This window comes from Rosa chinensis, chromosome 5 (assembly GCF_002994745.2).
Source record: "Rosa chinensis cultivar Old Blush chromosome 5, RchiOBHm-V2, whole genome shotgun sequence".
Taxonomy (NCBI): Eukaryota; Viridiplantae; Streptophyta; class Magnoliopsida; order Rosales; family Rosaceae; genus Rosa; species Rosa chinensis.
Window position 1 is genome coordinate 89,805,988 of NC_037092.1, and position 142,410 is coordinate 89,948,397.

Here is a 142,410-nt window from a genome sequence, read left to right on the forward strand (position 1 = left end):
ATGACAATTCCGCAAGTCGACTACCATATGAAGGATGGCACCATCAATGACTCCAATCTCACCCAGGGTGCGTGCGAGACCCCCTGCAACTTCATCGCACGAACCCAGCGAGCCCCCACTTGTCGATCTCGAGTGCGATACATTCTTAGTTTGAGACCTATTGCCCCCACGAGTATCGACACTAACTCCTACACCAACTGGGGGACTCCCAAGCTGAAGCTGCGATGTAGTCCTTTTCTTCGACCCGACCCCGTCAGTGTGGACGCACATATCCAAAACTTGGGTCCCATCTCCCTTGCCAACCTGACCACATATCCCCGCCTCGGTAACTTGGTCACCCCCAATCACGCCTTCTCCATATTCAGGTAGCCCATCAGGAACCTCAATCGTTGGACATGTCTCGCCAACAGCTTGGCTAGTCACCACTGCCTCCCCATTGTCAACAGTAATGACCTCCCGCGAGACTGGACCACCAATGTCATCGCCAAAGACAACATCCAGCTGGTACAACACGACATCTTGCACCAGGCGAGCACGCGCGCTGGTATCGCTTTGGCGCCGCTCCGCTTCCTCAAACCACTCCTCGACGGAGATTTCCACTTCAGCCATCAGCTCCGATGGCCGATCCACGACGCCACGCTCCACCCCTCCCGTAGAAACCTGAGGGGACTGCCTTGCACCTTCCTGAACCCCGAGGAGCTGGCGTTCCTCAACAAGTACTTGGGAACATTGACCAGCCTCACCCGCCCACTCCTAAGATCGAGTAGCTTCCCCAGCAATTGGCTCTGGGTGATCGTGGTCCACGTGCCCCTCAACACCCGCTTGCTCCTCGGCTTGTTGGTTGAGATATTCCAACACAGTATCGGGAAACCTCAGGTACATCTCGTCGGGCAACAACATGTTCACCCGATAATCGGTCACACATACCTTATCAGGAAGTTCGACGTCAACTTGCCTTGCGGTCTCCGATTCTATCAAGAATCCCTGGATTATGGTATAGGGATCGACTTCGGCGTATGGACCATCACTCTTGCTAGGGACCTCGTTCGGCATATCTGCTGCAAAATACATGTACAATGTTAGCGAGGCCATAACACAACGTACGATCGAACACCATGAACAAAAAAAAAAAAGAGCAACCCCTCACCCAGACTCCTCCCCAACTCAAACCTCTCGTATATAGGGAGCCTACACAGGCGATAAAACCCCCTCACTCCCCTGGGAAACGCACCCATCACCCTGGCCACGCGCTTCTGCTCCAGCGTGGTCAGGTCAACCTCCTGCCTCACTATGATGCAAAGACATGCTATTAATACACACCAAAGGTAAAATCCACCAAAAATACAATCATGATACTCACAGATGGGTAGGAAATGGGTCGGAACCCGATGCACCATGTCCGGGTTCTGACAGCGGCCTCCTACCAGGTAAGGCCTCCCCCGCCATGAGAGCATAAATGTTTAACGGCAGGTCCTCAATAATTGCGCGGCCACGTGCCCTAAAATTTACACATCCGCTATTGCCAGCTTTCGTCGAGTATTGCATCTTGAACATAGAATTAAACTCGCCAATGCTGGGACATAGCAGTCTGCTAAGCTTCCATAGCAGCAACATTCCCATCACTTGCCTCAACGCGTTTGGCGATAGCTGCCCTAAGGATACATTCAGGCACGACAGCGGATACTGCAGCTCCTCTGGTATCGGGAACGTCAACCCACACTTGAGCTGATATTCGTAAAAGCATGCCCACCCCACCTCGGGGTGGCTAAAAATATTCACCATCCCTCAAAGGGCACAACAAGACATTACCCGGAATCCCTCAGGTTGTCCTCATTTCTGCGATCTTCTCCTCCATCATACTCAGACCTAGTTGATCAATGGGCATATCGCCAAGGAGCAACCACCCCCGCGGTGAGTGCGGAATCTCTAACACTTCAACATTCTCCACCTCAGGCATATCGGGACCCACAGTTTTCCCAACCCTACTCGGAACTCCACGAGACGAACCCTCACCACCTCCTCGGGAAGCACCCTCGATGCTTCCTCAGGAACAGCCCACGACGCCCCTGCGGGAACACCTTCTCCACGACCTCTAGAAATACCCTCGCCACCTCCACGAGAAGCGCCGACACCACCACAAGAAGCTCCTTCACCTCCACGAGAGGAACTCTCTCACCTACAGTGACTGCGATTCTCCCGCTCCATACTGCTAGCGATACAAACAATTGGTCAATCGCTTCCTATCTATCGCCTTCCTCGACCCTCCCCCACAAAATTTCAAATCTTAATAACCTAACCCAGAGCCGCAACAACAAGCCCAACTCAACCCGAAATTCACCCTCTCCAAAACCTCACCGGACCTAACGCGACCCAGAACCTGCCGGTAAATCTCACTTCCGAAATATGACACGCTAAAAGTAAGCGCCCAATTTAACCCTGCAAAATGTAGTTGTCAATATAGAATAAGTAGGGATCGTTTTAGCCGGGGATTGATAATACACTTGTAATTGCATAAACAAATAAAGAATTAATACAAGTATAAAGTATTATTTACAAAATTAAAACAAAGAAAAGAAATATATACAAGTAAACATAAATAAATAAAGTAAAGAAAATGTAACAACACGTGTCAAGGGTGGAATACAATGAACAAAGATCAAAACCACATTCATATGCTAGAAATCCGATTACAATTCCTATAGTTGATTTTCTATGTCATGAGAAAGAAGTTGACCAATGGAAACGTTAGAAAGCAAACGATTTTCCATATTTTACTTTCCTTGAATGTTTAATCTAAGTGAAAGCACCTAAATTAAACCTATTGAATATGCAATCATAGTCTAGAAAGCTAGCTAATCAAGAACACATTTAATTCATGAAGAACAAAGAAAGGATGTCAACCAAAGTGCATAACCTAGTATGAGAAAGCTTATCTATTTGCAATCCTCCTTAATTGATTTAGACTTTTGTCCAAAGCCTTTTCTACTTATGAAATAGGTTCACAAAGCTATTAGGTGAATTGTTTACCTAAATCTAGCACCAATTACATGCATATATCCTAAGTTGGCCACCAAAGAACACAAACATGCAAAAGTTTTCTGTAATCCAAAATCAATCAAGCAATCTCACATAAGCAACATAGAAATCAACATATAAAAATCACAACTTTATTTCAAAACATATAAACGGGCTTTAAACTTTTCCCTTAACGTCATATTAACTAGAATTCATAACTCTACAAATCAAACAAAGGAAAATAAAAGAATGTATGAAATACAACATGAAAGATGAATGACAAAGCCTTGAGACGAAGAACTTGAAGATCCTTGAAAGCATGAAATCTTCTAGGGATGACACAAGGGTAGATGGCGGCTAGGATCTTGATGTGTTGCATGACTTCTTCTCCTTCTTGGTTGAGACGCAGAGCTTCTGAAAACTAGAGAATGGAGAGAATTTTTGGTGTGTAGAAAAAATGAAAGAATTGGTGTCTGAAGTGGTGTCAATGATGCTCCTATTTATAGGAGGATGACAACTTAGTCTCCAAGTCTTCAAGATTGATCCACATAGCATTAGCCAATCAAATAATTCCAACTCATCCTTCCCATGTCATCCAACCAATAAGAAGCCTTCAAATTAGCACCTTGATTCTAGGGAGATTATTTTTGCATTAATTACATGATTATTTTCTGATTTATCTCCTCAATTTCCACCAAGGATGGAGTGTGGAGCTCAAGGAATGTATCTGGACCTGTTTTCAACATTTTTGCTTGTTGTAATCCCTTGAATTTCTCCAAGATAAGTTCAAAACATCACCTTCTTGAATCTTCTTTTATTTTCACTGAAAATCATGTATTTATCCCCAATAATTACTCCTTTTACTCCAAGACCCCTATAATATCTAGGGTTCTTCATTTTGCCGAAAATTCCCAAGTATTCTAGACGAATCTTGAGTTTTGAGTCATCCGAAAGCCACATGGTCTCCTAGTGCCCTCAGGTTTCCTAGTTCAAGTGGGACTCCTGCATCATTTCTCATCATTCTCCGAACATGTTTCCTAGTTGAGCCAGGATTCCTACTTTGATTAGGATTCCTAGTCGGACCAGGAATACTCTATTTCTTCATTTCAGCTCATTTCTGCATCCCTTGTGCCTTGCCTTTGTCACTTCTAACGTCTCACATCCTTCTCATGTGTCTTTAAGCTCATTTCCTTGTCATTTTCTCCAATGTATCTAGAAAATATAAACTAAATTAAAAATGATTAAGTGAAGGAAATAAGTAAGCAAAATATGGGGAGTTAAATATTAAAACATCGCATTAAAATGCTCCTATTAGAATATGACCCCCTTAGCAAAACCCACGCACACAAACGCCCCCAGAAAGGCGTACCTGTTCACTCCTTCAATCAGAAAACAGAGACAACGACGCCTACAACACGAAATTCCGACCACCTCCTGAAAGTTCCAAGCTTTCTACACGCCGAAGGCTCCAACTTTACTCAGTTTTTATCCCAATCTCCAACAAGAAAACAAGAACAGTAACCACATCTATATCCCTCCACTGTCGTTATATAGGGACCTGGAGAATACAGGGACCATTGGACGTGCAAGAACGACGACACCAGATCTCAACAAGTCGTCTGACATCCCTAGGCTCCTCACCACTACGCCATTATTACATGTTACGGACTCCAGTACACCAGACTTCCCGCACACGAAAAAGAAATGACATCACTACACGTGTCACAAGGCATAGTGTATGTGCCAAAAGACGCATGGAACCTCAGCACCAATTAGCGAGGGCGACACAACGCCAGTCGCGAGTACAAACTCCTCACCCTAGCCAAGACTCCTCTTAGGTGGGGACTTGGGGGACTGGGGGTAATGGTTGTACGGAAGCCACGTGGCGTGAACTCACCTTGAACTTCCGATACTTTTACCAAAGACAAATTCCCCACCGAAGAGAACTCTTGACCGGGGATACACACCTCCTAGGCACAAGTATCGGAAGCACAAGACTCGTATCGCCAATACACAAGCAAGGAAAGCTCCCAGCCAAGGGTCCCGATACCCCTCGGGGTGATATCGGGAACCCCGAGAGTCCCACACCAAAAGAAACAGAACCAAGCTCCCACAAATCTGCCACATTAAGGTCATCTCCAACAACCCAAAGAGGAACTGTTTACTATCGCTTTCCATTATCATTATCTTATAACAATACTGACTTAGGCATCGGAGCGTTGAAGGCCGACACGCCCGGTCTTCCCTCTGGCCTTCGTCTGTTTTGCAGATAAGCGAGACCGATAGCGATAGTGGCAGACCGAGACACCCCGTGTTTGGCTGGATCAGACCCCTCTCGATACAACTGAAACAACACCAACCTAAACAAGGCCTACCCAAAGGACAGTTTTCCCCTGCCAAGAATTGACCAACTTGTCGATTCCACCACAGGTCACAAACTCCTAAGCTTCATGGACGCATTCTTGGGTACAACCAGATCGCCATAGAACCTTCCGATCAAGAACACACATCCTTCACCATGGATAAGGGTATATATTGCTATAAGGTAATGTTATTTAGACTAAAAAACGAGGGGGCAACATACCAGAGGTTAGGTAATACCATGTTTGCAGATCACATCGGGAAGATAATGGAAGTATATGTTGACGATATGCTCTTCAAGAGTGTCACCATCGAAGATCACATCAAAAACCTAGGCATCGTCTTCGACATCCTACTCCAATATGGCATGAGACTCAACCCGGACAAGTGCATGTTCGGAGTCCTCGGAGGGAAGTTCCTGGGCTTTGTAGTTAGCAAGAGAGGCATTGAGGCAAATCCAGAAAAGGTCCAAGCCATCCTTGACATGGCACCACCAAAAATGAGAAACGAAGTACAATCCCTCACGGGTAAGGTTGTAACACTCGCCCGGTTCATATCTCGCTTAACTAACAAATGCGCTCCCTTTTTCAAGCTCCTCAAAACTCATCACAAAGAAAAGATCGATTGGGGACCCGAGCAGGAAGAGGCCTTCCAAGGAATCCAAGATTACCTGGCATAGATACCTATCCTTTCCAAACCCATCCTTGGGAAGACCCTGTACATCTATCTCGCAATATCAACCACAGTAGTCAGGGCCACCCTTGTTAGGCACGAGAGCACCGACGAGTTACCAGTATATTGTACCTATAAAGGATTCAACGATGCAGAGTCTAGGTACTCCGTTATCAAAAATTTTTCCCTTGCACTCCTCACCGCCGCCCGACGGCTAAGGCAATACTTCCAGGCACACACCATTCATGTCTTGACCAACCAACCTGTTAATGTTTAAAGTTCAGCGGTAGCTAAACCTTTATTAACGCTGTTCTGATGGGCGGACCGCTAACAATGATATTCTTTAGAGCTCTCGTTACGTGTCAAGTAAAATACAGAGGGCGTCAGAGGGAGACCGCGCAGGGCGGTCTTCTCTTCTCTAATGCCTAAGTTAGTCAATGTATTTGTGTTGACAAAGTAACAGTAGGTAAGTATTAAATGCGTAATTAATGAGGAGAGAGGAGAGGACCTTTTATAGGTGAGGAGGGAACTGATATTCTCCATGTTTTCGATGTGGGACTGACGTGCTTCAGTTCCTAGCTTCTGAAGCTACTGATGCTAACTTGTCGCGGCGCGTGGCGGAGCGTCAGCCGTGATCTGGGAAAGAGCCGGGGCTCAAGCGGTAGCCTGTTTGGCTGTGCTTCCGTAGGTCACACAGTTGGCGGTAGTTGGTACCGCTGGCGGTATCATGAGCGTGGCTCATCATAGCTAATTATGCTTGCAAAATGCCTATGTAAGTACAAGTTCCTCAAGTCCCTTGTCAGGGAGGGCAATCTTGGTTGGGGAGTTACCTAGCGGTTCGAAGCGTTGCTTCCGCTAGTCTTGCAAAAAGCATAATTAGCGTCAGTGCGTTGTCAACCATGGACTTACTGAGCAAACGCTTTATACCCTTCTAGGTGGGCCCCTACTAGGCCCTCTAGGGAGTCCCCCACTCCCCGGCTAAGATAGACCTCCGTTTGGCCTGTGCATTTTTTGTTGAGGGGAGCTGCAATGAGCAGAGGGTGTTGGGTAGCGAACCCAATCTTTGATACCCAGGTGGAGGGGGTCAACATGCCTGATCAGGGCCGTTGAAGATTGTTGGCACATCCCCCTACCTGTCCCTGAGGACCATGTTTTGACTGCAACGCCGCGTTGCGGTATTTGTCTAAGTGAGGCGTTGCCTAGGGAATCGCCTCTGGCTGAAGTCCCTTTGCTGATGATAAGTGGCCGGCAATCTCTCGAGGACCTGCCTGGCGGTAGCCTAGTGCATGGCGTTGTGGTCAGCGGTGATTGTCTTCCCAGGTGTTGAGGGAGAAGTCGCGCTAAAGGAGTTTGTCTTTAGCGGAGACTATCTCGCTTGCACGATGGAAGGGGAGAAGTTCCGCTAGCGGAGTTGAGCTTAGCGAAAACTATCTCGCTTGCAAGATGGAAAGGGAGAAGTTCCGCGAGCGGAGTTGCGCTTAACGGAGACTATCTCGCTTGCAAGATGGAAAAGGTGAAGTTCCGCTAGCGGAGTTGCGCTTATCGAAGACTATCTCGCTTGCAAGATGGAAAAGGAGAAGTGCCGCTAGCGGAGTTGATCTTAGCGGAGACTATCTCGCTTGCAAGATGGAAAAGGGAAAAGTCCCGCTAGTGGAGTTGCGCTTAGCGGAGACTATCTCGCTTGCAAGATGGAAAGGGAGAAGTCCCGCTAGCGGAGTTGCTCTTAGCGGAGACTATCTCGCTTGCAAGATGGAAAGGGAGAAGTTCCGCTAGCGGAGTTGCGCTTAGCGGAGACTATCTCACTTGTAAGATGGAAAGGGAGAAGTTCCGCTAGAGGAGTTGCGCTTAGCGGAGACTATCTCGCTGAGTGCTTCAATGATTGACTATTTTTCTTTTCGATGGTTACCTTGGACAGACACTTCGTGTGATGGTGCCAGACATATGGCCTACATGTATTGGATTAGCGTGTGCGATAACATCTCTTCAGCACGCCCGTCTTCTCGCTATTAATGCGAGTAATTATTGATTTTGTAACCGAGGCGTTGCCTCCGTTAATCCAGAGAGTAAGTGCGTTTGTAAGGACGTGTACGGTTGTAGTGCGATGTCGTTTTTCAGCGGACGGCCTAGATTAGTTTGACGTTGACATTAAAGAAGTGGGCTACCGCCTGAGCCCCGGCTCATCCCCAGATCACAACTGACGCCATGCCACGCGCCGTGCCAAGATAGCATCAGAAGCTCCAGAAGCTGGGAACTGAGGCATATCAGTCCCACATCGAAAACAAGGAAGAGGTCAGCCTCTTCCTCACCTATAAAAGGTTCTCTCCTCTCTCTTCATTAATTACGTATTTACTACTTACCTACTGTTATTCTATCAACATAAATACATTGACTAACTTAGGCATCGGAGAAGAGAAGACCGCCCAACGCGGTCTCCCTTTGACGCCCTCTGTGTTTTACTTGACAGGTAGCGGCAGCATCAATCATATCCAAGTAGCGGTTCGCCCAGTGGACTAGCGTTAACCAAGGCCATCCCACCACAACATCCACTATGACTAACGGTAGCGGGACAAACGCTGAAGAGCAGGCCGATCAATCCGCCAACCCCCATCCCACCAACCTAACGACTAACGTTAACCCCGCGGCTAGCATTAACCCAGCGGTTAATGTTAACCGTGCACTATTCAACACTCCGGTCAGCCCCAGCGTATATCACCAGGGCTCATCCCAGGTCCCGCTGACTCAAACGGCATCGGAGACCTGACCAGGCAGCAGTCGCCCACCAGTCCAGGATCTCACCGCTATGTTTGAGCTGGCATTGGCGGACCTCCACAAGGCGAACAGGGAGCGCGAACAAGAGCGCAGAGAGAAGGCCGAGGCCCAAAAGCAGGTGGCCACGCTGATGTCAAAATTCGACGAACTAAAAAAGGTGCTGGAAGCAAATGCTAACCCAGCACAGAGCGAGCAATCGCTAAGCACCAGACCTAGTCGACCCGGTACAGGCAGATTGGTACCCGTACCAATTATACAAATGCAGGTACCGCTGAACCCACCGGAACTATTGGGGATGGGCCCACCTCCCCCGCCCAGCCTAATGTTGGAGCAAGAAGCAGAGTCACAGCCACACATCAACCACTCGGCAACTAGGGCTAGAACTTAGGGTAATCCACCTATCCTAAGGTGGGAACAGGCGCAGCGGAACCTCCAGGCAGGACCTGCTGGCGAGGCAACCGCCCTAATCCTGGAGAGGATGCAATAATTAGAACAAAGGCTAATCCGAGCGGAGGCAGGCGCCCTAGCACCAACACCAAATCCACTCTTCGCATCCAGGCCATGACCATTTACCGCCAGGATCCTTCAGGTCGTCAGACCAACACATGCAAAGACACCAAAGTTGTCACACTACAGCGGCACGACTGACCTTTTTGTCCACATGGACACCTTCAAAAAAGTGACTAACCACAAGGGATTTGATGACGCTACCCTCTGCCACTTGTTCAACGAAACGCTAGACAGTGACGCAATGAGCTGGTTCTTTGAATGCCCACCTGGGTCCATTGACTCATTCCGTGCACTATCAAATGCTTTCCTCTCCCGGTTCATCCTGCTAGCTGCCGGATACCACAATACAATTCAGTTGTTCAAAGTCAAACAGGGCCCCGAGGAAACATTGAAGGCATTTGTCACTAGGTGGCGGGCGGCAGTATCTCAGTGCCTCAATCTTAACAAAACAATGGCATTAGCAGCCTTTAAGCAGGGACTCCTCAAAGGGCCATTTCTCTACTGTCTCAATTACAATCATCCAAATGCTGCATATGACCATGTCATAAGCTAAGCCGTCATCCATGCACAGGCAGAGTTCATCACATATGGAGAAACCCCACCATCACTGCCAACCCTGGCAAAGGCCAAGCCCTCCTCCCTGCCATCACGGCCTCGTATGAGGGGATATACAACTAGTGCAAAGACCAGATCCCGCCATCACCGCCAAGAAAGTACCCAAGGATGGGAAAACCAAGAGAGACTAGCAAGTGGTATAAATACCACGAGGACAGCGGTCACAATACCAACAACTGCAATGCTCTCAAAACGGCTATCGAGACGTTGTATCGCGATGGCAAATTGGATCAATTCAAGGTGCGCCAACAGCCACCTGTGGTCGCCAACATCAAGCCCATGCGTTGCATCAATACCATTGACGGCGGCGCTCCAATCACTAACATGTCTCACAGGGTAAGAAAGTGCTATACACGCGCCAACCACCCCAAGGAAATTTGCAACATCCTCTATGAAAGATCCACCAAACTCCCAAAATCTGGTTGGGAACCCATTACCTTCTAGGAGGAAGAAGAGCGTGGAGTGCATCTGACCCACGATGATCCATTCTTGATCGACGCCATGCTAGATAAATGGTCAGTGGGAAGGCTCCTTGCTGACAGCGGATCCGCTGTCAATGTCAAATTTAATGGTTGCAATAACTAACTTCAGCAGAATCAGAAACTACTCCAGGATCATGAGCCCTTGCTCAGTTTCTCTGGTGACGTCACGCAACCGCTAGGTTCTGACTACATGCGGCTACTTATCAGCACTTGTCCACGTACAACAGAGATACATACGGAGTTCATTGTCGTCGACTGCTTCAGTTCATACAACGCCATCATTGGGAGACCCGCGCTCAACAAGTTAAAATGCATCATAGCAGGTTATATGCTTCTCATGAAGTTCCCCATGCCTAATGGGACGGGCTGTGTGAAAGGAAGCCAACAATTGGCACGAGAATGTTATTCAACGACTGTGGCACGGTCAGCGCGCCGCCATGAGATCCTAACGGTAGGAAACCATGCACCGGCACCAAATATCTTTGAGGACCTCAAGAATGACGAGAGAAACATCATTGAAGGTTATAAGCATCTCCGACGACCATCCTGAGCATACAGTCCGCATAGGCACTCAACTAGCCCTAGAGATAGCGGCTGAACTCACTCAGTTTCTACATAACAACGCCGTCGTCTTTGCATGGTCCTACCGTTATATGCCGAGCATCTCCCCTAAGATCATCACACACAAGTTAAGCATCAAACCATCCTTCTATCCTGTCAAGCAGAGGAGAAAGGCCTTCGATGAGGAGAAGTATCGCGCAATTGGGGAAGAGGTTGCCAAGCTCCATGGCATTGGGTTCATCCGCCAGGTCATTTATCCCCAGTGGATTTCCAACCTAGTCATGGTCAAGAAGCCCAATGGAAAGTGGCGGATGTGTGTCGACTTCAAAAATCTTAACAAGGCATGCCCAAAGGATAGCTTCCCGCTACTCCGCATTGATCAACTGGTCGATGCAACCACTGGGCACGAGCTGCTCAGCATGGTGGACGCCTTTTCCTGCTATAACCAGATCAAGATGCACCCCGGCGACCAGGAATGCACCACTTTCACAACCGACAAGAGCATGTACTGTTACAATGTCATGCCCTTCGGTTTGAAGAACGCTGGGGCAACATATCAGCGGTTGATGAACGCCATGTTCACCGAGCATCTTGGAAAAATCATAGAGGTATACGTGGACGACAAGTTGGTCAAAAGCATCAAAGCCAGCGGACACGCGGCCAACCTCCACATCATATTCGCCATTCTATTGGCCTATGGCATGCGCCTCAACCCAGAAAAATGTTTCTTTGGTGTCATCGCTAGCAAATTCCTGGGTTACATTGTCAGTGAGCGGGGCATAGAGGCCAATCCTGACAAGGTACAAGCCATCCTCAACATGAAGGCTCCGGAATGGAGAGTGCACGTACAGAGCCTCCAAGGCAAACTAACCGCCCTCTCTCGGTTCATCTCTAAACTCACTAATAGGTGCCTTCCATTTTTCAAAGTCCTGAAGACGACCCACAAGAAGGTAATCGACTGGAACCCAGATTGTGAGGCGGCGTTCCAGAGTTTGAAAGAATACTTGGTGGCAGTCCCACTTCTCTCCATTCCTGTACAAGGCGAGACACTATACATATACCTAGCGATATCACTGTGAGCTGCAAGCTGCGCCATTGTCCGGCGAGAGGGCCAGGAGGAGCTCCCGATGTTCTACGCTGGCAGAGGCATGAACGGGGCAGAGACAAGATATACACCCCTGGAGCAGCTAGCCCTCACACTCATTGTCGCCGCTAGGCGCCTCAGCCAATACTTCAAGCCCACACAATTCATGTCTTAACAAATCAACCGCTCAGGCAAGTAATGTAGAACCTCGAGCATTTCGGGCGCCTCAGCAAGTGGGCCATCTAGCTCAGCGAGTTCGACATTGACTACAAGCTAAGGACCGCCATGAAAGGCCAGGCAGTGGCAGATTTCATCGCTGAGCTTACCAAATGTCAGGATGAACCCAACCTAGGGACACAAGCGGCCAACACAGAAATGATAACCGCTGAGGAACCAGCCCCCCACCAGCAGTCAGACTGGAACCTCCACATTGACGGCTCTGCTTGCGCCAAGGTTAGCGACACTGGAGTCATCTTAAGGGGACCAGGGGGCCTGAATGTGGAATACGAGTTAAAGTTCAATTTCAAAGCCTCGAACAACATGGCGGAGTATAAAGCACTCATTGTCGGCTTACTCCTCGCCATCGACTTAGGGATGATAGCGTCAACATATTCAGCGACTCACAGCTAGTCGTTAACCAGGTCAACGACAGCTTCCAAGCCAAGGACCAGCAATTAGCGGCATACTTGGGGTACGTCAAGACACTCCTCAAAAAATTTAAATTTCACACCATCACGAAGATCCCCAAGCAAAAGAACGTCAAGGCTGATTCACTGGCACGACTAGCAACTGCTCAACCACACCAAAGTCCAGCGGACACAAGGGTGGAATGCCTTGACAAGCCAAGCATCACAAAAACCCTAGCGGAAATTTTCAACATTGAGGTCAATCCCAGCTGGATGGATGAAATCATTGAATACAAGTGCAATGGAACACTGCCCACCGACAGGGTCGAGGCAAGGCAGCTTAAGCGGAGAGCAACCCGCTACAACATCCAAAATGGCAAGATGTACCGCCAGGGACTCTCCCATCCTAACCTCCGGTGTCTCACCCTAGTGGAAGGAAGGGCTGTTCTGAAAATGATACACGCAGGAGAATGCGGAAACCACTCCTGTGTTAGATCTCTAGCCAACCGCTCAATGCGACAGGGCTACTTCTGGCCCACGCTCAGCGTCGACGCTAGGAAGGTTTCTAGGTCTTGCCACAAATGCCAACAGTACGCTGACCTCCCCCATGCACCGGTGGAACCCTTGTCAATCATCATTGGTCCATGGGTCCACTCCATGTGGGGCCTAGACTTGCTCGGAAAATTTCCAACTGCCAAGGGTCAGTTCAAGTACATCATTATTGCCATAGATTACAACAACAAATGGATCGAAGCAGAACCTCTGACGGTAATAACTACTGCCAAGGTAATTCACTTCCTCTGGAAGAAAATATACTACCGCTTCGGCGTCCCCCACACCATCATCACAGACAACGGCACACAGTTCAACAACAAAGAACTCATATCTTTCACCACTAACCTGGGCACCAAGATGAGCTTTATATCTGTCGCCCAACCCCAAACCAACGGCCAGGTCGAAGCAGCAAACAAGATAATCAAGAAGCTGCTGAAAAAGAAACTCGACGACGCCAAGGGTTTATGGGCGGAGAAACTCCTGGAAGTTCTATGGGCATTCAGGACTACCTCAACTTCCGCCATTGGTGAGACACCATTCTGTATGATGTACGACACTAAGGCAGTCCTACCCATCGAGGTCACCCAACCCACCGCTAGGGTCGAGGGCTACTGCTCCGAGACCAACGGCGAGGGCATCAGCCTCAACAAGGACCTCCTCGAGGAGAAACGACACAAGGCCCATTTGCACAACTTGCAAAACAAGCAGTGGGTATCACTTTTCTACAATGCCAGAGTCAAAGCCTGAAACCTCCAACTGGGAGATTGGGTAATGAAGGAAGTTATTCCACTACCAACGACACTCCGCCCAACTTGGGAAGGACCATACAAAATTGTGGAAGTTGTTAGTCCCGGCACCTTCTACTTAATGGACAAGGATGACGTCACAACGACCCACCCTTGGAATACCGAACACCTTCAGTATTATTACAAATAGTCATGCCGCTACCCAAGAGCATCTTGACTTAGCTAAATTTTTGTTCTATGTTTAGCTAAGGGAAGCTACCCAACGAGTACAACCCCTCTTTTGTAAGCGCTGATCTGTCAGCTATCAATGAAAAGAGGAATTATTCAAACCATTGTCACCAAGTCCAAGCATAAGAATTAACTGGCAACACCAACAATGTTCGGCGGACCACGTCCGCTACATCGTGCACTTGGAACAATTTTAATTCCTTTAATGTTTCGATTGATTGACAAAAGCCTAAGTCAAAACTCTAGCGGTATGTCAACATGCAAGCAATGCAATCATTACAAACAATCTCACACTAAGAAAATGTCAGAGAAACAACGTTTCATATATCTAGGGTCAAGACTCCTCGCCCAAAAAATATTGTCAAAGAACAGGGAAGCCTTAGCGGCATTACAAAAAAATAATAAATAAAGGGAAGTCAACAAGTGCAAGGCCACTAGGGCTCGAATGATCTTCAGGGATTGTTGAGCGCGGCGGCAGCTTCGTCACCATCCACCGGCGGCTGTCGATCTGCCAGGCGGCTTGTCTGATCAGACCAGTGAGTGGTAGGGCTTGGCGCCACTATGGTGCCATCCGCACGGGTATGAGCAGCCATAAATTTTGCACGGGAAACTTCTGATTGAGTTAGAGGTGGAGTCCGCAGACAGTCATCGGTCGGACGGTCATTGCTCTCGCCACTGCCTGAGCGGACACCCTCAGCTTGGGTGAGAGCCACACCTCTCGTAGAAGGTTCTCTCTACCCTAACGGCCCAACAGACTGAGACGCCTTGACCCAGTCAATGGCGCCTTTTGGTTCAGCAGTTCCAGGTTAGTTGTGGCGCCAGCCTTCGCCGCCTCCGTCATCGCCTGCTTGTATTCCGCAGACTGCTTGAACGCCTCCACGGCAGCTGCCTCGGTGCGGCTCCTCTCCTCTTCCCGCTGGGCAACCTCACCCTCCAACCGCTTCACCTCAGAGGATTTGGCTGCAGAATCCCGCTGAAGGATCTCAATTTTCTTGACCTTTGCCGCCAGTTGATCCTTCAACAAAGCTATGTCTTGCTCCAACTGAGACACATAGTCATTCCGCTCGAGGTCCCATGCGATGGCGACATTCAGCTTCCCGCGGGCATCCGCAGTGTCGCACTCTGCCTTGGTCAGGCACCGCTCAACGTCCGCCAGCTTGTCTTTGGCCTCCCCCAGCTCTCTCTAGAGACCTCTAATCTCCTCCCTCAGCTGCCCCTCAGCCCGGGGCTGGCTCGACGCTGCTAGGAACATCTCATGCAGCCCAATAGATAGATGCCCGAAGGCCGAGCTGAATGGTGACTGATCAATGGCAGTCGAGCGCACAATTCCCTCAAGTCTGCCGAACCCCAGCCCCTGACAAACGTGAAACAGAAACTCCCACTTGGGATAGGTCAAGAATTAGGAGTACGCGACAAACGAGTCTAGCACCCTCGTCTGCACCTCCCCGCCAGCAGCCATAGTCACCTTCGGCGGGGCCTGCTTCGCTTTCTTCTGTTGGCGGGCCCCGACGGTCTCCGCGTCAACGACCTCGTCCTCCTAGTAGGTGTCGTTCTGCCGCTGCTTCCTCTGCAATACCACCTGTGAAGTACCAACGGCGACATGCCTCGTTGTCATTTGAGGCTCCAGCCCCGCAATAGTAACTGGTGCCTTTGTGGGCACCGCCCTCTCCTTTTGGGGCCCGTACCGATTAGAGGGCACCCTTTCTTTCGGCTGCACAAGGGCAGTAGGAACCTTGCTCCAGCCGGCAGCACGATGATCGCCACCAGCTCCCGCCTGAATGACTGGCGAACTGTCGGCGCCAAGATGAGAGTGGTATGGCATCGGCAGCACCACTGGGGTTTCAGACTAGCTTACCGCTAACATCTGTGGATTCACCGTCGTCTGCTGAGCCGCCAACGGCCTGCGTATATGCTCTCCAAAAAATTGTTTATCTCAGCACGGTCCATGGCTTTGGCAAAAGCGTCGCGGCTCGCTTTGTTAGCTGGCGGAGAATCTATACAAAATCAACGGGTTAGCTTGATACAAACCAAAGCTAGGGCAGGGATCAGGGGAAGTCACTTACTAAAGGCGTGTGTCAACTGTTGATCAACCAACAGTTCCCAACCGGTGAGAAGCTGAAGGTCAAGCAGGTTGCGGTTATGCCAACAGCCTCTAATCCTCGCCCCGCGGCACTCTTCCTAGCGCGTCAGGTTGTAACGCAGGCCCGCTACAAAAAAAATGGGGTATGATCAGAACAAAGTAGAGGAATTGTCATACAAGCAAGACTAGCAACTCATATTAGCAGAGGCTGGCGACAACCTCGGACAGGTTGAAACTCCGACTTAATCCTGAATGTCGGCTCCCCCGCATTCGGCCCCGCTTGATATTCCCATCCAGCGGTGGCAACGCAGAAGGTCCCCTGCCAGGGAGACATGGAATCCTTTAGATTCTCGATTAACTTGGGAGACATGGCTCAAGTTCACTTACTCGCTGCAACCTTGGCGCTTCACGTACACTAACTCGTATAAATGTAGCACCTCCGCCACGGTTGGACCCTCGCAACAGGACAAGCGCCATAGCGAGTTAAGCGCCATCAGCGACCGCCACATGTTGGGGCAAATCTGCCCAAAAGCGAGCCCAAACTCGCACACCATGATTTGGAGATTGGGGAGTAGCGGGAAAGTGACACCTTGGGGGAAGATGGCCTGGTGAACCGCAGCGTGCCCCGCCGGTAGAATGGAGGCCCTCTCGTCAGCGGTTGGCGGGCGCAACTTCACCACTCCGGGCAAGCGGAACACCCGCTTCAGACTATTGACGGCGGCCACGGTTATCGGCCCTCTCGCCTCATCAACTGCGGTTCTGTCACACAGAAACCAGGCAGACTCGATTTCCACTCCGCCAACGTCTCCCTCATCGGCGTAACCACTAGCGGCGCTATTGATCGCTAGCCTCTCCTTGCGCCGATCGAGGGCGGCAACATCATCCCTTGTCCTAAAACTCTCTGGTTGCCCACCTCGAGCCATGGCTAGTCCCAGGGTATGGTTTGTAACGGTTCGATGTCTAGCGGTACCGACAGTGAGGTTCCTACAGGAGTAGACGGACGCAACGAATCAATAAATATCCTATCTACTACACTGAGCGACATGTTAGAACCGGAATCCTCACTGCTTAAGATCTCTACGACGCTAGCCATCACAAACCCTAAAACCCAAACCAGTCAGTTCACACAAGATATAAGCTATCCCTATGTCAGTTTTCATCCAAGAACATCAAGAACAATTACCTAGAAATAACCAAAACACGAACACCAACCCAGATTAGGCCAGCACCTAACCCAGATTCGACCATCTAGCAAAACCCTAAACCTCATCTCTCTGTCAAACACCAAAGGCCACCCCCAAAATTCATTTTGCACCCTTAGAACACACCAGGGAGGGACCGAAACCACCCCAAATCAAAAATCTAGAAAATAACAGAAAGCAATGAAACATGGAAACTCAAATCACTAACCTGTCGATGTGGAAAACCAGGAGCGTTCGGAATGTATGTCTTCACTTCCAAGGATCTTTCTTTCACCAAACGACGCTGCCTCGCTCGATTTGTAGAGGGCACTTCTCGAATATCAGAGAGCAAGGCTTCAGGACGACGAGGAGTTGAGTTTGAAGTGAAGATAATGTCAAAAACCACTGTGGTTTCCCTCTCTTTTATGTCAACATCAAACAAATCTAGGCCGTTCGCTGAAAAACGACATCGCACCACAGCCGTACACGTGCCGCACGAACGCACTTACTCTCCGGATTAACCGAGGCGACGCCTTGGTTACAAAATCAATAATTACTAACATTAATGGCGAAGACACGGGCGTGCTGAAGAGAAGTTATCATGCACGCTAACCCAGTCCTTGACGGCCACGTGTCGGGCATCGTCAAACGAAGCGTCTACTCGAAATAACCATCGAAGAGGCAGATTACCAATCGTCGAAGTCTCCGCTAAGCGCAACTCCGCTAGCAGAATTTCTCCCTCTTATTCTTGCAAGCGAGACAATCTCCGCTAAGCACAACTCCTCTAGCGGAACTTCTCCCTTTTTCTTCTTGCAAGAGAGAAGTCTCCGCTACGCGGAACTCTGTTAGCGAAACTTCTCCCTTTTCTTCTTGCAAGTGAGAAGTCTCCGCTAAGCTCAACTCTGCTAGCGGAACTTCTCCCTTTTCTTCTTGCAAGCGACAGTCTCCTCTAAGCGCAACTCTGCTAGCGAAACTTCTCCCTTTTCTTCTTGCAAGCGACATAATCTCCTCTGAGTGCAACATCGCTCACTGGACTACCACCAAGCAGGTCCCCGCAATACTGCTAGCCGCTTACTATCAGCAGAGGGATTTCCGCCAACGGTGAGTCCCGAGGCAATGCCTCACTTTGACAACTACCGCCACGCGTCATTGCAGTCAAACCATGGGACAAGTCAACAGTCTTCTACGGCCCTGATCAGGCACGTTGACCCCTACCACTTGGGTATCAAAGATTGGGCTTGCTACCCAACACCCTCTGCTCAACGCAGTTTTCCTCAACAAACAACGCACCGACCAAACGGAGGTCTATCTTAGACGGGGAGTGGGGGACTCCCTGGGGGGCCTAGCAGGGGCCCACCCAAAAGGGTATAAAGCGTTTGTTTAGTAAGTCCATGGTGGACAACGAAGTGACGCTAATTATGCTTTTGCAAGTCTAGCGGAAGTAACGCTTCGAACCGCTAGGCAACTCCCCAACCAAGATTGCTCTCCTTGACTGGGGACTTGGGGGACTTGTACTTACATAAGCATTTGCAAGCATAATTAGCTATAATGAGCCACGCTCATGCTACCGCCAGCTGTACCAACTACCACCAACGGTGTGACCTACGGAAACACTGCCAAGTGGGCTACCTCCTGAGCCCCGGCTCATCCCCAGATCACCGCTGACGCGCTGCTACGCTCCGTGCCAGGATAGCATCAGAAGCTCCAGAAGCTGGGAACTGAGGCATATCAGTCCCACATCGAAAACAAGGAATAGGTCAGCCTCTTCCTCACCTATAAAAGGTTCTCTCATCTCTCCTCATTAATTACGCATTTACTACTTACCTACTGTTATTTTGTCAACATAAATACATTGACTAACTTAGGCATCGGAGAAGAGAAGACCGCCCAACGCGGTCTCCCTTTGACGCCCTCTGTATTTTACTTGACAGGTAGCAGCAGCATCAATCATATCCAAGTAGCGGTCCGCCCAGAGGACCAGCGTTAATCATTGAGGCCGTCATACCCACTTCCTTCTACGTGAGGGAAACTGATGATATCATCCTACCACATCCATGGAACTCCCAACACCTCCACTACTACGCCAAGTAAAGAGAAAGGCACCCAAGCCCCAAGAACGTCACCTCGCTATCGTCGAACTCCATGGCAACGCCAACCACATCACCACCAAGGTTCCATTTTGTTATTTTATCCAATGTATCTCGTATCTACCCTAGCGCGGCAATCAATGGAATATCTTTATTATCATCACATTTACTTTCACTCTTTCCACATCTAACGAAGGCCAAATGGCTATCGCCATAACTTTCTCTAACAACCCTAGCATTGCTTATCGCGATCAAGCCACAATGTGGCCAATATAATGTTTCAATATGCAAAAAGGCACGGGCACGCTGTATAGCAATCCCAATTCACTGCCCTCGCATCCACACTAATGTAAATGTAATATCGCTTGCGGCCGGTTCTGCTGATATAGCCAAACACTATCCCTCGCAAACCCTTGCGTTGCCTATCGCAATCCACTGACGAACCTTAATGATATACCACAAAGATCAATGATTAAAGGCAAACTGCTATATCAACGACAAGTAACAATAAAAAGCAATGGTAGCCATCAAACGAAAAACAAACAACAGCAAAGTCAACTTGGGACTACAAAAAAACATGTCAACGATACAACCAAGGAAAGCGACACTAGTCGTAGTTGGTACACTCGCCAGACTCTCCCAATAATGGGCAATGCGCTTGCCAATAATACTAAAGGCATATCGAGCGACACGAAATCAATAGCACACATCGCAAACCCATAATCGCAATCGCCAACTCAAATGATAAAGAATGCATGTATAATACACTATAAAAGAATGATAAAATCAAAAGATTTCATTTACAAAGGGCTTTGCGGCCAATAGCAATACATCACAGTCTACTTGATTACAGAAAATGATATCCAAGCCTATTCTAGATAAATCACTCCTCCGGTAACCTTGATTCTTTGGAATTTGAAGAGCCCCGAAAGAAGATCACTGCCACTAGCGCTGACGGGCTGGTCAAATTTTGGTGGGAAAGACTCACTCTCTACCCCATCGCCGCCCAATCTCCATCATTGTCGCCACGTCGCACCACCAGCAATCGGTGCCCTTGGGTTTCTCACTTGAACGGAGAATATGTTCCCCAAGAGCACCAATCGCTCAACCCCTCAAGTGATGGAGGGGTTGAGCCCGCCTGAGATTAGGCTATAAAGCCTATAACCCAGGCATGAGATTATGCTATAAAGCCCAGAAATCTGGAAAGGAAAACCGACAAAGGGAAGGAAGGATTTCATAAGCAGAAGCAAAATGAAAAACAAGGAAAATGACATGTTGTGAGTTTGCTCCACTCCACACTCACCCAACCTATTTATAGGGAAAGGCCACTGCTAAAACAGCCTCCGGACGCCCAAAAGTCGCACCGCTTTAATAACCTGCAATAGTGATGACATCGAAAAAGAAAAAGCAGTTAATGCATTCAACGCATGGAGGACTATCGCCCATCGAAATAACTATTCCCAATAAACGACTTCTTATATTCCCAAAAGAAAAGTAAATTCTTGAAGCAAGCCAACCGACCAATGTTCTCACAAAATTCAAGACATTTACACGTCAGCAAGCCTATCGCCAAAAATACACAACTGCATAAGGTAAACTACGTCTCGCCCTCGGCACTGCACTCCCGCTCCATAACCTTGTCTCGCCTCCCAACGTTATCACCTTCCAATATAGCCTCGGTACCCACCATATTCACTTCGCCACGCTCGCCGACATGACCATCCCCCTCCTCACGATCCTCAACCTGGCTCGCGCTACTCTCCGAGGCAGCAGACAGTTCCAGGATTATAATAACCCCCCCCCCCGGACCAACACTTGAGGCCCTGGCCTGAGACCTGGCCGCCTTCTTCTCCTGCATATCTCTAACCATCTTATCCTGATCAATCCACCCCCCCCCCCCCCCGGGCGATACCATCACGGATTGAATGCAAGGCCCCATCAGAGAATGCTTTGTTCATCTTTTCCTTGAAATTAGACGACAGAAGATAATGATCGACAACACGTGCCGCACCATCTCGCTTAGCCTTCTGGAGCTTGTTAAAGTGGGTCTCGGCCGCGACCCGCAAATGAATGCAATCGTCAGCAAAGGTACTCGCCCGAGAACGTTTTTCGTCCGCTTCCTTAACCGCTCCAGCTCCACATCCTTCTCAACAACCCTTAAGCCATCAACTTCCCTTTGCAAAACACCGAGCTGCCCCTCCAACTCAACCACGCGATCAGGGTATAAGGCTAAACGTTGCAATGTTGCCTCACGGAGTTCCAACTCGGCATCCCAATCCCGGACCTGCCTCTCCAACTCTTGTAGACGCTGTTCGACAGTACGAAATTGCACATTAACATCCTCCAAGGTCTTCAACCCCACCTCGGCCTGTTGAGGCCTCCTAGTAAGATCTAAGTTCGATTCTTTCAAGGGAGCAACAACCACTTCGGCCTCCCGCCGTTGAGTTTCTTCTATCGCTAATGACCTCTCTAGCTCCATCCTGCTGGTAGTGCCATCATCAATCGCCGGCCTCATTTCTTCATGATCCGCCTGGCCGCGATCCAACAAATCCTGAAGCTGGTGAGCTCGCTCCCTCTCGGCGTCCAACTCACCATGAAGCCGGGCAACCTCCCTATCAAAATGAGCAAGCAACTCAGTAGAAGTTGAATAGTTCATATTAACGCCCTGCGCACAATACCGCACAAACGTTACAAAAAGAAGGAACAAAACGGGAGAAAACAAACAGTAACAACAATGCACTCACCCTTATGAGTCTCTCATGGGCGTCCCTATATCCTTGATAAGGATCGTCCACATTTACACGACCCTGGTCGTGATGACAGTTGCACAAATCTGCCACCATATGCACAATTGCACCATCAGTAATACCAACCTCACCCAGAGTACGTGCGAAACCCCCAGCAACTTCATCCCGAGAGTGTCGGGAACCCTCACTAACAGAATGAGAGCGCGCCACCTCATCAACTTGAGGCCTCTTCCCCCCACGATATTCACCGCCACGGGGGGACTCCCGAGAAGGAGTTGTGAGCCCGTCCTCTTCCTCTACCCAGAACCAACGGTGCGCATGCAAGTACCAATACCTCGGGCCTCACCTCCCTTGCTTGGCTGAATAGAAGCTGCCACTTCAGCCACCTAGATGCCATCACCGCCTCCACTTTCCCCTGCCCCTCGTTGAGCGTCATCGGCCTCAGCCACTGCAACCACAACGTCTGCAACTTGTCTAGTTACTTCAGCCTCCCTCTATCCACAGTGATAACATCTCGAGACCCCGGAACCTCGGTATCGGTTCCAAACACCCCCTCCAGTTGCTCTAGGACTATGTCCTCCACCAGGCGAACCCTAGTATTGGTATCGCTCTGACGACGCTCCACTTCCTCAAACAACTCCTCCACGGATATCTCCACCTCCAGAGACAAAGCTCGCTGCCCTACAACACACCGAGCAAATTTGCTTGTTTGCTCGGTACCAGAGGCACCTCCCTCCACACGAATATCGGGGGATTGTCTCCCAACTCAGTCTTGAGCAAGCACCCTTCCCTCTATAGGAACCTCGGAGGATTGTACCATCTTCTTTCGAACTCGGGGGGACTGTCCCTCTCACCCCCATGAGCCCGAGAACGTTGCCTTGTCTCAACAGCTGCATCTCGAGCACGTGACCTAGCCTCGCCCGACTGGTTCTGCTGCCTTTGTACAGCACCCTCACTAACACCCACTAGCGCCTCAACATTTATGGCCCTGCTATTTAGGTACTCTAAAACCCTATTGGGAAACCTCTCGTACACATCATCAGGCAGCCGCATGTTCACCCGATGCTCTGTCTCATACACTTCTTTGTTCGACAAATCCACATTGCAACGTCTTACCACCTCCGAGTCTTTAAGAAACTCCTTAATAATGGCATCAGTGTTCACCTTAGCATAGGGGGCGTCGCTCTTATTCGCAACCTCGCTGGGCATATTGACTAAAAAAAAAAGGAAAACGAAACCTATCAGCACAGTAAACGAGGACAAAACCAAAAAAAAAAAACACAAAGCAACCCCTCGGCAGGATGCCTCCCCAACTCCAATCTCTCATATATCGCTGGCCTACAGAGGCGATAAAAACCCCTCCTCCCCTTGGGAAACTTGCCCAACACCCTCAGGATGCGCTTTTGCTCTAACGGGGTTATGTTAGTATCCTGCCTCACTACGATACAAAGAAACTTTGTTCGCACACTAGTAATGCACATATACTAAAGACGTGATCACGATACTCACAAATGGGTTGAAACCGAGTAGGAGCCCGATGCACCATATCAGGGTTCTACCAGAGACAACCGACGAGACAAGGTTTCCCTCTCCATCGAGTGTAAATGTTGGAAGGCAGATCCTCAATGAATACACGCGCACGCGACCTAAAGTTCACGCACCCTCTATCTCCAGTCTTCGTGGAATACTGCATCTTGAACATGGAACTAAACTCGTTGATACTAGGGCACTGCTGTCTACTAAGCTTCCACAGCACCGAAACCCCCATCATCTACCTCAGTGCATTGGGGGACAACTGTCCCAAAGAGATATTAATCCATGACAGCAAGTACTGCATTTCCTCCGATATCGGAAACGACATCCCGCACTTCAACTGGTACTCGTAGAAGCACGCCCACCCCATCTCGGGATGACTGAGGAACTCGAAACCCCTCAAGGGACGCAACAACAAGTTATTCGGAATACCCCAGGCTACCCTCATCTCGGCAATCTGTTCCTCCGTCATGCTCGGCCCCGATTGGTCGATAGGCATGTCATCGGAAGCAACAAGAAATCGCCCGCCTGGCTATTGGGGAACCTCCAACAACTCGAAGTCCTCCACTTCAGGAACCTCTTGACCCATAACCCCTTTTGGAGGCCCAGCACCACTCGGACCGCCGCGAGAAGGACCCTCACCGCCCCCTCCACGAGAAGAACCCCCACCGACCCGCCTGCCATGGCTACGTTGCTTGCGAGCCAGGCTATAAACAACAAACCCAAAGTAAGTCAACCGACTCCTCCCTATCTCCTTCCCCGACCCACCCCACGACAAAATTTTCAAAATCCAGACTCCAGTTTGGAGCCACAACACAGGCGCCGACCAAACCCAAAATTCACACTACCAAAACGTAACCCAGAAACACAAAGACCCAAAATTTCCCGGCCACTCTCAACCCCAACCAATGAGTCCCAAACAAACCTACATTATAACAACAACAAATTACCAAAACGAAACCCATAAAACAAAAGCCGACAAACCTGTTCACTTCTTCAGACGAAAACCGCAAATCGAACTCCGGAAACCTTTCCTGAAACTGAAAATTCAATCAACAGACAAGAGATTCCAACCCCCTGGGCACCAAAGTCTCCAACTTTACCGATTTTCTCCTTCAAAATTTAGTCAAGAGCATGGGAAACAGTTGCCATCTCTATCGCCCTCCTCTGCCTATATATAGGGTCCACGAGAGTACAGGGACCGTTGGACGTGCAAGGACAACAACACCGGATCTCGCCACTTGTCCGACAAGTCTGAACGATGCAGTAGTCATGTGACGTTGCCTCGATTCCTTACTACTACGCCATTATTACCTGTCACGAAATCCAGTACACCGGACTTCCTGCACACGAAATGCGAATGACAACAGCACACGTGTCGCCAGGGCATAGCAAATATGCCAAAGGATGCATGAAACCCTACCTCGGGAGCGTGATAGCGATACATTGTGAAAAAAAAAATGAAAAATGGTCCCTTCACCCCAGCCAATACTCCTCTTAGATGGGGACTTGGGGACTAGGGGGTAATGGTTGTACGAAAACCATGTGGTCAGGAACTCACCTCGAATTTCCGATACTTCCACCAAGAACAAACTCCCCACCCAAGAGAACTCTTGACCAGGGACTTGGGGGACTTGTTGGTATACACATACCTCTTAGGCACAAGTACCGGAAGCACAAGGCTCGTCCACCCATCAAAAGGTGACGAAGGAAATCCCAGTCAGGGTTCCTGATACCCCTTTGGGGGTGTTATAGGAAGCTCAATCGTCCCACACCGAATGAAATGAAACCAAGCTCTTCCAAATCCATTACATAAGGATCATCTCCAACACCCGAAAGAGGTAACTGTTTACTATCGCTTTCCATTATCATTATCTTATAATGATACTGACTTAGGCATCGGAGTGTTGAAGGCCGGCACACCTGGTCTTCCTTCTAACCTTCATTTATTTTACAGATAATTGAGACTGATAGCGATAGTGGCAGATCGAGACATCCCGTGATTTGGCTGGATTGAACATCCCTTGATACAGCTTAAACAGGTAGCGTTCGCTGCCTCGTCTTGCTCAGTCATGGTACAAAATAAGTGGTGTTACTTGAATTCCCACAAATGGAGCCAATGTTTCTGTTAGCTGCTCCAGTATAGTCAGGCAGAATGTGATACCTACTAGTAGGTATGAAGATAACTCTGGACAATAATATCAACTAAGAGAGAGAGGTACATTTGAACAAAAGCAATCACAGTTTGCTTACCCCTTGAAGATTTCTATGGTGTTTGCATCCAATTTAGGCAAAGGCCTCATATCTGCAACAAAATCCAATTTTAATAATCAGCATATAAAAGAATAAGACATAAATTAATGAAAAGATTAGTACTCCATTCAAGTAACGAGCAGTAGTATCCTATCTTCACCTGAATTGGCATTTGAAGGAGTGATATCAGAATCATTCTCCCTAATCCTCACAAAAATCAGGTCTACAAAAGTATTTTACATACTAACTTCCAATGTAAAGAAAAAGGCTCTACAATGAAGAATACAAATATATAAGGGCAGCATCATGCTGCTGTTAAGAAATGCTGTTAAGAAATTCCATTTGCAAATTTATAGTCCACAATAACGAAAACAAATGGTCTAGACTTGGTTAATAACAATTTGCACACTCACACTCACACGTGCATAGAGAGAGAGAGAGAGAGAGAGAGAGAGAGGGACAATCTTACATGCATAGAAGATGATATGGCTTCCCGTCAATTCTGCAGCACCAATAAAAATGTTCATTAAGTCGGCAATTCTTTTGAATGATTACTTCGCTTGAACTCAAAGAACCATTAACCAACTAACAAGAATGGTAGAGCAATATTTTTGGCCTCTAATTCTAAAACCTTGATCCAACTAACCAAAACAAACATAACCTAATCTAAATCGCATACAACAATGCCAATGAGAAAAGGAGTAGCAAGAAGGAAAAAGGTTGAGCTAAAAACCGTTGACTGTAAGTGACCCAAGGATCATTTGACTATAGTAGTTTGTAGAGTCAGAAGCTAATACAAAGAACTTTGACAAAAACTTAACATCAAATATGAGAAGAGAATAAGATTCAAAGTCTCCGAGACAAATCATACAAATCACAAGTCCACAAATTTAATGAATCTGAGACACCATATGAAGATTGAACAATAAAAGATGAAATTTTATCAAGATAGCCATAACTCACCAATAGCCTATCATATTGTTGGATTTTGGCTCAAGATAGAGGAGATTGAACTCACTTTCATTGTGGAAACACAACCCACTGTGAGGAGAATCTGAATTTGAAAGGAATTAGACATGAAAACTCTAATTAAATTAGTTTCACAACTATACCTCAAAACAGGAATTGTTTATAAGCAGTTGGTAGTGTTACCTTTTTTTGTAAATGATCCAACGTAGGATTTTCATGATTTTCGAGTACAAAAAAGATGACAATATTTCAAACAAGTTTCGTGAAGAAGTCAAGATGAAATGAATATGAGAAGTTGCATATTTTAGGCCATGAAGTTGACTGAAGGGAATTGTAGCAAGCTAACCACTTCATCACCATGGTCAAAAAATTCCCAATTCAAACTGTAAAATGAAAAACCCAATAAAGAAGCTAACCAATTGCGACCAATGACCTCCTTGGTTCAGTAACCCATGGTGTTGACAAACCCATCAGCTGCTCGTCCAAGTTGATAGCAACGGTGACGACGAAATCCACATGGCACAACTTGGAGAAAATTCTGAAACGGAAAAGGCATCGTCTTCCTTTTTAGGGTTTTTTGATGAAGAGAGAGGCAGACAAGTGCAGGGGAGGAGGAAGAAGCAGCGAAGTTCTTAGGGTAGAAAGCGTTTTGGGTGTTTGGGTGGTTTGAGATTTCAATGTGATTAATGATATTTCTGGAGAATTTTGGGGTTTCATAACTATGAGAGAGACACGATAAGAGAAAGAGAGATGAAAGAATGAGGACCAAATCGAATCTCTCTCAATGAATATGAGAGATTCACAAGAGAGATCGAGGTGCCTCTCTCGAGGCGTTTCAGGGAGGCTATTCGAGAGAGAGGGTCGAGGGTCGACTGGTCGAGATAGGGTCGAGAGGCTTTGTATGTCGTGCTACATTTTGTTTTCCTTCTTTTTTTTTTCTTTGGGACACAATGTGGCATGGCAACTTAAACCTAGCAGAAAATTTTCAAAGTTACTCACACAACAGAAAACTCATCAACTGTTGTGTGAGTGCACTAAATAAAATCAAAATGTGGAAACATGGAGGGAAACATGCCGCCTACAACATTTTGGCTCAAAAAGTTACCGCATATGTTCCTACCTCACACAACAGAAACGTATAACTTCTGTTGTCTAATTTCTACAGCTTGCACTAGGTGGAAGACATTTAAGCAAGCTTCCTCAAAATTTGGTATCCAATTTTCAATCACACAACGGAAATCTCAAGCACCGTTGTACCTAGTAGCCCAAATTTCAGATGTCAAGAGGCAACCAGGACTCAAGAGTGGTGGGAAATCTGCCGCTTTATTTTTAAAGATTAAGACAACGGACAATACGTAATTGTGTTGTGCAATGTAGTTTTGAGAAAAAAGTTATCACTTTGTTGACATTCACACAACAGAACATCACTAATACCGTTGTACAATAGAGTTCACTTAAACACACAACAGACAATTTCTGTTCTGTTGTGTGATTAGTGTTGTGTGATTAACTTTTTGTAGTAGTGATACCTGCAAGATTTGACTTGATTAAAGTAAGTCTACCTGCTCTTTAGAGGGTTCCTTTCTTCCATCTTGCTAGCTTTTGAGAGATTCTTAGCAGGAGCTCATTAGCATTAGTGGGATCTTTCCAGAAGATAACATTGTGGATGGCAAGGTATTTACCAATTGTAGCTTTTTGCTTAATGTTCATGATGTTAACTATTTCATTTCTAAGATAATTCTGAACATTTTTAGAAAATTAAAGAGAGGATTTATGAAAGTTAATTTATAAATCAAACAATCATCAGCAAACATTAGATTTGAGATTCTAGTACCATAGGGAGAGGAAAGTAATCCCACCTGTGATTTATGGTTTAAAGATAAAGTATTCATATGTCTAACGAAAGGTTCCAATGCTAAAATGAAGATATATGGGGAGAGGGGGTCACCCTGTCTTATACTTCTTGAAGGTTTAAACCAACCTGTTGGTTTCCCATTGACTAGAATTAAGAAGGAGACATAAGAAATGAATTTCATAATCATACAGGTCTAGGCATCATGGAAACTAAATCTTTTAAGGCAGCCTGCAATATAAGACCAGTTAACTATTCATAAGCTTTTTCCAGGTCCAGTTTTGCAGCCATGGCTCCAATTTTGCCATTTTTCCTTTGGAAGTCCGTGAAGAATTCATGAGCAATAAGGATATTGTCCTGAATTGCTCTTCCAGGGACAAAGGCTCCCTGGTTTTTTGATATGCATTTCTCCTGTAGAGGCCTTAACATTTGTATTAGAATTTTAGTTATAATTTTGTAAGAGACATTGCAAGGCTTATGGGTCTAAAATCAATAACCTTTTTAGGATTATCAACTTTAGGTATTAAGGCAATATTTGTATGGTTTAAAAAATTTAAGGGGGTGTTACTATTAAAGTAATTTTTTATCATGGGGATCAAAGTATCTTTTACCTCATTCCAACAGTTTTGGAAGAATGCAGCATGTAGTCGATCTAGTCTTGATGCCTCGTAAGAGCCTATGGCCTTGATTGCCTCAAAAATTTCTTCATTAGTTCCCTGTTTCAAGAGCATATTATTGTCCTCATTAGTAATGCAAGGCTGAATAATATAGACAAAATTATTAATGGAGTTTTGACTTGGAGTTATTTCTGCAGTAAAATGCTTTTTAAAATCCTGAATTAGTGTGTCTGCTATTTCTTGGTTTGTTGACACCCAGGTTCCATCATTTCTTTTCAATTTAGAAATGAAGTTAATTCTCTTTCTAATGTTGGCCTGAGCCTGGAAGAATTTTGTGTTCCTATCTCCCAGATTCAACCAATTGACCCTGGCTCTCTGTAGCCAAAAGATTTCGTCATCCTTGTATCATTGTGTAAGGCTGTTCCTTAATTGGACATCTTGTTCCTGCAAAACAATAGAGTCAGGTGAGAGCATTAATTGTTATTGTATGATATTGTTTCTCTCATTTAAGTCTTCAATTTTCTTGAAGATATTGTCATAAACATTCTTAAGACGCGATCACGATACTCACAAATAGGCTGAAACCGAGTCAGAGCCCGATGCACCATATCAGGGTTCTACCAAAGACCGCCAACTAGAAAAGGTTTTCCCCTCCATCGAGTGTAAATGTTGGAAGGCAGATCCTCAATGATTAAGCACATGTGCTCCCTAAAATTCACACACCCGCTATCTCCAGTCTTCGTGGAGTACTGCATCTTAAACATGGAACTAATCTCATTGATACTGGGGCATGGCATTGCTGCCTGCTAAGCTTCCAAAACAGCAAAACCCCCATCACCTGCCTCAGTGCATTAGGCGACAGTTGCCCCAAAGAATGTTATGGCATGACAGCAAATATTGCATCTCCTCTGGTATCGAAAACGTCAATCCACACTTGAGCTAGTACTCGTAAAAGCACGCCCACCCCATCATGGGATGGCTAAAGAACTCGCCATCCCTCAGGGGGCACAATAACACATTGTTCAGAATGCCCCAAGTCACCCTTATCTCGGCAATCTGCTCCTCCGTTAAGGGCAACAAGCATATCATCAAGGGCCACAAGCAACCGCCCACCAGGCGATTGGGGAACCTCCAACAACTCGAAGTCCTCCACCTCAGGTTGCTCTCGACCCACAGTTTCCTCTGGAAACCTGGCACCACTCGGACCGCCTTGAGAAGAACCTTCGCCGCCCCCACCTCTAGAGGAACCCTCACTGACCTGCCTACCATGGCTATGTTGCTCGCGAGCCATACTATGAATGACACCCAAAGTAAGTCAATCACTCCTGCCTTTCGCCTTCCCCGGCCCACCCCACAACAAAATTTTCAAAATCCAGACACACCAGTTTGGAGCCACAACACAGGCACCTACCACACCCAAAATTCACACTCCCCGAACCTAACCCAGTAACACAAAGACCCAAAATTTCCCCGCCACTCTCAACTCAAGACAATAATTCCCAGTCAAACCCACATTCTCTTAACAACACAACGCCATAATGAAACCCAGACAACAAAAAGGCTGACGTACCTGTTTTCTTCCACAGACAAAGACCAAAACACGAACGTCGGAAAGCCCCTTATGAAACTACAAATTCCAACAACGGACAAAAGTGTCAACCCTTCTAGGCACCAAAGTCTCCAACTTTACCCGTTTTCTCCTTCAAAATCCAATCAGAACACGGGGAATAGTAGCCATCTCCATCTCCCTCCCCCGCCAATATATAGGGTCCACGATAGTACAGGGATCGTTGGACGTGCAAGGACTACAACACTGGATCCCGCCATGTGCCGACATGTTTGAGCGTCATAGTGGTCATGCGCCGTTGCTTCGACACCTTACCCACTACCCCATTATTACTTGTTATGGAATCCAATACACCGAACTTCCCACACACGAAACACGAATGACAACAACACACGTGTCGCCAGGGCATAGCAAATATGCCAAATGACCCATGAAACCCTACCTCGAGCACACGATAGCGATACAAGGCCAAAAAGCGGAAAATGGTCCCTTCACCCGAGTCAACACTCCTCTTAGATGGGGACTTAGGGGACTGGGAGGGTAATGGTTGTATGGAAGCCACGTGGCTAGGAACTCACCTTGAACTTCCGATACTTCTACAAAAAAAAAAGACAAACTCCCTACCCAAGAGAACTCTTGATAGGGGACTTGGGGGACATGTCTGAGATCATCACGCACAAGTTAAGCATAAAACCGTCTTTCTATCTTGTCAAGTATAGGCGAAGGGCCTTTGACGAGGAAAGATATCGTGCAATAGGGGAAGAAGTCGCCAAGCTCTAGGGCATCAGGTTCATCCACCAGGTCAATTATCCCCAGTGGATTTCCAACTTGGTCATGGTTAAGAAACCTAGCGGAAAGTGGCGGATGTGTGTAGACTTTAATGGTCTTAACAAGGCATGCCCCAAAGATAGTTTCCCGCTACCCCGTATTGACCAACTGGTTGACGCTACTATGGGATATAAGTTGCTCAGAATGATGGACGCCTTCTCAAGATACAATCAACTCAAGATGCATCCCAGTGACCAAGAGTGCACCACCTTTACAACCGACAAGGGCCTATATTTCTACAATGTCATGCCCTTCGGATTGAAGAACGCTGGGGTAACATACCAGCGGTTAATGAACGCCATGTTCTCGGAAAACCTTGGCAAAATAATAGAGGTCTACGTGGACGACATGCTAGTCAAGAACATTAAGGTCAGCGGACACATGGCAAACCACCGCATCATATTCGCCATTCTCTTGGCCTACGGTATGCTCCTTAACCCAGAAAAATGTTTTTTTGGCGTCACCGCTAGCAAATTTCTGGGTTACATCGTCAGCGAACGAGGCATAGAGGCCAACCCTAACAAAGTGCAAGCCATCCTCAACATGAAGTCTCCAGTGTGGAAAGTACACGTTTAGAGCCTCCAGGGCAAGCTAACCGCCCTTTCTCGGTTCATCTCCAGACTCACCGACAGATGTCTCCCATTTTTCAAGGTTCTAAAGAAGACCCACAAGAAAGTAATTGACTGGACCCCAGACTGTGAGGCAGCGTTCCAGAGCTTAAAGGTGTACTTGGCGGCAGTTCCACCTCTCTCCATTCCTGTACAGGGTGAGGTACTCTACATCTACCTAGTGGTATCCCTATCAGCAGTAAGTTGTGCCATTGTACAGCGAGAAGGACAGGACGAGCTCCCAGTATTCTACACCGGCAGAGACAAGATATGCCCTCTGGCACTAATTGTCACCGCTAGACGTCTCTGCCAATACTTCCAAGCCCATACAATCCATGTACTAACAAACCAACCGCTGAAGCAGGTAATGCCAAACCCTGAACACTCTGGGCGCCTCAGCAAGTGGGCCATTGAGCTCAGCGAATTCGACATTGAATACAAGCCAAGAACAGCTATGAAAGGCCAAGCAGTGGCCGACTTCATTGCTGAGCTCACCGAGCGACATGATGAGCCCATCCCAGAGCCAGCGGAGAGCGACACTACCATGACAACCACTGAGGAACCAACACTCAAACAGCAATCAGACTGGAACCTCCATATGGACAACTCTGCCTAAGCCAAGGCCTGCGGCGCCGGAGTTATCTTGACAGGACCAGGGGGACTGAATGTGGAATAAGCGTTGAAATTTAATTTCAAAGCCTCAAATAACATGGCGGAGTATGAAGCGCTCATTGTAGGCTTACTCCTCGCCATCGACTCGGGGGTTGACAGCGTTAACATATTCAGCGACTCCCAGCTAATCATCAACCAGGTCAACGACAGCTTCCAAGCCAAAGACCAACAGCTAGCGGCATACTTGGGATATGTCAAAAAGCTCCCCAGGAAATTCAAATTTCACACCATCACACAAATCCCCAGAGAAAGGAACGCCAAGGTAGACTCTCTGGCAAGGTTGGCAACCGCTTAACCACACCAGAGTCCGGCGGACACAAGGGTGGAATGCCTTGACAAGCCAAGCATCACCAAAACCCTAGCGGAGATTTTCAACATTGAAGTCAACCCCAGCTGGATGGATTTAATCATCGAGTACAAGCTTAATGGAACGCTGCCAACAGACAAGGTCAAAGCGCGGCAACTCAAGCGAAGAGCAACCCGCTATAACATCCAGAGTGGCAAGCTTTACCGCCAGGGGTTCACTCATCCCAACCTCCGGTGTCTGACCCCAAAGGAGAGAAAAGTAGTGATGGCAATGATACACGCCGGAGAATGTGGAAACCACTCGGGCGCCAGGTCTCTGGCCAATCACACCATGCGGTAAGGCTACTTTTGGCCCACGCTCGGCGACGACTCCGGCCAGAAAGGTTTCCATATCTTGCCACAAGTGTCAACAATACACTGACCTCCCCCATGCCCCGGCAGAGCCCCTTTCAATAATTATCGGCCCATGGATTCACTCCACGTAGGGCCTAGACTTACTTGGCAAGTTCCCAACCGCTAGGGGTCAGTTTAAGTACATCATTGTCGCCACAGACTACAACAGCAAATGGATAGAGGCGGAACCGCTGACGACAATAACTACCACGAAGGTAACTCATTTCCTCTGGAAGAACATCTATTGCCGCTACGGCGTCCCCCATACAATCATCACAGACAACAACACACAGTTCAACAACAAAGAGCTCATATCTTTCACCGCCAACCTAGGCACCAAGATGAGCTTTGCATCTGTCGCTCATCCCCAAACCAACGGACAAGTTGAAGCGGCAAACAAGATAATCAAGAAACTGCTCAAAAAGAAACTCGATGATGCCAAGGGTTTATGGGCGGAGAGGCTACCGGAGGTTCTGTGGGCCATCCGGATAACCCTAACATCCATTAAAGGTGAAACACCATTTTGCATGATGTTCGGGACTGAGGCCGTCCTACCCGTCAAAGTCACCCTACCCACCGCTAGAGTCGAGGGCTATTGTTCCAAGACCAATAGCGAGGGCATCAACCTCGACAAGGATCTCCTCGAGGAAAAGCGCCACAGGGCCCACTTGCACAATTTGCAAAATAAACAACGGGTATCGCGTTTCTATAACGCCAGTCAAAGCCCGAAACCTCCAACTTGGGGACTGGGTTATGAAGGAGGTCATTCCACCGCTAACGGCACTCCGTCCCACTTGGGAAGGACCATACAAAATAGTGGAAGTCGTCAACCCCGGTATCTTCGACTTTGTCAGCCCCTGTATCTTCTACTTGATGGACAAGGATGGCGTCACAACAACCCACCCTTGGAATACCGAACTTCTTTGGTATTATTACAAATAGTCATGCCGCTACCCAAGAGCATCTTGACTTAGCTAAATATTTGTGCAATATTTAGCTAAGGGAAGCTATCTGTGAGCCCTTCTAATTCTATTTATTAATTTTGGATTTTCATAGGGTTGGTTTCGAATTTTAATTTTGAGAGTTGGGAGTTGAGCTAGTTCCTGTTAGGTAGGAACTTTTCGGTTAAGTTCGGAATTAATGGTTCTCGTTGGGCTTTAGTAAACTAGTACCAGCTGGGCCTATGGAAGATTTCAGCCCGCCCATGTTGGTAAACGTAGAGAAGGGGTTTAATTGGAACAATAGCCAACTTGAGAGTGCATGAGATAGTTGAGGTGGGTATCTGAAATTGGAACACGTTAGCCTTGGTCAGTCACGCGTCTCCACCTCCTGCCTACAACACTCACCACCTTACCGACAACATCCTCCACCTACTCACTTCCATTTTTACTTCACTATCTTTGCTGAGCACATTCTCAGAAACTACAGACTACAAACACAAATCCCATCTGCATCCACCCAAAAACCCAACTCACCTTTCTTACCCAACCTTAACAAGAACGGAGGAACTAGCCATGGCAACGGGTTAGAAGCCATTGAAGTCCCCATCTTCTTCTGTTGCCGAGTGTAGAAGCTTGGGCTTAGGAAATTAGATTGAGATCAGTTCACTCTTAAGGTAATCTCAACTCATCCCTGGTGTTCACTTGGTATTTCGATTTGATTATAAGACTGGGAAATTTATAGTTCTTCTTAAATCAAGGTTTGGAATTGGGGAAGAGTAGAGAATTGGAGCTGGAGGTTGATAGAAGGCTCTTGCCAGTTAAAAGGTGGGATTGTGCATTACGTTGGGTGAAGGAGAGAGATTTTAGGTGAAGGCTCCTTGACTGGGTATTGATCCAATTCAGGTAATCATGCCCTCTTATTATGAATTCAGTTCCTATTTGGATTCAATTTGAGTTGTTAAGGGAAAACTGGTGTTGAGTTAGAGTTGTCTGGAACGTTTGAATTCATTCTCATGTTTTGAGTTCAATTGATTTAATTATAGTTAGTTTGTTGTTTGAGAGTTGGAGTTAACTTATCTGGGCATTGGAGAATTGTTACGGAAGGTTTAATTAACTTTGTTGGGATTGTTTTGATACTTTGAATGAGGTTGCTGTGTGGTAATTGTAGATTTCGTTGGTTGTGATGATGTTGTTGGGTTTTTATTTCTTGTTGGGTATAATTGCAGTATTTGACCAAAACTAGAGCAAAGTTGAAAGCTTGGTATGGTTTTGAGATTTAATTATGAGCTGCATGTTGGTGTTACAAGATAGAAAGTACAATTGAGGTTTTGGTCAGAAGGTTGTTGGCATGATATGATGCTTAATTAGATGTCAAAGGGAGGTCATGATTATAAAGTTTGGTTTATGCTATGTTTGTTTAACGGTGAGCTTGTCTCCTTGGTGAAAGTTGTGTACTCTATATTGAATTATGTGATTGTAATTCAAAATTGGTCGAAATTGGTATATAGGTGAAGGATAACCGTGGTCTCTAGAGAGTTACTAACCAAAGATTGTCGGGTTTAGGATTTCCAGTTACCCAAGGTTGAGCAACAAAGGTGGAAGCTCGGGGATTGTCTAAGTATGGATTCCAGGTAGGGGGGACTCACCAACGCCTCGCTAGAGTTTACTTTTATTTAAAGTATTGCATAACTTACTCACGGTTTTGGTTTATTTTATTATATTATATTATTTTTCTTTTATCGACACGGAAACTTGTTAATAGCGTGTCGAGGCCGTGCAATACGATCAAGTAAGTTAGATGACTTGAGAGCGAAGGGTGGCTCTGTCTTCCTTGGGTTCGATCCCCTTAACCTCCGGAGGGTTAGTTACGCCGGTCGTCCGAGTACTCCCATTGTAACGATGGACTCGGTACGTGTGTGTAGCTAGGTAGTGAACGCTCTCGCTACGCTTACCTAGTAATCACTCTAATTTAAGGTAAGGTCGTGTAGTTGGTCCGTAGGGACCGGTCATCTGGTTATAGAGATACTGGGATCCCGTCTATGAGTCGCATGTGTTCAATTTTACGTATCTTACTTATACGTTATACGATATATGCATTTCTCATTTCATACTGCGTTTTACTGCATGCTATTTATAAAAACCTAGTGGGGTTGAGCTCCTCTACTGGGTGATGAACGTATGTGATGCTCACCCCTACTTTCCCTCCAGGAACTGAGCAAGAGCCAGCTGAGGACCAGGCTTAGACACTTGGGTGTTGGCATCGTCAAGTTGTGTATATCTTCTTTTGGACTTGATTGTTGTTTTGGCAGGTGTGGATCAGTCTCCCTTCTTTTGAAATTGTGAATGTGACTTGGTTTTGTTGTGGGAACTTTGTAAATTTGTTATTATCCGCCTGCCTATCTTTTGGTGTGTGTTATTTAGTGTGAACTTGAAACCCGAACCTTAGACTCTTGACTTTTGTGGAATGTAAATAAAGTCCTCTTTTGTTGTAAAATCTTTACGCTTCCGAATCGTACTCTCAACCTCAATTGTAAACATTTTTCTCACCACAATTCAAAAGGCCTTGCAAGCTTTTGTGGCATGGGTTTGTGGCACAAGCTGCAGACTTGTGTTTAGAGGCTTGCGGCGCTGTAACGTGATCCTTCCGGGGCGTTACACTATCCAACGGGTACAACCCCACTTTTGTAAACGATGATCTCTCAGCTATCAATGAAACGATGAATTATTCAAACTATTGTTCTCCACAGCACAAAAGTTAACTGGCAACGCCAACAACATTCAGCGGACAACGTCCGCTACATTGTGCACTTGGAACAATTTTAATTCCTTTAATGTTTCATTGACTAACAAAAGTACAAGTCAAAACTATAGCGGTATATACAACATTCAAACAAAACAATCAGGTTATCAACAACAGTCCCACACTCAACAAAATTTTAGAGGCAAATAAAGATACTTCATATATTTAGGGTCGGGACTCCCCACCCAAAAATATTGTTAAGATTACATATGGCAAAACGCCTCTGTGGCAGCAAAAAAAAAAAACAAGCAAAAGCTACAGAGCTACGGCAGGCTTCAGGGGTTGTTGGGAGCAGCAACATTCTCACCATCAACTGGCGGCTGTTGGATGGCCAAACGGCTCGTCTGATAGAACCCGGGAGCTGTCGGACTAGGCGTCACAATGGTACCATCTGCCCGGGTATGTGCAGCCATAAAGTTGGCACGAGACACATCAGAGGCAGTGGCAACAGGAGTCCGTGGGGGACCTTTCGCCGGATACTCACCGCTCTTACCACTTCCAGAGCATGCACCCTCAGGCTGGTTATCAATCGGTCTACCCGCAGGCGCTTCCTGCTGCCCCACCGATCCAGATGGCCGACCCGCTTTGCTCCAATCAATGACACCCTTCTTGTCCAGCACGTCGAAATTGGCAGCGGCTCTAGCCTTTACCTCCTCCGTCAGGGTGTTCTTGAACTCTGTAGACCGCTTATAAGCCTCCACAGTGGCGGCATCTGCCTGACTCCTTGTAGCCCCCAATCTGGCAATCTTAGCCTCCAGCATCTTCAGCTCGGCAGTTTTGGGGGCAGACTCCCGCTGAATGATCTCACAACACCTACCCTTCGCCGCCACCTGCTCCTGCAGCAGGGCCACGTCTTGCTCTAGTTTGGCCACCTGGTTGTTCTACTCCAAGTCCCGGTCGATGGCAACACTCAGCTTGCCCCGCACATCCACCAAGTCAAACTCTGCCTTGGACATTTGGCGCTCGGTTTCCGCCAAGTTCTTAGATGTCTCCTCCAACTCCGTTCGGAGGCCCTTAACTTCCCCCCTCAGTTGTTGCTCAGCGGGAGATGACTTCAACGTCACCAGGAACAATTCGTGGAGCCCCACAGACAGTTGCCCGAAGGTCGAGCTAATCGACGACTACTGGAGGGCCGTCAGCCGCACCGTCCAGTCCAACCCGCCAAACCCTAGCCGAGCGCAGAGATGGAAGAAGAACTCCCGCTTAAGGTCAGTCAGGAATTCCGCATATGCGGCGAAAGAATCCAGACCGCTAGGCGGCACCCTACCGCCTGCATAGGCAGTCACCGTTCATGGAGCCTGCCTCGTTTTCTTCTGTTGCTGGCGCACCCCAATCGGAACTGCGTCGTCCGCTTGGTCACTTTCATCGACATCGTTCTGCTGCCTCTTCCGGAGGATGGGACCTTGAGCAGCACCCTTGACGATAGGCCTCGGCGGCTCTTGAGGCTCCAAACCCGCAATCACAACGGGCTACTCTGGAGGCACTGCCCTCTCATCTCTGGGGCCCACGCCGATTGGCGGGCATTCTCTCCTTCTTCTTCTCGGGAGCAGCTTTAGCCTTGCTCCTGCCAGCAGCCCCACGCTTGGCGCGAGACTCGGGCTGCACTACAGTCTGACCGGCAATAGCGAGATGGGAATGGTGCGGCATCGACATCACCACCTCGGTCTCCGATTAGCTCACTGCCAGAGTTTGTGGATTGACGACGGTTTTCTTAGCAGTCAACCCAGCGACATACATGCCCTCAAGGAAGTTCTGCAGTTCTGCGCTGTCCATGGTTTTATCAAACGCGTTGCTACTGGCTTTGTTACTAGGAATAGGATTTGAACAAACAACCGCACTAGGCAAGTTAGCAAGGAACATGTTAAAAAAAAAAACACACAAGTTGGCAGAAGACACTTACTAGGAAGACCGGTTAGTTTCAGATCCGCCAACAGCTCCCAGCTGGTAAGCAAACGTAGGTCTAGCAGGTTGTGGTTCTGCCAGCACCCTTTGATCCTCACATGTCAACGTAAAGCGTAGGCCCGCTACACAGAAACAGAGACGCTGTCAAATAAAAAATAAATAAATCAAAAGAAACCCGCAATAAATTGGTTAGAGGAAGCAATGGCAACCTTGATAGGCTAGAATTCCGATTTAAATCTAAACGATGGGGTTTCTGTGTTCACCCCCGCATCATACTCCCACCCTGTGGTCGCGATACAGAAGGTCGACTGCAAGGGGGACGTCGACTGCAAGGGGGACATCGAATCCTTCACATTATCGATCAACTTAGGCGCCCCCTGGCGGCAAGTGAGATTCACCTGTCTACTACAGCCCTGGCGCCTCACATAAACTAGTTCGTAGAAGTGCAGCACCTCCACCACGGTGGGACCTTCACAACCAGATAACCGCCAGAGTGAGTTGAGCGCCGTCAGCAACCTCCACATATTAAGGCAAATTTGCCCAAAGGCAAGGTAGAACTCGCAAACCAAAATCTAGAGATTTTGTAGTAGCGGAAATGTTACTCCCTGGCGGAAGATAGCCTCGTGAACTGCAGCATACCCTGCTGGCAGAATTGATGCTTTCTCGTCCCTTATCGGCGTGTGCAACTTCACAACGCCAGGAAGGCGAAACACCCGCTTCAGCAGATTCACGACCGACACAGTCATCGGACCCCCCGCCTCATCAACAGGGGTACCGTCACGGAGAACCCAGGCTGACTCTATCTCCTCCCCACCAACCTCTCCCCCATCAGTGGAGTCGCTAGCAACAGCTCACTAACCTATCCTCACGTTGCTGGCGAGAGCGTTTTCCTCCCCCACCGTCGAGATTTCGGGTTGACCAGCACGAGCCATAACTACTGCCCATGGTATCATTTGTAAATGCTCGATATCTAGCAGTTCCGGCAGTGAGGTTCCTGCAGGGGCAGACGGACGCAACGAGTTAATAAAAATCTTATCCGCAACGCTGGTCGACACATCAGACCCGAAATCCTCAGAGCTCGAGATATCAATGACGCTAGCCATCACAAACACCCTAAAACCCAAGTTAGTCAGTTCCAATAGGATCTAAACTAACCCTATGTCAGATTTCATCCAAGAACACCATGAACAGTTACCCAGAAAACCCAGAAACAACCAAAACAAGAAAACAACATATTTACACCCAAAATCTAGATTCGACCATCTAGCAAAATTACAACCCTCAAACCCTTGCCAAAAACGCCCAAACCAATTCCTAAACCATCCTAGACCCTCAGACACATCACAGAAAGGCAACAGGTACTTCGAAAAGCAAAGGCATTGAGACAACACAAACAAATCAAATAAGCAAGGCTCAGATCACCAACCTGAATTACGTAAAGTGTACACGATGACAGATGCTCATTCTTGCCTTTGAGATGGTCTCTCTCCTCTAAAGATCACACCCTCACTCCACTTGCAGGGGCCGACCTCCTCAACGTTCTCACAGAAGAGCTTGAAGACAACGACTTGGCTTTTGAAGTGCAGAAAATGCCTAGACCCTCTGGGTTTCCCTCTCTTTTATGTCAACATCAAACAAATTGAGGTCGTCCAATAAAAAACGACATCAAACGGGCACCGTACACGTGCCCCATGATCCCATTCACTATCCGGATTAACCGAGGCGTTGCCTTGGTTACAAAATCGATAATTACTCGCATTAATGGCGAAGAGACGGGAGTGCGGAGAAGACGTACACCCACACACCAACCTAATGCATGATAGCCACGTGTTGGGCACTGTTAGACGAAGCGTCTATCCGAAGTAACAGTCAAAAAGCAGGCATACCATTCGGCAAGCCAAACAGTCTCCGCTAAGTGCAACACCGCTAGCGGGACTTCTCCCTTTCATCTTGCAAGCGAGACAGTCTCCGCTAAGCGAAACACCGCTAGCGGGACTTCTCCCCTTCATCTTGAAAGCGAGACAATCTCCGCTAAGCGCAACACCTTCATCTTGCAAGTGAGATAGTCCCCGCAACGCATCATACCGCTAACCTTCAGCGGAGGGACTTCCGCCAACGGCGACTCCAGAGGCAACGCCTCATAATGACAACGACCGCCACGCGGAGTTGCAGTCAAGCCCTCTACCTCCGGAACGAGTAAGGGGACACGCCAACAGTCTTCGACGGCCCTGATCAGGAACGTTGACCCCCGCCACTCGGGTATCGAAGATTTAGCTCTCTACCCAACACCCTCTGCTCAGCGCAGCTCCCCCTCAACAAACAATATGCCGGCCAAACGGAGGCCTATCGTAGCCGGGGAGTGGGGGACTCCCTGGGGGGCCTAGCAGGGGCCCACCCGAAAGGGTATAAAGCGTTTGCTCATAATAAATACATAGTTGACAACGCACTGACACTAATTATGCTTTCGCAAGTCTAGCAAGAATAACGCTTCTAAACCGCTAGGCAACTCCCCAACCAAGATTGCCCTCCTTGACTGGGGACTTAGGGGACTTGTACTTATATGAGCATTTGCCAAGCATAATTAGCTATAATGAGTCACGCTCATGCTACCGCCAGAGGTACCAACAACCACCAATGGTGTGACCTACAGAAACACAGCCAAGCAGGCTATCACCTGAGCCCCGGCTCACCCCCATATCGTCGTGCCAAGAGCGCCTCACTGAAACATCAGAAGCTGGGAATTGAACCATATTAGTCCCACATCGAAAACAAGGAAGAGATCAGCCTCTTCCCCACCTATAAAAGGTTCACTCCTCTCTCCTCATTAATTACACATTTACTACTTACCTATTGTTATTCTGTCAACACAAATACATTGACTGACTTAGGCATCGGAGAAGAGAAGACCGCCTACCGCAGTCTCCCTCTTACGCCCTTTGTATTTCATTTGACAGATAACGGAGGCGCTGAAGAGCATCATAAGTAGCGGTCCGCCCACCTGATCAGCGTTAACCGAGATTTGGCCACCACTAAATCTTAGACATTAACATCAACAAAACAAAATTTCACTCAAATTTGTCCCAAAATCACCCTTGGGGCGCGAGCATGCCATGTTGAGCTTATCAACAAATTACATAGGGGTCATCATTTGGCCCTTAGGCCCTAACCCCATTTTAAGCCTGTCCAATCATAGGGATGAAGCCCCGTCCTTGCATTAGGGTTTAGGGCCCTAACCCCATTATTGATAATGTATTTTTTTGAATATGACACCTGTCCAATCATAGGGCTGAAGCCCTTGTCAATAAAGTTGAATCAAACTGTATCAATAAAATACATTATCACAACTCTCTCTCTAGCCCTAGCGCCGCGTGAGAGCACAAACACCACGAGATAGTTCCCTATCGGCGACGATCTGGGATAGCGCTGGTTTTGGCTGCGTTGGCTTTATGATTACTGTCGGACATGCACTCTAATGGCCGGGGGTGAGGTCGGGAAGGAAGATGGTTGCAGCTTGTGGTTTGGCAGGCTGGTTTTGATGGCAGGCGTGGGCGGCTTTTCTGGGCGTTCGTGGTGGTTTACCATGCAGGGACGGAGCGATCCAGCAGCAGCGTGAATCGTGGGCGTCTGGCGATGGTGTGGCTGGTGGGGCTCGGGGCTGGGCGCTACATGGCAGAAGCTCGGGGCTCGAGGCGGTGCTGGTTTGTGGCGGAGCTTGATGGCGCGGTTCGGGGCGAGGATGGCTGGTGGCGTGGCTGGTGGGGCACGGGGCTGGGCGCTACATGGCAGAAGCTCGGGGCTTGAGGCGGTGCTGGTTTGTGGCGGAGCTTGATGGCGCGGTTCGGGGCGAGGCTGGCTGGTGGCGTGGCTGGTTTCTTAGGCGGGGCTCGAGGGCTGCGCTGCATAGCCTACTGCAGGCGTGGTGGAAGGGTGGTCTGGGTTTGGTCAACCCTAGCGTGCTGGGCCCTGGTTTGGGCCTCTTCTCTTTGGGGCTGCCCTATTGGGCCTTTTATTTAGGCTGGGGTTTTTTTTAGCCCTAAGCCTAACTCTAGGATAGTAATTTTATTACTTTCAATAAGTCCCTAATTTTCGGGGAGCTACGCACTTTTGTGCCTCTAGCGAATCTTCCGGAGTAGTAACGAATGAAGATTCATGTTATTTCGATGTATTTAATGTCAAATGAGTGACCTAGTTCTATGTACCACTGTGGGTACTAACACATCTTTTTATCTGTCTATAGATGGTAGCGGAAACCCTTAATTACCCCATTCAGGTGTTTGATCAATATATTGGCTACTGCCTTCTTTAAAAAAAAAAAAAAAATTTACATCATCACTCAATTTTGTTCCAAACCACCTCAACGGGCTTAGGTCTAGGTGTTAAAGTTCATGCATATAATATATAGACACACAGAATTATTATCCAAATCGTTCGACTGACCGAAACTCAGAAGCGAGAACTCAAAAGGCTGCCCCTCCATCATTTGCAGTTTGTGAGGGTCGGCTGGGACTTCGGCTCAGCAGGTCAGGAGCTTTGTGTTTCGTTGCAAACTTCACAATCGAGTATTTCCAGTTTCTGTTTTGGTTCAGTTTTTTTTTTTCCCTGTACTTCGTTATTGAGTGGATTCGTTAAACGTTTCTACTGATGCAAATTTTGCAATATCCTATCTTCTTTTCTCTCTTCTGTCCATTGAGCATGTCCGTGAAAATAGTGAGTCTGCATCGGGTACTTTTAATCTGAGAATTAAAATAAATAAGAAGGCGCGATATTTCTGTAAAATTGATCCAAGAGAATTATGCCTCCTTCTATTGGATGGAGGTAACTAGAACTTATTAATGTTGCTTTACTCGTAATGCATATATAGGACTTCGTTTTTCTTCCAAGTTGATTTGTCAACTTGACTTGTATAGGTTCGACGGGCTTAGGTCTAGGTGTTTAACTCTCCTTTCACTGGTTTGGGTTTACTACATGTGTGATGTTACAGTTCTCCATGCGTGAAGCCATAGTCAGATGGTTTTCTGAAGAGAGCATGGAGAAAATGGTTGCAGAATTCAGTTAACTTTTGGTTTGGCATGGAGGCAATCTTGTTTTGGAGTTGTTGCTTGGTGATTGGTTGGAGATTCAAATTCCATAGTGGAGAAGGGTGCAGATATTGTGGTAAAAAGTCAGATTTTGGATGTTATCATAAGCACCACTTTCTTCTAACTTTCTGGATATACGTGTTCTTTTAGTTGGGAAGAATACAACGTTTTGTTTTAGAAGCAATTGCTGTTTGCGGGACATACTAGTTTTTATTTTTGATGTTGTGTTTGAATATGACATCTTGGCTGCTATATCTGTAGTCTATATTGGGTAGAATTGAATTTGTTTCTTTAAAAAAAATCTTCAGATCCCCTCTGCTCTCTCGGGTTTTTAATCATGTTGTATGTTATGTTTCATTATCTCTTTACGAATCTCCAAAATTAACATATGCTGCCACAGTTCAGATATCGGAAATGGAAGGGAGAATTTGAGTTGTAACCAAAGATAATCTTGGAGAATTACACTGTCTTGCTTTATTGTATAATGACGTCTTGTCAATGTCTTGTGTGGTGTTGTCTTAACAGAGAAATGGAAGGAAACCAGGCACTAAATAATTTCAAAGTTGGATCTCTGCCCACTTTAATATACATTCCTGACTTCATTACAGAAAATGAAGAAACTATACTTCTAAAAAATGTAACAATCTCTCTCTCTCTCTCTCTCTCTCTCTCTCTCTCTCTCTCTCTCTCTCTCTCTCTCTCTCTCTCTCTCTCTCTCACACACACACACATTCTTAGTATGCTGGCTTCATCCTGCTCTATAGATTTATGATGCCCCTGTATCGAAGTGGAAATCTTTAAAGAATAGGAGGCTACAAAACTGGGGTAAGGTTTTGCTCTATCTTAAGTATTTGTACAGTTGTTTTCAATAGGCTGTTTGACCTGGAAAGCAATGAAGCAAACTCTTGCTTATTTTTCTTTTTTTCACTGTTCTGTGACTAACAGGTGGTGTAGTTCATGAAAAGGGTCTGATATCACAGGATTGTAAGTGGATAAATAATTAATATTGTGATGGTTGCTATACATCATATATCGATAGTGCTCATTGTGTGTTTGAATGCCCCATCCAAATTATTTCTTTGCAGCTCTTTGTTTGAAAAGAGAACAAAGCTTTCGGTACAGCCACTTTCGTACTATCTTACGATTAACCTAGTTTCTAAAATCCAAAAGGCAAACGATGCCAAAGGAAGACAAAACTATTTAAGTCTGTAGGAAAAGTTATTACAGGCTTGAAAGGATATTATTACTTGGAATGTCGAACAATGTATTAGGGATCTAGTGTTCTGACTTCTGATAAACTACCTATTTTTCGGAAATGCATAGATGAGGAGTCACTTCATACCATGAACTTTAGAATAGTTTGGAACTCTCTTGCCAATCAGGTTTGACTCACATTGAACTGTACAGCATATAGTATTGAGATTGGGTGTGTGTGGGTGTTGTGTGTGTGTGTTGGGGGGGGGGGGGGGGGGGGGGGGGATGATATATTATAAATTGAAAAAAATATCAGTGTATGTGGAAGTCCCTCTCTCTCCCTCCGTATCTAGTTTTTCTTCCCATCTCTTTAACTTCCTATCTTTCATTTCTCTCTGCAATCATATAAGCCTTTAGTGTTTTATTTCTATCTCTAGAAGTTCTAGTAATTACTAAATATATGCTCTCTACGTTCCTTTATAGTTGATAATGTGTATTTTTGTGGTAGGAGAGTGGTGTATTACAATTGAATGAAATATGACTGTTTTTGGAACTCTCTCTCTCTCTCTAGTTCCCCCTCCCCTCCCCACCTTTTTTTTTATTTTTTTATTTTTTTTCATTTTAACTTCTTGTCTTTTATTTCTCTCAGCAATGACATTAGCCTTTAATGTTTTATTTTTTTTCTCTAGGAGTTCTTGTAATTGCTAAATATATGCTCTTTACATTCTATTATAGTTGATAATAGACATCCTTTGTCTTCCTCCAGCCAATATAATGGAACCTAGATTCTTCAAGGTGGAAAGGGGTGTGAAATTGGAAGTTCCTGATTTATACCAGAACAATTTCAAATCATGCAGTAACCCACACCCCCCCCCCCCCACGCCCGCCCGCTCCTTCATTCCTCTTCCCCTTTTTTTAGATGGGAAACATAATTTATAATGAAAGAGAAAGAGAATGTACAGAGCAGTCAATAAGGAATCTAAAGAAAAAGCCGAAAACCAAACGACCAACAAGAATATATAGGAAACTAGACAACAGCCTCTCTCCAATATGAAAAAAAAAGAAAAGCTATCTACCAACTTGAATAAACTGACAAGAGTCTGTTTAAAAAAGTCTATCTTAAGTTAGCAAGGGCGGAGCCAAGAGTTTAGATTGGGTGGGCTAACTAAAATTGAATATACTGTAAGTAGACATATGACATATATGCTATTACCACTGTTAGGACTCAATTAATGAAACGAGAAGCCTTAGGAGAATCCTAGCGTTATCTAGGAAAGATGAGCAAAGCAAATCCTTGCCTGATGAGGACTGACATTAGTGGCATCTTTGTAGATAAGTTGGTTACTGAATTCCAATCCAAAGTCTGCAGGGAACTTGAATACCTTAGTCTCCACAATCCACATTAGATCAAATTCCACAAAAGTCATAATTGCATCTGCAAGATGTAAATTTTCTTTGAATGCACTTCAATGCTTTGCCTTCATGTTTGAAGATAATTTGAATGACAAATTATGGGCCTCTTCTAGTAGGAAGTCCAAATATATTGGTGATAGAGCATTAGAGCCATGACTTTAATAGTTCTAGCTGATTAGGCAATTGGTTTCATGGTATAGTAGTATTCATCAATTCTTTTGTTAATTACTTAATTTGTTTGAAACAATAAATTCAGGTGTTTCTCTCCTTGCAGTGCCCTCATGGTTAACAAAGATCACATGCAGGATATATGAAGAATCTGGGCTATTCCCATCGCCAATTAACCATGTCCTTATCAATGAATATCTTCCTAACCAAGGCATAATGGTTTGTACTAAAGCCATCTAAAGCAAATATGGTCATTGCTTTAATTTTTTTGGTTATTTTTTGTTTAACTGTTATTAACATACCCTAAAAGTCAATCTACACCGACTCTTCATTTCATTGTTGTACTGTAATTTTAATATGATAGTTGTCCAGATTACCCTCTTTCGGCTTCCCTTCAAGGAGGTTATTATGGATCATTTGCATAATAAAAGTGGACTACAAGAAAGACGAAATGAAAAAGGGGTGTAAACTCTTAGGGTCTGTTAATAAGAACACCCGTTTTACAATTGTAAGTCTTTTAAATTCTGTTTCAAAATGTGTGGATAAACCTTGCAGAGTGCTGTATGATCCCATATGTTTTTTCCTGACATTGGTTGCAGAATCACCAAAGCTCTTTTTAATTTTGTAAACTGGACTTTCTTACTTTTATTTTATTCTCAAGTTACCTCAACTTTTCCATGTTTTGCTTCACCATAGCTTGTCCTTGGATATCTAATATCTTAGTCCGTTTCTCTTGTCGAGTAATGAATACTAAAATGAGTTGTTGACTTGTTGTATACTATGTCGGGGTTACTCGTTTCCAATTTTCGAGCCTGCTATACTCATCTACATTATTTAGCTGCAAAGTGGATGTGTGCACCTTATCATAGTGGTTGTCTGCATGTAGGGACACCAGGATGGGCCAGCTTACTATCCAGTTGTAGCAATTCTGTCTCTTGGGTCACCTGTTGTTATGAATTTCACTCCCCATTCAAGATTGACATTGGGCGCAGGCACATGTACACATAATGCTATGTATTCAAATTCTGATGTGGGACTTTTCAAGAGTGATACAGATAAGTCGTTGGATGAACACCACCCATTTCCTGTCTTATTGATGCCGTGCAGTTTGCTTATATTCAAAGATAAAGCATACTCAGGTTGGTATACTTTTTCTTGAACTGACCACTCTATTTCTAGTTATTATGCTTATCTTTTCCAACAGAAAATCTGAGCAGGTCCTGCTTGTGATTTCCAGATTACTTGCATGCTATAAACGACAGTGAGGTGCACAGTTATGATAAGGTAAGATTATACTTCTATTTCCCCTTTTGATAGGAAACAAGAACGTTGTTGAAAATAGAGGAAGACAGAAATGTAATGGAAGACTAGTTTTCATACCTGTGCTAAAAGGACCATAATGTAGAAAACACTACAGCACATCAAAGGATGAAAAAAAAAAAAAAACCCCAAAACACATACTTAATCCCTGAAATTAGCTTCTTGAAATTCCTGCAAATTAGAAGAAATTGAAGTCTTAATGAAGTGCAATAATAGTTACTTTCCTGTAATTGATGGTTAATTATGACAAACTTTTTAGTAGTGTGTTGTTAGGCTTAATTAGCAAATGGAGAATTCATATCAACCGGTGCCAAAATGGGATTAACAAGACTTTTAATATTCCTTTTTCAGGTTGTAAACGAAGCACAAGCTCGACCTTGGCAAGGCCTAGATCATCCATCTTCACAGTTGGATGGCACTGTTGAAACATTGAATACTGTGGACCTCAAGAGTATTCATAGAACTACCACTAGAGTTTCTTTAACATGTCGATTAGTTTTGAAAGTTCATAAAAATTTGTTCAGGTTTTAGTCATCGGATAGTGTAACATAGTTCTTCTCTTCTGTTTTTTGGTCTGCTAACATTAAGAGCATTTCGCTCCCGACTGGGGGACAGTGGGAGCACATGATGACTTATTTCATTGCATGCGGGTATTAATTAACATGTGCGAGACAAGATATTTTGTTGCAATGTACTTCATTTTCACTAAGAATACACTTGAAAGAAAGCAGTTTTGAGAGGAACTCACGCCTTCTCTTCTTCTCTAAGAAATATAATGACTATCAATTGTTGGCTTTGTTTTCTTCATCACCCCCTTTCTTTTTCGACACCGTTGTGCTCCTTTTGGGAACTGGTGGTGGCTTCGGCCTTTACCTTCTTTGCCCTTCCACCAGGAAGTGCTGGGGATGAGTAGTTTGATTTTGATCCTATGAAGAAGCTCTATGGCTTAGAATCTGTGATCTTCGCGTGAAGTTATTGAGGTGTCTATTGAGATGGTTTTGAAAAATCACCAATGGTAATTGAGTTATGACTTATTTAACACTTTTTTTTTTTGTTTAAAAACCTTTAGCCCACCCCACCCTTACTTATATCGATCACTATGTTTTTAGAAGTATCATTAACTAGTCATTTTAATATCCATCTTTCACTCTCTTTTTTTGAATCAAGTACGATAGCCCTTTATTGAAATGAAAAAAGTTCAAACATTACAAATCTCTGCTGCAATAGTAGATTCAAGAAAAGCGGGAGTAAACCACGTGGTGTGGTGTGTTGGTCGAGCTGCCTAGTCTGGAACCCTCAGGTCTAGAGTTCGAATCCCAACTCCATCCCGTGGCCAGCAGATTTGAGGGATCTGGGTTAGTTAAAACACCCAATGGTTCGTGCGTCTGCGGTGCAGTGATTAGTCTGGCTATGCTGGGATACACTGCATGGGTGTGTGTGTGTGTTGGTTCTATTGACGTCTTCCACTCAAAAAAAAAAAAAAAAAAAAAAAAAAAAGCGGGAGTAGAAAAATAAAAAGAATCCTGCCTAAGAGTACAGGCATGTGCTGCTAACAGATGCGCAACTAGATTGCCTTTCCGACCAACAAAGGACACACTGACCCCCAGTGATTCCAATAAGCTGCCCACATCATCAAAGAGTCTTCCCAACACCGATGTGTTGGAAGACATGTGTTGTGTAAGTTGCCTCTTCACTTCCGATGCATCAGTCTCCAAAACAGCCGGTAGGAAAGCATGATCAGCTGCAAACTCTGCAACTCTCTTACAAGCAAGAATTTTAGCATGTTCCGGTGATATAAGCCCACTGAGAGGACATGCCCCCCCCCCCCCCCCCCCCCCCCCCCCCCCCACCAGCATATGACCAAAAGCATTTCGAACCACAAAACCAAGGCCTCCCTGCCTGGTAATATGGTTAAACTATCCGTCGACGTTGATCTTCAAAAAACCAACTTCAGGTGCACACCACCAAACTACTCGAGCTCTGCCAGTAGTGGATTGAGTTTGTTTCAGATTATGAAACCTGAACTCCTGAAGTATCGATACAAGGAGACTAACATCACAAGCCCCGTGCATTTCTGGTTCCACACTCTTTCATTGCGCTCCTTCCAAACTCCCCATAAGAGAAACATAAACTCCCCAAAATTCCTCAAAGATAATTCCTTGGCACAGAAATTCAACGAACCAAGTAAATCACTCTGTATCACCTGTGGGTTATAACATACTTGCTTCAGAATGGCCCTGGATTGCACAACTTCTTGCGTAAAGGGACAGTCCCTGCACAAATGGATTGTCGTCTCCCCATTAAACCCACACAGCATGAACTCCACCGAGTCCACTACTACTCTTTTCGATGCCAGACTCCCTAGAGAGGGTAATATATCCAAACAGACCCGCCATATATGAATCTTAGCCTTATTTGGAATCGAAGCCTTCCATAATTTCTTCCAAAACGAAGCTCCCACCGGTAATGTCAGGGGACTATAGCTCGAAGAATGGGCAAAAGCATACCTATAAGCAGATTTAACGGAGAATTTACCATCTCTGGACAACCTCCAACTCAATCTATCCACCACACTTCGTCTACTCAAGGGAATCGCCATGATTGCAGCAGCCTCCTCGCTTGAAAATAGCCGAGCAATTAACTCAACATTCCAACCCCCTGTACCTAACATCAAATCACTCACAATGTGAACCTCATCCACCGCCAGTCTTAATCCCGTTGGTTTCCCCAAAGGCAAAGCCGGAATCCAATTATTCGAGAACACAGAAATGCTAGTACCATCCCCCACCTGCCAACAATAACTACTCTGTAACAATTCTTTAGTGGAAAAAATGCTCCTCCACGAAAAGGAAGGAGACTCATAAGATGGTGCATCCCAGAAAGTACTATCCGGGAAATATTTAGCCTTATAGAGACGAGCAATAAGTGAAGAAGGATTGTTGAGGACTCGCCAAGCTTGTTTTGCCAACATCGCTGTATTAAAATTAGAAAGGCTTCGGAACCCTAATCCACCTTCCTCCTTCGGGTTACATAAGGCATCCCACTTCTTCCAATGAATTTTCCGTTTATCCAAAGTGCTACCCCACCAAAACCTTGCACACATCTGTTCAAGGTCCTCACAAAAGCTTTGGGTCAGTTGAAAAACACTCATGGCATATGTGGGTAACGCCTGAGCCACCACTCGAATTAGGATATCCTTCCCAACGCCACTTAACAACTTCCCTTGCCAACCAGTCAATTTCTTGGCCAATCTGTCCTTTATATAGTGAAAGGTCAAAGTTTTCTTGCATCCCACGTATGTGGGTAACCCCAAATACTTGTCATGCGAAGCCACTACTTCAACGCCTAAAAAATCTGACACCTCCTCTTGCACCTCCACAGGCACATTCTTACTAAAAACTACGGAACTTTTACTGAAGTTAATAAGTTGCCCCGAAGCCCGTCCATAGGTTTCAAAGACATCCTGCAACTCAGAACAAGCCTCTAATGAAGCCTGAGCCTAGATCATACTATCATCCGCAAACAATAAATGGTTGACCAGAGGAGCCCCTGAACAAACCCCAATTCCTGGTAACAGTCCTACAGACTGTTTTTGCTTTAACAAAGCAGAGAAGCCTTCAGCCCCAATGAGAAATAGATAGGGAGACAAAGGATCCCCTTGTCGTAGTCCTCTGCTTGGCTTGAGAAATCGTCGTGGCTTACCCCTCACCAGAAAAGAGTAACTAACAGTACGAACACATTGCATAATCATCTGAATCCAATTATGAGCAAAGCCAAAGCGATACATAACCTTTTCCAGAAAAACCCACTCCATTCTATCATAGGCTTTGCTCAGATCTAATTTCAAGGCCGTGAAACCCTCACTGCCCTCCCTCTTATTATGCACAAAATGAGCAATCTCGTTCTCAACCAAAATATTATCCGTGATCAGTCTACTTGGGACAAAAGCACTCTGAAAAGGTGATATCACAAAAGGTAAAACTACCTTTAACCTATTTGCAATTGCCTTAGAGCAGATTTTGTAAATAACATTACATAAAGCTATCGGTCTCAGGTCAGACATATGTTCGGGATTATCAACCTTGGAAATGAGACAAATATGAGTGAAATTGATTTGCTTAAGAAGCTGACCCGTCTGCAAAAAGCTCTGAACTGCCTCAAAAACATCATCACCAATATGTTCCCAATAATGTTGGAAAAAGAGAGGAGGCATACCATCCGGCCCTGGTGATTTAGTCGGGTACATCTGAAAAAGTGCAGAACTCACCTCATCCCGAGTATAGGGTGCACAAAGTTGAATATTCATCACCGGAGTTACAACCGGGATAATGGCCTCCAAAGTTTTGTCCACAGCTTCATAATCAATCTCTGAAGCCATGAACATTTTAGCAAAGTAGTCCGCAACCACCCCTGCAATACCAGAATCATCATCGTGCCACTGCCCATCTTCATCAAACAAACCCTGTAACATATTCTTCCTCTTCCTATTCTCAGTCTTCCGATGAAAATAGCTCGTATTGCGGTCCCCCTCCTTTAACCAGGTGACCTTCGATCTTTGTCTCCAAAACAACTCCTCCTGGTATAATAAAGATTGAAGCTTGTCCATCAAAGTCTTCTTTTCATTCTGCACTTCCACTGAGATTGGTACCTCCAACAGTTCCTCCAGTCTAGCTCGAATCCCTCTCATCTGTAATTGTCTACCTCGAAACACTTGCTTATGCCGCTTATCAAGCTGCATCCTAGTGTGTACAATCTTCTTCGTAACACAAAACATACGTGTTCCGGTAACATCCGTCCCCCATGCCTCTTTCACCACTCCGTCGCATTCAGGATGTTGTAACCAGAATGCCTCAAACTTGAAATTATTCTTTTTGGACCGCACCACCAGAGGGGTTGTGCTAGCCTTCAGAAGCAGAGGTACATGGTCAGAATCTGAAGGCGGAAGGTGAAATAGTTTTGAATGCCCAAACAAATCAAACCAAGATGGAGTGCAGATCGCCCTATCTAGACGCAATAACATCTCCGAATTCCACCAAGTGGCCATAGCGCCATGGAACCCTAGGTCCAACAAGTCGCAATATCCTAAAGCCTCATGGAAGCCTCTCATTTGTCTTTCCGCTCGTATTGGACCAGAAATCTTCTCCCCATTGTTCAAGATTTCATTGAAATCTCCTATCACAATCCAGGGAAGTGAATCCAGGTAAGAAAGATCTCGTAATAATTGCCAGGAGCGATCTCTTTCACTCGTTCTGGCATACCCATAGAACCCAGTCACTCTCCAAGACGGAACTCCAGACTCCCCAACCACCACGGCGTCAATGTGATGTGCTGACATCGTCCCTATATTCAGATGCACATCGTCATTCCAAAACAACCCTAGCCCACCAGCTTGGCCTTCACTGAGCATCGCCTTTGTGTTAGCAAACCCTAGCGCCTTACGCAGATTTTCGAACTCCCTCTCTCTACTTATCTTCGTCTCACACAAAAAAACGATCTGAGGACGATTCTGAGAAATCAAGTCTTTCACTCTCATTTGACGACATCTATTGTGTCGTTAAATATTGGGATTTTGACTCTAATTCTAAGGGATTTTTTTCCCCTTACACCACTTACTTATTTTTTTCCCACTTACCCCTAATAACTCTAATAAGTTTGTTCCCTAATACCCAATTATTTTTTTTTTAAAATTATTTTTTAGACTATTTTGCCCTCACCCCTTTGTCACATAGAGAGAGAAAATATAAAAGAGAGAAGCCATAGAAGGAGACTTCGCCATAATCCGGTCATTGGACTTATCTGAAAACCTCGCCGGAGGTTCTCAAAGAGGTCATTGGAGATCTCATAAGTCACCGAAGATGTTTATTGCCCCCCAATAAACATTTATTGGAGGGGGGTGATAAAAGTTTATGAACCCTCGCCGGAGGCTCCCAAAGAGATTGTCGGAGATGTCATAGGTCGCTAGAGAGGTTTATTGCCCCCAATAACCCTTATTGCCTCCCAATAAAAACTTTTTATTTAGGGGCAATAAAAGTTTATTAGGGAATGTGAGAAGCAGCAAGTACAAATTAGGGAGATCACAGAACCACGACAACAGGTCGAATCTATTCTTGGCCAACGTCGGGTTAGGGAAGGTGATGGGATAATTATTCTCCCAAAAAGCTAAGATTGAGTTTAGCTATAGGCAAAAAGAATTTGGATTTAGTGACTATGGGACTTTTGGAGGGACCATCTAAGCAGGTTGAGCAACAAAAAAGAAAGAGAGGCCGGCCTCTGGGAAGTGTGAATAAATTGCCTTATGGCATGGTAGGGAAAGGAAAAAATGCCAAGAATGAGGGTGACTTGGGAAAGAAGGTTCCAAACAAGAGTAGAAAGACCAACCTGATGCCGAGGTTGTTAGCTGCTGAGGGGACTGAAGATGGTACTACCTCCAACCCTAAGGGGAAGGAGATGGTGCTTTCTTAGATCTCTATGGTGCCTAGACATCTGGATGCAAGTCTTTTAAAGTAGGAATTTTCTCTATGAGCTTTTCTAAGATGTTTCTAGTCTTTGTTTGTACCACAATTGAGTGTTGGCAGATTAGGCTAGATGATTGATTTTTCCTTAGGAAGTGAGTTATTCTTGCTTAGCTAGGCTTGCTCTCCAGCGAGCGTCCTTTAAACTTTAATGAGTTCAGTATAGGCTTAGATAGGATATTTGGTGTTTGTACCAGGTTTCTTGCAAAAGTGCTTGTTAGACCCTAGCCTGTTCTCATGGCTTTGGTTTCTAATAATATCAATTCCTATTCGGAAAAAAAAAAATTATTAGGGGGGAAGGGGAACTAATCTCCTTAAAATTAGACAAATAAAACTTTGATTGAGGACGAAAATAAGGAGATTACATCAATTCCAAATCTTTTATTGGGGGGCAATAAATGTTGAGAAATGTTTTATTACCCCCATAAAATATTTATTGCCCCCAATAATTGTTTTATTATGAGAAATAAAACATTCTTTTTCTTTTTTCTTCTCTTCTAGACCTTTTACCAAAAAAAAAAAAAAAAAAAAGAAAGAAAAAGAGAGGGTGAAGACTAGGCCTCATCAAAAAGCCCGCGGATCAAGTGGGCCGATGGAGGCCCGCAGGGCTTTTGGCCTGGCCTGACCCGTCAAAAAACCCGCAAAAGCCCGCCTTGGTGGGCCGATGGAGGCCCGTAAAAGCCCGTTAGGCCCGGCCCGTAAAAGCCCTCAAAATATTATATATATATATATCTGTGTGTGTGTGTGTGTGTGTTTATATATATATATATGTGTGTGTGTGTGTGTGTGTGTTATATATATATAGATATATCTATATGTGTGTGTGTGTTTATAAATATATATATATATATAGACACATATAGATATATATTTGTGTGTGTGTTTATATAGATATATATATATATATAGTCATATAGATATATTGATATATATATATATATATATCTCTCTCTCTCTCTCTCTCTCTCTATATATATATATATATATATATATATATATAAACACACACACATATATGATATATTGATATATATAGAGATATATATATATATATATATATATATCTATATATATATATTAATATGGGCTAAATACTGTTTATCACCCTGTGGTATGGACCTCGCATCAATTCAGTCCCTCGACTTTCAATTTCATCAAAAACACCCCTGCAGTATTATTTTCTCGTCCAATAGGTCTTTCCGATTCAATTCCGTCAGTTTCTAACGTTAACTGCTGACGTGGCATTCCAACTCAGCAAAAGTGGGACCCACACGCATGTGAAATTCCCAAAATGACCCTGGGCAACAGAGTATGGAAAAATCCAAAATTAATTCCAGTTTTGAGGTTGAGGAGATTCGAACCCCTCCCAAAGCATATGCAAATGAATGGCCCAACCACCAGACCACTTGCATAGTTTTGGTATATTGCAAACAAAAATAGTATATATCTACATAATAGTGTTTTTTTTTTTTTAAATATCCACCCACCTCTCTCCTCCTCTCCTCTTCTTCTTCTGCAACCCACGCTCCCAAAGCCTCCTTCTCCTGCTCCATGCCTCGCCCTCCAAATTGAAATCGCCGAAACCGCAGACGAAACTCCAACAGCACCACCACCACCACCACCACCGTCCCCACCGCCAAGCCCGCCTTCTACACTTCTTCTGACCCTGAAAACTTCCAAGCCACCTTTAACCTCAACAGCCTCTACCACTCCTCCCACTCCTACCTCTGCCACTTCCTCGCCTCCGCCGCCGAAGCCGCAGACGACCTCCAGACCCTCGTCTCTGTCGACGTTGACCGCAGGATAGTCGTCTCCTGCCGCCCCTCCACGCTGCGATTCGTCGGCAATTTCGTCGTGTTGACCTGCGCCGTCGTGCTGGGGTTTTGGTTGGGTTGGTGAGGTTAGGGTTTGGAAGCAGGTTGGGTTACGGAAGGGAGAAGGTGGTGACGAGGAGGGATAGGAGTCTTGGAGGGAAAGAGGTTGTGGTAGCGAGGATAGAGAAGCCAAGAGCAGAGGAGGTTAGAGTCAAGAAGAACAGGGGTTTGGCGATTTTGGATAATCACCCATCGTCGGTGAGGAAGAGCTCAATGGTGGCTGGGATGGAGAGAGTCTTTAAGAATTGGGTTCGCTTCCGGGAGAAGCTTCCCCAATGGTGGCCAACTGCAACTTCCCCAAGAGAAAGAAGAGGAGGAGAGAGGTGGGTGGAGATTTAAAAAAAAAAACAATATTATGTAGATATATACTATTTTTGTTTGCAATATACCAAAACTATGCAAGTGGTCTGGTGGTTGGGCCATTCATTTGCATATGCTTTGGGAGGGGTTCGAATCTCCTCAACCTCAAAATTGGAATTAATTTTGGATTTTTCCATATTCTGTTGCCCAGGGTCATTTTGGGAATTTCACATGCGTGTGGGTCCCACTTTTGCTGAGTTGGAATGCCACGTCAGCAGTTAACGTTAGAAACTGACGGAGTTGAATCGGAAGGACCTATTGGACGAGAAAATAATACCGCAGGGGTGTTTTTGATGAAATTGAAAGTCGAGGGACTGAATTGATGCGAGGTCCATACCACAGGGTGGTAAACAGTATTTAGCCCTATTAATATATATGTGTGTGTGTATAGAGAGATATATATATATATATATATATATATATATATGTGTGTGTGTGTGTGTGTGTGTGTGGAAGTTCTTATACTATTATACTTCTATATAAAATATGTGCATATATATATTTTACATATCGGTTGACCAATCAGATCGGATTCGAAAATATGGTGAAATTGGCTAAATTTTTTACCACACTCATAATTTATTGTAATAAACTCATCTAACGGTCGGTTTTTCCATTTTCTTTGAATTGATAGGGGTTGCTCTTTGGAGTGTATGATATATAAATATAGGTTTATAAGAGTAACTACGTTTGACCTCGTTTATGGAATTCGAAACGTGAACCAAATTGGCTGGATTTTCTACAACCACCATAAAACATTACAATCTCTCCATCGAGCAGTTGGTTTCTCTGAATTCATTTTCCACTTCATGGTTGCTTTAGAATGAACCTAAACAATTTAAATGCAATGTATAAGTCATATAACTTTAGGAATAAAATTGGTATAGTCCAATGTGTTTGTAATTAAAATTAATTTTTTTTTATCTTATGTCCACGCATATCCATCGATGGAATATATACAAACGTGATGTGAAAAAATAAGCACGTTTCGTGGTTGCCACGCCATCGGTCAACCAATAAAACATATAAGTGACTACGGTTGACCAATCCGATCGGATTCAAAAATATGGTGAAATTGGCTAAATTTTTTACCACACTCATAATTTATTGTAATAAACTCATCCAACGGTCGTTTTTCCATTTTCTTTGAATTGATAGGGGTTGCTCTTTGGAGTGTATGATTTATAAATATAGATTTATATGAGTAACTACGTTTGATCTAGTTGATCGAATTCGAAACGATAACCAAATTGGCTGGATTTTCTACAATCACCATAAAACATTACAATCTTTCCATCGAGCGGTTGGTTTCTCCGAATTCATTTTCTACTTCATGGTTGCTTTAGAATGAACCTAAACAATTTAAATGCAATGTATAAGTTATATAACTTTAGGAATAAAATTGGTACAGACCAATGTGTTTGTAATTAAAATTAATTTTTTTTTTATCTTATGTCCACGCACATCCATTGATGGAATATATACAAACGTGATGTGAAAAAATAAGCACGTTTCGCGGTTGTCACGGCATCGGTCAGCCAATAAAACATATAAGTGACTACGGTTGACCAATCCGATCGGATTCGAAAATATGATGAAATTGGCTAAATTTTTTACCACACTCATAATTTATTGTAATAAACTCATCTAACGGTCGGTTTTACCATTTTCTTTGAATTGATAGGGGTTGCTCTTTGGAGTGTATGATATATAAATATAGGTTTATAAGAGTAATTACGTTTGACCTAGTTGATCGAATTCGAAACGAGAACCAAATTGGCTGGATTTTCTACAACCACCATAAAACATTACAATCTCTCCATCGAGCGGTTGGTTTCTCCGAATTCATTTTCTACTTCATGGTTGCTTTAGAATGAACCTAAACAATTTAAATGCAATGTATAAGTCATACAACTATAGGAATAAAATTGGTATAGACCAATGTGTTTGTAATTAAAATTAATTTTTTTTTATCTTATGTCCACGCACACCCATTGATAGAATATATACAAACGTGATGTGAAAAAATAAGCACATCATTTTCTTTGAATTGCTATATGTAGCTCTTTGGAGTGTATGATGTATAAATATAGATTTATAAAAAATTAGTGTCTTAAAAAATTTATTTATCAACAAATTAGTATCTATATATAAATATAGATTTTTTTGGGTACAATATAGTTATATAGATTGTTATCTTTGGTTGTATTTGATCATTATCCATTGAATTTCCAAAGCTTGATTAAAAAAAAAAAATACTTGTGTCTTTAAATATTTATTTATAAATAAAGCCCGCAAGGCCCGACCCAAAAAAGCCCGCAAGGCCAAGCCTGGCCCGGCCCGAAAAAGCCTGCAAGGCCCGAAAAAGCCCGCAAGGCCCGCTTTATATGGACGGGCTTGGATCCTTTGATTTTTAATAAAGCCCGGCCCGGCCCGGCCCGTTGACGACCCCTAGTGAAGACATGCTCGATATAGAACTTGTGAAAATCGCTGCCTCAATGACCCGCTAGATTTGGATCGATACACGCAGTTGCATCTCTACTCCGATCAATCCCAATTTTCCATTTCTTTTTGTGATTTAATCCCTCAATTATTTCCTTCAGCTCCAAAGCCAAGTTACTAAGCCGATCGAGGGACCTCCATCCCGGCTGGCCTTGGTAAAGTTCTCAACTTTTCCATTCATTTATTGGAAAAAAGTCTTAACGAGAGAGAGAGAGAGAGAGAGCACAGAGGATTGATAGAGAGGAGAGAGATCGGGACGAGAGAGATGAGAGAGTGATAGTGGCTGAAGTTTATTAATTAGGTTGAGGGCAAAATTGCCATTTCACTTTAAATTGGGCTAGTGCGAATAAAAATTTGTTGTTGGGGTAAATGAGTTAATTTTAGCCCATTTTTGATGCTTTGGACCCCCTTTTTTATAAGCTAATTATTTTTACAGTTGAGTTTTTAATTGTTCTCACAACAATACCAAACTAAGCCTTACTCTTGCAAGCTAAGTTCTCAGAGTGCGTGGATCATGTCTTTAGAGAAGTTGTCGGTAGATCGTGATCTGTTGCTTAGTTGGTCTAATTAAAATCAGAGATGGGTGGCACCGGGGGGGGGGGGGGGGGGGGGGGGGGAGGGGAAGGGAAATTTTGTAATAACTAGACTCGTTCCCCTGGTCAGCTGCTGACCAGGGATGATTTGGTCACTCACCGTCCGATTTCAATCGGACGGTTGATAGGTCTCATCTCAAATCTCATCACTTACCTGTCAACTGTCTGATTGAAATAAGACGGTGAGTGACCAAATCATCCCTGGTCTGAGTGACCAAATCATCCCTGGTCAGCAGCTGACCAGGGAACAGGGCTGTTGTAATAACCATACTGTGTTTTTTGGGTTGTTTCTTTGGGCCTTTTGTGCGCCCTTATCCTATCAAATCTTATGTATGGTGGCCCAACATATAACGGACTATTAAAGCCCATACACGGGGAGTTTTTCTTCGGCAATCCACTTGGTCAGCACTCGTGTCTTGTTTAAGCCAGAGGAATTTTTATTATATTTCTTTTCCATAGCAGTCGCAACTCGCAACGGGGAGGCGAAGAAAAGAAGGAAGCCCAGAAACCAGGAAGGAGACACAGTAGGTTGCCTTATCTTGCACCTATTCAGGCAAGTCATGTCGCCGGTGCTTTCTCTGAGTAGAATTTTGATCTACGCTTTTGGCACTTAGCCTACTTAGTTTCAATTTTGTGGGAAATCTTATCGATTTTGTGCGAATTTTTGCAGAAGATATTTGAATCCCGGTGCCTGTACTGAAAAAAGAAGAAGGAAATTGTCCTCTAATTTCTGTCTCGTCCAAGTGCTGTGAAGGGGCTCGTGATTGACCGCGGCCGCGGACAAGAGTACTACTGATACTGGTACTTGGCGTATCGTATTGGCGCCACAAGAAAGGAAAAGAGAAAGAAAGAGGTGTGATGATCAATTATGGCCCAGCAGCAGTCCTCGCGTCTCCATCGCTTGCTCACTCTCTTGGACAGTATCCTTCAACCTTGTCCTTTTCTTTCTTATTGATTTTCTCTACTCTATCAATTTTTATTTCAAAATGCAATTAACTTAGTTACCCCTCGTCACAATCTTCCCGAATGATATTTGAATTGAAATTTTCTTTAACCCGATTCTAATAGCTGGTTCGACCCAAGCAACCAGATTTACAGCTGCTCGGCAGATTGGGGATATTGCCAAATCACATCCTCAGGACTTGACCTCTCTCTTAAAAAAGGTATAACAATTCTTTCCCTGTAGTCGCATTCTGCTTATTCTGCATCTCTGATGCCTTGAACAAGATATTGATGTGGGCCTCTCTAGGCTTTCAGAGTGAAGTATGTGATGTCTTTCATATTCAGCCTTCTAATGACTTCATTTCGTATGTATGTGGCCTTGGTACTATTAGACATAATCCAACCACTTGTAATCCTTATCTAGTGCGTCTCCTTTCCAATGTGGGAATTTCCCAAAAATGCAAGAAAGAAGCCATATTACTTCCTCATGCTCAAGACTTGATAAATCAAGACCAGATGCAGGCCTTTTTTTTTTTGGGGGGCCTCTTTTTTTTGGTTACAAGCAGGACCTAAAAGGCCCAAACAGAAGCAAAAAAAGAAACTAAGAACTGGAACAAAAACCAGTCCTCCTAGCTCTAGTTACATCAGACAAATCACCCAAGAAAGTTTGTGCAGCATGAGCAGGGGGATTGTCAAAAGTGACCAATCCAGGTTCATGAAAAATGCTATTCTTGGCAAGGGCGTCAGCAGTCATGTTACATTCTCTAAAGATGTGTGTCAGCTTGACATTCTGAAACTTAGCCATCATTAGATCACAGCCAGCAAGCATAGAACCAAGGGGATGCAGAGAATTGTCAGAATTTTGCATAAGTTGAATCAGCACAGCAGAATCCGATTCAATCTCCAGATTAGTAATGTTATGCTTTTTTGGGGGACCTTTTTTTAATCCTTTTTTGGACCTTTTTTTTGACCTTTTTTTTTTCTTCCCCATTTTGATAGATAGGCCTGCTAGTAGAAGTTTGGTTTGTTGTTTGTTGCCTTCAAATTATATTTTACTTGTGCTAATATCTGATGATATTAGCTATTGGCTGCTCTTGTCTTTTATTCCTTATGTAACTATATACCTATCAGCCACTTCTGAAACCAGCTTTGTTTTAATTCCTTGAAAGTCAGCTGATTGTAATTAAATGCCTGCAAGAAAGCATTGCGTTGTTATTTTGTTTGAATAAAGATTATAAGTGTCACAAAAAGATACCTCAGGGATCTGAAGCTCCACCTGACAAAACAAAGCAAAGAAAAACAGGCAAACTAACTAGTACATAATAAATTTTAGTTTCTAGACACATCCGTGGGCTGCAGCCTTCTACTCCATAAATACTCAGAAGTGACTATAGGGAAGTCTAAAGCTTTACTCTATCCCATAAACGCTCTTGACCAGTCCAACCTTCAAAACTGTTATGCCTGGCTTGAAAACACCTGCTAACATTCACCTCTCCAAATTATTTAACCACAGGCTCGTAGCACTTGGACAGTGAAGAAAGACAGGATCCACAGATTCTTCCCCTATTACGTTATTATGGGAAACCTTTTTCAATGAAACTAATGCCCTGTTATTTTTGTAGCTACATCATTACACAAGGTAATTGTTGACTATCTAAGGCAAACAATGTGCAATTGCCATCCTAATACCTAATTGCATGAAAAAATTGATATCATTTTAATGTCATTTTCTGTTGTAAGCTTAAGTCTTTGTTTCTTCGCTGTTCCTGTTTCAGTATCTTCTGTGGTGTTAACTTTAGTTCCTTGTTGTGATCAGGTTTCACAATATCTTCGTAGCAGAAACTGGGACACAAGGGTTGCTGCTGCTCATGCAATTGGGGCAATTGCTGAGAATGTTAAGCATAGCTCTGTAAATGAACTCTTTGCTTGCATTCAATCGAAAATGTGTGATGCTGGGATTTCTGGTGCTGTTGAAGACATGGTTGCTTTACCTATGTTTGATTCTAACATTGCAGGCACGTCGTTCAGAAGGTGAGTTTTATTTGTGCTTTTATACTAAGTCTTAGAGATGACTTTTGATTTTTGCTTCTGAATACATGTTGTTGGAGGCATTAATTTATCAAATTTTGTGTTTTGTCAACTACAACAGCTTTGATCTCAGCAAGGTTTTGGAGTTTGGTGCGCTTTTGGCATCTCGAGGACAGGTAATGTAATGTCTACTTTATTTATGTCAAGAAAATTGCAACCTATGTGAAAGGTATTTTTCTTTCCTCTTCCAAGTAGGCAGTATTGCTCTGTGAATTTGTTAATATCTCTTCAAATTTCTAGATTTACAAAAAGAGAAGATTGGGCAACACAAAACTAGGCTGATCCATTAATAAACAAGTCGAACCAACTAACTTTGTTATCTGCCACATTTTAAGAAAAATCTTTTCTTGAATGAAGGTAGTAGTTTTTAAAAAAACAGAAGATTCGATTATAACATAGGGATCCAGAAATATTTCAAAAAAAGACTGGTTTGGTGTTAAACTCTGGTTTTTTTTTTTGGAGAAGAAACAGCTTATTATTGAGAAAGCAAAAATCAAGTTACAGGGAGACGGACAAGGAGTCCGCTTTAAAGATCTAAAGAGGCAACTAGGGCTATAGGCCTGGCATCTCGTCTAATAATACTAATCAAGGCTTAGGGGCTTATACTACAGCTGCTTGCCAGTTAAGAATAATAGAAGAAAGATCATAATCCTTGAATTCCTTAGAAATAGAAACCCATAAGGATGCCTAGAACTTGACTCTCTCCCACAGGTCTTCCCTCTCCACCCCTCCATAGTTTTCAAATAATCTTTTATTTCTTTCCATCCAGATCACCCAAACTACAGCTAGCACCCCACAACCCCAAAGGGTTCTGGCCTTTTTCCCTTTACCAAAAGCTATAGGGTTTTCTCTTACCAAGTCACTTCTCTCTAATGGAGTTGTCCAGTCCACTCTTGCCTCCCTAAATAATTTTTTCCATAAGAAATTAGCCACTTCACAATGCACGAAGACATGATCCGCACTTTCCCCTTGAGCTTTGCATAAACTGCACCTTTCCTATGTATCCTTTTTTGAATTTACAAAAATAATTATGGTTTGATCTGACCACTCAGTTTACCAATACTAAATTAGGAGAATGTTGTATATTATGTGTTGCCTCACTTTCCTCATGTTAGTACACTTTGTGTTCCTGATAAAAAAAAGAAAACAAAATTGTGAAAATGTTGATACTCTGTAGTAAATGTGAGATGTCAGTGTAGATATTATTTAATTTGGATTTCATTTATGGGGACAATGCTACTTTTTGGTGGACTTATAGCTTGAAGATGCCGGTTCTATCTTAAACGGTTTACTTCTCCACACCCCCTCCCCCCAAAAAAAGAAAAAGAAAAAGAAAAAAAAAGGAGAAGATAGAATTCTTTGAAGTACTGTTTGTGCCAAGGGTTGCCCAATTTGGTATTAGTTGCTTCTGTGGCTATTCAGTATGCTGGTTTTGAATATTGATTGTGTTTCTTATAATGGATGAATTCAGTTTAGGAATTCTCATTTCATTTTTTTGATTCAGGAGTATGATATTGCAAATGATAATACAAAGAACCCAAGAGAGAGATTGGCTCGACAGAAACAAACACTTCGACGTCGTTTAGGTATGTAACTTTTTTCTTTTTTCTTTCATGAATAATATGATTGGTTGTCTCCAATTGATATTGTACTTTAGGACTTATGTTGGTCTGTTGTAGTGAATCCTTCCCCACTGTTCGTTCTTTTTCTTTCAAAAAGATGACTGCACATTTGAAAGAGTAGTGGCTTCATCTTAGCTTTTTTTTTTTTGGATAGATGGGGGCCAAAAGGCCCAAAAAAAAAAAACAACAACTAAAGATCACAAATTACAGTCCTAGATCTAGGACTTGCACACAAATCATCAAGCAAGTCATTGACAACTTGCGGAGGAGGTTGCTCCATGAAATGCACTCCAAGATCAGCACCAACACCATCTTTAGAAAGCAAATCCGCAACCAAGTTTATTTCCCGATAAACATGTCGAATGTCACAACTCAAGAACTGTCCTTGCAAAAATTGACAGCTGCATAGAACTGACCTAAGAGGATGCAGGTCATTAACCCCATTGTTGATTAGATTCACTAACACCTCAAGAGTCACATTCAACAATAAGATGCTGGCAATGATTTTTACTAGCCAATTGGAGACCAAGTAAGAGCCCCCAAGCCTCTGCTTATAAAACAGATCCAATACCAAGACTAGCAGCAAAGCCAGAAATCCAAGTACCATTGTGATCCCTCAAAACCCCTCCTGCTCCAATATGTCCATTTTGTCCTGTAGCTCCATCAACATTAAGTTTAAAGTAGTGGTCAGGAGGTTTAGACCAAGATAACAATATGGTAGATTTTCTACGACCGGCAGTAGAACTAACATATGGCTTCATCTTAGCTGCCACACCAACAAAGAACAAAAATTTCTTGGCCAAGATTGCAAAAGCCTGACCCAGATTTGCACGTCAATATAGAGATAAACAAGCATAGGTTTCTTTTTATCTTCTGCATTAATTCCCTGGATCAACACCTATGCTCAAAACTGCACTTGAGTAGCTGGTTTCGTGAATATTGGGATAAAAAAAAAAAAACAGAAAGCAAGAGAAGACCAAAATCTTTTTGTGGAACTGGATAAAATTTGATTATATTTAATTATTTATTAATCTGAAGTATTTATTTACACTTGAAAACAAATATAGGAAGAATCTATTGTGTTATGCTTTGAAGATTAACTGATCCCAGTATCAAACTCTCTAGGTAGTGTAGGTGGTTCTGGTCTTCTGGTTGGTGCTTGTTTGAGAGTTTTATTTTATTAGTGCTGTTCCATTTTGATTGTTGTTTTCTTTCTAATACATTAAAATAAAAATAATTAATTGATACAAATGTGGAAATTAATATTAGTATCAGGTGAAACAAGCATGGTAAGCAGACACCAAAAGAAATAATTATGTCCTAATAACTTGTAGTTCATTCTCCAGGTTCTTCAGTAATCTTACTGTTCATTATTCAGGTTTGGATATATGTGAGCAGTTCATGGATATGAATGATATGATAAGAGATGAAGACCTAATTTTGCACAACTCCCATGGAAACGGGATTAATTCGAGAGTTTATACCTCACGTAATATTCAGCAGTTGGTTGCAAATATGGTTCCTAGTGTTTTATCTAAAAGGCCAAGTCCAAGGGAATTGAATCTTCTAAAACGAAAAGCAAAAATCAATTCAAAAGACCAATCCAAGGGGTGGTCTGAGGATGGGGATATGGAGGTGGCCTGTGCTCAAAGTATGACCACACCAAAGGGCTCATGTCCTGATTCATTTGGCACTAATAAGGTAGTGGACTGTTGATTTTATTAATGTTTTGGAGGTGGCCTGTGCTAGCTGATTTAAATGTTTCCTAAACTTATAAGCTATAGCTATTTTGTTTTTGTAAGAAATTAAAATGCTATTTCACACAGGCTTCTTTGTTGGTAGTAATGAAATGCTTTGAAGATTTTGATATATCTTTGTTATTGTATATTGCTCTATTCCTTGATATTTATATTTTAGGGGAATTGAGGGACAAGTAGTTTTAGTTTTTGCATGCAGTGTTAAGAGGATAGGTCACTTGTTCTGAAGCTTAAAAGTTCTACATCTTTTCCTTTTTCTTTCTTACATGAATTGAAGTAAACTCCAACTGTATTGAATTTGAAAAGCTTGGAAGATATATAAATTGGAAACAAGCTTCAACTATTATTATATCTTTTTGAATTAGAAAGTACTAACCTTTCTTGTTCATGGAAAATAGGATCATGAAGAATATGAGTAAAGGGTTAAATTAAAGAACAAAAAATATAGGGGAGAGATAATTATGTACTTATATATTGCATTGTGGATAACTGTTTTGGTTCTCATGATCAAATTCTTACATTCATGTTTCAATAGCTAGCGTGTATTTGCAGTGTGTTTGGTGCTTTATACTAATGTCCCATAGACTTCTACAGGTTGATTTCTACATGCTACGAACGATATTCTGTTACATATGGATTCAATGATCAGTTTCTGATTTACTTTGATTACTTTCTTCTCGTTTGCTTTTTCTGTGCCCGGATATAGGTTTCTGCATTATAATGTTGATTAATTATACAGGAATTTATGGAATTTGATCAAGAAGAAAACTTTGAACAAGATGGAGAGGGGCGGTGGCCTTTTCATAGTTTTGTTGAGCAACTCATCCTAGACATGTTTGATCCAGGTTGGCTACTGTAGTTATATTGATATTATTCTCCTCTGGAAAGTAATGGGTCCATAAGCTGCCTGATTGATGTAATTTTTAATTTCTTATTTTGTTTTATATGCTAGAATTGCACTTCAGTGATAGTCTCTCTTACAAGTTTTTATTTTTATTTTTTAAATTCTATTATTTTAATCTTTTCTTAGTTTGGGAAGTACGCCATGGTGGTGTGATGGCTTTGAGGGAAATTTTAACCCATCAGGGTGCTTCTGCCGGAGTATTTATGCCTGACTTGAGCCTAGATGATGCACTGTTTGTTGATTTAGAAAGTAAATGGACATCACAGACAATGAAGAGAAGCAGAGAGATTGATTTGAATTTGCAAGTTCCAATTGATGAATCTAAAACAATGGTGAAAAAACCGAAGTTTGAAGATGTTTCGTGTCCACTTTTGGAAACAATGGTCTCTGCCAGCAAGGATGGGAATGTTGATATCAGTATGCAGGTTGAAGATGGTGGGTGTAATTTGCCTTCTGAGCAAGTTAATGGTCAACTTTGTGTCAGCTCTCTAAAGGTGGAGCCTGAATTGTATCCATGTGAGCAACCGGTCAGTACAACTGAGTTGAAGTGTGAGGCATCCTCTCAGAAAATGGATATGCTGAGAAGTCTAACTGAAAATAACGAGCTGATGAACTTGGTTAAACTGGTTAGGCATTCATGGCTTAAAAATTGTGAATTTCTTCAAGATTGTGCGATTCGTTTCCTGTGTGTATTGTCGCTAGACCGGTATGTTTTTTTCAAGGTTGCAGTTTTTTTCCCTAACTTTGGGCCTGATCTCGTATTGATATATTATTTTTCTTAAATAAAGATTCCTTTTTGTACTGTGATTTCAAGTATGAAAATGAGTGCTTCCTTATCTTAATAACATTACTTATGATATGATTGCAGTTTTGGAGATTATGTCTCTGATCAGGTAGTTGCTCCCGTACGTGAAACCTGTGCACAAGCATTGGGTGTTGTGTTCAAGTACATGCATCCAACATTTGTTCATGAAACATTAAATATCTTGTTGAAGATGCAGGTAGTTGCTATGCTTTTGGTTTGTTATACTTGTTGTACTTGGTTGGAACTTATGTGCTGTGTTTTTTTGTGCTTCTGATATTCCTATTTGTTCAGTGTAGACCAGAATGGGAAATTCGTCATGGAAGCCTTTTGGGTATTAAGTATCTGGTGGCCGTCCGGCAGGTATATAATAGGTTTGAATAAATAAAACTGCAGTGAAAGAACATTAGTAAGCACATAACCACGAATCAACTTTGCATGTCCTATCATACTTGCAACAAATTTGTCTCTTTTTTGTTTTGGTGGTTGGTCTTGCATTACTGAGATTCTAGTTGAGCACATTTCATAATTTTATACTTGCTTTTCAGGTGCATACATTTCTTGAAGTACATGGGTACTACCTAATGTTTCACTTATTTAATTTTCATGATACCAGGAAATGCTTCATAACTTACTTGATAGGGTTCTCCCTGCTTGTAAAGCTGGCCTAGAGGACCCTGATGATGATGTTCGAGCAGTAGCTGCAGATGCCTTAATACCTACTGCATCTGCTATTGTTGCATTGAAGGGTCAAACATTGCATTCTGTGGTGATGCTTCTTTGGGATATATTACTTGATTTGGATGATTTAAGTCCATCCACTAGCAGGTACTTTTCCTTGTCCATAGTCTCTTTTCCTATTCTTCTTTGCAGTGTTAACTTCTTAATGGATTGTATTCTATAAACTAATCATGCATTTTTTTTAACAGAATCCCCCTCTCCCTTTTTCATGAGTATTTTGAGGGTCCTAGAAACAGCACAGTCTTCTTTTGAAGCTAAATTTATTGCATCTTAAAGAGCTATAAACCTTATGCATACAGATGTGGACATAGTGTTGATGAAGCACACATCAATTTTGTTTTGATATGCTCTTATAGGTCATTTTTGAGTATCTAGTCTCTACAGGGTAGGGCAAGGTGTGGTGCTAAAAAGGTTTTAGGAAAGGGAATCCACATCCCATTTCATTATTATACCTGGAGCTGATGTTCTCAGCAGGTGGGTGAGGGATCATAATTTGATTGCCTGAGAAATCAAATCATAGAGTTGAGTTTTAAATTTTTAGTGGATGGGAATCAGAGGGGTTATACCTGTTTGAATATGTTAGAAAGGTTATTAACATATGAAAGATTGAATTGCTTTGCTTCTTTAAAGAGTGGCCACTTTTCTTAACAAATGTATACGCTCTGATAAATAAAGCTGCCTCCACTGCATTAATTGATTGATTCCATTGGTATCATGTTTAGGTTCCTCCCACTTATATATATATATATATATATTATATTTGTTGAGGCAAAATAGCTTTGTTAACAGCTAAATATAAAGAAATTTGTATTTTGGAGACTGGTGTTCTGTTAACAGTTTTGTTTCTTTGCAGTGTAATGAATCTCCTGGCAGAAATCTACTCCCAAGAAGAGATGATCCCAAAGATTTTTGAGCCATTATCGTTGAAAGAGAACCTGGAGTTTGACTTAAATGAACTGGGTCGCATAGATGATGCTAGAGAAGGAATAATTTCACAGGATAATCCTTTCATGCTATCTACGCTGGCACCACGGTTGTGGCCTTTTATGAGGCATAGTATAACATCAGTCCGTTATTCAGCTATCCGCACTTTGGTAAACTTATTTAGGCTCCGTTATTGCTGTGTTTGCACAATTGTCTAGTATCTGTTTTGTATAGTCTATTCGACTATTGCTTTTTTCAATGCTTTGATTTTGTTTCCTATAAAAAGAAAAATACAGGATCAATCTTATATCTAGAGGAGCAAAACAAGAAGCCCCAAATTGCAATTTCTATAAATCTGTTCATTACTGTCAGTCAAGTTGGGAAAGCATGCTTATGATGAAATATGTAAACATACTCAGTTTTACCCACTCCACTTGAGGGCATCCCTAATGGCTGTGCAAGTCTCACCAATATTAGTCTCCTAGAAATAATGAGAAACTGATCAGATCTAGTTTGACACTGCCTATTCCCATTAATTATAGTATGACATACTTCATTTCTATCATAAAACTGTTCTAACACTAAAACCACTGAGAGTACCACAGTGATGTCCCCCCACAAGTATGGGTCTTCGGTCTTCACTTAGGTATGCCCAGTTTTTGTTCTATCTAATTTTAGTGTGCTAATATCGGGTAATATTTTTTTGTTGTTTCGATAATTCTTTCTTCTTTTAAATAAAAATATTATGCATGACGTATGAAGTGTGTGATTCAGCGTAGGATTCCAGATATTCTCAAGTATATTAGTAAATATGTTTTTTTTGTGTGTGTGTGTGTGTGTGTGGCAAGTATATGTCCATTTACAGTCAATTCTCTTGCCATGCATTTTCATTTGCAGGAGAGACTGCTTGAAGCAGGATACAGAAGGAACATTTCTGAGCCTTCGAGTACTTCGTTTTGGCCTTCCTTTATCCTGGGCGACACTCTCAGGATTGTTTTTCAGAATTTGCTGCTTGAATCAAATGATGAAATTTTGAAACATTCGGAGAGGGTTTGGAGGCTCCTTGTTCAGGTTTCCTTTTTAATATTTGTTCATGATGAGTAGATTTCCTTTTCGTTTATATTTTTTGGGGTTTTATATTATATGCTTCTCTCTCTCTAAAAGATTAGAGGATGTGATGTGGTCTGACATTAGTGTGACTGTTTTGGAACTTTTATTTTTTGTTTTTTTTAATTGTTTTATTGTTTTTTTCTTTTTTTTTCTTTTGTGGAAACGCACAATAGTCTGTACATTTTTGGAATGACAATTTACTCAATAAATGTCATTCCACATCTCTGCATTGATGTATTTCTGTATCAAAGTATCCTTTTTAATTGCTGCAAGTGGAGCATCTTCCCCCAACTAAAATTTTCGGAAGGTTCTTAAGAACTACTGATTTGTGGAGTTTTGGGTTTGACAAAGACATGCATTCCCATCATTGTATTTAAGTATGATATCCTCAGTTTTTTATTATTTTTAATTTTTTAATTTTTTTATCTTCTTCTTTAACAGTGATGAGCTGAAATTCAGTGGTAGGCATTCAGGGTTGTAATAACTGTATTTTATTACCTCTGCTCTCTTATAGTTTTGCTTGAAGAACAAATGTCACTTAAATTTGGAGTTTTTCATAAGGGAAAAAGTTACAAATGGTCCCTGTTGTTTGGGGTCATACTTGTTAGCTTAGGGTAGTTTAGGTATTCCATAGGATTTAGGGTTGTACATGTAGTTATATACCGTGTTGTTAACGAGAATTAGTATATTTCTTTTGGATAGCTTACAGCTGCATTCCTCTGTTCATTTCCTCTCTCTTTCTCTGTTCTTCTCTCTTAAAATCTATCATTCTGTCAGAGCTATCTTGATCCATCTGAAATTGTCATCCCCTCGTGGGTGTATGGAATCCCTTCTCTGTACACACACGGGTCGTATTGGAACTGATAGTTTTTAGTTTGTTATGATGTGCGATTGATCGCGGTATATGTTTCGTATCTTTTCATTGTTCAGCTGCCTTGCTCCGTCAGGCCCTTTCTTCTTCTGATCGCTTCCTTTGCTTCCGCTAAGTCTCTTCCTTAGTCAATTGCTTCTTCGTTCAGATCGCTTCCTTCCCTTCTTTGTTCTGTTTGCTTTTTTCAGCAATCAGTTAATCAGCAGGCTGAGTTTTGGTATCAATCAGTCCGCAGCCTTTTTCTGTATCAGTCTCTCTATTCGATGTCAGTTCGACATAGTCGACAGCCGTGTCCTTCGGCAGCATAGTCAGCAGTCGTCTCCTCCTTTCTGCATCAGTCAGCATCCGCTAGTCGACATTAGCTTTTATGTTTATCGATCTTAGTTTGCAGTACTATTCTGTTGTTGTTGGTTTAGTTATGTTTTACTTATATTTGCTCTGATCTTTCCTTGCAAACTCAGTTGTATGCAACTTGAGTTTGAGGGAGGGTGTCAGAGAAATAATGTAATATAACTTGGGGCAGTTTAGGTATTCCATAGGATTTAGGGTTGTATATAAACTGTGTTGTTAATAAGAATTAGAAGATTTGCTTTGGATAGTTTACAGCCGTATTCCTTTGTTCATCTCCTCTATCTCTCTCTGTTCTTCTCTCTTAAATCTAACAAGTATCAACATGCAATCTTTCTCATGTGTTTCAAAATGTCTAATTTTGGTCCCATGGTTTGGAAAGTTAGTTTATTTTGAACCAAACTCCAAATCATCAATCCTTCTTTCAAAAGAGGGACAAAATTGTCTTCAGTCTTGAAACACCTAGATCATCCTTTCTTCTATGTTGACCCAAAAAGCTCACATTAATGGAAGAGAATGGTCTCACGGTCTCACCTTGCGTCACCTCTGTTCTTTGATCTCTGATCAGCCCCAATTGATCATTCACAGTCCGTGACTACAACGGCAAATCCATGAAAACAATATTGCCCCTTGGATTTTGCAACCATTTGCATGTCTCAATGGGCTTATGACACCTGTTTGGACTGCTACTGATACATCAAAGAACCACAATCTGAAAATTGAAGGGGTTTGGGTCAGGATCAAACTTTTCTTCCCCATTGCATTGGCGAGGCACAATTGATATACATATTTCAGGATTCTTTATTGGTGTTGTGCTACTAAAATCTCTCTTCTGGGGTGATACTGTGGGGGGAATCATTCTCTGTTGAAGGCACTACTGGAAGACTAAGGACGACCCAAGCTTAGGTAAGGGTTTATCTCCAGTTTGTGTCCGTCATTCACGGTGATGACGGTGTACCTGTTGAGGAGGAAGAGAAAGACAGTGACTTTGGAAAGTCAACATGTTTCAAGATGGGGAAGATAACTTTAATCCCTTTTTAGAGGAAGTTTGATGTAGTTTGTATTTGTATGAACAGGTTTTTGGAACCATAAGGACCATAATTAGACATCTTGAAACTGCTGGGCAAGATTGATTATGACCCTGTGGAATGTGTTTCCTAGTTGGGTTGCTTGTTTTTTGGTTAGGAGTCTTGCCGTGTAATCTCGGTTCCTTTGTGGATTTCTTGTCCACTGTTTCTTGTATCTTTCATATTGTAACCCTAAATTACAGATATTATTTATAACTCTGCCCCTTTTATAATATGATCTGTTTATGCATCTTACACTCTAGGCGCATAAAGATTGAATTTATTCCTATTTTGTTGGTAACCTTTCACTGCTGCTTATTTGTCACAATTCTGCTAACTTTTTCCTTGCCTTTATATCTCTTCGCACCAGTGTCCAGTAGGGGATTTGGAAATTGCTGCAAGGTCATATATGTCTTCTTGGATAGAACTTGCAACTACTTCATATGGTTCAGCATTAGATTCAGCAAAGATGTTTTGGCCTGTTACTCTTCCTCGAAAGAGTCATTTTAAAGCAGCAGCTAAAATGAGAGCTGTTAAGCTTGAAAATGAGTCTTGTGGAAACATTGGCTTGGAATCTGCAAAGGGGTCCATTTCACAGGAAAAAGCTGGAGATGCTTTAACCAATAATGTCCAGATAATTGTTGGTGCAGATGTTGAATTGTCAGTAACTCATACCAGAGTGGTTACAGCGGCAGCATTGGGAGTTTTTGCTTCTAGATTACAGGAAGGCTCGATACAGTATGTAATCGACCCGCTGACAAATGCCCTTACGTCTTTATCTGGTGTCCAGCGGCAGGTACTGTTTGATTTAAAGTTTTTAACTCCCAAATTTTTGTTATCATCCCTTCTAACTCTTTCTTGGTATAAATCTAATCATTCGTATTCATTCAGGTAGCATCTATGGTTCTTATTTCTTGGTTCAAAGAGATTAAAAGTAAGGGTGTATTTGACATTGCTGGAGTTATGCCAGGTTTTCCGAACCATATCAAAAATTGGTTGTTGGATTTGTTAGCTTCTTCTGACCCTGCTTTTCCTACAAAAGATTCACTCCTTCCTTACACTGAGCTTTCGAAAACATATAGTAAGATGCGTGATCAGGCTAGTCAGTTGTTACATACTGTTGAGTCATCGGGTATGTTTGAGAGCTTCTTGTCCACTAATAAAATTCATTTGGAAAGCTTGAGCGTGGACGATGCGATTAATTTTGCATCAAAACTTCCAATGTTGTCTAATGATAATGTGGGGAACGATTCTTTGGAAAGGCATATCTTTGATGGTATAGAGTCAGCAAAGCAACAGCTTTTGACAACATCAGGATATTTAAAATGTGTTCAGGTATGTCTGAGATACAAACAACAGATTCTTGATATAATGCTGTAATTAAGTGCTTGATGTTCTATGCCAAACGATCCAAGTGTATTTTAATATAGAATCTTTAACTGAGAATCATTGTTATCATTTGTATGCGTGTGAATTCCTTATCTCTAATTGTTGCTTGGTGGAACAATCTACAGAGCAATCTGCACGTTGCTGTTTCCTCCCTGGTTGCGGCTTCAGTTGTTTGGATGTCAGAGCTTCCTGCACGACTAAATCCTATTATCTTGCCTTTAATGGCTTCCATCAAAAGAGAACAGGTAATGTCCTTGATTCTTTCTCAAGTATACAGATGCATGCCTATTGAATCTAATCTAGTTTAAATTTCTATTGAAGGAGGAAGTTCTTCAACAAAAGGCAGCTGAGGCACTTGCAGAGCTTATCTCTGATTGTATTTCTCGCAGGCCTAGCCCAAATGATAAGTTAATTAAGAATATTTGTAGTTTAACATGCATGGATCCTAGTGAGACACCACAAGCTGCAGTCCTCTGTTCCATAGATATTCTTGATGATCAAGACCTTCTTTCTTTGGGGACTAATAGTAGCAAGCAGAAAACAAAGGTTCATATGGTAGCTGGTAGTGAAGACCGTTCAAAGGTTGAAGGCTTTATTAGCAGACGAGGTTCTGAGCTTGCATTGAGGCATCTCTGTATGAAGTTTGGCACTTCATTATTTGATAAGCTTCCTAAACTATGGGATTGCCTCACGGAAGTTCTTAAGCCTAGTAGTATCGAGTCCCTCAGTCCTGCAGATGAAATTATAATTACACAAGCTATGGAATCTGTGAGGGATCCTCAGCTCTTGATAAACAATATCCAGGTTATGATCTTTCTTGACTTTGCTGGTTATTATTTCCAGAGTCAATGGTTGACTTTTCAAAAAGTATTTTTTGTATGCAAAAATCTTGCTTTATGGTCCTCATTACCAACGCTTTTGCATATAATAATGTCACTGTCAGTGTTTGTTAAAAGTATCCTCCATGTGATCATTCAGTATTTTTGTTTGCAAATATTTAGAGAATGTAACTCGGGATTCAGATCACTAGTGAAGTGTCGGGACTCAGGAGTTTTTGACCAGTTAGGGTACCGAATGAAGGAGTTAAGGTTTCTTAGTTGCGTTTAGGAAGAGTTTTGTGGTAAAACAATTAAAAAAAGGTAAAATAGGTAATGTTATTAGTGCTCGGTCTCAGGCTGAGGTTTTGATATAGGTAGCACGAAAGAAATTTAAGGCCATCATCTTTATATCCCCAATGTGAGAACTTGGGTAGACCTGCTTCACTGTTGTCAAAATTCTAATATATCTTTTGGGAATGCTAACTAGGCTGCTATTCTTGGTTAAACAATATCTATAAACTTGTTATTTGGTAGCTTGCTAGGCTTGCTGTTTGTGTCATACTACCCTGGTTAAATAATGCTCCTTCTTAATTTGTGACATGCTTAGATGATAAGGTTTTATGTTCATTGAAATGCATTTGGCCGTCAAATTACACAATAAAGCTTGTTTTAGGGCAAAGACTGAGTAAAGGACTTCATATCTTTCTGTTCATACTTTATATAAGAGTTAGTTTTTTATTCTTTCTTTTTCCTCCTCCTTGTCTACTACATTGGAAAATGAGATTAACATATAGTAGACTGTCAAAATTTGTGGACCTGCAAACTCGATACCTTGTTTTAATCTCATTATTTAAATTTGAATGGTAGGTGGTACGTTCTATAGCTCCTATGCTAAATGAGGATTTAAAACCAAAATTGCTCACTCTGCTTCCATACATCTTCAATTGTGTGCGGCATTCTCATGTTGCTGTTCGATTAGCTTCGTCTAGATGCATCACTTCCATGGCCAAGTCCATGACGATACCTGTGATGGGAGCTGTAATTGAAAATGCCATCCCAATGTTGGGGGATGTGACATCTGTTAATGCTCGACAAGGTGCAGGCATGCTTATTAGTTTGATTGTTCAGGGACTGGGTGTAGAGTTGGTTCCATATGCTCCTTTGTTGGTTGTTCCTCTTCTAAGATGTATGAGTGACTGTGATCAGTCTGTCAGACAGAGTGTGACACACAGTTTTGCTGCCCTTGTACCACTTCTTCCCCTGGCTCGTGGCCTCCCTCCACCTGTTGGGCTAAGTGAAGATTTCTCCAGAAGTGCAGAAGATGCAAAGTTTCTAGAGCAACTACTTGACAACTCTCATATTGATGATTACGAGCTTTCTACTGAACTCAAAGTGACCCTGAGGAGGTATAGCTTTAACATACTGATAAAATTTTGAGAACATTATCATGCGGATTTAGGGGGTTTCTGTCATTGAAATTCTTTATTCACTTGTCTTATGTTTCCTGCCTTACACTCCTCCATTTAAGTATGATTTGTCAACCCATTTCTGGAGATTCTCTTTGTTCCATATAGATTCTCTTTAATCCATATAGATTTTGGAATAAACACTTACCTCTCATTATTGGATCCAGGTATCAACAGGAAGGTATAAATTGGTTGGCTTTTTTAAAACGTTTTAAGCTTCATGGAATCTTGTGCGATGATATGGGTCTTGGTAAGACACTTCAAGCATCTGCTATTGTGGCTTCTGACGTAGTTGAACATCGCACTTCAAATGATAGCAATATCCCACCATCTTTAATTATTTGCCCATCAACACTTGTTGCGCACTGGGCCTTTGAGATAGAGAAGTACATTGATGGTTCCGTTTTATCTACTCTCCAATATGTTGGTTCTGTTCAAGATCGCTCCAGTCTTCGAGAAAAGTTTGATAAGCATAATGTGATAATAACATCATATGATGTGGTTCGGAAAGATATTGATTATCTTGGAAAGCTTCTCTGGAATTATTGTATCTTAGATGAAGGACATGTCATCAAGAATGCGAAGTCAAAAATAACACTTTCTGTGAAGCAATTGAAAGCTCATAATCGCTTGATACTGAGTGGAACACCAATTCAGGTTGGCCACAGGTGATTGAACTTTCCAGAAAATTGACTATTTTCAAATCTTGCTGACAAGTCACCTGTGTTTGCAGAATAACATCATGGATTTGTGGTCCCTTTTTGATTTCCTAATGCCCGGGTTTCTTGGAACAGAGAGACAGGTGTGTGTTGTTCTTTTAATATTTCATTTTTCCTTGGATATGTATGACATCTGGTTGGGGGGGGGGGGGGGCAGAGTATAGTATAACTAGAGAAGAAAACATAAACAATTAATGCTAAAAGACAAGTCTGGGCTTGAGGTTTGGCTGGGGTTGAATTATCAATGGGAGTGCAGTTCAAATGTGGACCTTTAAAACCATGAGGATGTTTAAATCAACGTTGGATGACTTGTAAGTTGAGGAAAGAATATTTCAACTAAAGTTTGGACCACTCATCCAACCGTTGATATGGAAGTCCTTATTTTAAAGTTCTCATTAGAGACTCTCCCTTATTAAGGGCATTCCTATCCATATTCACACGAAATATTATTTTTTCTTGTGTATACCCACAAAAACAGCAAATCCATATACAACAAGAAAAAAAATCCAAAAATAAATTAACCAATTGCATGAAAGCCTAAAATTTCAAGTAAGAAATTACTTCTGCTGAAACCGTAGGTCCAATGTAAAAATAAAGGATTCCAGCTATAATGAATTCTTGTCCTCTAGGATAACAAGAAGAGTGTAAAACTGCCGCAATTACAGTACTTTTGTAATTTCTACTTTGATGTACTTGTACCTCATCTTATTTTGGTTATTCCTTCCCTGGAGAAAAATAAATTCTGGCAAGTGCGTATGACAGTCACTAGCTACTACATTAACTAAAAATGCGGCTATTGGAGTATTTGTCATGGTTTGAACTAAGCCCAACAAACTTGATTTGACTTCAGAATTTTTTAATTTCATTTCTTCTTTTGCATTTTGGTAACAATCACACACGGAAATAGTAGGCAAAATTGCCTAGTAACTCTTGATTTGGTGTCACTTTGCAGTTCCAAGCCACTTATGGAAAACCACTGGTGGCAGCGAGGGATCCTAAATGCTCAGCCAAGGATGCTGAAGCAGGAGCACTTGCTATGGAAGCGTTGCACAAGCAGGTTTCCTATTTTTGTGATACTTTCTTTATTTAATTTTATCTTTATGCTTCATAATAGACTTGAAAACAAACCGGATGTTCTGTTGTTTGCTTTGATATTGGAGATGTTTTGAACATATATTTTTTTTCTATGTTATGTAATCCATCAAGAGGTGGAAATTGCCTAGGTTTTTTCACACTGGGAGTTTCTGGACCCCAAAATTGGCCATTCACCACCCAAACCATCCTACATCTGCTACTTTTCAGAACTGTGTAGTACGAGCCTCTCCTACATCTCTTACTGACACCACTTGCACCGTCCTTGTTTGTGTTTGCCAAATCCATGCCAGTATTTAGAAAATTCCCCACTTAGCTCAGAGGTCATAGCATCAACTTTCAGTGCTGGTTATTGTATTACATAAGTGTTCATTTTCTCATTAGAAAAGATCACAGCTATAGCAAATCTAGTACTAGAATGTATGAAAATTATCTGTGCATTGCAAGTCCGGGAATGTAACAAGAGCAAATTAGTGTTCTTTCACGTTCTTTTCTGGTGAATAATGATTACCAAAAAATTAACCGAGTTTGTAGACATTGTTGTACATATCTGACTAATTCCATGTTCTATCAAATAGGTCATGCCTTTCCTCCTTCGTCGAACAAAAGATGAAGTCTTGTCTGATCTTCCTGAGAAAATCATTCAGGACAGATTCTGTGACTTGGGCCCTGTACAATTAAAATTGTATGAACAGTTTTCTGGTTCACATGTAAGACAAGAGATATCAAGTATGGTGAAACTAAACGAGTCTGCAGATACAGGCGGGCGTACTGATTCACCCCGAGCATCGTCACACGTTTTTCAGGTAATTCTCTCCATTTAATTGTTTATTGAATTTTTATTTTACTTCCGTCAGTTCCTGTGATTTAATGTGTGTTATGATCTTGTTTCAGGCACTTCAGTACTTGCTTAAACTTTGTAGCCATCCATTGCTTGTTCTTGGTGATAAGCTTCCAGACTCTACTGATTTCCTTTTGTCAGAGACATTGCCTGGCGTCTCTGACATCATTTTGGAATTGCATAAGCCATACCACTCTCCCAAGCTGGTTGCACTTCAAGAGATTCTGGAAGAGTGTGGAATAGGTGTCGACGCTTCTGGTTCTGAAGGTGCCGTAGGTGTTGGGCAGCACAGAGTCTTGATTTTTGCTCAACATAAAGTAATGTTCATTTAAGCTTGCCTAGTTCTTTTTAAGGAAATTATGCACAGCTTTCTTTCAAGGCCTATAATGTTTGGTTGGCCACTTATGCAGGCATTTCTGGACTTAATTGAAAGAGACTTGTTTCATGCTCATATGAAGAGGTTAGTTTCCTAATACCTCTATGTTACACTGGATGCAAATAGGTTGCTGGATTGCATTATAAATGTAATGTAACTACCAATACAATTAAAGTCTGTTTTCTATCGCAATCATAATTCATGATTTTGTTGATCACTTAAGTTTAACTGGTTTAGTTATAGTTCTAGTTACTTAGCAGAATTCAGTTAGAAAATTTAATATGAAACTTGTAACTTAGTATGTCAGAAATTATAGGGTTGAGGAGTACATGTGACGAACAAATTATTACGTACTATGGGCATAATTGAAAGGATCATTCCCTAGTTTTGTGAACTTATGCAATTGGCTTCACATATGTTTTGACACAGTTTATAAGACGTCGCATTATGGTTATTTGACATTAATCAGTATAATGGTTCTTGATAGCAGTGTCACCTACTTGCGGCTGGATGGGTCAGTTGAACCTGAGAAACGTTTTGATATTGTTAAAGCTTTCAACTCAGATCCTACAATTGATGTCTTGCTTCTCACAACTCATGGTGGGCTCCTTTATTGTTTATCTAGACAGTAGATTCAGTTAGGATTTTATTAAAGTTTATACTTTATGCAGTTGGTGGGCTGGGCTTGAACCTGACATCTGCTGACACACTCGTTTTCATGGAGCACGACTGGAACCCAATGCGGGATCATCAGGTACCTGTCTTGTGCTGTCTTAATCCCTACGTCTAGTATTCAGCATAGATCTTTAAGATGACCTTCACAAATGGTCTCCAAATATCTTATCTCACAAATATTCTCTCCTTTGGTCTCTCAACACGGTGGTAAAGGTTTATTATATGTTTTCCAGTTCCACCCTTTTCATTGGCTTTTTTGACTTCAACTTGCAGGCAATGGACAGGGCACACAGATTAGGTCAGAAAAAGGTTGTCAATGTCCATCGTCTGATTATGCGTGGCACTCTTGAAGAGAAAGTTATGAGCCTGCAAAAGTTTAAGCTCTCTGTAGCTAATGCAGTCATTAATGCAGAGAATGCTAGTATGAAAACAATGAATACAGACCAATTGCTTGATCTCTTTGCAACAGCAGAAACATCTAAGAAGGTATTGCTGGCTGGTCTCTTCTGCACGTTTGTGATACAGTTGAATCTATATGGTTTCTGTGAGTTATTAATTATATTGTGTCTGTTGTATTTATTCAACATTTTTGACTATGCATGCTATTGGTTTCTATGAGATTATATTGTGTCTGTTGTTAATTCTCTTCCCTTGATAATTGTAAACTTGGCATCTTTTCTTCTTTGAAAAGGAGTAGTATGAATATTTGTTTTTCCTTTGTCTTTTTCAACACTGATGACTGAAGGAATATGACAAGTTTTATACGTTTATGTTTTGAAGGGAACTTCTGTATCCAAGTATCCGGATGGAAAGTTTGATGGAGATGTGAAATTAACGGGCGCTGGAAAGGGGTTGAAAGCAATTCTTGGCGGGCTGGAAGAGCTGTGGGATCAATCACAATACACTGAAGAATACAATCTTAGCCAGTTCTTAGCAAAGCTTGATGGCTGAAGCCAGCTTTCCACTGTACAGTGTATATGGAGCAAGTCAGGACCTAAAATTTTGACATTGTAACTGTAGGCCATCCTTTTTTCTTTTGGTCCTCCCAAATCCTTTTTATTTTCAGGTGTTTGGGGGCAAATTGATCCGAGTGGTTCCAGGATTGAGCCTGGCTCAGTGATAATGGTGGGTGACAGTTGACTGAGTTTTGGAGGGTATATTTCGGATATTGTAAATACAATCAGCTTCTCTTCCAATTTAAATGAGCCATTGTCTCTTATAAATTCCAATGCATTGTATCAGTAGGTGACTTGAAATTGTATAATGGGTTCCAAACGTGGGAGTAAGATCTGTACATATTTACCTCACATTTAGGCTGTTGGCTGATGTTTGACAATTTTTGGTTGACGCTAGAGGAACAAAATATTCCATGTGATTATGCAAGAGTCAAAACCTTTCAACTTTCTCTTTTTGGGCGGTGATAGGAAAAAACAGACTTACAAACAAAGGCCAATAATGGGCAAGCTTTTCATTTTGATATCTTGGGTAGTGGTTGTTGTAGAGGGTTTGTGTGGTACATTATATCTATTATCGAAAAAAAAAGAGGATGACCCAGCAATGGCCTAGAAGTACAAAAACTGAACAACAAACAAGCCCACCAGACGACCAGCCCACATGCAAACCCAACAGAAGAGAAGATTGATCGTGCTGTCACCGCCAACAATCGAGCCACTGCGTGACATAAAAACGTTACAAAAGCTGCAACCAAGAGTCAAGAAGCCGGCTTCCAGTTCATGAACACCAAACCAGATCTTAAGAGTAACTCCAATAGCTTCCCCATATTTTGATTTTTCTCTATTTTAAGGAAAAATGAGGCTCTTTTGCTCAACAGATTCCTTATAACTATCCCCATTTTAGGGATAGTGAGGAAACAGAAAACAAAATTCCCTAAATTTACAACAATCTCTAAAATTTTAAGGAAAAATATGGAGATTTGAGATATTGTTGTAAAATAGGAAATTTGTTGGAGTTGGAGAAAAAAGAGAGGCTAAAACTTTGACTTTTGCTTCCCTATAATACAGAAATTATAGGGAAGTTGTTGGAGTTGCTCTAATGCAACACAATCCAAATCCCAAAACCATACAAAACATCAACATAACTCGCCAGCAAGGAATTGCTAGGTAGGATTGTAGGAAGGTACCAAAAGAAATTGAAAAAAAGAAAGGAATCGAGATAAGTAGCAGCGGAATCGCCGATGTGCCTATGTAAGATATGCGATACAATGCCGTATTCAGAGCTTCGAATCAGCGAACCGTATTAGGAGCTTCTAATCGGCGAACATTCTTTTAAAAAACTGATGGGGATGAAGCATGAGAAGATGAAGAAGATTGATCTGCATCATTCCTTGTTAATCCTATAATCTAGCTGCAAGCTTTGGGAACTTTCATCAAATGAGTTTAGCCTTGCGCAGCCTTTTTTGCACACATCAATTTGCTAAGAACCTTCATCTTGGTATATATAAGCTCCAGTGTCTTTTCACTTTCAGGGATATAGTGTCAAGAGTGTAAGATAGTAAGAGCATGGATTTTTCCATGCGTACACACTTGACTGACGGATCAGTATACTTGAAGAAGTGTAATTACAGAATGGATGTATGTATTTCCCAACTAACGGAATTGATCAATATGTCAACAACTTTAGAAATCAGTCTTAGGAGTACATACCTGTTCGTATCCTAATATAGGATTGCAGTAGAACTTGAATCCTAATTGAAATTGCAGATCTTTGATGACGTTATGATTTATTCAATTTGCCAAACCATCCAAAGTAAAATCATCACACATAACACAAGATCTGTTGACACAGTAAAACCCTCTAAAGAGGTAAACAACTGCGGGCACTATGCTCGTGAACAATCCACTATATGAATATGAAAGTACATAAAGATCTTACACAACTCATCTACTAGAACCAATCTAGTGGGCAGCAGTGTCTCCTCGTCTTTGCTACTTCCAAATCAGCAACCTTGTTCTCCTTTGTCAATCTTGAGATGGCACAACTCTCACCTCGGTTGTCAATCACCTCAAGGCACAAATCATGCATGAACTACCAACACACATGAAGCATAAAACCAGAAAACTTTTTTGACAGAAAAAGCTTGGGATTTGATAACCCTTCAAAAGCTAAACAAGGAACAACTTATGAAGGATTCTCACATGAAACTTTAGCTCAATGCTTTATGAAGATAAAGGCAGAAAACTCTCAAGAAGGCAACGACCAAATATTCTGATATGTTCCTCACCTTGAACAACCCTAAGAGAAATATATATATATATATATAGGAGAGGACGAGCTAGCGTTTCTGATGTACATGGGCTTCATGACGTCTTTTAAAGAGCATGGATTAAAATAGAATCATCATTTAGAAAGCCCATAAACCAATTTAAGAAAGTTTGAATGCTTTTGATAAAACCATCTAAAAAAACGCAGATCAGTACAATAGGATTGAAAAGAGGATCGCATCCTATAATAGGATTCAAGGGCAAGTTCAGTCCTAACCACTTTACAAGCATGCACATGTATGCAAGACATATCTGATTGATGAGAGTTGTGCATGAATCTTGAAGCCCAAGAGTAGAAAGCTATTATATGAAAGCATGACTCTTGGTTGTTGTGCTTAGGAAATGCCAATCAAATAAACATTGCACTAACAAGAAGGTTACTTATAGCGATCAATATATATCTAAAGAAGGTTATCTGAGGCAATATACTTTGCGGATCCATAAGTCTTGGGGGAGGCCTACACCAAAGAATATCCGCTTAGTGAGCCTCGGAGGAGGCCCATATTGACAAGTATCCCTTCTATAGAAGCCCATAAGAGGCTACACCGCCAAGATACGGTGATAAATGCAATATCTTATGTGATATCTCTCGAAAGAGAAGGAAATCATAAGGGAATCCAAGAGATATATGACCCGGATACTGTCATAATGAAGTATCCTATATATTAGATTCAGTATGTATACGACTCTGAATAGGGAAGAATCCTTATGCAATCCCCTCAAATGGCATCTCCTGAAGAAGGATGGGTTGGGCCTACATATGGCCATTGTCACGGCTTGTGGTGTTCGAGTTAATCTCGAATAGCCCAAGTAAGGAAAGAGAATCCTTATCAATCTCCTTTACTTGAAAGCAATGACCGAAATATCGTGGATATATCGATTTCGGTAAATAATCAAGAAAAATGATGAAAATTTGAAGAAAAATATGGAAATTTTATGTGAAACTTTTCGATATGTTTGTTTGATCAATTATCTATTGTATTTCAATAGAAAGTGTTGAAAAAACGTTGTTACATATTAAGTTGTTGTAATTTAAGGTGAAGTAGTACATGCAGAGGCCTCTAGCATTTCTTAAAACTTAACCTAATACTCTTAATATTTTTTAATTTTTTTAATAGATGAAATAGTGAATGTAATTTATTAGACCAATAAATTATTGGTGGTTGGTAAAAAAAAAATGTAGTGATAAATTGGTTGTTGATTTCATATTTATCATCATTTGTGGATCTCTTATTTATATAAAAAAATGTAACAAATAAGCAATTGACTTTGTTGCAGTAATGGTTGAGTCACTTTGATTCTCTATAAGTGACCAGGGTTCGAGTCTTGGCTGCGTAAATTAGATTTTTGTTTGCAGTTTTCAAGTTAGTTGGGTGCATGGGCCTCATGCTTGGGGCTGGGCCACGTGACAAATGAAAAGTGGTCCCAAATTTCACGAGATAATCCCTAATTTCTCAAAGACTCTTTTACCCGACTCTTATTCTCCTAGGCCTCATCATATGGCCCGCCCGGCCCGTAGGGCCGAAGCCCTGCCCGGCCCTTCCATTAGGGCGGGCCGGCCCGACCCTTTTTTATTTAGGGTAGGGTATGGGTCACACAAATAAAGCCCGGCCCTACCCTACGGCCCGGCCCGGCCCTAACCCGGCCCTAAAATTTATATTTTATTTTTGTTATTTTCTATTACATGTGTTATATGTATAAAAGTAATAAAACTATGGAAGTGTAGAAAATTATTTCAATCTACCATATTAGGAAATGAATCTTTTAAATTGAGCCATATTTTGAGAAGAAAAAAATAATTTTTTTTAAAGAATTAACCGTTAATTCGGCAAAAACGCCGCCGTTTTAATATAATCTTATGGGTATTTTAATATTTACCAATAATTACTGTTAACTAATTAACTGTAATAATTACAAAGCTATTATTTCAAATTGGACAATATATTCATGTGATACCAATTTTGAAATAAATCAAGTAATCAACATAACTAAAAATAATCAATTGGTCGAGTTGAAACCTTTTTACCAATGTAATGTTAACTTCTTAATGAGAAAAATGGGGGACGAAATGGAATTTTTTAAAATGAACCGCTGGATGTTGTTTGCATATCAATATATGTTAGTGGTAGAAATTTCAACAATTTCCGCATTCGGTTGGACCTCGATCTACCCGGTCAACTTAATACCCTAAATAGAACATAAAACAAATATGTTCTTAACCAGTCCTTGGCAATTCACTTTTTTCGATCTTTCAGCTCCCACACTCTCATGGGTAGGGGGTCTACTTATGGATATCAAAATTCCGCAACGTTTGTCCGCGCATGGTGTCGCTCCCCTTAGGGAAGTTTGCTTGTGCAAAGCGTTGACCGCTCCATTAGGTGCCTTATTCACGGCAGATCGGCCTAATTTCTTTACACAATACCTATCACTATTGTATAAACATATAAGAATTTTCAGATTGATCGATTTTCATTTCAAAATTTTTAGATCGCACATAATCCTTATATGTCTTGTAATGTAGTATAACTAGTTTATTAGGCTTGTTACCCTCCATGAGCAAAATGAGGGACGAAATGAAATTTTTTAAAATGAACTGCTGGATGTTGTTTTCATATGAATATATGTTAGTGGTAGAAATTTCAACAATTTCCGCATTCGGTTGGACCTCGATCTACCCGGTCAACTCAATACCCTAAATAGAACATAAAACAAATATGCTCTTAACCGGTCCTTGGCAATTCACTTTTTTCGATCTTTCAGCTCCCACACTCTCATGGGTAGGGGGTCTACTTATGGATGTCAAAATTCCGCAACGTTTGTCCGCGCATGGTGCCGCTCCCCTTAGGGAAGTTTGCTTGTGCAAAGCGTTGACCGCTCCGTTAGGTGCCTTATTCACGGCGGATCGGCCTAATTTCTTTACACAATACCTATCACTATTGTATAAACATATAAGAATTTTCCGATTGATCGATTTTCATTTCAAAATTTTTGGATCGCACATAATCCTTATATGTCTTGTAATGTAGTATAACTAGTTTATTAGGCTTGTTACCCTCCATGAGCAAAATGGGGGACGAAATGGAATTTTTTAAAATGAACCGCTGGATGTTGTTTTCATATGAATATATGTTAGTGGTAGAAATTTCAACAATTTCCGCATTCGGTTGGACCTCGATCTACCCGGTCAACTCAATACCCTAAATAGAACATAAAACAAATATGCTCTTAACCGGTCCTTGACAATTCACTTTTTTCGATCTTTCAGCTCCCACACTCTCATGGGTAGGGGGTCTACTTATGGATGTCAAAATTCCACAACGTTTGTCCGCGCATGGTGCTGCTCCTCTTAGGGAAGTTTGCTTGTGCAAAGCGTTGACCGCTCCGTTAGGTGCCTTATTCACTGCGGATCGGCCTAATTTCTTTACACAATACCTATCACTATTGTATAAACATATAAGAATTTTCCGATTGATCGATTTTCATTTCAAAATTTTTGGATCGCACATAATCCTTATATGTCTTGTAATGTAGTATAACTAGTTTATTAGGCTTGTTACCCTCCATGAGCAAAATGGGGGACGAAATGGAATTTTTTAAAATGAACCGCTGGATGTTGTTTTCATATGAATATATGTTAGTGGTAGAAATTTCAACAATTTCTGCATTCGGTTGGATCTCGATCTACCCGGTCAACTCAATACCCTTAATAGAACATAAAACAAATATGCTCTTAACCGGTCCTCGGCAATTCACTTTTTTCGATCTTTCAGCTCCCACACTCTCATGGGTAGGGGGTCTACTTATGGATGTCAAAATTCCGCAACGTTTGTCCGCGCATGGTGCCGCTCCCCTTAGGGAAGTTTGCTTGTGCAAAGCGTTGACCGCTACGTTGGACGCCTTATTCACGGCGGATCGGCCTAATTTCTTTACACAATACCTATCAATGTTGTATAAACATATGAGAATTTTCAGATTGGTCGATTTTCATTTCAAAATTTTTGGATCTCACATAATCCTTATATGCCTTGTAATGTAGTATAACTAGTTTATTAGGCTTGTTACCCTCCATGAGCAAAATGGGGGACGAAATGGAATTTTTTAAAATGAACCGCTGGATGTTGTTTTCATATGAATATATGTTAGTGGTAGAAATTTCAGCAATTTCCGCCTTCGGTTGGACCTCGATTTACCCGGTCAACTCAATACCCTAAATAGAACATAAAACAAATATGCTCTTAATAGGTCCTTGGCAATTCATTTTTTTCGATCTTTCAGCTCCCACACTCTCATGGGTAGGGGGTCTACTTACGGATGTCAAAATTCCGCAACGTTTGTCCGCGCATGGTGCCTCTCCCCTTAGGGAAGTTTGCTTGTGCAAAGCGTTGACCGCTACTTTGGACGCCTTATTCACGGCGGATCGGCCTAATTTCTTTACACAATACCTATCACTATTGTATAAACATATAAGAATTTTCAGATTGGTCGATTTTCATTTTAAAATTTTTGGATCGCATATAATCCTTATATGCCTTGTAATGTAGTATAACTAGTTTATTAAGCTTGTTACCCTCCATGAGCATTGTCAGATTGATCAATTTCCATTTCGAAATTTTTGGCCCGCCCGAATAAGCCATATTTGTTTTTCTATTTTTTAATTACGTTTCTCTTTTTTCTATAATATGCAATTTATCTCTTTCTTTGTAATTGATTTCATAAGTTTTGTTTTCTTTAATTTCTATTTTCTTTGTTAGACAACAATTAATATTGGGAGATTTATATAGATAGTTAATTGAATATAACCACCTTAAGTAATATTAATAAATGTTATAAGTTACAAGTATTATATTAATATAAAATATGTTCAATAAAAAACAATGAGTCTTATATCACCAATATATACCATTAAGCCATATTTTGAGAAGAAAAAAATAATATTTTTTTTTTGTTAAACAAAATAAGGCCCTTTTTGGCCTATTTCAGCCCTATTTGGCCCTATTTGAGGGCCGGCCCGACCCGGCCCTTTTGGCCCTAATGGATCGGGCTTTTCGGGCGGGTAAGGGTTAGCATATTTAAGCCCTGGCCCGACCCTACCCGGCCCTAAATTTTGTTGACTTTGACTAGGCCCGGCCCGGCCCGACCCTAAGCCCTAAAATTTAGGGTAGGGCCGGCCCTAGCCCGGCCCATGATGACCCCTATATTCTCCTATATAAGGAGGCACGATGGTGACGATGCTTCCTCTTTGGCAACACAACATCTTTTCCTTAACTCTAGCCCACTGCTTTGAGTTTATACTGACTTAATTGTCAGAGAGTCTCTTCTCGGTACTACATAGGGTTTAGACCTTGCTTTTCAGGTACTGTAGTGGCATACTAGAGAAGGGCTCCTCAGCTCTCAAGCTTAGTGGCTGCAGATTATCTTCAATGTACTGTATACATAGATAATAAGCTCTCACAAATTGGGGCTCTCGTTGAGAGAACTCCTACAATTTCCTGCTACCATGCCATTAGGTGTTCTCTCCCTGGGTTGAGAACGATCTTTATTCTACAAAATCCCAAAAAGAATGGCAGGAAAATGTCCAAAAAACTCAGACAAGGATGGGTGACGAAGTTTCTGTTTGTGGATGAAACTGCACCACTTCGGTCACTTTCAGGATGTAAACCCTAAATATTGGAAAGGTGCACTTCTCTAGTTTCTAACCTTGCAAACGGCTCATCAAATGGAGTTTTGAACTTCGAGATATCGAAGGAACGCTTCGGGATGTCAAAACTGGGCGAAAATCGGGTTGGCAGCGAGTTCCTTCTATTGTGAGCCAAATTTGACAAACCAAAATGGGTAGAAAGCTTTATCAATCTTTGTTCTAACTCAAAAGAATCAGAATGATCGGTGGCGTCTACATCGAGATATGGCGAATGTCCCAAACCATGTCAGAATGGTGGGAATTGCATATGGCTTCTATTGCGGGAGTATTTTGGCCAAGAATATCATATAGCCAGGTGATGAGCAATACAGGTTTGAAAGATCACAAGCCTTCTTTCCAATGCACTAAGTGGCTCATGATTTCAACATTCGAGAAAGGAGATACTTAAGAAACGCTGGCGAAGGTTGCTGCATGCACGATTTCATATCAGAGGCACTGTAGGTTCTATTGCTGGCCTGTTTTGGCATAGATTTTCCTGAAATTGGGTAGCAAACTCTATGGGAGAATAGACCTATATATTTACTTCCCAAATCAGAAGACCCCACACTTAATGGAGTTCCATTCAAGAAGAATTTGAGGATGTGCTGAAGATGGTCAGAACTGAACCTTAATGTAGAAGACTTGGATTGTGGCTCTGTTCCGGCCCCTGAAATAGATGACTCAAAGAAGTCGCCAATTTTGGAACTTGCTCTCTGTCTATTTTCCAAAACAGGAACCATTCTTCTAATCGACCCTTGGAGAGCGAGATATTTAGCATCTCGTGAAGCATGTCAAATGAGGCATGTATCTCTAAGATGATCAATGGCGTAACTAGAGACTTGGAGTCCTATTCAGAGAGGAGCTTTCTGTTCACATATGGTAGAATCCAATAAGGATTGAACTTGGAGGTTTCCCAATCCAGAACGAATTGAAGGATCGAGGTATGAAGTTGTGGACAAGCTGGCATCCCCTCAACAAGACACATAGCAGGATGCAGATTAAGTTCTCAATATACCACAAACTTGATGGGAGGAAGTAACCAGACTCCAAAAGGTAGATCATGTGTGGAGAACTTGAGGGAACCATTAGAGACGAGTAGACGACGATGCCCAGGATACTATTTTAAGGAAAGGTATCCACCTCCGCCTTATCGAGAGGAAACCTGTTCTTAAGAATTCACGCACCTGAGGCTACTACCAGAGGTTACGATAGTCGTCAGTAGTATACTATCTGGAAGCTTGGATTTGCACATGGCTCACAGATTATTGGGGCCAAGAGACAATACCAGTATGCCTACCTAGGAGCCACAAATTCAGAACTCAAACAGTGAACCACCCTACTAGTTCACGTAATTAGTACTCTGCAAAGCCATGAACGCTAAGAAAGCTCAAGTTGGAGTACAACATCAAAGCTCTAAAACCAAGGGACTGCCTTGTCCAAAGATCAACTCCACGGAGTCTACACGGGTAATGATAAAATTGAAGAAGTTTGATAGATTCCCTAGTGAGGTATCCTGTTTCACTAGGAAAAAAGATCCTCTGTTGAATGCATACCCTGACTTTGTATCATGGAAGCGTCAGGATATAGCCCTACACAACAAAAAATGTGTAGTATCCTCGAAGGGCAAATGACTTTGTCAATAATTACCTCAGTGTGGTGAGTTTTAAGGAGCTTGAAGAAGGGAGCTCATTTGTCGGTTAAGCGCGATATAAACCGGGCGAGGGCGACGACTTTTCCTGTGAGGGATTGTACTTCATTCCTTGTCTTTGGTAGTGCCATATCAAGGATTTTCTGAACCTTCTCGGGGTTTGCCTCGATGCCTCTCTCACTGACTACGAAGCCCAGGAATTTGTCGCCAAGTACGCCAAACACGCATTTGGTCTGGGTTGAGTCGCATACCATATTGGAGTAGGATGTTGAAGACGATGCCCAGGTTCTTGATGTGGTCTTCAATGGTGACGCTCTTGATGAGCATGTCGTCCACATATACCTCCATTATTTTACCGATATGATCTGCGAACATGTCGTTAACCAGTCTGTGGTATGTGGTTCCAGCGTTTTTGAGACCAAATGGCATTACCTTGTAACAATATAAGCCTTTGTCGATAGTGAAAGATGTGTGCTCTTGATCGGAAGGTTCCATGGCGATTTGGTTGTAACCTGAGAAGGCGTCCATGAAGCTAAGGAGCTTGTGGCCTGTAGTGGAGTCAACTAGATGATCGATTTGTGGCAGGGGAAAACTATCCTTTGGGCAAGCCTTGTTCAAATTGGTGTAATCAACACACATGCACCATTTGCCGTTGGGCTTCCTTACCATCACAACATTGGAGAGCCATGTAGGGTAGGAGACTTCCCTGACAAACCCGATTTCTTGGAGTTTCTTGACTTCGGCCTGGATGGCTTTGTATTTTTCTTCCTTGAAGGCCCTTTTTTTCTGTCTGATTGGGGGGACATCTGGTGAGATGGTGAGTTTGTGGGTCAGCAGTTCTGGCTAGATTCCTAGCATATCAGCGTACGACCATGCGAACACCTCTGTCGAGTCTTGAGGAAGGCGATTAACTTTGCTTGGAACTGCGGATCCGTTTTGGACCCGATTTTGACCTTTCTTTCTGGGCGTGTATCGGATATGGAGACCGATATTAGGTCTTCCAAAGCGTCTGGTCTCGGGTGCTTGAGTGTGAACTTATCGTCCTTTTTGCCTCCTGTATCGCGGGGGTCTGGGGTCTCGGGATCTTCCCGTGGATCGTCGGGCTTGTAGGAGGGAGAGGGCAGGTCTGAAGCTAGGAGTACCTCTCGTCTGCCATGTCCCCTCGCTACAGTCAAGGAGTTGCATTGTCTCGTGAGCTCTTGATTACCTCGAATGGTGAGGATGCCGCCCGGGGTGGGTATCTTCATCATTAGCATGTGTTAATGCTCAAGTCCGGCGGTAGCCGAATCCTTGTTTAACACGGGTCCGGTGGGTGGACCGCTACTCCGAGGATTAGATGATATCCGTTTACTGCAACACGAGAGACAGGGCGTCAGAGGGAGATCGCGTTGGGCGGTCTTCACTTCTCCGATGCCTAAGTCAGTCACTGTATATGTGCAGCATAACAATAAATGAGTAGTAATTGCGTAATTAATGAGGAGAGAGGAGAGAACCTTTTATAGTTGAGGAAAAGGTTGATCTTCTTCTTGTTTCTGATGTGGGACTGATGTGCTTCGATTCCCAGCGTCTGGAGCTTCTGATGCTATCTTGACGCGGCGCGTGGCGGCGCGTCAGCGGTGATCTAGGGGCGGTCCAGGGCTCAAGCGGTAGCTTGCCTAGCCGTGCCTTCGCAGGTCACCCCTTTGGTGGGAGTTGGTACCTCTGGCGGTACAATGAGCGTGGCTCATTATAGCTAATTATGCTCGTTCTGGCACATGTAGGTACAAGTCCCCCAAGTCCCCAGTCAAGGAGGGCAATCTTGGTTGGGGAGTTGATCGGCGGTGTGAAGTGTTACTTCCGCTAGACTTGCAACAGCATAATTAGCGTCAGTGCATTGTCAACCATTGTTAATGCTCAAGTCCGGCAGTAGCCGATTCCTTGCTTAACGCGGGTCCGGTGGGCGGACCGCTACTCCTAGGATTAGGTGATTCCTGTTACTGCAACACGATAGACAGGGCGTCAGAGGGAGACCGCGTTGGGCAGTCTTCACTTCTCCGATGCCTAAGTCAGTCACTGTATATGTGCAGCATAACAATAAATGGGTAGTAATTGCGTAATTAATGAGGAGAGAGGAGAGAACCTTTTATAGGCGAGGAAGGGGTTGATCTTCTTCTTGTTTCCGATGTGGGACTGATGTGCTTCGATTCCCAGCGTCAGGGGCTTCTGATGCTATCTTGACGCGGCGTGTACATACATGTGCATTTGCAAGCATAATTAGCTATAATGAGCCATGCTCATTGTACCGCCAGGGGTACCAACGCCCACCATATGAGTGACTGGCGTAAAGACAGCTAGCCGGGTTACCGCCTGAGCCCCGGATCAACCCCAAAGCACCGCCGACGCGCCACCACGCGCCGTGTCAAGTTAACATCAGAAGCTACTGAAACTGGGAACTGAAGCACATCAGTCCCACATCGAAAACAAGGAGAAAATCATCCTCTTCCTCACCTATAAAAGTTCCTCTCCTCTCTCCTCATTAATTACGCATTTACTACTCATTATTGTTATGCTGCCTATATGCATTGACTGACTTAGGCATCGGAGAGTTGAAGACCGCCCAACGCGGTCTCCCTCTAACGCCCTGTCTTGTGTTTGGCAGCTAGCAGTAATCCTCAGATCGGCAGAGTAGCGGTCCGCCTGCCGGACCAGCGTTAGACCAAGGTTTGGCTACCGCCAGACTTTTGAGCATTAACATTGGCGCCGTCTGTGGGAAACCTTGAACAAAAAGTCATCCCATCACAATTACCATGACTAACGGTAGCAGGGGAAATGTCGAGGAGCAGGCAGACCAGTCCGCCGTTCCCCAACCCGCCCACCCAGCGGTAAGCATCAACCGCGCACTATTCAGCACCCCGGTCAACCCCGGCGGTGAAACAAATCCAAGCAGCAGCCGCCCCCCAGGTCAGGACCTCACCGCCTTGTATGAGCTGGCGCTGGCGGACCTCCACAAAGCAAACAGAGAGCGCGAGCAGGAACGCAAGGAAAAGGCTGAGGCCCAAGAGCAGGTGGCCACGCTGATGACACGTTTCGACGAGCTAAAGCGGGCGCTGGACGCAAACGCCAACCCAGCACGAAGTGAGCAGTCACACAGCACCAGACACAGCCGGCCTACCGCTGGTATGGGACCCATTGTGCAAGTGCAGGTACCGCTAAACCCACCTGAGCTGGCAGGAATGGGACCACCCCCTGTCCCCCAACTGGTGGAGCAGGAGGCGGAGTCATCGCTGCGCACCCACCGCTCGAGGACTAGAGCAGGGACTGAGGGCAATCTACCCATTCCAGGGCGAGGGTCAGTTCCGCGGAGCGCCCGAGCGGGCCCCGCTGGCAACGCAACCGCCCAAATTTTGGAGAGGATGCAGCAGTTAGAACAGAGGCTAATCCTGGCGGAGGCAGGCACCCCGGCGCCAGCCCCAAACCCACTCTTCGCGTCCAGGCCAGGACCATTCACCGCTACAATTTTGTAAGCCGTTAGACCAGCGTTTGCAAAGACCCCAAAAATGTCACATTATAGCGGTAAGACCGATCCCTTCGTCCACATGGACACGTTCAAGAAGGTCACCAACAACAAGGGATTTGATGACGCCACCCTGTGCCACTTGTTCAGCGAAACGCTGGATAGTGAGGCAATGAGTTGGTTTTTCGAGTGTCCGCCAGGGTCCATCGGCTCATTCCAGGCGTTATCTCATGCTTTCCTCTCTCGATTCATCTTGTTGTCCGCCGGTCATCACAACACGAGCCAGTTGTTTGGCGTCTGGCAGGGAGAGGACGAATCATTGAAGGCATTCGTCACAAGATGGCGGGCGGCAGCATCTCAGTGCCGCGATCTCGACAAAACAATGGCTTCGGCGGCTTTCAAGCAGGGACTCCTCAAGGGACCATTCCTCTATCACCTCAACTACAATCATCCAAAGGCGGCGTATGATCACCTTATGAGTGAGGCGGTCATTCATGCCCAGGCAGAGTTTATCACATATGGAGAAACCCCACCGCCACCAGCAACACCAACAAAATCATCTCAACCCTCCTCCAGCCATCAGGAGACCGCCAGCAAAGCCCCCACTGCACCGCCAGCTGACAAGAAGAGGGAGTGGCAACAGGGCAGTTATCAAAGCAAGAGGCAGAAAGACAACCACTACAAGGGCAACCGCCCATCCCATGGGGACAATCGCAACAAGCAGACGGAGTCCTCTCAGCGGTATGCAGTATTCACGGTCCTCACAGCCTCGTACGAGGAAATTTACAATCAGTGCAAGGATCAGATACCACCGCCACCCTCACCGAAATTCCCCAAAAAGGGCAAGCCAAGAAACACCGGCATGTGGTGCAAATACCACGAGGACAGCGGTCACAATACCAACAGTTGCAACGCTCTCAAAACGGCCATTGAGACCCTGTACCGTGACGGCAAGATGGATCAGTTCAAGGTGCGCCAACCGCCACCTGTGATTGCCAACATTGAGCCACTGGGCCGCATCAACACCATCGATGGCGGGGCTCTAATCACCAACATGTCTCACAGGGCAAGAAAGCGTTACGCACGCGCCAATCACCCAAAGGAAGTCTGTAACATCCGCTACGAGAGATCCGCCAAACTCCCAAAGTCTGGTTGGGAGCCCATCACCTTCTCAGAGGAGGAGGAGCGCGGAGTACATCTACCCCATGACGACCCATTTCTGATCGATGCCATTCTCGACAGATGGTCAGTGGGAAGAATCCTGGTGGACAGCGGATCTGCTGTCAATGTCATATTCAGCGGTTGTTACAACAACCTTAAGCGGAACAAGAAACTACTACAAGACCATGAGCCATTGCTTAGCTTCTCCGGCGATATCACTCAACCGCTGGGTTCTGACTACATGCGGTTAACCATCGGCTCCAGTCCATGTATGGCGGAGGTACATACTGAATTTATAATTGTGGATTGTTTCAGTTCGTATAACGCCATCATAGGACGGCCGACAGTCAACAAGCTCAAATGCATCATCGCCGGATACATGCTTCTCATGAAGTTCCCCACACCCAACGGCACGGGCTGTGTCAAGGGAAGTCAGCAATTGGCACGAGAGTGCTACTCAACCACCATTGCGCGGTCAACCCGCCGCCACGAAATCCTAACGGTAGGAAATCAGGCACCGCCACCAGATATCTTCGAGGATCCTAGGGATGAGGAGAAGAAATATGTGAAGAAGGAACCGGTCAATCCGGAAACATCGTTGAAGGTCATCAGCATCTCCGACGAGCACCCAGAACGGACAGTCCGCATAGGAGCTCAGCTAGACCCAGAGGTAGCGGCAGAACTCACTCAATTCCTACGGGACAACGCCGCCGTCTTCGCATGGTCATATGCAGACATGCCAGGTATCTCTCCTGAAATCATCACACACAAGCTAACCATCAAGCCATCCTTCTATCCTATCAAGCAGAAGCGAAGGGCCTTTGACGAGGAGAAATACCGCGCCATAGGAGAGGAGGTCGCCAAGCTCCAGGGCATGGGATTCATCCGCCAGGTAGTCTATCCCCAGTGGATCTCCAACCTGGTCATGGTCAAGAAGCCTAGCGGCAAGTGGCGGATGTGTGTCGACTTCAAAAATCTCAACAAGGCGTGCCCAAAGGACAGTTTCCCTCTGCCACGCATTGATCAGCTGGTTGACGCAACCGCCGGGCATGAACTCCTCAGCATGATGGACGCTTTCTCCGGCTACAATCAGATCAAGATGCATCCCAGCGATCAGGAGTGTACCACCTTCACCACCGACAAAGGCCTGTACTGCTACAATGTTATGCCTTTCGGTCTGAAGAACGCCGGTGCAACTTATCAGCGGCTGATGAATGCTATGTTCGCTGAACATTTGGGCAAGATAATCGAAGTCTACGTGGACGACATGTTGGTCAAGAGTATAAAGGCCAGCGGACATGTGGCAAACCTCAAGATCATAGTTACCATCCTCCTGGCCTATGGCATGCGCCTCAACCCAGAAAAATGCTTCTTTGGCGTCACCGCCAGCAAATTTCTGGGTTATATCGTCAGTGAACGAGGAATCGAGGCTAACCCGGACAAGGTACAGGCCATACTCGACCTGGCGGACCCTGAGTATAAGGTACATGTCCAGTGCCTCCAAGGCAAGTTAACCGCCCTTTCTCGATTCATCTCCAGGCTCACTGACAGGTGTGCCCCATTTTTCAAACTCCTCAAAACGACTCACAAGAAAGTCATCAACTGGAACCCAGAATGTCAGACGGCGTTTCAGGGCTTGAAGGATTACCTAGCGGCAGTCCCACTACTCTCTATCCCTGTGCAAGGAGAGACACTGTTCATATACCTAGCGGTATCGGTATCAGCGGTGAGTTGCGCCATTGTCCGGCGGGAGGGACAGGACGAGCTCCCAGTTTTCTACGCCGGCAGAGGCATGAACGGGGCAGAAACAAGATATCCACCCTTGGAGCAGCTAGCTCTCGCACTCATCGTTGCCGCCAGGCGCCTCCGCCAATATTTTCAAGCACACACAATCCATGTGCTAACTAATCAACCGCTGAGACAGGTGATGCAGAACCCTGAACATTCAGGGCGCCTCAGCAAGTGGGCCATCGAGCTCAGTGAATTTGACATAGATTACAAGCCAAGAACCGCCATGAAGGGCCAGGCGGTAGCGGACTTCATCGCTGAGCTCACCGAGCGTCAGCCCAATCCCGGCACGGAGGCTGAGCCCGGGACGGAAATGGTAACCGCTGAGGAGCCAGTTCCCCTACAGTCAGATTGGAACCTGCATGTGGACGGCTCCGCCAGCGCCAAGGCCAGCGGCGCCGGAGTCATTCTGACAGGACCAGGGGGGCTGAACGTGGAATACGCATTGAAATTCAACTTCAAGGCCTCCAACAATATGGCGGAGTACGAAGCACTCATTGCCGGCTTACTCCTCGCCATCGATTCAGGGGCTGACAGTGTCAACATCTTCAGTGATTCCCAGTTGGTCGTTAACCAGGTCAATGACAGCTTCCAGGCCAAGCACCAACAGTTAGCGGCATACTTGGGGTACGTTAAGACACTCCTCAAGAAATTCAAATTTCATAACATCACACAAATCCCCAGGGAAAAGAACGCCAAGGCTGATTCACTGGCAAGACTGGCAACCGCCCAGCCACATCAGAGTCCAGCGGACACAAGAGTGGAGTGTCTTGACAAGCCAAGTATCACAAAAACCCTGGCGGAGATCTTCAACATTGAGGTCAATACCAGCTGGATGGACGAAGTCATTGAGTACAAGCGCAACGGCACATTGCCGGAAGACAAAGTTAAGGCGCAACAACTCAAGCGGAGGGCAACCCGCTACAACATCCAGAACGGCAAGCTGTACCGCCAGGGATTCACCCATCCCAACCTCCGCTGCCTAACCCCAGAGGAGGGAAAGGTCGTTCTGGCGGCAATTCATAGCGGAGAATGCTGAAATCACTCAGGCGCCAGATCCTTAGCCAATCGCACAATGCGGCAAGGCTATTTTTGGCCTACTCTCGGCGATGATGCCCGCCAGGTATCGAGATCATGCCACAAATGCCAACAATTTGCTGATCTCCCACATGCACCGGCGGAACCACTATCGGTCATCATCGCTCCATGGATTCACTCAACTTGGGGCCTGGATCTGATGGGAAAATTTCGAACCGCCAAGGGCCAGTTCAAGTACATCATAGTTGCTATCGACTACAACAACAAGTGGATAGAGGCGGAGCCACTAACGGCAATAACTACCGCCAAGGTAATTCACTTCCTCTGGAAGAACATCTACTGCTGTTGAGACAAAAAAATATACAATTCCAAAACTTATTTTACTCCAGCAAGTTAATGTGGGTGAACACAAAAAAAGGAAAAAAAAACAATATAAACACAAGGCTTCTAGGAGATTACGGAAGTAGCAAAACACATATACCTGTCCCAATATGCTTCTTCCAATCATGTTTGGTCAAATACAAAAAGCAAAGAAATACATTAGAGATGGGAATGTAGAACCAGTACAATTACCGCCTCTTCATGTGGATAATTAATCGGTTGATATCTATCTCTAAAAGAAAGGAGGCATACAGCTAGCTAAACATATGTGTTGCCGTGCAAGTTTTGGAGTTTAAGGCTAATTGAAATTCAAAGCCTTATCTACAACTCCTATAAAAGAGAATTCCACGTACGTGAAGAGGAGGAGGAGATCAACGTGAAAAGGCAGCAGCGCGGAGAAGCACAGACGGAAAAAAAAGCAGGAGCCATAGGAGAAGAAGTTTCATTCAATCCAAGGTTCAAATCCGTCTCTCATCGTCCTCCTCCATCATTTTTTGCTCGCAGGTATTAAAGGCCCCATGCTCAACAAACATGCCGGAGCGGCGTCTCCATAAGCCACGTCGATGAACCATGCCGAGCAGTGTCCCGATGAACCATGCCGGGCAGCGTCCCGATGAACCATGCCGGGCAGCGCCCCGATGAACCATGCCGGGCAGCGCCCCGATGAACATGCCGGGCAGCGTCCCGATGAACCATGCCGGGCAGCGTCCCGATGAACCATGCCGGGCAGCGTCCCGATGAACATGCCGGGCAGCGTCCCGATGAACATGCCGGGCAGCGTCCCGATGAACCATGCCGGGCAGCGTCCCGGTGCAGGCCTTGCTCTCTCCAATCGCAGCAGCTGGCCTTCCCATATTTTGCTCTCGCAAATCCTAGTAGCAGAGTCTCTGTAGCAGTTTCAAACTCATAAAGAAAATCAAAGCTACAGGAGCTACAGGCTTCACCGAGCCTTCTGTCAAACAACAACAAAACGATAATTCATTCCTTGACAACCACCACAACCAAAAGCCTGCCCCAAGTCCATACTTTATTTCCAAAAGCACCAATTCAAAAGAAAAGCATAATCGGTGCAAAGAAACTAAGAGAAGTAAACAAAGAAGCTCACCCTCAAAATAAAGCTTCGAGACTTTGAAGCTATTGTGAGTACAATCACCTGTCCTGCTTGAACCTGCACAACAAACAAATTTGTTAAAATTGAATACAAGCTTTGAAGCATCCAATTAAGAACAAATTTGGTGCACAGGTCTTTATGTTGCAGAAGGCCAAAATAATCAGAGGCGGTCTGAGGCTTTTAACACCAAAAGATGACGAGCATGTGTTCTTGGGGCGATGTGTCAAGGTGCAAACAAGTATAAACAGAAGAAGCAAAGTAGAATGAGGTGGAATGGCAAAACAAAGTTCAAAACTTGATTATGGTGAATTGCTACATTTGGATGATAGAATGCAGTAGCGTCAAGACCATTTGTCCTTTGGAAAAATCAAATTCAACTATTCAAAGGCTGTAGCAAGTTTTCAGCCAATATTGCTGCAAGAAATCGAAGCGGTGCTGATATAAAAAAAAAAAAGCTAAAGAACAAAAGTCTCTGGCGGTGACATCCTTGTGTAAAGATGAAGGTTTAACCCAAGTCTTGGTCAATGTCAACAAAGCAATTCCAGACACTCACAAATGCACAAAGCAATATAAAAAATAAAACGAAAGTTTTGGCAATGTTGCAGGCCCTGTGAGAAAGCTTAATTAAGCTGAGAACAAAACGAAATGCTTAATTAACAATTGCACAAGTTACAAGCTTGATGAGGTGTTGCCAGAGAAAAAAATGAAGAAAGGTCTGGCATTGATTTTATAATCAAGTTTGAAGAGTCAATGAGAGCTTGGCGGTGGCTCCAGTTTTGTTTCAATTAAATGAAATCAATGAGAACAAGACAATTGCAAAAGTTGACAAAGTACAAAACAATATAAAAGGAAAAAGAAGGATGGTGGTTCTGATGGTGCCACAGACCAAAGCATAGCCTAATTAAACTATAAAAGACAAAGGTTTAATTAGCATGTCCAACTCTTGTACTGGGATTGTGAGCAAAACAAAGAAGGTCAATGTTCATCAATTCAAGTCAGTTGGGTTTGGCCTTACCCACAATGTGTCAATCTTCGAATTGGATGTCTTCGCGATGCACAGAGCTCCACTCTTTCCAAAATTGCTGTAAACTGCTATGGAAGAAAATTGGATGTCAGCATCTAGCCTTCTGAATTATAGAGCTAAAAGCGAAGGCAGGGAGAGAGGTTTACCTGGTTCTTCACAGAGAAGAGCAACTGGCCAAGTTTCAAGCTTCGGGTACTCAGAGACTTTCCGTTGGAGACCCATGCATGTGTTGGCCTCTCCAAGTTGATTTCGGACTTTGAGTCCATCTCTAATTCGACCTGGTAATGGTACAAACCCAAGCTCTCATTCTTCCTGGTTTGGGGATAAGACGAAGCACGGGGATAGAAAAGAAGAATTGAAAAAATATTAAATTGCAGCTGGGTGTCCTTATCAGATTTGGGCCTCCAAGAAGGCTGGGCCTTTGAGATGTCTTTGAGGGGTGTCTGTCTTGATGCCCAAAATAAAAGTTTATGCATGTCTCCGGATTCTAAAATCGAGCCTCGGAGTTCACTCGGTACATCAAAAGTTCCCTCATTAAATGTGGGGTCAAGAGAGCTTCATGAATCGAGGAATATGATTCGCGAGGATACAAAAGAAGCCCATTTCAAAATTTGGGCCCGTTGGAAGAATTCGGCAAAGCATGACGCTATGGGTTTCATTTCCAAATACCCAGGCTTTGGTTTCATAAAAAATGCTCCGGAACCTAAAAAATATCCTTTTGGTACAAAACCAAGAAAAATCCCAAATTCCCAAAATATATGAACTACAATGGTTTGATCCCTTCACAGGGTATGTAGGCAATCTAGCGACCCACTAGATGCAACCACAAATTCAAATCGAATCTCTGACTCCACCAGTCAAATTCACCCAAACACCAGAAAAATCAAATCATTCCCAAATAACCCAAAAGCAAATTCAAGGGCTCTAAACCCTCACAAATATCTCAAACACAAATCCAAAAAATAAATGGGTCATCCACCCATTTAAATCCCAAATGCTGGAACTACATGTGGTTTGATCCCGCAAGGGTATGTAGGCAATCTGGAATCAAATAATCTAGATGCAACCGCATCCTAAACACTATTCCTATCCCAAAAATCTAAGCCTTCCAATGGGTCATTCACTCATTGGAACTCTTGAACTACGAGTGGCTTGATCCCTTCCCGGGTACGTAGGCAACCCATTCCAAAATTCGGGTGCAGCCGCAAAAACAAACAAACACACATTGGTTTCTTTATAAATGGAATCAAAGGGTGTTCTCTTGTAACAAGAGATTGTAATTAAGAGACACATTCTGTCTTGAATGGGTCGAACCCGAAATAATTAAAACTCTGTTCTGTTAATGAATACGAGTGAAATTACGTTGGGTGACATTTTACACTTTGTGCAATTTTTGCTCAACATAATTTTTGGCACGCCCGGTGGGATCCATTTTCCTTTTCATCTCCATTTACTGAGAGACTAATTGATTTCGGTACTTGTTTGTCTCAGGAATTAAAATGGCACCACAAGTAACAATCTACTTCCATGAGCTCAAGGGTACTCAATCAGAGGATGGACGTGCAAGGCAAGCTGGTCATCGCAAATCAATCATCATTGATCAAGCTTCAATTTCAAGCAATTTGTCAAAGTCCAACCATGAGGTCAAAGTGAACAACACTTCTTTGACGATTGACAAGACCCATTTGAAGAAAACACCTTCAAAGAATGCCCTCAGAAATGCAAGGAAGAGGGTTGCAAGAGCTCTAAGGAGAAACGCCACTAAGGCTCAATCAGGGGAAGCTACTCAAGAAGTCAAATCAACGATAGCTCCCCAAAATACGTCAACAACTTTGAAAGTCATCCAGGCTTTAACAGTTGAGACATATCATGCCCCTGTTATCACTCAAATTATGATTGGCTCAATTCCAATCAATTTGACCATTACACCATCAATACATGTGGATACTCAAACCGGTATGTTTTCCATAAAAAATGTAATGGTGACATCCACTAAGGAAGAAAATGAGGTTCTAACAAGGCCCAAAGCCCAGACCCTCAGGTCCCCAGAACAAGCATCGACAACTAATAAAACTTCTAAACGATCTCAAACTGTTAAGTTCATTTTGACCTCTGACAGTTCATCGAGCGAAGGAGAAAATGTTGTAATATCACAGGGGGCATTCCAAGCCCGAAAAATGGTGGGGGCACTTCAACCTAATATATCACGGGGGGCATTTCCCGAGTTTCAAGTCAAGATAAGACCTCATACTCGGTCAACAGAGACCTCTAAATGGTCCAAGAAAAATACAGACATAAAGTCTAAGACTATGTCAGTTATGATGACTAATACATCAACACTTGAGGAGCAAATGCAACAACTGCAAGCAAGACTGACTCAAGCTGAAGCGGAAGTAGCTCAAAGGCAAGCTGACAAAGAATTGGAAGCCAAGAAGCGTGCGGATGTGGAGGCCGAAGTAGTTAGACAGCTAGCCGCTAAAGATGCTGAAATTGCTGACCTAGTGGCAAAGTGTGCTCTCCTTATGAATGAAAAGGACAAAAAGAAAAAGAACGACGAGAAGTCTGGTCATTCTGATTCAAATGCGTTCACGCTACAAGATGTCAAGACTATGATAGCTGAAGGGATCAGAGAATTCAAGTTGTCTCTAAATCCCCCAGTTTCTGGATATCTGAAACCATATCCTGCCCATTATGATGCATTACCATTTCCCAAAGGGTATCAGAGGCCAACTTTCGACAAGTTCGACGGAGTAAATAGTTCTCCTCATGAACATTTGGCTCACTTCTACTCAGCTTGTGGGGAAACATCACAGGTTGATGCATTATTAATCAGACAATTTGTCCAATCTCTTAAAGGAGCAGCTTTTACCTGGTACACTCAACTACAACCCGGTTCTATAGTCACATGGGAAGACATGCAAAAAACCTTCCTAGCACAGTTTGTCTCCTCAAGGAAGAAAGTCTCAATAACTGATTTAGTTGATACTAAACAAAAGCTCGATGAAGGCGTCAATGCGTTCATTTCTAGATGGAGGAGCTTAAATGTCCAATGCTCAGAGAAAATGACAGAACAATCTGCAGTGCAAATATGCTCAAACAATCTCCTTCCAGAAATAGCAACTTTTGTTAGCACCGCAGAGCCTCAAACATTCGATGCGCTTGTCTCAAAGGCTAGTAATGTCGAAAGACAGATTGCTCGTAAGAAAACCTCGACACAAGGGATGATCTTCAAAAGCAAGAAAACTGACAGTACAGGAGACTCACTAGCTACCTTTGTCAAAACTGACGAAAAATTAAATGCATGCAAAGGAAAAGAAAGGTCAAGAAAATTCATTCTCAAAGAAAGAAAAGAAGTCAAGTACTCTTTTGATGATGATGACGTCGAACAAATTTTCAGTGAGCTCTATAAAGCAAAAGCAATTGAGCTTCCTGAACCAAAACGACCGAGTGATGTCAACAAGACCAAGAATCGCGAATTTTGTCGATACCATCGTATTGTCAGTCATCCAACAAGCGATTGTTTCATTTTGAAGAACATAATTCAGGAAATGATCAACAACAAGGAAATAGAGGTGGAGACATCGTCACCAAAGTGAAGCCCAAATTGTGGGCGATGAACTCAAACGGTGCTATACAAAAAAAAAAAAAAAAACAAAACAAAAAAAAAGAGCTCGTTGGATTGAAAACCTGAAAAGGCGATCCAAGCAAAATTTAGAGCCACAAAAAAAAAATGAAAATGATGAATGAAAAAGCCTGTTGAACGAAAAACCCATGCCACAAAGGGTAGTTCAAGCAAAAGTTAAGGCCAAAAAAAAAAAAAAAAAAAAAAAAAAAAAGCACCCTGAACTACGGCGGCTTGATCCCTCAAAAGGGGTACGTAGGCAGTCTAGTGTTAAAACTAGATGCAGCCACCCAAAAAAAATTTTCTTGAATCAATCAGGGAAGCAGAGATTGGTTTATCAAGTTGCTGTTACATGAGCATTATCAGTTGATCGTTGGAATCTTCTTCAAAATATGAATCAAACTCCGAGAACCAGCAGGAAGCATTTGGTTTATCAAAACATAAGAAGAATCATACAACTGGCAATCGCAAGATGTTGAGAAAGTGACCCAAATCCAAGCACAATACAAATGCAGGATAGCTCAAGAGTTTCCCAAATCCATAATCATGAGGTTTGCTGCACATGTGCATAGGACAAAAGGATGCAGCTCGTCATCAAAGCTCCGGGAAGGAATACGAGTCAAAGAAACTCGTTGAAGAGAAATCCTCTCAAGGAAGATCTAAGTGAGAAGAAATGTTCTCCAAGTTGATTCAAGTGAGGAGAAATCTCCTCGAAACAAATCCAAGTGAGGGGAAATCTTCTTGAGGTTGATTTAAATGCGAAGGAATCTCCTCGATGAAGATCCGAGTGAGTAGAAATCTCCTCGAGCTTGATGTAAGTAAGGAGAAAGCTCTTCGAGAAAGATTTGAGTGAGAGGAAACCTCCTCAAGGAAAATCCTGGTGAGGTGCAATCCATTCTAGGCTGATCCAGGTGGAAAGGAAAGATCTCTTCCAAAACACATTTTCTCCCTGACGGATTGTGATTGAATGCTACTAAGCAACGCAGTTCTCAAGAACTCCAAGCTTGTATGAGTATAAACTACAAAGCATAAAAGATTTATATTTGAAGAGACGAGTCAAAGCTAAAATGTTGTCAAGCCTCGCACGCGCAAAGCTATTCTACGCACGACGCTTGAGGGGGCAACTGTTGAGACAAAAAAATATACAATTCCAAAACTTATTTTACTCCAGCAAGTTAATGTGGGTGAACACAAAAAAAGGAAAAAAAAACAATATAAACACAAGGCTTCTAGGAGATTACGGAAGTAGCAAAACACATATACCTGTCCCAATATGCTTCTTCCAATCATGTTTGGTCAAATACAAAAAGCAAAGAAATACATTAGAGATGGGAATGTAGAACCAGTACAATTACCGCCTCTTCATGTGGATAATTAATCGGTTGATATCTATCTCTAAAAGAAAGGAGGCATACAGCTAGCTAAACATATGTGTTGCCGTGCAAGTTTTGGAGTTTAAGGCTAATTGAAATTCAAAGCCTTATCTACAACTCCTATAAAAGAGAATTCCACGTACGTGAAGAGGAGGAGGAGATCAACGTGAAAAGGCAGCAGCGCGGAGAAGCACAGACGGAAAAAAAAGCAGGAGCCATAGGAGAAGAAGTTTCATTCAATCCAAGGTTCAAATCCGTCTCTCATCGTCCTCCTCCATCATTTTTTGCTCGCAGGTATTAAAGGCCCCATGCTCAACAAACATGCCGGAGCGGCGTCTCCATAAGCCACGTCGATGAACCATGCCGAGCAGCGTCCCGATGAACCATGCCGGGCAGCGTCCCGATGAACCATGCCGGGCAGCGTCCCGATGAACCATGCCGGGCAGCGCCCCGATGAACCATGCCGGGCAGCGCCCCGATGAACATGCCGGGCAGCGTCCCGATGAACCATGCGGGCAGCGTCCCGATGAACCATGCCGGGCAGCGTCCCGATGAACATGCCGGGCAGCGTCCCGATGAACATGCCGGGCAGCGTCCCGATGAACCATGCCGGGCAGCGTCCCGGTGCAGGCCTTGCTCTCTCCAATCGCAGCAGCTGGCCTTCCCATATTTTGCTCTCGCAAATCCTAGTAGCAGAGTCTCTGTAGCAGTTTCAAACTCATAAAGAAAATCAAAGCTACAGGAGCTACAGGCTTCACCGAGCCTTCTGTCAAACAACAACAAAACGATAATTCATTCCTTGACAACCACCACAACCAAAAGCCTGCCCCAAGTCCATACTTTATTTCCAAAAGCACCAATTCAAAAGAAAAGCATAATCGGTGCAAAGAAACTAAGAGAAGTAAACAAAGAAGCTCACCCTCAAAATAAAGCTTCGAGACTTTGAAGCTATTGTGAGTACAATCACCTGTCCTGCTTGAACCTGCACAACAAACAAATTTGTTAAAATTGAATACAAGCTTTGAAGCATCCAATTAAGAACAAATTTGGTGCACAGGTCTTTATGTTGCAGAAGGCCAAAATAATCAGAGGCGGTCTGAGGCTTTTAACACCAAAAGATGACGAGCATGTGTTCTTGGGGCGATGTGTCAAGGTGCAAACAAGTATAAACAGAAGAAGCAAAGTAGAATGAGGTGGAATGGCAAAACAAAGTTCAAAACTTGATTATGGTGAATTGCTACACTTGGATGATAGAATGCAGTAGCGTCAAGACCATTTGTCCTTTGGAAAAATCAAATTCAACTATTCAAAGGCTGTAGCAAGTTTTCAGCCAATATTGCTGCAAGAAATCGAAGCGGTGCTGATATATAAAAAAAAAAAAGCTAAAGAACAAAAGTCTCTGGCGGTGACATCCTTGTGTAAAGATGAAGGTTTAACCCAAGTCTTGGTCAATGTCAACAAAGCAATTCCAGACACTCACAAATGCACAAAGCAATATAAAAAATAAAACGAAAGTTTTGGCAATGTTGCAGGCCCTGTGAGAAAGCTTAATTAAGCTGAGAACAAAACGAAATGCTTAATTAACAATTGCACAAGTTACAAGCTTGATGAGGTGTTGCCAGAGAAAAAAATGAAGAAAGGTCTGGCATTGATTTTATAATCAAGTTTGAAGAGTCAATGAGAGCTTGGCGGTGGCTCCAGTTTTGTTTCAATTAAATGAAATCAATGAGAACAAGACAATTGCAAAAGTTGACAAAGTACAAAACAATATAAAAGGAAAAAGAAGGATGGTGGTTCTGATGGTGCCACAGACCAAAGCATAGCCTAATTAAACTATAAAAGACAAAGGTTTAATTAGCATGTCCAACTCTTGTACTGGGATTGTGAGCAAAACAAAGAAGGTCAATGTTCATCAATTCAAGTCAGTTGGGTTTGGCCTTACCCACAATGTGTCAATCTTCGAATTGGATGTCTTCGCGATGCACAGAGCTCCACTCTTTCCAAAATTGCTGTAAACTGCTATGGAAGAAAATTGGATGTCAGCATCTAGCCTTCTGAATTATAGAGCTAAAAGCGAAGGCAGGGAGAGAGGTTTACCTGGTTCTTCACAGAGAAGAGCAACTGGCCAAGTTTCAAGCTTCGGGTACTCAGAGACTTTCCGTTGGAGACCCATGCATGTGTTGGCCTCTCCAAGTTGATTTCGGACTTTGAGTCCATCTCTAATTCGACCTGGTAATGGTACAAACCCAAGCTCTCATTCTTCCTGGTTTGGGGATAAGACGAAGCACGGGGATAGAAAAGAAGAATTGAAAAAATATTAAATTGCAGCTGGGTGTCCTTATCAGATTTGGGCCTCCAAGAAGGCTGGGCCTTTGAGATGTCTTTGAGGGGTGTCTGTCTTGATGCCCAAAATAAAAGTTTATGCATGTCTCCGGATTCTAAAATCGAGCCTCGGAGTTCACTCGGTACATCAAAAGTTCCCTCATTAAATGTGGGGTCAAGAGAGCTTCATGAATCGAGGAATATGATTCGCGAGGATACAAAAGAAGCCCATTTCAAAATTTGGGCCCGTTGGAAGAATTCGGCAAAGCATGACGCTATGGGTTTCATTTCCAAATACCCAGGCTTTGGTTTCATAAAAAATGCTCCGGAACCTAAAAAATATCCTTTTGGTACAAAACCAAGAAAAATCCCAAATTCCCAAAATATATGAACTACAATGGTTTGATCCCTTCACAGGGTATGTAGGCAATCTAGCGACCCACTAGATGCAACCACAAATTCAAATCGAATCTCTGACTCCACCAGTCAAATTCACCCAAACACCAGAAAAATCAAATCATTCCCAAATAACCCAAAAGCAAATTCAAGGGCTCTAAACCCTCACAAATATCTCAAACACAAATCCAAAAAATAAATGGGTCATCCACCCATTTAAATCCCAAATGCTGGAACTACATGTGGTTTGATCCCGCAAGGGTATGTAGGCAATCTGGAATCAAATAATCTAGATGCAACCGCATCCTAAACACTATTCCTATCCCAAAAATCTAAGCCTTCCAATGGGTCATTCACTCATTGGAACTCTTGAACTACGAGTGGCTTGATCCCTTCCCGGGTACGTAGGCAACCCATTCCAAAATTCGGGTGCAGCCGCAAAAACAAACAAACACACATTGGTTTCTTTATAAATGGAATCAAAGGGTGTTCTCTTGTAACAAGAGATTGTAATTAAGAGACACATTCTGTCTTGAATGGGTCGAACCCGAAATAATTAAAACTCTGTTCTGTTAATGAATACGAGTGAAATTACGTTGGGTGACATTTTACACTTTGTGCAATTTTTGCTCAACAACTGCCGTTACGGTGTCCCACACACAATAATCACAGACAACGGCACACAGTTCAACAACAAGGAGCTCATCTCTTTCACCGCCAACTTGGGTACCAAGATGAGTTTTGCATCTGTCGCCCACCCCCAGACCAACGGTCAGGTCGAAGCAGCAAACAAGATAATCAAAAAGCTGCTGAAGAAAAAACTCGACAAAGCAAAGGGTCTATGGGCGGAGAAACTCCCGGAAGTTCTATGGGCCATCAGAACAACCCCAACTTCCGCAACTGGTGAAACTCCTTTTTGCATGATGTTCGGAACGGAGGCTGTCCTGCCTATTGAGGTTACTCAACCTACCGCCAGAGTCGAGGGCTACCGCCCAGAAACCAACACTGACGGCATCAACCTGGACAAGGACCTCCTGGAGGAAAAGCGACACAAGGCCCACTTATGCAACCTGCAAAACAAGCAGCGGGTATCGCGTTTCTACAACGCCAGAGTCAAAGCCCGGAACCTCCAACTGGGGGACTGGGTAATGAAGGAAGTCATTCCACCGCCAACAAAGCTTCGCCCAACTTGGGAAGGTCCATACAAAATTGTGGAAGTCGTTAGCCCAGGCACCTTCTACTTAATGAACAAGGATGGCGTCACAACGACCCACCCTTGGAATACCGAACACCTTCGGTATTATTACAAATAGTCATGCCGCTACCCAAAGGCATCTTGACTTAGCTAAATTTTTGTTCAATATTTAGCTAAGGGAAGCTACCCAACGGGTACTACCCCTCTTTTGTAAACGCTGATCAGTCAGCTATCAATGAAACGAGGAATTATTCAAACCATTGTTACCAAGTCTAGCACTGAGGGCAACTGGCAACGCCAGGAATCGTCAGCGGACCACGTCCGCTACGTTGTGCACTTGGACCAATTTTAATTCCTTTAATGTTTCATTGCTTGGCAAAAGAAAAATCTCTAAGTCAAAACTCTAGCGGTACAAACATATCATGACAAACATCAAACTTTGAAATTTCATTTCAGGGCTGAGACTCCCCACCCAAAGTTGTTCATTACTTCAAAATGTCGAAACTCAGCCAACAAAAAAAAAAAAAAAACAACACATGTAGGAGCTCAGCTCTTCGGGTTGGCTTCAACATCTCCACCTTCCGCAGGCGGCTGTGGTTGTGCGCGGCTTGTCTGGTCAGACCCTCTGGCGGTAGGACTTGGAGTCTCTATGGTGCCATCCGGCCGAGTGTGTGCCGCCAGGAAACCAGCACGGGACACCTCCGACTGGGTAGGCAGAGGAGTATGCTGAGAACCATCCGCTGGCTGTGCACCACTTTCCCCGTTTCCCGAGAGAACACCTTCAGGCTGGACAGGAACCGCAGCTTGCACCGGCGGAGCATTTTGGACTGGCAGAACAGGTGGCTGGGACGCCTTCGCAAAGTCAATGGCGCCCCTCTGCTTCAGCATCTCCACGTTGGCTGCCTTCGCCGATTCAGTCATCGCCTTTTTGTACTCCGCCGACTGTTTGAATTTCTCCACAGCGGCGGCAGCGGCACGGGTCCCTTCGTCCCGCAGGCGAGCTACCTCAGCCTCCAGTTTCGTCACCGCTGCTTGCTTGGCGGCAGACTCCCGCTGCAGGATATCAATCTTTTTCTCCTCAGCGGCCACCCGCTCCTGCAGCAGAGACATGTCTTGTTCCATCCTGGAGATGTGGGTGTTCCGTTCCACGTCCCGCCGGATTGCCACTTCCAACTTGCCGCGAGCATCCGCAGCGTCGCAATCCGCCTTCGTCAGGCGCCGCTCCACATCCGCCAGCCTGTCCTTGGCGTCCCCCAGCTCCCTCTCGAGACCGCTGATCTCGTCCCTGAGCTGCCGCTCAACCCCGGGCTGCTTCTGCGCCGCCATGAACATCTCATGCAGCCCAACCGAAAGGTGACCAAAAGCTGAACTGAAGGGTGACCCGTCAATCGCCGTTGGGCGGGAAATCCCCGCCAGACCACCAAACCCCAGTATCTCGCAGAGGTGGTAGAGAAATCCCCGTTCATTGTCAGTCATGAACTCGGCATAGGCGGCAAACGAGTCCAAGTCACTCGCAGGCGCCTCTTCTGCAGCGGCCACTGGCGCCTTCAGCGGAGCTTGGCGGGCCTTCTTTTGCTGGCGGACCCCGATAACCTCAGCATCATCATCATCCTCCTCGTCGGAGTCATTCTGCCGACGCTTCCGCAACAACCGCGTCTGTCCAGCGGCCGCAGGCCTTGGCCCCCGTTGCTGTTGACCCACCGTAGCGGCAGCCCCCGCCGGCCGCACCACCTTCTGTGGCCCACGTCGCACGTTGGGCACTCTCTCTGTCTGCGGCGCGGCGCCAGACCCCTTCTTTCCACCCCCCACATTGGCACCCGTCTGAACAACGGGTAGGCCGTCGGCGCCAAGGTGGGAGTGCAGCGGCATTGGCAGCACCACCGGAACCTCGGATGGGCTCACCGCCAGCGTCACCGGGTCTATCACTGTCTTTTGAGCCGCATCCCCTGAGGCATACATGGCCTCCAAAAAGTTGTCAATCTCCGCGCGGTCCATGGCTTTGGCAAAGGCGTCACGGCTCCTAGCGTTACCTGGCGGCGTCTCTAAACAAACAGAAAGCAACTCAGTCAACCACAGGGCCAAATTAACTAAGTGTACAAGGTAGCGGAGATCTCTTACCAACGGCGCGAGTCAATCGTTGATCGACCAACAGCTCCCAACCGGTAAGTAGGCGAAAGTCCAACAAATTGCGATTCCGCCAGCAACCTTTGATGCGCGCCACACGACACTCTTCTACACGAGTCAGGTTGTAGCGCAAGCCCACTGCAAAACAAGGATAAACGTTAGCAAGGTTCAAGACTAGGCACAACGTAAACCGCCAGCAATATTCAGCGGAGACCGACAAACCACCTCGGATAGGTTGGAACTCTGACTTAATCCTAAACGCCGGTTTCCCGTCATTGGATTCCGCCTGATATTCCCACCCCGTCGTGGCAACGCAAAAGGTGTCCCGCCAATACGACATAGAATCCCTCAGGTTCTCTATCAACTTGGGGGCTCCCTGGCGGCGACTTAGGTTCACTTGGCCTCCGCAGCCCTGACGCTTCACATACGTCAGCTCATAGAAATGCAGCACCTCCGCCACGGTTGGTCCCTCACAGCCGGACAACCGCCACAGCGAAGTCATCGCCAACATCAATCGCCACATGTTGGGGCAGACTTGCCCAAAGGCTAGGCCGAACTCGCACACCAAGATCTGAAGACTGGGCACGAGCGGTAGTGTCACTCCCTGGCGGAATATTGCCTCATGCACAGCGGCAAACCCCGGGGGAAGAATTGAAGCCTTTTCATCCACCGTCGGTGGACGCAGTTTAACCACGCCAGGCAACCGAAACATCCGCTTTATCCGGTCGACATTGGCAACGGTCATCCGCCCTCCCTCCTCGTCAACAGGAATCCCATCCGGAAGAACCCATGCCGATTCGGTATCCTCTCCTGTCGTATCTCCCCCGTCAGCGGAGCCACTGGCAGCGCTGTTACTTGCCAACCGCTCCTCACGCCTATTCTGAGCAGCGGCGGCCTCCCTGGCCCTAGAACTCTCGGGGCGCGAAGCACAACCCATTACTACTTCCCAGGGTATGGTTTGTAGCGGCTCGATGTCTAGCGGTTCTGGCAGTGAGGTTCCTGCACGGGCAGACGGACGCAATGAGTCAATAAAATTCCTATCCGCCGCGCTGAACGACACGTCAAACCCGGAATCCTCACTGCTCGAAATCTCTACGACGCTAGCCATCCCAAACCCTAAAACCCAAACCGGTCAGTTTACACAAGATCTAGCCTTTACCTATATTCGTTTAGTGCAAAAACATCAAGAACAATTACCCAGAAAAATACCAAAACAAGAACAAATGCACACTCAACCCAGATTCGACCATCTAGCAAAACCCAAAACCCCAACTCTCTGTCAAACACCATAACCTCCCTCAAATCTCTCTCTACACCCTCAAAGAACACCAAAGAAGCAAGATCACACCATTAACAGAAGTAGCAAAACCCAGAAACCACCATTGCAGATTCAATGAAACAGGAAAAGGATTCGAAATACCAACCTCACGTCGAAGCTGTGGCGTGCAACTCGTCTTCACTGACAGACATTTCGTCCTCTCGAGTCCGACAGCTCCACGCAAACCGGGTAATCTTCTTCGCAATTCACAGACGAACAAGGCTCGAAGGAGGCGACTCAGATTTGAAGATTTTCCAGAAGTGTCGAAACTCGCTGAGTTCCCCCCTTTTATGTCAACATCAAGCAATCCTGAGCCGTCCGCTAGAAAACGACATCACGTAGCAACCGTACACGTGTCCCACATCTTCACTTAGTCCCCGGATTAACCGAGGCGTCGCCTCGGTTACGAAATCCATCATTACTCGCATTAATGACGAGAAGACGGCTAGGCTTAGGAGACAAGCCTCCAGACGCTAACCCTCTAGGAATTGGCCACGTGTCAACCGTCATCTCCTTTAGCTTCCAAGGGAAGTAACCACTTGAGAAGAAAACCCCCAACCATTGGAAGTCTCCGCTGAGCGAAACCCCGCCAGCGGATCTTCACTTGTCATTCTCCAAGTGACGGAGTCTCCGCTGAGCGAAACCCCGCCAGCGGATCTTCACTTGTCATCCTCCAAGTGACGGAGTCTCCGCTGAGCGAAACCCCGCCAGCGGATCTTCACTTGTCATCCTCCAAGTGGAGTCTCCGCTGAGCGAAACCTCGCCAGCGGATCTTCACTTGTCATTCTCCAAGTGACGGAGTCTCCGCTGAGCGAAACCCCGCCAGCGGATCTTCACTTGTCATCCTCCAAGTGGAGTCTCCGCTGAGCGAAACCCCGCCAGCAGATTTTCTCACTTGTCATCTCCCAGGTGACAGTCCACTGAGCGAAACCCCGCCAGCGGAACTTCTCTCGTCATTCGGTAAACGGGGCGTCCTCCGCTACACAGCACACCGCTAGCGGACCCCCTTTCTCATCTGACAAGCTGCGTACTTTATTCAGCGCAATACCGCTCAATAAAATACCACCAAGCACGTCTACTTGACGCTGCTTCCTGCTACATCTAGCGGGGGGACTTCCGCCAGAGGCGGATCCCGAGGCCACGCCTCTCTGACAACGCCTCCACGCGGAGTTACGGTCAGAATGTCCCTACGGGACACGGGGACTAGTCAACAGTCTACGACAGCCCTGATCAGGTACGTTGACCCCCGTCACTTGGGTGCTAAGATTGGGCTCGCAACCCAACACCCTCTGCTCCGTGCAGCTCCCCCTCAACAAACAATAATAGCGACCATCCGGAGGTCCATCTTAGCCGGGGAGTGGGGGACTCCCTGGGGGGCCTAGCAGGGGCCCACCCGAAAGGGCACAAAGCGTTTGCTCAGTAAATCCATGGTTGACGACGCACTGACGCTAATTATGCTTCTGCAAAGTCTAGCGGGAGAAACGCTTCAAACCGCCGATCAACTCCCCAACCAAGATTGCCCTCCTTGACTGGGGATTTGGGGGACTTGTACATACATGTGCATTTGCAAGCATAATTAGCTATAATGTGCCACGCTCATTGTACCGCCAGGGGTACCAACGCCCACCATATGAGTGACTGGCGTAAAGACAGCTAGCCGGGTTACCGCCTGAGCCCCGGATCAACCCCAAAGCACCGCCGACGCGCCACCACGCGCCGTGTCAAGTTAACATCAGAAGCTACTGAAACTGGGAACTGAAGCACATCAGTCCCACATCGAAAACAAGGAGAAGATCATCCTCTTCCTCACCTATAAAAGGTCCTCTCCTCTCTCCTCATTAATTACGCATTTACTACTCATTATTGTTATGCTGCCTATATGCATTGACTGACTTAGGCATCAGAGAGTTGAAGACCGCCCAACGCGGTCTCCCTCTAACGCCCTGTCTTGTGTTTGGCAGCTAGCAGTAATCCTCAGATCGGCAGAGTAGCGGTCCGCCTGCCGGACCAGCGTTAGACCAAGGTTTGGCTACCGCCAGACTTTTGAGCATTAACACGGCGCGTGGCGGCGCGTCAGCGGTGATCTGGGGGCGATCCGGGGCTCGAGCGGTAGCCCGCCTGGCAGTGACTTCGCAGGTCATCCCCTTGGTGAGAGTCGGTACCTCCGGCGTTACAATGAGCGTGGCTCATTATAGCTAATTATGCTCGTTCTAGCACATGTAGGTACAAGTCCCCCAAGTCCCCAGTCAAGGAGGGCAATCTTGGTTGGGGAGTTGATCGGCGGTGTGAAGCGTTACTTCCGCTAAACTTGCAACAGCATAATTAGCGTCAGTGCGTTGTTAACCATGGATTTACTGAGCAAATGCTTTATACCCTTTCAGGTGGGCCCCTGCCAGGCCCGCCAGGGAGTCCCCCACTCCCTAGCCAAGACGGACCTCCGGATGGTCGGCAAATTGTTTGTTGAGGGGAAGCTGCGCGGAGCAGAAGGTGTTGGGTAGCGAGCCCAATCTTAGTACCCGAGTGGCGGGGGTCAACGTACCTGATCAGAGTCTTCGTAGACTGTTGACAAGTCCCCGTGTCCCGGAGGGATGATCTGACTGTAACGCCGCGTGGCGGTCGTTGGCAGAATGAGGCGTAGCCTCGAGATCCGCCGCTGGCGGATACCCCCCGCTGGATGCAGCAGGAAAACAGCGTCGGGTAGACGTGTTCGGCCGTGGTTACTGAGCGGAACTGCGCTCAGGAACGCACGGGGTTTGCAAGATGGAGAGGGCTCTGCCGGCAGTGCCATGTATAGCCTAGGCTGCCCCTTGCAAATTGTCAAGTGGAAGACAAGTGAAAAGTTCTGCTAGCGGGGTTTCGCTCAGCGGACTTCGATACTTGGAAGATGACAAGTGAGAAGTTCCGCTAGCGGGGTTTCGCTCAGCGGACCTCGATACTTGGAGCCTTTTACCCAAAAATTGTGGCTTCTGTCGGACGCTTCGCCTGATGGTGGTGGACAAGTGGCAAGCCCCTAAAGGGTTAGCGTGCGGAGGCGTGTCTCCTTCGTCGAGCCGTCTCCTCGCCATTAATTTCGAGTAATGATGGATTTCGTAACCGAGGCGACGCCTCGGTTAATCCGGAGAGTAACTGCAGCTGTTGGACATGCGTACGGCTGGCAGTCGATGTCGTTTTTTAAACGGACGGCGTGAGATTGTTTGACGTTGACATAAAAGGGGGGGAAGGTCGCATATTTGGCACTGCTCTAAACTTGGAACTGTGCCCTCGTTGTCTTCAAGTGTTCTGTGTTTGAAATCAGAGGAGAAAGGCGAGGCGATATCGGCGAGTTCTTGTGCGTGGACGAACAGACGATCTCCGGCTGCGAAGAGTAGTGTGCACACTGCTGTCAGAGGCTCCACTGTCAAGGTTGGTAATCTGGCCTTTTTCCTGTTTGATTGGGTGTCTGCGTTGTTGGATTTCTGGGTTTTTCTGTGATATGCTCTTTGTCGACGTACTGTGAGGGTGTGAGTGGGTTTGGGGAAGGGTGGTTGTGATTGACAATTGGGGTTGTTAGGGCTTTTCTAGATGGTCGAATCTGGTTTTAGTCGGTTTGTTCTTGTTTTGGCATTTTCTGGGTTGAGTGTTGTTGATGTTCTTGGGCACTAACTGTTATAGGGATAGGTTAGATCCTGTGTGAGCTAACTGATTTGGGTTTTAGGGTTTTTGGGATGGCCGACGTCATAGAGATCTTGAGCAGTGAGGATTCCGGATCTGAAGTGTCGTTCAGCGCAGTGAGGCATCACATTGTAACAATACAGGCCTTTGTCGGTGGTGAAGGTGGTGCATTCCTGGTCTTCGGCATGCATCCTGATCTGGTTATAACCGGAAAAAGCATCCATCATGCTGAGAAGCTCGTGTCCAGTGGTTGCGTCGACGAGTTGATCGATGCGAGGTAACGGGAAGCTATCTTTCGGGCATGCCTTGTTAAGGTTTTTGAAGTCGACGCACATCCTCTACTTACCGCTAGGCTTCTTGACCATAACCAGGTTGGAAATCCACTGGGGATAGATGACCTGGCGGATAAACCCAATGCCCTGGAGCTTGGCAACCTCCTCTCTGATAGCGCGGTACTTTTCTTCGTCGAAGGCTCTGTGTTTCTGTTTGATAGGGTAGAAGGATGGTTTGATGCTCAACTTGTGTGAGATGATTTCAGGGGAGATACCTGGCATGTCTGCATATGACCAGGCAAAGACTGTAGCGTTGTCGCGTAGGAACTGGGTGAGCTCCGCCGCCAGCTCTGGGTCCAATTGAGCCCCTATGCGGACCGTCTGCTCAGGGTGCTCGTCCGAGATGCTGACAACCCTCAGTGATGTTTCTGGGTTGACCGGCTCCTTCCTTACGTACTTCTTTTCATCCTCCCTGGGGTCCTCAAAAATGTTTGGTGGCGGTGCCCGACTGCCTACCGCTAGGATCTCGTGGCGGCGGGCTGATTGTGCCATGGTAGTAGAATAACACTCGCGTGCCAATTGCTGACTTCCCTTGACACATCCTGTGCCGTTGGGTGCGGGGAATTTCATGAGCAGCATGTACCCGGCGATGATGCACTTGAGTTTGTTGAGCGCTGGCCGACCAATGATGGCGTTGTATGAACTCGAACAATCGACAACTATGAACTCCGTATGTATTTCAGCCATACATGGACTAGTGCCTATGACGAGCCGCATATAATCCGAGCCCAGCGGTTGCATGACGTCACCGGAGAAGCTGAGCAGCGGTTCATGGTCTTGGAGTAATTTTCTGTTCCTCTTAAGGTTGTTATAACAACCGCCGAATATAACGTTGACAGCGGAACCGCTGTCAACCAGGATTCTTCCCACTGACATTTTGCCCAGAATAGCGTCCATCAAGAAAGGATCGTCGTGGGGCAGATGTACTCCTCGTTCCTCCTCCTCTGAGAAGGTAATGGGTTCCCAACCGGACCTTGGGAGTTTGGCGGATCTTTCGTAGCGGATGTTGCAGACTTCCTTTGGGTGATTAGCTCGCGCGTAACGCTTTCTAGCTCTATGAGACATGCTGGTGATTGGAGTACCTCCGTCGATTGTGTTGATGCGGCCCATGGGCTCAATATCGGCGATCACAGGTGGCAGTTGGCATACCTTGAACTGCTCAAGCTTGCCGTCCCGGTACAAGGTCTCGATGGCCGTTTTGAAGGCGTTGCAGCTGTTGGTATTGTGACCGCTGTCCTCGTGGTATTTGCACCACCTGCCGGTGTTCCTTGGCTTTCCTGTTTTTGGGTATTTTCCCTGGGGCGGCGGTGGGATCTGATCCTTGCACTGATTGTATATTTCTTCATGTGAAGCCGTGAGGACTGTAAATACCGCATACCGCTGGGAAGACTCCGCATGTTTGTTGCGGTTGTCCCATGGGATGGGCGGTTTCCCTTGTAGTGCTGATCCTTTTGCCGCTTGTTTTGGTACTGACTCTGCTGCCACTCCCTCTTCTTGTCAGTTGGCGGTGTGGAGGTTTTATTAGCCGTCCCTTGCTGACTGGAGGAGGGTTGTGTCGATTTTGCCAATGCCGCTGGTGGCGGTGGGGCCTCCCCATATGTGATGAATTCTGCTTGGGCATGAATAACCGCCTCACTCATGAGGTGGTCGTATACCGCATTTGGATGATTGTAGTTGACGTGATATAGAAATGGCCCTTTGAGGAGTCCCTGCTTAAAAGCCGCCGAAGCCATTGTTTTATCGAGATCACGACACTGAGATGCTGCCGCTCGCCACCTTGTGACGAACGCCTTCAGTGTCTCCTCCGTACCCTGCTTGACGTTGAACAGTTGGCTTGTGTTGTGGTGTCCGGCGGACAGTAGGATGAACCGAGAAAGAAAAGCATGCGATAATGCCTGAAATGAGTCGATGGATCCCGGCGGGCACTCGAAGAACCAATTCATTGCCTCATTGTCCAGCGTTTCACTGAACAAGTGGCACAGGGTGGCGTCATCGAATCCCTTGTTGTTGGTGACCTTCTTGAAGGTGTCCATATGGACGAAGGGATCAGTCTTACCGCTGTAATGTGACATTTTAGGGGTTTTTGCATACGCCGGTCTGACGGCTAGCAAAATTGCAGCGGTAAATGGTCCTGGCCTGGCCGCGAAAAGTGGGTTTGAAGCTGGTGCTGGGGTGCCCGATTCCCCCCGGATTAATCTTTGTTCCAACTGCTGCATCCTCTCCAGTATTTGAGCGGTTGCATCACCGGCGGGGTCTAGGCGGGTACTCCGCTGAACTGATCCTCGCCCGGGAGCGGGCGGGTCTCCCTCTGTTCTCGCCCTAGGTCTCGAGCGATGGGTGCGCAGTGATGACTCCGCCTCCTGTTCCAACATTGGCTGGGGTGCAGGGGGTGGTCCCATTGCCGCTAGCTCTGGTGGGTGCAGCGGGATTTGCATGTGTACGACCGGTGCTGGCATCAATGCTCCGGTGCCGGGTCGGCTATGCCTGGTGCTTCGTGACTGTTCACTTCGTGCCGGGTTGGCGGTTGCCTCCAGCGCTTTCTTTAGCTCGTCGAAGCGGGACACAAGCGTGGCCACCTGCCTCTGGGCTTCGGCCTTTTCCTTGCGCTCTTGTTTACGTTCTCTGTTTGCCTTGTGAAGATCCGCCAGTGCCAGCTCGTACAGGGAGACGAGGTCTTGGCCTGGCGGGCGGCTGCTACCTGGGTTTGTCCCATCGCCGGGGTTGACCGGGGTGGTGAATAACGCGCGGTTGATGCCTACCGCTGGGTTGGTGGGTTGGGGAATGGCGGATTGATCTGCCTGCTCTTCAGCGTTTCCCCCGCTGTCGTTAGTCATGGTGATTGTGGCGGGATGACCTTTTGTTCAAGGGTTCCCACAGACGGCGCCAATGTTAATGCTCAAGTCCGGCGGTAGCCGATTCCTTGCTTAACGCGGGTTCGGTGGGCGGACCGCTACTCCTAGGATTAGGTGATTCCTGTTACTGCAACACAATAGACAGGGCGTCAGAGGGAGACCGCGTTGGGCAGTCTTCACTTCTCCGATGCCTAAGTCAGTCACTGTATATGCGCAGCATAACAATAAATGGGTAGTAATTGCGTAATTAATGAGGAGAGAGGAGAGAACCTTTTATAGGTGAGGAAGAGGTTGATCTTCTTCTTGTTTCCGATGTGGGACTGATGTGCTTCGATTCCCAACGTCAGGGGCTTCTGATGCTATCTTGACGCGGCGCATGGCGGTGCGTCAGCGGTGATCTGGGGACGATCCGGGGCTCGAGCGGTAGCCCGCCTGGCCGTGACTTCGCAGGTCATCCCCTTGGTGAGAGTCGGTACCTCCGGCGGTACAATGAGCGTGGCTCATTATAGCTAATTATGCTCGTTCTAGCACATGTAGGTACAACCATGGATTTACTGAGCGGACGCTTTATACCCTTCCGGGTGGGCCCCTGCTAGGCCCGCCAGGGAGTCCCCCACTCCCTAGCCAAGACGGACCTCCGGATGGTCGGCAAATTATTTGTTGAGGGGAAGCTGTGCGGAGCAGAGGGTGTTGGGTAGCGAGCCCAATCTTAGTACCCAAGTGACGGGGGTCAACGTACCTGATCAGGGTCGTCGTAGACTGTTGACAAGTCCCCGTGTCCCGTAGGGACGATCTGACTGTAACGCCGTGTGGCGGTCGTTGTCAGAGTGAGGCGTAGCCTCGGGATTCGCCACTGGCGGATACCCCCCGCTGGATATAGCAGGAAACAGCGTCGCATAGCCGTGTTCGGCGGTGTTTACTGAGCAGAGTTGCGCTCAACAACGCACGGGGTTTGCAAGATGGAGGGGGTTATGCCGGCAGTGTCTCGTATAACTGAGGCTGCCCCTTGCAAATTGACAAGTGGAAGTTTTGCTAGCGGGGATTCGCTCGGCGGACTTCGACACTTGGAAGATGACAAGTGAGAAGTTCCGCTAGCGGGGTTTCGCTCAGCGGTGACTTCGACGCTTGGAAAGTGACAAGTGAGAAGTTCCGCTAGCGGAGTTCCGCTCAGCGGTGACTTAGTCACTCGGAAAGTGACAAGTGAGAAGTTCCGCTAGCGGGGTTTCGCTCAGCGGTGACTTCGACACTAGGAAAGTGACAAGTGAGAAGTTCCGCTAGCGGGGTTTTGCTCAGCGGTGACTTCGACACTTGGAAAGTGACAAGTGAGAAGTTCCGCTAGCAGGGTTCCGCTCAGCGGACTTCGCCGACGATTGGCGCCTTCCTTCCAAAAGTAGTGGCTTCTACCAGACGCTTCATCTGATGGTGGTTGACACGTGGCGAACCCCTAAAGGGTTAGCGTGCGGAGGTGTGTCTCCTCCTCCTAGCCGTCTCCTCACCATTAATGTCGAGTAATGATGGATTTCGTAACCGAGGCGACGCCTCAGTTAATCCGGAGAGTAACTGTAGTTGTGGGACACTTGTACGGCTGACAGTTGATGTCGTTTTTCAATGGACGGCGTAGGACTGTTTGACGTTGACATAAAAGGGGGGGGGGGGAAGTTGGCATATTTGACACTGCTCTAAACTTTGAACTGTGCTTCGTCGTCTTCAAGCTTTCTGCGTCTGAGATCGGAGAAGAAGGTTGAGGCGATATTGCCGAGTTTTCGTACGTGGAAGAACCGACGACCTCCGGCTCCGAAGACAAGTGCTCACACTGCTGTCAGAGACTCCACTGTTGAGGTTGGTATTCTAACTTATATCCCTGTTTCATTGGATGTCTGCCATGGTGATTTTTTGGGTTTTGGGTGTTCCTGTGGTACGTTCTTTGATGTCCTGTGAGGGTGAGAGTAGGTTTGGGGATGGGTTGCTGTTTTTGACAGAATTGGTGTTTTTAGGGATTTTCTAGATGGTCGAATCTGGGTTTGAGGGCGTTTGTTCTTGTTTTGGTATTTTCTGGGTTTAGTGTTGTTGATGTTCTTGGGCACTGACTGATATAGGGATAGGTTAGATCTTGTGTGAGCTAACTGATTTGGGTTTTAGGGTTTTGGGATGGCCGACGTCATAGAGATTTCGAGCAGTGAGGATTCCGGATCTGAAGTGTCGTTCAGCACGGCGGATAGAAATTTTATTGACTCGTTGCGTCTGTCTGCCCATGCAGGAACCTCACTGCCAGAACCACTAGAGGTCGAGCCACTACAGACCATACCGTGGGATGTAGTTATGGGTCGTGCATCGCGTCCGGAGAGTTCTAGGGTGGGGGAGGCTGCCGCTGCTCATACTATGCACGAAGAGCGCCTAGAAAGCAATAGTGCCGCCAGCGGTTCCGCTGGGGGGGGGGGAGGTGTAGCGGGGGAGGATACGGAGTCGGCTTGGGTGTTTGAGGATGGCACCCCTGTTGACGAGGCGGGCGGTAGGATGACCGCTGTTACCGTCAACCTGCTGAAGCGGGTGTTCCGGTTGCCCGGCGTGGTGAAACTACGTCCGCCGACGGTAGAGGAGAAAGCTTCGATCCTGCCAGTGGGCCACGCCGCGGTGCACGAGGCTATATTTCGCGAGGGAGTGACCTTCCCGCTGGTGCCCAACCTACAGATCCTTGTGTGCGAGTTCGGCATCGCCTTTGGGCAAGTGTGCCCCAACATGTGGCGGTTACTGCTGGCGCTGAACTCGTTGTGGCGATTGTCTGGTTGCGAAGGGCCGACCGTGGCGGAGGTATTACACTTCTACGAACTGGTGTACGTGAAGCGCCAGGGTTGTAGAGGGCAAGTAAACCTCAGTCGTCGCTAAGGAGCGCCCAAGCTGATCGAGAACCTGAGGGACTCAATGTCGTACTAGCGGGGTTCCTTCTGCATTGCCACGGCGGGGTGGGAGTACCAAGAGGGGTCTAACGAGGGGGAGCCGGCGTTTAGAATTAAGTCGGAGTTTCAGCCCATCCGAGGTTGTTTGCCGTTTCCGCTGAACACGATTGGCGGGGTTCCTTTTTTTTTTTTTTTTTTTTTTTCTAACTCGTGAGGAAGAGTGTCGCGTAGCACGCATCAGGGGTTGCTGGCGGAATCACAACTTGCTGGACTTCCGTCTCCTTATCGGGTGGGAGTTGTTGGTAGCTCAATAGCTGACGCGTGCCGTTGGTAAGTACTGTACATGCATGTCCATTTGCAAGCATAATTAGCTATAATGAGCCACGCTCATGGTACCACCGGGGGTACCAACGCCCACCATATGAGTGACTGACGTAAAGACAGTTAGCCGGGTTACCGCCTGAGCCCCGGATCAACCCCAAAGCACCGCCGACGCGCCGTGTCAAGATGGCATCAGAAGCTACTGAAACTGGGAACTGAAGCACCATCAGTCCCACATCGAAAACAAGGAGAAGATCATCCTCTTCCTCACCTATAAAAGGTCCTCTCCTCTCTCCTCATTTATTACGCATTCAATACTTACCTACTGTTACTTTGTCAACATAAATACATTGACTAACTTAGGCATCGGAGAGTTGAAGACCGCCCGGCGCGGTCTCCCTCTGACGCCCGTTGTATTTTATTTGACAGGTAACGGGAACCATTCACAACAAAGGTAGCGATCCGCCTGCCGGATCAGCGTTAACTAAGGTCCAGCTACCGCTAGACTTTTAGACGTTAACATTGGCGCCGTCTGTGGGAATCCTTGAACAGAAGGTCATCCCATCACAGTTACCATGACTAACGGTAGCGGGGGAAATGTCGGGGAGCAGGCAGACCAGTCCGCCGTTCCCCAACCCGCCCGCCCAGCGGTAAGCATCAACCGTGCACTATTCAACACCCCGGTCAACCCAGGCGGTGAAACAAATCCAAGCAGCAGCCGTCCCCCAGGTCAGGACCTCACCGCCTTGTATGAATTGGCGCTGGCGGACCTCCACAAAGCAAACAGAGAGCGCGAGCAGGAACGCAAGGAGAAGGCGGAGGCCCAAAACCAAGTGGCCACGCTGATGACACGTTTCGACGAGCTAAGGCGAACGCTGGACGCAAACGCCAACCCTGCACGAAGTGAGCAGTCACACAGCACCAGACACAGCCGGCCTACCGCTGGTATAGGACCCATCGTGCAAATGCAGGTACCGCTAAGCCCACCTGAGCTGGCAGGAATGGGACCACCCCCTATCCCACACCTGCCGGAGCAGGAGGCGGAGTCATCGCTGTGCACCCACCACTCGAGGACTAGAACAAGGACTGAGGGTAATCTACCCATTCCCGGTCGGGGGTTCGATCCGCGGAACGCCCGAGCGGGCCCCGCGGGCGACGCAACCACCCAAATTTTGGAGAGGATGCAGCAGTTAGAACGGAGATTAATCCTGGCAGAGGCAGGCACCCCGGCGCCAGCCCCAAACCCACTCTTCGCGTCCAGGCCAGGCCCATTCACCGCCACAATTTTGCAAGCCGTCAGACCAGCATTTGCAAAGACCCCAAAAATGTCACATTATAGCGGTAAGACCGATCCCTTCGTCCACATGGACACGTTCACGAAGGTCACCAACAACAAGGGATTTGATGACGCCACCCTGTGCCACTTGTTCAGCGAAACGCTGGATAGTGAGGCAATGAGTTGGTTTTTCGAGTGTCCGCCGGGGTCCATCGACTCATTCCACGCATTATCTCATGCTTTCCTCTCTCGATTCATCTTGTTGTCCGCCGGTCATCACAACACGAGCCAGTTGTTTGGCGTCAGACAGGGAGGGGACGAATCATTGAAGGCATTCGTCACAAGATGGCGAGCGGCAGCATCTCAGTGCCGCGATCTCGATAAAACAATGGCTTCGGCGGCTTTCAAGCAGGGACTCCTCAAGGGACCATTCCTATATCACCTCAACTACAATCATCCAAATGCGGCGTATGATCACCTTATGAGTGAGGCGGTCATTCATGCCCAGGCAGAGTTTATCACATATGGAGAAACCCCACCGCCACCAGCAACACCAACAAAGTCATCTCAACCCTCCTCCAGCCATCAAGAGACCGCCAGCAAAGCCCCACTGCACCGCCAGCTGACAAGAAGAGGGAGTGGCAGCAGGGCGGTTACCAAAGCAAGAGGCAGAAAGACAACCACTACAAGGGCAACCGCCAATCCCAGGGGGACAATCGCAACAAGCAGACGGAATCCTCTCAGCGGTATGCAGTGTTCACCGTCCTCACAGCCTCGTACGAGGAGATTTACAATCAGTGCAAGGATCAGATACCACCGCCACCCTCGCCGAGATTCCCCAAAAAGGGTAAGCCAAGAAACACCGGCATGTGGTGCAAGTACCACGAGGACAGCGGTCACAATACCAACAGTTGCAACGCTCTCAAAACAACCATTGAGACCCTATACCGGGACGGCAAGATGGATCAATTCAAGGTGCGCCAACCGCCACCTGTGATTGCCAACATTGAGCCACTGGGCCGCATCAACACCATCGACGGCGGGGCTCCAATCACCAACATGTCTCACAGGGCAAGAAAGCGTTACGCACGCGCCAATCACCCAAAGGAAGTCTGTAACATCCGCTACGAGAGATCCACCAAACTCCCAAAGTCTGGTTGGGAGCCCATCACCTTCTCAGAGGAGGAGGAGCGAGGAGTGCATCTACCCCATGACGACCCATTCCTGATCGATGCCATTCTCGACAGATGGTCAGTAGGAAGAATCTTGGTGGATAGCGGATCTGCTGTCAATGTCATATTCAGCGGTTGTTACAACAACCTTAAGCGGAACAAGAAACTACTACAAGACCATGAGCCGTTGCTTAGCTTCTCCGGCGATATCACTCAACCGCTGGGCTCTGACTACATGCGGTTAACCATCGGCTCCAGTCCATGTATGGCGGAGGTACATACCGAATTTATAATTGTGGACTGTTTCAGTTCGTATAACGCCATCATAGGACGGCCGGCACTCAACAAGCTCAAATGCATCATCGCCGGATACATGCTTCTCATGAAGTTCCCCACACCCAACGGCACAGGCTGTGTCAGGGGAAGTCAGCAACTGGCACGAGAATGCTACTCTACCACCATTGCGCGGTCAACCCGCCGCCACGAAATCCTAACGGTAGGAAATCAGGCACCGCCACCGGATATCTTCGAGGATCCTAGGGATGAGGAGGAGAAATACGTAAGGAAGGAACCGGTCAATCCTGAAACATCGTTGAAGGTCATCAGCATCTCTGACGAGCACCCAGAGCGGACAGTCCGCATAGGAGCTCAGCTAGACCCAGAGGTAGCCGCAGAACTTACTCAATTCCTGCGGGACAACGCCGCCGTTTTCGCATGGTCATATGCGGACATGCCAGGTATCTCTCCCGAAATCATCACACACAAACTAACCATTAAGCCATCCTTCCATCCCATCAAGCAGAGGCGAAGGGCCTTCGACGAGGAAAAATACCGCGCCATAGGAGAAGAGGTCGCCAAACTCCAGGGCATTGGATTCATCCGCCAGGTAATCTATCCCCAATGGATCTCCAACCTGGTCATGGTCAAGAAGCCTAGCGGCAAGTGGCGGATGTGTGTCGACTTCAAAAATCTCAACAAGGCGTGCCCAAAGGACAGTTTCCCTCTCCCACGCATTGATCAGCTGGTTGACGCAACCGCCGGGCATGAACTCCTCAGCATGATGGACGCTTTCTCCGGTTACAATCAGATCAAGATGCATCCCAGCGATCAGGAGTGTACCACCTTCACCACCGACAAGGGCCTCTATTGCTACAATGTTATGCCTTTCGGTCTGAAGAACGCCGGAGCAACTTATCAACGGCTGATGAATGCTATGTTCGCTGAGCATTTGGGCAAGATAATCGAGGTCTACGTGGACGACATGTTGGTCAAGAGTATAAAAGCCAGCGGACACGTGGCAAACCTCAAGATCATAGTTACCATCCTCCTGGCCTATGGCATGCGCCTCAACCCAGAAAAATGCTTCTTTGGCGTCACCGCCAGCAAATTTCTGGGTTATATCGTCAGTGAACGAGGCATCGAGGCTAACCCGGAAAAGGTGCAGGCCATACTCGACCTGGCAGACCCTGAGTATAAGGTACACGTCCAATGCCTCCAAGGCAAGTTAACCGCCCTCTCTCGATTCATCTCCAGGCTCACTGACAGGTGTGCCCCATTTTTCAAACTACTCAAAACAACTCACAAGAAAGTCATCAACTGGAACCCAGAATGTCAGGCGGCGTTTCAGGGCTTGAAGGATTACCTGGCGGCAGTCCCACTACTCTCTATCCCTGTGCAAGGAGAGACACTGTTCATATACCTAGCGGTATCGGTATCAGCGGTGAGTTGCGCCATTGTCCGGCGGGAGGGACAGGACGAGCTCCCAGTTTTCTACGCCGGCAGGGGCATGAACGGGGCAGAAACAAGGTATCCACCCTTAGAACAGCTAGCTCTTGCACTCATCGTTGCCGCCAGGCGCCTCCGCCAGTATTTTCAAGCGCACACAATCCACGTGCTGACCAATCAACCACTGAGACAGGTAATGCAGAACCCTGAACATTCAGGGCGCCTCAGCAAGTGGGCCATCGAGCTCAGTGAGTTTGACATAGACTACAGGCCAAGAACCGCCATGAAGGGTCAGGCGGTAGCGGACTTCATCGCCGAGCTCACTGAGCGCCAGCCCAGTCCCAGCACGGAGAATGAGCCCGGGACGGAAATGGTCACCGCTAAGGGGCCAGCTCCCCTACAATCAGATTGGAACCTGCATGTGGACGGCTCCGCCAGCGCCAAGGCCAGCGGCGCAGGAGTCATCCTCACGGGCCCTGGGGGGCTGAATGTGGAATACGCACTAAAATTCAACTTCAAAGCCTCCAACAACATGGCGGAATACGAAGCACTCATTGCCGGCCTACTCCTCGCCATCGATTCAGGGGCTGACAGCGTCAACATCTTTAGTGATTCCCAGTTGGTCGTTAATCAGGTCAATGACAGCTTCCAGGCCAAGGACCAACAGTTAGCGGCATACTTGGGGTACGTTAAGACACTCCTCAAGAAATTCAAATTTCATAACATCACACAAATCCCCAGGGAAAAGAACGCCAAGGCTGATTCACTGGCAAGGCTAGCAACCGCCCAGCCACATCAGAGTCCAGCGGACACAAGAGTGGAATGTCTTGACAAGCCAAGTATCACAAAAACCCTGGCGGAGATCTTCAACATTGAGGTCAATACCAGCTGGATGGACGAAGTCATCGAGTACAAGCGCAACGGCACATTGCCGGACGACAAGGTTAAGGCGCGACAACTCCAGCGGAGGGCAACCCGCTACAACATCCAGAACGGCAAGCTGTACCGCCAGGGATTCACCCATCCCAACCTCCGCTGCCTAACCCCAGAGGAGGGAAAGGTCGTTCTGGCAGCAATTCATAGCGGAGAATGCGGAAACCATTCAGGCGCCAGATCCTTAGCCAATCGCACAATGCGACAAGGCTATTTTTGGCCTACTCTCGGCGACGATGCCCGCCAGGTAGCAAGATCATGCCACAAGTGCCAACAATTTGCTGACATCCCGCATGCACCGGCGGAACCACTATCGGTCATCGTCGCCCCATGGATCCACTCAACTTGGGGCCTGGATCTGATGGGAAAATTTCAAACCGCCAAGGGCCAGTTCAAGTACATTATAGTGGCTATCGACTACGACAGCAAGTGGATAGAGGCGGAACCACTAACAGCAATAACTACCGCCAAGGTAATTCACTTCCTCTGGAAGAACATCTACTGCCGTTACGGTGTCCCACACACGATAATCACCGACAATGGCACACAATTCAACAACAAGGAGCTCATCTCTTTCACCGCCAACTTGGGTACTAAGATGAGTTTTGCATCTGTCGCCCACCCCCAGACCAACGGTCAGGTCGAAGCAGCAAACAAGATAATCAAAAGGCTGCTGAAGAAAAAACTCGACAAAGCAAAGGGTCTATGGGCGGAGAAACTCCCGGAAGTTCTATGGGCCATCAGAACAACCCCAACTTCCGCAACAGGTGAAACTCCCTTCTGCATGATGTTCGGAACGGAGGCTGTCCTGCCCATTGAGGTCTCTCAACCTACCGCCAGAGTCGAGGGCTACCGCCCAGAGACCAACACTGACGGCATCAACCTGGACAAGGACCTCCTGGAGGAAAGGCGACACAGGGCCCACCTATGCAACCTGCAAAACAAGCAGCGGGTATCGCGTTTCTACAACGCCAGAGTCAAGGCCCGGAACCTCCAACTGGGGGACTGGGTAATGAAGGAAGTCATTCCACCGCCAACAAAGCTTCGCCCAACTTGGGAAGGTCCGTACAAAATTGTGGAAGTCGTTAGCCCAGGCACCTTCTACTTAATGGACAAGGATGGCGTCACAACGACCCACCCTTGGAATACCGAACACCTTCGGTATTATTACAAATAGTCATGCCGCTACCCAAGAGCATCTTGACTTAGCTAAATTTTTGTTCAATATTTAGCTAAGGGAAGCTACCCAACGGGTACTACCCCTCTTTTGTAAACGCTGATCAGTCAGCTATCAATGAAACGAGGAATTATTCAAACCATTGTTACCAAGTCTAGCACTGAGGGCAACTGGCAACGCCAGGAATCGTCAGCGGACCACGTCCGCTACGTGGTGCACTTGGACCAATTTTAATTCCTTTAATGTTTCATTGCTTGGCAAAAGAAAAATCTCTACGTCAAAACTCTAGCGGTACAAACACATCATGACAAACGTCAAACTCTGAAATTTCATTTCAGGGCTGGGACTCCCCACCCAAAATAGTTCATTATTACAAAAAAAAAAAAAACCCTATGGAAGTCTCAGCTGGCTTCAGCGGTTGTCTTCGGCTTCTCCGGCTTCAACTGGCGGCGGCACGACCGATCGGCTCGCCTGATCGGACCCTCGAGCTGTCGGACTGGGAGTCTCCATTGTACCATCCGCCCGGGTGTGTGCCTCCAGAAATCCGGCACGTGACACCTCCGACGGGGTCTGCTGGGGAGTCTGCTGGGACCTTTCCGGCGGATGGGAGCCACTTTCCCCGCTGCCCGAATGAGTACCTGCCGCAGTGGGAGGCACGACTTCTGTCTCCGGCGGGACACCCTCGACCACCGGCACGTCGGGCTGTGACGCCTTTACAAAGTCAATGGCGCCCTTCCGCGTCAACATGTCTATATTTGCCCGGGCCCCAGACTTCGCCGCTTCGGTCAATGTCTTTTTATACTCCGCCGACATCTTGAACGCTTCAACGGCGGCGGCTGCAGAAGAACTCTGTTCATTTTTCAGGCGGTTGACCTCCCCGTCCAGCCGCTGCATCTCACCCAGTCTGGCGGCAGACTCCCGCTGCACAATGATGAGCTTCTTATCTTTAGCGGCTATCCGCTCCTGCAGCAATGCGATCTCCTGCTCCAACTGGGAGACGCGTTCATTCCTCTCCAGGTCCCGCCTTATGGCCGCATTAAGCTTGCCGCGGGCGTCCGCATAGTCACACTCCGCCTTGGCCAGCCCCTGCTCGGCCTCCACCAATCTCTCCTTGGCCTCCGCCAGCTCCCTCTGGAGACCTCCGATCTCCCCCCTGAGCTCTTCCTCAATCCGGGGCTGCTTAGACGCCGCCTCGAACATATCATGTAACCCCGCAGATATTTGACCAAACGCCGAGCTGAAGGGCGATTGGTCAATTGCCGTCGGGCGCGATATGCCCGCCAGACCCCCAAACCCCAGCCGCTCGCACAAATGGAAAAGGAACGCCCGCTCCCCTTCTGTCATGAATGGCGCATACTCGGCAAAGGAGTCCAGATCACTGACGGCTGCTGCCTCCCCCTCCGCCACTGCACCCTTCGACGCAGCTTCTCGAGCCTTCTTTTGTTGGCGGACTCCGATCACCACCTCTTCTTCCTCTTCCTCGACGGGGGAGTCAGGCTGCCGGCGTTTTCTCTCCAACGCCCGTTGTGTCCCAGCAGCGGTCCTCGTCACCCGCACCGGCGGCTCACCCCGGGACTCGGTGGCAGTCACCGTCGGCTGCACCGTCTTCTTTTGAGGACCGCGCCGGGTGGTAGGCATCCGCTCCCGCGGCCTTGTACCAACATTCCCCCTCTCCCCGCCACCCACTTGAGTGTCCGCCTGCACTACCGGCAGGCCATCCTCACCCAGGTGGGAGTGGTGCGGCATCGGCAGCTCCACCGCAACCTCAGACTGGCTCAGCACCAGCGTCTCCGGGTTCACCACCGTCTGCTGGGCCGCCAACCCCTCGGCATACATAGCCTCCAGAAAATTTTCTATCTCGGCGCGATCCATTGCTTTTTCGAAAGCGTCGCGACTGGATTTGTTACCGGGCGGGGTTTCTGAAAAGAAAAACACAAACACCCGTCAGTCCGGATTAAAAAAAAAAAAAAAAAAAAAAAAAAAATGATGAGGTGTGGCGGAGTGGCTCTCACCAATAGAGCGAGTTAGCCCCAGGTCGACCAGCAATTCCCAACCGGTCAGAAGACGGAAGTCAAGCAAATTGCGGTTCCGCCAGCAGCCGCGGATCCTCGCCACGCGACACTCCTCTTCGCGCGTCAGAATATACCTTAGTCCCGCTGCACAAACACAATAATCATTAGCAAAAACCGCAGGTTTGTAAAAGTTTGAAACCGCCAGTTAGTTTTAGCGGAAACCAGTTGCCAACCTCGGATGGGCTGGAATTCCGACTTAGTCTTAAACGTCGGCCCCTCCACATTCGACCTAGTATGGTACTCCCAGCCATCTGTGGCGACGCAGAAAGTCCCCCGCCAGTAGGACATTGAGTCCCTTAAATTCTCAATCAACTTGGGCGCTCCCTGGCGGCGGCTTAGGTTCACGCACCCTCTGCAACCTCGGCGCTTCACATACACTAGCTCGTAGAAGTGAAGCACTTCCGCCACGGTAGGCCCCTCGCACCCCGACAAGCGCCACAGGGAGTTCATCGCCAACAGCAACCGCCACATGTTGGGACAGATCTGCCCAAAGGCAAGCCCAAACTCGCACACAAGAATTTGGAGATTGGGCACTAGCGGGAATGTCACTCCTTGGCGGAATATGGCCTCGTGCACGGCAGCACATCCCGCTGGGAGCATCGAGGCCTTCTCATCCGCTGTCGGGGGGCGCAGCTTCACCGAGCCCGGCAACCGGAACGTCCGCTTCATCCGGTTAACAGCGGCGGCATCCATCCGCCCACCTGCCTCGTCGACGGCGGTGCCATCTGAGAGGTACCACGCCGACTCGACATTTTGGCCCGGCGCTTCCCCTTCGCCAGCGGAGCCGCTAGCAGCGCTATTGCTCGCCAAGCGCTCGTCACGCCTAGCCAACTCACCCGCCCTAGAGCTCTCTGGACGCGAGCCACGATCCATAGCTATTTCCCAGGGGATGGTCCGAAGTGGCTCAACTTCAAGCGGTTCTGGCAGTGAGGTTCCTGCATGGGCAGACGGACGCAACGAGTCAATAAAGGTCATATCCGCCACGCTGAACGACACGTCAGACCCGGAATCCTCACTGCTCGAAATATCTATGACGTTGGCCATCCCAAACCCTAAAACCCACATCAGTTAGCACAAATACAGATCTAACCTACTCTCACATCAGATACAGCCAAAGATGCCAAGAACAACTACCCACAAAAATACCAAAACAAAAACAACCGCACGCTCAACCCAGATTAGACCGTCTAGCAAAACCCAAAACCCCAACTTTCTGTCAAACACCATAACCTCCCTCAAATCTCTCCCTACACCCTCCGAAAACAGCACAGAGGCAGTATCATACCATTAACAGAAATACCAAAACCCAGAAACCACCATTGCAGATTCAATGAAACAGGAAGAGGATCCGAAATACCAACCTCACGTCGAAGACTTTGGAGTGCAGTTCGTCTTCACTAACAGTGTTCGTCCTCTCCAGTCCGACTACTCCACGCAGGCCCGGAGATCTCCTTCGCAATTCGCAGGCGAACAAGGTTCGAAGCAGGCAACTCAGATTTGAAGATTTTCCAGAAATGTCGAAACTCGCTCAGTTCCCCCCTTTTTATGTCAACATCAAATAATCCTGAGCCGTCCGCTACAAAACTACATCACGTACCAACCGTACACGTGTCCCACGTCTTCATTAACTCCCTGGATTAACCGAGGCGTCGCCTCGGTTACGAGATCCATCATTACTCGCATTAATGACGAGAAGACGGCTAGGCTTAGGAGGCAAACCTCCAGACGCTAACCCTCTCAGAGTTAGCCACGTGTCCACCGTCATCATTCTTTGGCTTCCAAGGGAAGTCACCACCTGACAAGTAAACCCCCCAACCATGGCAAGTCTCCGCTGAGCGAAAACCCCGCCCAGCGGATCCATCCTCACTTGTCATCTCCCAAGTGACGGAGTCTCCGCTGAGCGAAACCCCGCCAGCGGATCCTCACTTGTCATCTCCCAAGTGACGGAGTCTCCGCTGAGCGAAACCCCGCCAGCAGATCCTCACTTGTCATCTCCCAAGTGACGGAGTCTCCGCTGAGCGAAACCCCGCCAGCAGATCCTCACTTGTCATCTCCCAAGTGACGGAGTCTCCGCTGAGCGAAACCCCGCCAGCGGATCCTCACTTGTCATCTCCCAAGTGACGGAGTCTCCGCTGAGCGAAACCCCGCCAGCGGATCCTCACTTGTCATCTCCCAAGTGACGGAGTCTCCGCTGAGCGAAACCCCGCCAGCAGATCCTCACTTGTCATCTCCCAAGTGACGGAGTCTCCGCTGAGCGAAACCCCGTCAGCGGATCCTCACTTGTCATCTCCCAAGTGACGGAGTCTCCGCTGAGCGAAACCCCGTCAGCGGATCCTCACTTGCATCTCCCAAGTGACGGAGCCTCCGCTGAGCGAAACCCCGCCAGCGGATCCTCACTTGCATCTCCCAAGTGACGGAGTCTCCGCTGAGCGAAACCCCGCCGGCGGAGCTTCTCTCCTCATTTGGTAAACGGGGCGTCCTCCGCGACACAGCGCACCGCTGGCTGACCCCATTTCTCATCTGACAAGCTGCGTACTTTATTCAGCGCAACACCGCTCAATAAAATACCAAGCACGTCTACTTGACGCTGCTTCCTGCTACATCTAGCGGGGGGACTTCCGCCAGCGGCGGATCCCGAGGCCACGCCTCTCTGACAACGCCGCCACGCGGAGTTACGGTCAGAATGTCCCTACGGGACACGGGGACTAGTCAACAGTCTACGACAGCCCTGATCAGGTACGTTGACCCCCGTCACCTGGGTGCTAAGATTGGGCTCGCAACCCAACACCCTCTGCTCCGTGCAGCTCCCCCTCAACAAACAATAACAACGACCATCCGGAGGTCCATCTTAGCCGGGGAGTGGGGGACTCCCTGGGGGGCCTAGCAGGGGCCCACCCGAAAGGGCACAAAGCGTTTGCTCAATAAATCCATGGTTGACAACGCACTGACGCTAATTATGCTTCTGCAAAGTCTAGCGGGAGAAACGCTTCAAACCGCCGATCAACTCCCCAACCAAGATTGCCCTCCTTGACTGGGGATTTGGGGGACTTGTACATGCATGTCCATTTGCAAGCATAATTAGCTATAATGAGCCACGCTCATGGTACCACCGGGGGTACCAACGCCCACCATATGAGTGACTGACGTAAAGACAGTTAGCCGGGTTACCGCCTGAGCCCCGGATCAACCCCAAAGCACCGCCGACGCGCCGTGTCAAGATGGCATCAGAAGCTACTGAAACTGGGAACTGAAGCACCATCAGTCCCACATCGAAAACAAGGAGAAGATCATCCTCTTCCTCACCTATAAAAGGTCCTCTCCTCTCTCCTCATTTATTACGCATTCAATACTTACCTACTGTTACTTTGTCAACATAAATACATTGACTAACTTAGGCATCGGAGAGTTGAAGACCGCCCGGCGCGGTCTCCCTCTGACGCCCGTTGTATTTTATTTGACAGGTAACGGGAACCATTCACAACAAAGGTAGCGATCCGCCTGCCGGATCAGCGTTAACTAAGGTCCAGCTACCGCTAGACTTTTAGACGTTAACAAGTACTCTCTGCTGTATTGCACCCTTTGTGAGGTTGCCTCATGCTAACCGGCCTGCCATTATATATTTTTTGTAGAGACTCCACCGGGAAACAAGGCGAGCCATGACGCTTTTGCAAAAGCTATGGACCCCGCTGAGATCGACAATTTCCTGGAAGCCATGTACCCGTCTGGGCTGGTGGCTCAGAAGACGGTGGTGAACCCGGAGACGCTTGCGCTGAGCCCGTCTGAGGTTCTGGTGGTGCTACCAATGCCGCACCAATCTCACCATGGTGGTGACGGGTTGCCTGCTGTTCAGGCGGGGACCGGCGTGGGGAGCGAGGCGGCGCCGCCGAAGGAGAGGACGCCGGCAATACGGCGCGGGGTGCCGAAGAAGGTGGTGCGCCCAACTGAGGGTGTGACCATAGCGGGGTTGGAACCGCCGACGGAGGGTTCGAGGCCTGCTGGGAGCACGCGGGTGCTTCAGCGAAAACGCCGTCAACCCGACTCAGGCGGAGAAGAGGAGGAAGTGGAGATAACCGGGGCCCGCGAGCAGCCGAAGAAGTCAAGGCAGGTTCCGCCAGAGGCTCCCGCTGATTTGGCGAAAGCGGCGCGTACGAGCGGCCTGGACTCATTTGCCGCTTACGCCGAGTTTCTGAATGATGGGGAATGGGAGTTCCTATATCACCTTTGCGAGCGGCTGGGGTTCGGCGGTCTGGAGGGGATTGTTTGGTCGACCGCCGTCAGCGAATCGCCCTTCAGCACAGCCTTTGGCACGTCGCCGTTGGGCCCCATGAGATGTTCCAGGCTGCATCAAAACAGCCCCTGGTTGAGCGGGAGCTCAGGGAGGAGGTGGCGGGCCTACAGAGGGAATTGGGGAAGGCCCAGGAAAAGTTGGCTGATGTCGAGCGATGCTTGACAAAGGCCGACTGCGATGCTGCAAACGCCCGTGGCAAGCTGAACGTTGCCATTGAGCGGCACTTGGAGCGGAACGAACAGTTCCCCAAGTTGGAGCAGGATATGTCCCTGCTGCGGGATCGGGTGGCCGCCAAGGATAAGAAGGTTGAGATCCTTCAGTGGGAGTCCGCCGCCAAACAGGCCGAGGTTAAGCGGCTAGAGGGTGAAGTCGCTCGCCTGGAGGCTGAGGGGAGCCGTGCTGCAGCCGCTGCTGTTGAGTCATACAAGCAGTCAGCGGAGTACAAGAAGGCGCTGACCGAAGCAGCGAAGGCTGGTGCCTTGGCCAATGTGGAGATGCTGCAGCAGAAGGGCGCCATCGATTGGGCGAAAGCGTCGATGCCGGTCGTGCAGCCAACTAAGGAAGCTCCGCCGACAACAAGTACCGCTCCCCCTGCAACGCCTGGTCATGTTGAAGGAGCCTGCTCGGGTAGCGGGGAGAGTGGCGGGCTTCCAGAGGGCGACTCTCAGCGGACGCCTACGCAGTCCGAGGTGTCCCGCGCTGGGTTCTTGGCGACCCACACCCGGGCGAATGGCACAATAGAGACCCCCAGTCCCACAGCCCGAGGGTCTGACCAGACGAGCCGTTCCCATCCGCCGCAAGCCGCCAGTGGAAATGCCGAAGGTAGCGGAGCCGACCTCGCCAATCCTGCCAACCCCGCCAACCCCTGAAAATAGGAGTAGGAAAGTTTTTGTAGCTGCTGAGGCATAAATATATTATGTAATTCTCTTTGGGATATAAATGAAATTTTTGGAACCTGAGCTCCTATACTCTGTTTTTTTTTCCTTTTGTTTGTGATGATGTGTGTACCGCTAGGGGTCTTGACAATTTCGTTTTTGGCCCTGAATGAAACATTAAAGGAATTAAAATTGGTCCAAGTGCACAATGTAGCCGACGTAGTCCGCTGACTGGTGTTGCCAGTTGCCCCCAGTGCTAGACTTGGTAACGATGGTTTGAATAATTCCTCGTTTCATTGATAGTTGTCTGAACAACGTTTACAAAAGCGGGGTCGTACTCGTTGGGTAGCTTCCCTTAGCTAAATATTGAACAAAAATTTAGCTAAGTCAAGATGCTCTTGGGTAGCGGTATGACTATTTGTAGTAATACCGAAGGTGTTCGGTATTCCAAGGGTGGGTCGTTGTGACGCCATCCTTGTCCATTAAGCAGAAGGTGCCTGGGCTAACGACCTCTACAATTTTGTATGGACCTTCCCAAGTTGGGTAGAGTTTTGTTGGCGGTGGTATGACTTATTTCATTACCCAGTCCCCCAGTTGGAGGTTGCGGGCTTTGACCCTGGCGTTGTAGAAACGTGATACCCGCCGCTTGTTCTGGAGATTGCGCAAATGGGCTGCGTCTCGCTTTTCCTCTAGTAGATCCTGTCGAGGTTAACGCCATCGATGTTGGTCTCGGGGCAGTAGCCTTCGACCCTAGTAGTTGGTTGGGTTACCTCGATAGGCAGGAAAACCTCAGTTCCGAACATCATACAAAAGGGGGTTTCACCTGTGGCGGAGGTTGGGGTTGTTCTGATGGCCCATAGAATCTCCGGGAGCTTCTCCGCCCACAAACCCTTGGCCTCAGCGAGCTTTTTCTGTAACAGTTTCTTGATTATCTTGTTTGCCGCTTCGACCTGGCCGTTGGTTTAGGGGTGGGCGACGGATGCAAAACGCATCTTGGTGCCCAAGTTGGGGGTGAAAGAGATGAGTTCCTTATTGTTGAAATGTGTGCCGTTGTCTGTGATGATTGCATGCGGGACACCGTATCGGCAGTAGATGCTCTTCCAAAGGAAGTGAATTACCTTGGCGGTAGTTATTGCCGTCAAAGGCTCCGCCTCTATCCATTTGCTGTTGTAGTCGATGGCGACAATGATGTATTTGAACTGACCTTTGGCTGTTTGGAATTTTCCCATCAAGTCCAGGCCCCACATTGAGTGAATCCAGGGACTGACGATCACCGACAGAGGTTCCGTCGGGGCATGTGGAAGATCAGCATATTGTTGGCATTTGTGACAAGATTTTGATATCCGCCGGGCGTCATCACCAAGCGTAGGCCAAAAGTAGCCTTGTCGCATTGTGCGATTAGCCAAGGATCTGGCGCCTGAATGATTTCCGCATCCCCGCCATGTATTGTTGCCAGCACGACCTGTCCCTCCTCTGGGGTTAGACAGCGGAGGTTGGGGTGAGTGAATCCTTGGCGGTAAAGTTTGCCGCTATGCATGTTGTAACGGGTTGCTCTCCGCTGGAGCTGTCGCGCCTTGATCTTGTCCTCTGGCAATGTCCCGTTGTGCTTGTACTGAATAATTTCGTCCATCCAACTAGGATTCGCCTCAATGTTAAAGATCTCCGCCAGGGTTTTTGTGATACTTGGCCTGTCCAGAGACTCTACCCATGTGTCCGCTGGGCTCTGGTGTGGCTGGGCGGTTGCCAGTCTTGCCAGTGAATCAGCCTTGGCGTTCTTTTCCCTGGGGATTTGTGTGATAGTGTGGAACTTGAATTTTTTGAGCAGCGTCTTGGCGTACCCTAAGTATGCCGCTAACTGCTGGTCCTTGGCCTGAAAGCTGTCGTTGACCTGGTTAACGACCAACTGAGAGTCGCTGAAGATGTTGACACTGTCGGCCCCTGAATCAATGGCGAGGAGCAGGCCGGCAATGAGTGCCTCATATTCCGCCATGTTGTTAGAAGCCTTGAAGTTGAATTTCAAAGCGTATTCGACGCTAAGCCCCCCTGGTCCTGTTAAGATGATTCCGGCGTCACTGGCCTTGGCTGAAGCGGAACCGTCCACGTGTAGGTTCTAGTTTGATTGTTGGGGAATCGGCTCCACGGCCGTAACTATTTCCATTCCGGGCGGTACATTGATCTTGGTTTCGGGCTGACGCTCGGTGAGCTCAGCGATGAAGTCTGCCACCGCCTGGCCCTTCATGGCGGTTCGTGGTTTGTAATCTATGTCAAACTCGCTGAGCTCAATGGCCCACTTGCTGAGGCGCCCCGAATGTTCAGGGTTCTGCATTACTTGTCTCAGCGGTTGATTGGTTAACACATGGATTGTATGGGCTTGAAGTACTGGCGGAGGCGTCTGGCGGCAACGATGAGTGCGAGAGCAAGCTGCTCCAATGGAGGATACCGTGTTTCTGCTCCGTTCATGCAACTACCGGCATAGAAAACTGGGAGCTCGTCCTGGCCTTCCCGCCGGACTATGGCGCAGCTCACCGCTGACTGAGATACCGCTAGATAAATGTACAATGTTTCTCTTTGGACAGGAATGGAGTGATCGACAATCTTACGACGTACTGGCAGTCTGCTTCTCAGAACACAGGACCAAGCTTGAAGACGACGATAACAAGCAAAAGTTACAAAGTGTCAAACCTACGGATTTCCCCCCATTTTATGTCCACATGAAGTCAATATTGGCCATCCGCTGAAAAACGACATCGCACCACAACCGTACACGTGCCCCACGGGCACACTTACTCTCCGGATTAACCGAAGCGACGCCTCAGTTACAAATTCAATAATTACTCGCATTAATGACGAGGTGACGTGCGTGATGAAGAAACGTTATCGCACACGCTAATCCAATACATGTACGCCACGTGTCAGACACCATCATACGAAGCGTCTGTCCGCGTAGCTCCCCTCAACAAACAATACAACGGCCAAACGGAGGTCTATCTTAGCCGGGGAGTGGGGGACTCCATGGGGGGCATAGCAGGGGCCCACCCGAAAGGGCACAAAGCGTTCGCTCAGTAAATCCATGGTTGACAACGCACTGACACTAATTATGCTCTTGCAAGTCTATCGGAAGTAACGCTTCGAACCGCCATGCAACTCCCCAACCAAGATTGCCCTCCTTAGCTGGGGACTTGGGGGACTTGTACTTACATGAGCATTTGCAAGCATAATTAGCTATAATGGGCCACACTCATGATATAGCCAGTGGCGCCAACTACCGCCAAATGTGTGACCTACATAAGCACAACCAAACAGGCTACGGCCCGAGCCCTTGCTCGCCCACAGATCACTACTGACGCGCCGCCACACGCTGCTCCAAGACAGCATCAGAAGCTCTGGAAGCTGGGGACTGAAGCATGTCAGTCCCACATCGAAAACATGAAGAAGATCAGCTCCTTCTTCACCTATAAAAGGTTCTCTCCTCTCTCCTCATTGATGACACAATTAATATTTACCTACTATTACTTTGTCAACATAAATACATTTACCAACTTAGGCATCGGAGAAGAGAAGACCGCCCAACGCGGTCTCCCCTCTGACGCCCTCTGTATTTTACTTGACAGGTAGCGGGAACTTTGAGTATCATTGATAGCGGTCCGCCCATCGGACTGGCGTTAGTAAAGGTTTAGTTACCGCTGAACTTTAAACATCAACAGCTTCTTATAGAGGTCCAAAAACACCAAACTAAAGCATATCAATCCCACATAAAAAACAAGACTGAGGCCAAACCTCGTCTCACCTCACCTATAAAAAGTCTATTCCTCTCTCTTAATTCATTACCCATTTAATACTTACGTACCTCTACTCTTCTAACATGATGACATTGACTGACTTTAGCATCAGATGAGCGAAGACTGCCAATTGCGGTCTCCCTTCTTGACGCTAGTGTATTTTACTTGATAAGTGTCCAACTCTTACCTCACTATATCGGCTGAGACTTCGGACCCTTTGTCCCCGTTAACGGGTTCTGACATCCTTCGAAATTTTAAGCATTAACAAGGTCTACTACTATCTACCAACGACGGGGCACAACGCCCTAATGACAATGATCTCCATGAGACATTGCAATCAAGATTGTCCCCTAAAATAGAGTAAGGGACAGGTTAACGCAACCCACGATAGCTATTGATTGGGCAGTTAACCCCGACACTTAGGTACTAAAGATTAGGTCCGCTACCTAACGTTTGCTGCTCTAATGCAAATCCTTTCACCAAAAAATTATCCGGCCATACTGAGGTCTTTCTTAGCTGGGAATTGGGGACTCGTTGGGGGGCTTAGCAGGGGCGCACCCGAAAGGGCTAAAAGTGTTTGCTCAGACAAAGTCTATAGTTGACGACGCCCTCGCACTGATTATGCCCAATGAAGGGCCTAAGGTTACGCCTTAACGTCAATTACTCCCTAACCAAGAAATCCTTCCTTGACTGGGGACTTGTATATACAGGGAACTACCTGACATAATTAGCATCGATTGGTAGCTGCCTCATATTATCAGAATGACCAAGCTGGTGTGACCTCCGGGAACACCGCAGGCTAAACCTCAAGCCAAACCTGCCGAAACGCGCCGTCACGTGCTGCACCAACGGAAAGTCTCAAAAACAGATAGTTGAAGAACATCAGTCCCACATCGGAAACAAAGTGAAGGTCACCCTTCATTTCACCTATAAAATGTATTCTCTTCCTCTTCATTCATTACGCATTTATTATCTACATACCTAT

The 142,410-nt window shown here is 45.8% G+C and overlaps 4 protein-coding genes across 4 annotated transcripts; 2 read left to right on the forward strand and 2 right to left on the reverse strand.

The window, feature by feature from the left end:
* The first annotated feature begins 43,922 nt into the window (after positions 1–43,922).
* On the forward strand, positions 43,923–49,476 carry LOC112166705 (alpha-ketoglutarate-dependent dioxygenase alkB homolog 6). The gene is made up of 8 exons (XM_024303588.2): positions 43,923–44,080; positions 45,164–45,275; positions 45,403–45,463; positions 45,584–45,622; positions 47,520–47,632; positions 48,300–48,552; positions 48,651–48,697; positions 49,085–49,476. The coding sequence occupies exons 2-8, from the start codon at positions 45,168–45,170 to the stop codon at positions 49,262–49,264; spliced, it is 801 nt and encodes a 266-aa protein (XP_024159356.1). The 5' UTR covers positions 43,923–44,080; positions 45,164–45,167; the 3' UTR covers positions 49,265–49,476.
* Positions 49,477–50,738: 1,262 nt separating this feature from the next.
* LOC112164456 lies at positions 50,739–54,266 on the reverse strand. Its single transcript, XM_024300646.1, has 2 exons — positions 52,293–54,266; positions 50,739–52,196 (listed from the first exon to the last, which is right to left on the reverse strand). Exons 1-2 carry the CDS (start codon positions 54,264–54,266, stop codon positions 50,739–50,741), a joined length of 3,432 nt encoding a protein of 1,143 aa, XP_024156414.1.
* A 6,980-nt stretch (positions 54,267–61,246) lies between these two features.
* Positions 61,247–82,462, forward strand: LOC112165960 (TATA-binding protein-associated factor BTAF1). Its single transcript, XM_024302684.2, has 28 exons — positions 61,247–61,494; positions 61,643–61,737; positions 63,333–63,547; positions 63,666–63,720; positions 65,109–65,190; positions 66,605–66,927; positions 67,723–67,828; positions 68,014–68,593; positions 68,756–68,888; positions 68,984–69,052; positions 69,306–69,517; positions 70,284–70,524; positions 71,252–71,425; positions 74,121–74,546; positions 74,642–75,085; positions 75,265–75,384; positions 75,461–75,943; positions 76,825–77,363; positions 77,591–78,080; positions 78,157–78,225; positions 79,095–79,199; positions 79,813–80,040; positions 80,129–80,392; positions 80,486–80,535; positions 80,942–81,051; positions 81,123–81,205; positions 81,400–81,612; positions 81,907–82,462. The coding sequence occupies exons 1-28, from the start codon at positions 61,443–61,445 to the stop codon at positions 82,075–82,077; spliced, it is 6,132 nt and encodes a 2,043-aa protein (XP_024158452.1). The 5' UTR covers positions 61,247–61,442; the 3' UTR covers positions 82,078–82,462.
* Positions 82,463–111,182: 28,720 nt separating this feature from the next.
* Positions 111,183–113,697, reverse strand: LOC121049316. Its single transcript, XM_040506071.1, has 3 exons — positions 112,986–113,697; positions 112,755–112,898; positions 111,183–112,678 (listed from the first exon to the last, which is right to left on the reverse strand). The coding sequence occupies exons 1-3, from the start codon at positions 113,695–113,697 to the stop codon at positions 111,183–111,185; spliced, it is 2,352 nt and encodes a 783-aa protein (XP_040362005.1).
* Between the last annotated feature and the right edge of the window lie 28,713 nt (positions 113,698–142,410).

Bases quoted from the DNA above. Each gene is read 5' to 3' on its own strand.
- LOC112166705 (XM_024303588.2), top strand. From the start codon at position 45,168: ATGGAAGGAAACCAGGCACTAAATAATTTCAAAGTTGGATCTCTGCCC. The intron at 45,276-45,402 runs GTAACAATCTCT...CCTGCTCTATAG, and splicing joins AAACTATACTTCTAAAAAAT to ATTTATGATGCCCCTGTATC. The intron at 47,633-48,299 runs GTTTGTACTAAA...GTCTGCATGTAG, and splicing joins TTCCTAACCAAGGCATAATG to GGACACCAGGATGGGCCAGC.
- LOC112164456 (XM_024300646.1), bottom strand. From the start codon at position 54,266: ATGAGAGTGAAAGACTTGATTTCTCAGAATCGTCCTCAGATCGTTTTT. The intron at 52,197-52,292 runs GTTTGTTCAGGG...TCTGAGTTGCAG, and splicing joins GACTGTTACCAGGAATTGGG to GATGTCTTTGAAACCTATGG.
- LOC112165960 (XM_024302684.2), top strand. From the start codon at position 61,443: ATGGCCCAGCAGCAGTCCTCGCGTCTCCATCGCTTGCTCACTCTCTTG. The intron at 70,525-71,251 runs GTAAACTTATTT...TTTCATTTGCAG, and splicing joins ATTCAGCTATCCGCACTTTG to GAGAGACTGCTTGAAGCAGG. The intron at 75,944-76,824 runs GTTATGATCTTT...TTTGAATGGTAG, and splicing joins TCTTGATAAACAATATCCAG to GTGGTACGTTCTATAGCTCC.
- LOC121049316 (XM_040506071.1), bottom strand. From the start codon at position 113,697: ATGGGTTGTGCTTCGCGCCCCGAGAGTTCTAGGGCCAGGGAGGCCGCC. The intron at 112,899-112,985 runs GTGGTTTGTCGG...CTTGTTTTGCAG, and splicing joins AGAGTTCCAACCTATCCGAG to TGGGCTTGCGCTACAACCTG. The intron at 112,679-112,754 runs GTAAGAGATCTC...CTGTTTGTTTAG, and splicing joins ACGATTGACTCGCGCCGTTG to AGACGCCGCCAGGTAACGCT.